The sequence below is a fragment of the Ceratotherium simum genome, chromosome 25 (genome assembly GCF_057802395.1).
Source record: "Ceratotherium simum simum isolate JZ-2026a chromosome 25, ASM5780239v1, whole genome shotgun sequence".
NCBI lineage: Eukaryota > Metazoa > Chordata > Mammalia > Perissodactyla > Rhinocerotidae > Ceratotherium > Ceratotherium simum.
The window spans coordinates 1,025,518-1,166,976 of NC_141924.1; the positions used below are offsets into that span (position 1 = coordinate 1,025,518).

The following is a 141,459-nucleotide window of genomic DNA, read 5'->3' on the forward strand; positions in this document are numbered from 1 at the left end:
GCTAACATCTATTGCCCATCCTCCTCCTTTTTTTCCCTTTTTCTCCCCAAAGCCCCAGTAGATAGTTGTATGTCATAGTTGCACATTCTTCTAGTTGTTGTATGTGGGACGCGGCCTGAGCATAGCTGGAGAAGCGGTGCGTTGGTGCGCCTCAGGATCCGAACCCGGCCCTCGAGTAGCGGAGCACGCGCACTTAACCACTAAGCCACATGGCCGGCCCCATCCTCTTTAATTCTTGATAGTGGTAATTTGTCTTTTCTCTTTTTTCTTCTTTGTAAGTTTTGTATCAGTTTTGTCAATTTTATTGATCTTATTGGAAGAATCAGCTCTTTGTTTTATTGTTTTTCTGTTTTCAATTTCATTGATTTCTGCTCCTATTTGTATTACTTTCTTCCTTCTCCTTGCCTTGGGCTTATTTTACTTTTTTTTTTTTTTTTCTTTTTGTAGGTTCTTAAAGTGGGAGCTTAGATTATTGACTTGAGACTTTTCCTCTTTTCTCAGATATGTATTTAGTGCTATAGATTTCCCTCTCAGCACTGGTTTAGTTGTGTCCCAGACATGTTGATATATTGTATTTCTATTTTATTCAATTCAATGTTTTTTAAATCCCTTTGAGACTTCTTCTTTGACTCATGGATTATTTAGAAGTTTATTGTTTAGTTTCCAAGTATTTGGAGATTTTTGTGCGGTCCTTCTGCTATTGCTTTCTAGTTTGAGTCTATTATGATCAGAGAACATACTCTGTATGATTTCAATCCTTTTAAATTTGTTGAGGTTTGCTTTGTGACCCAGGATATGGTCTATCTTGGTTAATGTTACATGGGTGCTTGAAAAGGATGTGAATTCTGCTGTTGTTTGGTAGAGTGCTCTATAAATGTTGTTTAGATTCTGTTGGTTGATGATGGTGTTGAGTTCTTCTATATCTTTGTTGATTTTCTGTCTAGTAGTTCTGTCATTTGCCGAGAGTAGGGTATGGAAATCCCTACCTATAATTTTAGATTTGTCTATTTCTCCTTTCGGCTCTATTGTTTTTTGCTTTCTGTATTTTTCAATTCTGTTGTTTGGCACATACACATTTAGTATCATTATGTCTTCCAGAGGGATTGATCATTATGCAATGTTCCTCTTTGTTCCTAGTAATTTTCTTTGCTCTGAAGTCTACTTCATTATTTTAATATATAATAAATAATAACATAATATATAATGTATATTATATTACAATATGTAATAAATAATATACTATGGCCACTCCTACATTTTTTATTGATATTTGCATTATATATCTTTTTTCATTCTTGTATTTTTAATCTACCTATGTCATTATGTTTGAAGTGAGTTTCCTAGAGACAGCTTATAGTTGGGTCGTGTTTTTTTTTAATTCGCTCTGATGATGTGTGTTTTAATCAGTGTATTTAGACCATTTACATTTAAATTTTAGGGCTTTTTATTTATTTATTACTTCTTTTTATTTTTCTGTTTGTTTTCTCTCTCTCTCATTACTCTCTTTCTTTTCTTGCCTTCCTGTGGAATACTTGAACATTGTTTAGAATTCCATTTTGATTTTTTATAGTGTTTTTGAGTGTAGCATTTTGTATAGTTTTCTCAGTGGTTCTCTGAGTATTATAGTATACAAACATAAGTTATCACAGTCTATTGATATCGTTTTAGCACTTGGAGTGAAGTATAGAAACCTTACTTCCATTTAGCTGCCTTTACCATCACCATTTAAAAAATTAAAAAATATAATTGTCTAAAGTATTTCCTATTTATACATTTAGTACCACATCAGATAGTGTTATAAGTTTTGCTTCCACCTTCTAATAGGATTTAAGAAACTCGTGATGAGAAAGATAATCTATATTTACTCCTATTTTACCCATTCCATTGTTCTTCTTTTCTTTTCTGAAGTTCTAAGCCTTCTGTTATCATTTCTTTTCTGTTTGGAGAAATTCCTTTAGCTATTCTTTAAGGGTAGTTCTGCTAGTGACACATTCTTGTAGTTTCCTGTCTGAGAATGTGTTTATTTCTCCTTCAGTCCTGAAGCATTTTTCACTAGATATAGAATTCTTTCCTTTCAGCTCTTGACAAATGTGCCACTTCCTTTGGCCTCCATGGTTTCTGATGAGAAATTCACTGTCATTCCAGTTGTTCTTCCCTTGTACGCAATGCGTTGTTTCTCTCTGTTTGCTTTCAAGATTTTTTTCTTCGTCATTAGTTTTCAGAAATTTAATTATCATGTGTGGCATAGAATTCTTTGAGTTTATCATTCACTCAGCTTCTTGAATGTGTAAGTTTATGTCTTTTGACAAATTTGGAAAGTTTCTGCCGTGAGTTCTTCAAATATTTTTTCAGTCTCATACTCTTTCGTCTCTCCTTCTGGGATCCAATGACACAAATGTTAGGTTTATTTTTTTATAGTCCCACAGATCCCTGAGGCTTTGTTCTTTTTTTCCCCAGTCTATTTTCTCTCTGTTGTTCAGATTGGGTCATTTCTACTGTTCTATCTTCTAGTTCGTGGACTCTTTCTTCTGTCATATTTATTGCGTTATTGAACCCATTCAGTGAGTTTTATATTTTGGTGTATTGTATTTTTCAATTCTGTAATTTTCATTTGGCTTTTTTTTTTAACTTGTTTCTTTGCTAAGATTTTCTATATTTTCATTTTTTCAAGATTATTTGTAATTGTTTGTTGAAGCATTTTCGTGATGGCTGCTTTACAATCCCTGTCAGATAATTCCACCGTCTGATTAATCTCAGTGTTGGTCTCTGTTGATTGTTTCTTTCTCATTCAAGTTATGAATTTCCTGGTTCTTGGTATGACAAGTGATTTTTTAAATTGTAATCTAAACAGTATGGATATTATGTTAGGAGACTCTGAGTGCTAGTTAAGCTTTCTGTTTTAGCAGGCAGTCATCTTCTTTAGATGCAGCACATCCTGGCCTACTTTTGTGAGTTGTAGTTCCAATGATAATTTAGTTTTCAGAGCCCGTGCATTTCTAGCCTTCTGTTTTGTTCATCTGGCCTACTGGAGCTTCCACTTAATTCTGTTGGTGCTGCCTGTGGGAACAGAGGTAATTCTCCAGGCTGTCCAGAGCTGGTAGGTGGGGAGTGAGTGAGGTTGAACCCATGGGAAGGAGAATGCTTCCTGAGATCTGATGCCATCAGGGTTCCTGCTCAGTCTCTGCCAATTCCCCTATGGGAGGATAGTTAGGCTTCCTTCAGCTGCTAGGTGGGAGGGCGCGGAGACACTGGGCCTGGGCTGCCTTCTGCCACTGGTTGGCCAGGAGATTTGGACCTGGGCAGCCTTCTACTGCTGGGTGGGGGATGGGAGACTCCAGGTTGCTGTCTTTTTCCTCAACCCTAGGTCCCCAGCCAGCCTACCTTTCTTTTCCCACTAGAGTCCCATAATTGTCTGCTCTATTATTTCCCACTTTTTTTTTAATTTGGTGAGGAAGATTGGCCCTGAGCTAACATCTGTTGCCAATCTTCCTCTTTTTGCTTGAGGAAGATTGTTACTGAGCTAACATCTGTGCCAATCTTCCTCTATTTTGTATGTGGGATGCTGCCACAGCATGGCTTGATGAGCAGTGCGTAGGTCCAGGTCCAGGATCTGAAGCTGCAGACCCTGGGCCACCGAAGCAGAGCATGCAAACTTAACCACTATGCCACCAGGATGGCCCCATTTCCCACTTTTTAAAGCTATATTTAGTTGGAGAAGCAGGGAGAGATGAGTCTACATCATCTAGTCCTGAACTAGAATTCTCTGGTATTATTTTTTATTTTTATTTATGTAATTATTTAGTCAATGTATTTTTAAAACAGCTCCATTGAGATATAATTCATATACTATACAATTCATTCATTTAAAACGTACAATTCAATGTTTTTTAGTATGTGCGTGGGGTTGTGCAATCCTTCCCACAATCAATGTTAGAGCATTTTCATCATCCCCAAAGAAACCCTATACCCATTGGCAGTCACTTTCCATTTCCTTCTCCCCAGCCTCTGGCAAACACTAATCTGCTTTCTTTCTCCATAGATTTGCCTATTTTGGACATTTCACATAAATGGAGTCATACAATGTGTGGCCTTTTGGCTTCTTTCACTTTGTCTGTTTTCAAGATTCGTCCATGTTGTAGCACACTCCAGTACTTCATTCCTTTATATCACTAAATAATATTCCGTTTATGGATGGACCACACTTTATTCATCCATTCCTCAGTTGATGGACATTTGGTTTGTTTTCACTTTTTGGCTATTATGAATAATCCTGCTGTGAATCTTCATGTACGAGTTTCTGTGTGGATGTGTGTGTTCTTTTCTCTTGAGTATACACCTAGGAGTCAGACTGTTGGGTCATATGGTAACTCTATGTTGAGCATTTTGAGGAGCTGCCCAACTGTTTTCCAAAGCAGCTGCATCATTCTACATTCCCACTAGCAATGCAAGAGTTCCAATTTCTCCGTATCCTCACCAACACTTGTTATTATCTGACTTTTTGATTCTAGACATCCTAGTGGGTATGAAGTGGTAACTCATTGTGGTTTTGATTAGCATTTACCTGATGGCTAATGATGTCAAGCATCTTTTCATGTGCTTATTGACCATTTGTATGTCTTCTTTGGAGAAGTGTCTACTCAAGTCCTTTGCCCATTTTTTAATCTGGTTATTTTTTGGTTGTTGAGACCTTTAGCTTTTATTCGGAGAGAGACGGGGAGCCACTGGGAGGTTCTTTTTTTGTGAGGAAGATTAGCCCCGAGCTAACACCCATTGCCAATCCTCCTCTTTTTGCTGAGGAAGATTGGCCCTGGGCTAACATCCCTGCCCATCTTCCTCTACTTTTTATATGGGACACTGCCACAGCGTGGCTTGACAAGCAGTGCATCGGTCTGCACCTGGGATCGGAACCTGGGAACCCCAGGCTGCTGAAGCAGAGCATGTGAACTTAACCGCTACACCACTGGGCCAGCCCCACTGGGAGGTTCTAAACACAGGTATGGCAGTATCACTTGGGCTGCTGTGTAGAGAAAAAATATAGAGGTGCAAGGGTGAAGCAGAGAGACTAGTCAGGATGTTGAGAAAATTCGGATGAGAGATGATCGTGACTGGCCCTGGGGTAGTAACAGAGGAGGTGGTGACATGGGGCTGGTTCTGGACACATTTTGAAGGGGGAGCCAACAGGATTTGCTGCTGGATTAGATGAAGATGAAGGCCAGAAGCTGAGTACCAGACATGTTAAGTTTGAGATGGTTATTAGACATCCCAGAGGGGATACTGAGGAGGCAGCTAGATATGGGAGCTGGCAAAGCATAATTCTCAAAAAGTTAAAAATATGACTCTACAGCTCTAAAATGAGGATGTGTCAGAGACTTATTTAAATCATTAATGAGGAAACTAGCATGACGGTGAGGCCGGTTCAAAAGATTGGAGAGAGAGGTAAGTATTTGTAGTGGCTGAGAAAATGCTTGCTTGAGTAAGCTTGCTAACATAGCTTGAAAACTGGTTGATGTTCTACAGGGCCATAAAACTGCAACCTTCTCTAACTAATCTTTTCTACCAGACAGAAATAATTTCTATCATTTACTACTGGGCAAAATTCATTTGCATTGCTATCAGACAAGAATCATTCTAGTCATCCATTTTCTACAAGTTAAAGTCTACCTTTACTGAGTTGTAAAAAATCATTGTTGTTAGTGTTGTCAAGTGGATTCTGACTCCTAGTGACCCTGTGTACAGCAGAGTGGAACCCTGCCTGTTTTTTGTGCACCATTCATAGGGTTTTCATGGCAAATTTTTTTGCAAGTGTATAGCCAGTCCTTCTTCCTAGTCTGTCTTAGTCTGGAAGCTCCACTGACACCTGTCCACCATGGGTGACCCTGCTGGTATTTGAGATCCTGGTGGCATGGCTTTCAGCATCACAACAACATGCAGCCGCCACAATATGACAACCAACAGACGAGTGCTATGGTTCCCTGACCAGGAAACAAACCCGGGCCAGGGCAGTGAAAGCACCAAATCTTAACCACTAGACCACCAGGGCAGGCCAAAAAATCATAATCAATAGTAAATAGAGGGCCGGCCCCGTGGCTTAGCAGTTAAGTGTGTGCGCTCCGCTGCTGGCGGCCCGGGTTCGGATCCTGGGTGCGCACCGATGCACCGCTTCTCCGGCCATGCTGAGGCCGCGTCCCACATACAGCAACTAGAAGGATGTGCAGCTATGACATACAACTATCTACTGGGGCTTTGGGGGAAAAATAAATAAATAAAATTATAAAAAAAAATAGTAAATAGAAAATTAAACAGTTGCCCACCCTAGAGAAGCCCAAAATCTCTCAGCAGGCCTGCTAGACAATACTTGGCCTTCCATGGAAAGGACCCACTGCCATCCTTTTGCCTATTCATAAGTTTCAGAAAACTTTTATTAGTCCCCCCCTTATGATGATGAATAATCTCCAAAGGTTATTCTTGACCACAGAAAGCTGATCTTGTGTTTAGACCTGATTCATCTACACAGGTGCTGTAAGAAGTGGTAATTAACATGCACAAGCCTCCTTGTTGGGCCGGTGCATCTAAGCCGTATGGCATTACCCAACGACCAAGGCCAGAAAATCAACTTCTGTCTGGAGATGTCATCATAAGGAATGTAGGAATGAGCCTCTTTTATGCCTGAGATTTAAATTTCTCTTATTTGCTCTTCTATTTCTAGGTTAGGAAACCAAACCAAACTGATCTTCCTCTGTTTTCCTGCAGTACCTGTCCATGTACGTAAGTTTCTATCTTCTCGAGGACTGTGGTGTCTGCCACAGTTCTTGTCTTCCTTACTACTTGTAAGACTGAGATCTGATATACCGTAATACAGGTACCTGACCAGTGTGGGTTTGAGGGCTGTGTGGGCACTGGTTCAACACAGATGCTACAACCCTTGTACCTAAGGTGGGTGGGTCATACTGAATCACATGAGATGTATTCTGAAATATGACACCCATATAAGGCCTTGGTTGCACAATCAATTTGTCTATCCTGGTAAAAAGGAGGACTGATTTCTATTGAAACTATGCAAATAACTAGATTTCTATTAAAAGTGAAGATTCAGTAAAAACTATTTTTCCTGAATTCTGAAGTGAGAAAATATCATTTGAAGAATGTTTTATTTGTTTGTGAAAACACAGTCTACTAAATTAAAGGTTCGAGATAGATCAAGAAGAAAGAAAAAGGATTTTATCTTACTTCTGCCAGACTTCTTCTATCTTCTGCAATAGAACATTAAAAAATAACACCAGTGCCCTTCTCCTTGCCCTTTTTTGGGTCAGAGCTTTCAGCACAGATCTAATGGTGTGGAGGTGGAGGTGCAGAGTGGGAGGGGGCAGTGATGTTTACAGAGCTGAGCTTTTGGCTGGTACATCTAATGGAGGGGGTGGTGGTTATGTGTCTAGGGCCAAGTTTCTGGCTGATATAGCCCTGACACACAGTGAGGACTGAGTTATGATGAGGTGAATGCATAGAGGCTTCTCACTGTTGAAAAAGAGTTATATAGAAAGGGGGAGGAGTAGAATGAACTCTGTTGGATTGGAATTGGAGCTATCAGTATGAACTCAAGGTTTGTTAATAGATACTGAAAAAAGTATAGGAGTGTGTGTGCATACTTACACATATATTTCCTGGCTCTCTCTGCTGAGTGTAAATGGAATCACGCTTTATATTACAGTCTTCTGTGAGTTGTTTCTCCCATTCAGCATTATGTGTCTGAGATTCAGCCATGAGGCTAAGTGGTGCAATTCATTTATTTTAGTAGCTGTGTGCTATTCCATTGTATGGACGTACCTCACTTTATTCATTTTATTGTCCATAGACACTTTAGTTTTTTTTCCCAGTATTTTTGCTATTAAAAACAGTGTTGCTGGAGCTGGCCCAGTGGCGTAGCGGTTAAGTTTGCGTGTTCTGCTTTGGTGGCCTGGGGTTCACCAGTTCGGATCCTGGGTGCAGACCTACTCACTGCTCATCAAGCCATGCTGAGGTGGTGTCCCATATAGAAGAGTTACAACTCTACAATTATGATATACAACTATGTACTGGGGCTTTGGGGAGAAAAAAGAGAAAAGAGGAAGATAGGCAACAGATGTTAGTGCAGGGCCAATCTTCCTCAAAAACAACAACAAAACAGTGCTGCTTTGAACATTCATGAACATGCCCCCTGAAGAAGAAGTGCAGGTTTCTCTGGCATACATCTAGGCGTGGAATGTACCTAGGAATGTATATTGGCTTGCCTAGAGCTGGGAGTGGGTATGCATATTGTGGCAGCTTGCAGTTTCCCAAAGTGGCCACAACAACTTCTCCTACACCACACGCTCGTCTTAAAATGTGACTTTGAAACTTCTCTTCACAGGAAGTAGGGGTCGGTGTCCTCCCATCTCTCGAATCTGGAGAGGCTTGTGTAGATGCTATGTGACTTCTGAGGCTACAATATGAAAAGTGATATAGGTCCTCCCTGATTCTCTTGGGACTCTTGCTCTTGGAACCTGGCCACCATCTCACAGGGAAGTCCCCAAGGCCCTCAGCCTACAGCCTGAACCAGCCCACCAGCCACATGAGTGCACCATCTTGGACATGGCCCCTCCAGCCTTCAGTGGAGATGCCCCAGCTAGTGCAGCATGGAGTAGACCAGCTGTATCCACTGAATCTTGCCCAAATAGCAGATCTGCGAGCAAAAGGAATGATTGTTGTTTTGAGCTATGAAGTTTCAGGGGTGGTTTGTTATGTAGCAATAGATAACTGATACACATGTCCAGTTTCATTGGGTAATGCCATATTATTTACCAAGATAATTGCACCACTTGACATTCCAGCCAATAGGGTATGAGTGTTTCAGTTGACCCACCTTCTTGCCATCACCAGGTATTGTCAGACTTCAACGTTTGTGCTCATTAGGTGTGGTTTTAGTTTGCACTTCCAATTACTAGTGAGGTTATCGGCCCCTTCCATGTTCTTCTTTGCAAGGAACATAATTATCTATTTTGCCCATCATTCTATTGGCTTGTCTTTTTCTATTGGATTTGAAAGGGTTCTTTATGTATTCTGGAGACTAATCATATCTTCTGGTTTTTACTTTTTCATTCTTCATTCTCCTTATGGTCTTTTCAGGAACAAAAGTTGTATGATACACACTTTCCATCCCTTTTATTTTCAATTTCTCTGTGACTCTTTTAGGTGTATTTCTCGCAGTTTTTGATATTTATATTCCAATCTGAGTCTCTTTGTAATAGATGAATTTAATTCAATCATGTCTCTGATTACTCAAACATTTGAATTTATTCCTGTCATCTCACGTTATGGTCCTTATTTATCATGCATTTACCTTTTTCTCTTTCCTGCTTTTTGTTGGCACAATTTTTCATTTCAGTTTTCCCCAGCTGTTTTGAAAGTTGTAAATTCTATTTCCATTTTTCTAGTGGAAACTTTGATATTTTAACATTTTTCTATCAATTCTAAAATCCTCTAACAAGGGGGCAACCTGGTGGCATAGTGGTTAAGTTTGAGCACTCTGCTTCCGAGGCCCTGGGTTCCTGGGTTCGGATCCCAGGGGCGGACCTACACACCGATGGTCAAGCCACGCTGTGGCATCATCCCACATACAAAATAGAGGAAGACTGGCATAGGTGTTAGCTCAGGGCCAATCTTCCTCACCAAAAAAAAAAAAAATCAGATCTTCTAACAATACAAGAACTTTAGCATGCTTTTACTTCCTGCTTCCCCCTCCCCTTGCCATATGCCATGTTGAGTTCACCTGGGATTTTCTGTCAAGTTGTTATTTGATTTTCTTTTAACAGTCCAAACTGGTTTCTTTGCTGGCATTCATGTCTCACTCTTGAATTCACTTTTCATTTTGCTACAGTATATCTTTTAGTAACTTTTTAGAGACTGTGTGTGATAAACTTGGATGTTTATAGGCTGTGAAGATACCTTTATTTTGCTGCCTCACTTGAACGCTAGTTTCCCTGTGTATGGAATTCTAGGTTCCGTTCTCTTAGAATTTTGACAATCGCTCCTTTGCCAAATGACAATCAGGTTCAGTCTGATTAAAGAAGATCCTTCTTCTCTGAAGGCTTTGAGGTAGTCTCTTTATCCTTGGAATTCCACAATGTCACTCTGACATGCCTATGTGTGGGTCTTTTTCCTTCACTCCTCCCGGGCATCACTTCCATCATTTGAGAGGCCATTCTCCTTGTCTCTCTCCTTTTCTGTGGAAAAGGGTTTTGTGTCTTTCATCTTCTCTTTCATGAGATTGTCTCTTACTTTTGCTCTGTGTTGTGGGAGATCCTCCAGCTTGTTGGTTTGCACCCGGCTTTGCCCGAGGTGTTGGAGAGAAAGGTGCAGGCCCCGCTTGCTTGCCCTCCACTGTTGGCTGCTCAGGCACATTGGGACTCAGATAAGCAGATAAGAGCGGAGGGGGCACTTGCAGCCCCTGGGTCTGGTGCAGATGTGGTCGGGGCCCCAGTGCTGGGCCTGCCCCACCTTGACACAAGGATGTGTCTGAAGGGGGCACTAGCTTCGAGGTGGAACCTTGCTCAGGACTGACCACTGGGTGACCTTGGCTGCAGTCCTAACCCACTCTCCAAGCCTTCACGTCCCAACCGGTACACTGGGTGCAGTGGGGCACAAGTACTGGTCAGCAAAAGGCCCGTGGTGCTCCAGCCCCTATGTAGGACACTTGGGTGGACAAGGCCAGTTCACTCCCAGTAAGGCATTTGGTGAAGGGTCCTAAGCAGTGGACCCTGCCCTGCCCGCCCATGTGGAGGAAGGTCTTATTGGCTCAGAAAGACCCAGTCTCTGCCCTGGGGGGGTGCCCGTTTTCTTCCTGAGGGGCTTCCCCTGCTGCCACAGGCTGGGGGCCAGCTGCCAGCTCCTTTCCCCTGGGGCTGGGCTCCCCACACAGTTAGGGGCTCCTTCATAGCCACTGCACTAACCACAAATCCTCGAAAGAAACCAAGGAACCATCTAGGCTTCTCCTTCCTCTCAAAACACTTTGGGATTTAATCTCTGAATGAAAACTGTCATAAAACCACTGAATTTTTTTTTTTTTTTTTTTGTGAGGAGATCAGCCCTGTGCTAACATCCGCCAATCCTCCTCTTTTTTTGCTGAGGAAGACGGCCCTGGGCTAACATCTGTGCCCATCTTCCTCCACTTTATATGGGATGCCGCCACAGCATGGCTTGCCAAGCAGTGCGTCGGTGCGCGCCCGGGATCCGAACCAGCGAACCCCGGGCCGCCGCAGCGGAGCACGCGCACTTAACCGCTTGTGCCACCGGGCCGGCCCCAAACCACTGAATTTTAAACAAAGGCCAAAGTGAAAGCAACTAGAGGGAGTAAGACTCAGGTCCCTGAACTATTGCTCAGGGGACCCTTTCTGTTTTACCTTGATCCTAGGGAGGGTGTTCAGGTACCTAATTACCCCCATACTAGGCTTGTAACTTGAAAGAGGAAAGGCAGAGCTGAAGCCTACCCCTCAGACCCTGGCTGCCTGATTCCTCCTCCTAGCCCCCACACCCCTACACTGGAGGCACCTCCTACAGTCTCCACACTCCCCAATGCTCCCCCCATCCCCTAGCAGTGCCCCTCTTCCTCTCCTCCACCACCAGCCCCTGTCCAGTGACCCCCTTGCCCCACCTGACCTCCTCTCAGGTCCCCTTCTCCCAGTCCCGTGCCCCTCAGGTTCCCTCCAACCTCCTAACTGGCCCAGCCTGTCCCCCTCTGGTTTTCCTCATTCCATCGCTGGGGGTTCCCTTTCCTCCCAGCCTAGTGCTCCCCCAACACCCTGCCTGGCCTGTTCCTGTCCACTGTTCCTCTACTTCTTCTCCAGCCCCCCCATCCATTATGTGCCCTCCCTGCCAGCCTCCCCTCAGGCACACCTTCTGCCCTGTACACTCTCAGTTCTGGCCCCCTGCCCCCCCACCCAGACACCTGCCCCTGTCTGGTGTCCACTCGGGCTGTTCCCCATCCAGTTCCCCCCCAGGTCTGCCCCACTCCCAGACCCCCACCCGTCTGGCACCCCGTCAGGTGCCCCCTCATATCACTCCCCCGAATCCAGTGCCCCTCAGGCCCCCCCATGAATTCAGTGCCTTCTCGGGTGGGTCCCACTTCATCTGGTCACCACCCATCCCCTGACTCCAGCTCCTCCTCAGGCCTCTCCGGCCACAGCATCTGGTTGCTCCTGTTCCCCTCCCCTCAGGTCCCCCCCAGCCCCCTAGTCCCATTGCCTCAAGTCCCTCCCAGCTCCAGTGTTCAGTCGCCCCTCAGGGGCCCCGACCCCACCACTACCGCACCCCCTAGGCCCCCCCTTAGCCCCAGTCCTGTCGCCCCTCAAGTTCTCTCCACAGCCCCCTAATCCAGTCACCTCCTCAAGTCCCTCCCAGCTCCAGTGTTCAGTCGCCCCTCAGGGGCCCCGCCCCCACGCCCAGTCCTGTCACCCCTTCAGGTCTGCCCCTCCCCTGCACGGCACCCCCTCAGGTCCCTTCCAGTCCCCCAGTCTGGTTGTCACCTCAAGTCCCCCTTAGCTCCCCAGTCCAGTTGCTCCCTCAGGCCCCCTCTGTCCCCCAGTCCAGTCACACTCTCAGGTCCCCTGAGCCCCTTACTCCAGTCACCCTCTCAGGTCCCCCTCAGCGCCACAGTCCGGTCACCCCTCAGGTCCCTCTCAGCCCCCTAGTCTGGTCGCCCCCAGGTCCCCCTCAGCCCCCAAGTCTGGTCGCCTCTCAGGTCCCCTGAGCCCCCCAAGTGCGGTCGCCCCTCGGGTCCCCCTGAGCCCCCCAGAGCGGTCGCCCCTCGGGTCGCCCCTGAGCCCCCCAGTGCGGTCGCCCCTCGGGTCGCCCCTGCGCCCCCCAGTGCGGTCGCCCCTCGGGTCGCCCCTGAGCCCCCCAGTGCGGTCGCCCCTCGGGTCGCCCCTGAGCCCCCCAGTCCGGTCGCCCCCTCAGGCCTCGCCCTCCCCCCGGCCGGCGGCGGCCCGCGCGTCATGGCGGCGGCGGGCGGGGCGCGTCTCGCACGCAGCGCGCCGGGCGGAGCGCTCGCCGCATTGTTTGCTTCGCTGGGGAGCGAGCGAGCGAGCCGGCCCGGGCGTCCGCGCCAGCCCCGCGCCCCGTGCCCCGCGCCCACTCCGCCGCCCGCCGGCCGGGTTTCGCGCCGGGCCTCCCCGCCAGGCCCCGCGCCCGCCCGCCGCCTGCCCGCCCGCCCGCCGCGCGAGTCGCCGCCCGAGAGCCCGCGGCCGCCGAGCCGGGCCGGGCCGCCGCCGACAGGAGCCCGCGCCCAGAGCGGCGGGCCGGGCCTGCGCGGCCGTTGGCGGAGGAGCCTGGGCGCCATTAGCGCCGCCTCGGCCGCGCCGGCCCCCGCGCCCGCCCGCCGGGCTCCGCGGCCGCGGCCCCGAAGGTGAGTGGGCGGGGGCCGGGCCGGGGTCGCCGTCGCCGCCGCCGCCGCCTCGCGGGGCCCCGCCGCCGCCCGCCGGCCTCTCGGGTGGTGGTGCCGACGCCATGTTTGGCGGCCGCGGCGGCGGGCGCATTGTCCGCGGGCGGGCGGGCGACGGAGGAGGCCGGGTGTCGGCGGCGGGCGGGCGGCGGGCGGCGGGCGGGCGGGGAGTCTGGGCAGGCCGGGCGGGCCGCGGGGGTGTGGGGCCGCGAGGGCGGCCGGGCTGTCGGGGAGGCGGGACGGGGCAGCCGGGGCGGCCGGGGCTCGGGGCGGCCGGGCGGGGAGGCCGGGAGGCGGGACCGGGAAGCCGAGGAGGCCGGGCTGTCGGGCCGCCTGGCGTCGGGCCGTCCGGGCTGGTCCCCGGCGCTGGTCCCCGCCCGGGCGCCGGCGGCTGAGGGCCGGCCTGGCCGCCGTGGGGGCTCGGCGGAGGCCCGGGACGGCGCGGTCATTGTGCCGGCGCGGCGGCATTATGTAACAGAGGCGCTCGGGTGGCGTGGCCACGACAGGAAACTCCCTGTTAACAGGGCCGCACTCGGAAGGGGTCCTGACGAGAGCCGGGCAGCCCCCGCGGCGTCGGCAGTTGGGTGGACAGAGGACCCCAGGGGCGGGCGCATAGCGCCGGGATCGTCCCGCCCGCTTCCGGGCGTGTTTGCAGCGAAACACCCTGAAGTGGACTTGCCCTTCGGCTTTCCTGGGCCCTTTTTAAAGAAGTAACTTTATCGAGGTGTAGTTTACAGAAAATCCAACTACTGTTAGTGCACAGTTGAGTGTTGGCAAATGTATATACGCCCAGGAAACCACCACCCCCGTCGGAAGCCTCCCATCACCCTACAAAGGTCACCCCTGCCCGGTCCTCAGGTAAAATACGGTCTGCAGGAGGTGGGTGGGGTTGGCCCAGCACCTGCCCTGCCGGGCGCCGCTCTGAGCGCGGTCGTTACCTCCCTCCTCTTCACCCGCTGGTGAGGTGTGCACGGTACCATAGCAGAGGCTCCGAGGGTTTAAGTGTCTTGTCCACAGCCGGCCAGGAAGTGAACTGATTTGAGAACGTGAGCTGATCATCAGTGTGCAGTCTTCCCCTCTGGTGGCCCTCATGGCTTTTCAGGATGTATTTAACAGAATTATTTCTGGAGAGGCTTGCTGACTGTCCTTTCTGATCCCCTCCCTGTGGAAATGCTTGTCCCTGGTCTTCGGAAGTGCCAAGTGTGGATGGAGCCAGAGGGCCAAATACAGAACCTGCGGGTGTAGGGAAATGCTGAGGCAGATGAGGTGGTCCATCACTCTGTGCTGGGCAGTCCTGCTAAAGACCTTCTTTCCCATCACAGCTCCGTTTTCAAATTACAGAGCTGACGTGACCAGCAAGTGTTAGGTGAAGTTCTTCTCCTGGAAAGTGGTCAGAAAGAGAGCTTCAGTGCCCGCTGGGAGAGTGTGGGTTGTGAAGGGCTGGTTGTAGTTAGAGCTACTTGGCACTTTGCTGGAGAGGAGAAAATTACGTGTTTGGTTTTAATCTGGTGAGGAACCAGCTGTTGCTTCTGCTCCACCTCGGTAATGACACGTGAAGCTGTCCTTGGGTGCATTAGGGTCCCCTCCCTGCAGGCGGTGGTGCTGACACCCTGGGGGCTGTACCCAGCTCCCTTCAGAAGGGATTGCAGGTCCAGGGCCGGCTGGGTGGTGGCTTTCTGACTACTGGCTCAGGAATCCAGGGCTGAGCGGGCACCTGAAAGCCCCTGAGATGCAGGTGAGTTGGGGTTTCGCTAACCATGGTGTTTTCCGTGCTCCTCTTTATAGGGAATTCCTGTCAAGTTTCAACATAAAAAGTAGATTTTCTATTTGACAAAAAAAAAAAAAAAAAAAAACCACAATCTGAAGGGCCTGTCTTAAAAAGTACTTTTAGGGTCTGCTGGGATTTCTTTTAGGGATTTCCTTTACAAAGCGAAGCCTGCTATCTGAGGGCTTTTCCTGAAGACCAGCTAGGTCTCTGTGAGGCTGTGATTCAGGCTCCCATGGACGCCCCGTTGCCAGGCTTCTCCACCTGGCGGGCCACATGCAGCAGTGAGCCTTGGGCTCCAACTCGGACATTTGTTTGTAAGCCAGTTTCTTAAAAATGACTTTGCTTCCTGTCAGTAAAATGTGGTCATTTGGAGGGAGGTATGTGAGAGGTCTCCGTCATCATTTCCTAAGGTGACACCTGCTTGGCAGGTGGTGGTCCAGAGTCAGGAGTCTTCACAAAAGGGCAGCTGTGGAAGTAGACTCGGTCAGTGCCATTGAGACAGTGGAGGTCAGAAAAGAGCAAATTCTCATAAATCTCTGTGGCCAAGATTTCAGGCTCCTGAGCTAGTGCTGGCAACCCCATAGTGGGAGGCTCTGCAGGCAGTGTGGGGTTCTTGAGGGTGGCCCTCGCTATGGAGCGAGAGCAGAGATGCTGTCTGTGGCCTGTTGCATGTTTCTGGGTGTACTTGAGAAGGAGGAGGGCATGGCCTGGCGTTGTGGTCACCCAAGAGCTGAGAAGTGCCCCTGAGGGGAAGGGGCAGGCTGCCTGGCCCATGGAGGGTTTCTGTGGTGGTCACTGCTGAGGCCCTGCAGAAGCTGAGTTAGGCACTCCCCTCTTAGGTCCTGATGTGGCTAGTGGCCTTGTGCCTTAACATAGGCGTGGAAGATGTGTTCATGGAGAGGACACATAGGCCATGATTAGATTGCTGAGGCTTCTGGTCCCTTGTAGGGGTGCTGCCAGGACCAATGCACTGGGGCTCCAGGGGCATGCTCCAGGGGCAGTCTCCTGGGCAGCAGCAGGGGAGGGGAATAGCGGGTTAGGGGCAGCATTGGTCAGGAGCAGGGAGCTGCTCAGCACGCTTGCCTTGCGGTCACAACCTCTGTGCCTGCTGGAGTCCAGCCCTGTGTGTGGGCTTCCGTGTGCTCAGGGCTAGGACCCTTGTGAGGGATGGTGCAGTCATCTTGATGACCTGTTGGCTTGGTCTAAGAAGGTGACTGGTGAGCAGTGGTAATCACAGAGCATCCTAGAGGGACTTGTTCACTGCACGTGTCTCTTGAGGGCCACTCCTCACTGCCTGCCCTCTTTGGTCCCAGGAGTCCCTGGGGAGGGGTGGCCTGGTGGGGATGGGCTGTTGAAGGTTGTTGAAATATGATCGTGAGTCCTGGGATGAGTGATTTTGGAAACCTCAGAAACGTTAGCCTGGAGTTTCGTTTTGATTTAGTGTAAGTTGGTTAGTTAGCTCTACCCAAGCATACTTGATGATTTTCTCGTCTTGTGTCTTCTGTGTGGAGTTAATTTTACCTCTGCCTCTATTTTAGGGAGTCAGTACCAAATGAGGAGGAAAGGACGATGTCATCGAGGCGCTGCAGCGAGGCACCCTTCCTCCCCGTGCAGTACTAAACACTCCCCAACGCGGGAGACCCTGACCTACGCACAAGCCCAGAGGATGGTTGAGATAGAGATTGAGGGGCGCTTGCATAGGATCAGTATTTTTGATCCCCTGGAGATCATATTAGAAGATGACCTCACTGCTCAAGAAATGAGCGAATGCAACAGCAATAAAGAAAATAGTGAGAGGCCCCCTGTGTGCTTAAGAACTAAGCGTCACAAAAACAACAGAGTGAAAAAGAAAAATGAAGCCCTCCCCAGTGCCCATGGCATGCCAGCCTCAGCCAGTGCGCTTCCTGAGCCCAAGGTGCGGATTGTGGAGTACAGCCCTCCCTCCGCCCCCAGGAGGCCCCCTGTGTACTACAAGTTCATTGAGAAGTCAGCTGAGGAGTTGGACAACGAGGTGGAGTATGACATGGATGAGGAGGACTACGCCTGGCTGGAGATTGTCAACGAGAAGCGGAAGGGCGATTGTGTCTCAGCCGTGTCGCAGAGTGTGTTTGAGTTCCTGATGGACCGCTTCGAGAAGGAGTCGTACTGTGAGAACCAGAAGCAGGGGGAGCAGCAGTCCTTAATCGACGAGGATGCTGTGTGCTGCATCTGCATGGATGGTGAGTGCCAGAACAGCAACGTGATTCTCTTCTGCGACATGTGCAACCTGGCTGTGCACCAGGAATGCTATGGGGTACCCTACATCCCTGAGGGCCAGTGGCTCTGCCGACACTGCCTGCAGTCTCGGGCCCGGCCTGCTGACTGTGTGCTGTGCCCAAACAAGGGAGGTGCCTTTAAAAAGACAGACGATGACCGTTGGGGCCATGTGGTATGTGCCCTGTGGATCCCAGAGGTTGGCTTTGCCAACACGGTGTTCATCGAGCCCATCGATGGCGTGAGGAACATCCCTCCAGCCCGGTGGAAACTGACATGCTACCTCTGTAAGCAGAAGGGTGTGGGCGCCTGTATCCAGTGCCACAAGGCAAACTGCTACACAGCGTTCCACGTGACATGTGCCCAAAAGGCCGGCCTCTACATGAAAATGGAGCCTGTGAAAGAACTCACTGGTGGTGCCACGACCTTCTCTGTCAGAAAGACCGCTTACTGTGACGTCCACACGCCCCCGGGCTGCATCCGGAGACCTCTGAACATTTACGGGGATGTCGAAATGAAAAATGGTGTCTGTCGAAAAGAGAGCTCAGTCAAAACAGTCAGGTCCACTTCCAAGGTCAGGAAGAAAGCAAAAAAGGCTAAGAAGACACTGAGCGAGCCCTGTGCGGTGCTGCCACCTGTGTGTGCTCCGTATATTCCCCAACAGAGGTAAGTGCATGCAAGCATGGGGTCGAGGGTGAGCTTAGAATGAAGGACACCAGGGAAGGGCACAGCAGGGCTGTGTTAGAGGATCATCGTGCTGTTTACGTAGCTCCCTAACGGTCCTCTAAAACTCGGCTGCGTTCATTCACTATGTTGTGGGAGCACGCATGTTGCAAAAGACTTGAGTCTGAGACCTGGAAGGATGTATGGTTTCCTTAATGCAAACAGGCCTACTGGGTAAGCCAGGCACCCTCAGGGTGATTGCGGCTATGCTGACTGCAGTAACCAGAGTCGGGGGCCCCATAGCACTCCAGGTGTTGTCACTGTCTTTGACACAATAAAATGCTATTCCTCTCCCTGTTCCCCCACCAAAATTTGGGAACCTGGTAGGACTTTTGAGAGAATTTGTTGGAAAGTGAAGCAGCATGGCTGAGTAAGACAGACACTGGAGTGGAGATCAGAGTGGGGCCTACGAGAGCCGCACGGAGGGAGCCACTGACCTCCTTCCTGTCGTGTGACAGCCTCTCTGGTTTTCCTGACCGTTTCCTTCGTGGTGCGAGCATTGCCTGGTCATTACAAGGCTCTTTGACCTAGGGCGGTCCGCACTGGTGGGGCGTGGGGCTCTGCTGGCGCCTGCTGCGGGCAAGCCGTCTTGCTCTTGCCTATGTCCTGGGGCTGGTCCTCATCCAGCTGTGTCTGCTCCTGTTCCTGAGCTTGCTTCCTCCTCTGCCTGCTCCTCTTGTTACTGACTTGGTCCTTTTGTTCTGTTATCTTTAAAAACGCTCTCGTTCAGAATATGAGGTAAGTGACTTGATGAGTTTCACACCAGAGCCTGTGAGTGCCATGTGAGTACCGGAAAGCAGACACCCCACTTGAACACTTCCTTGAGCTTTGAGGAAGTAACACGCTTTATAATAGGGCATGGGGCTTTAAAACAGTTTGTTTAAGGAAGTAAAGCACCGAGATGATGAAGTAAAGATGCAAATGAACGTCTACTCCTGAGAGCAGTTTATGTGATGTGTGTTGTTACCTGGACTATCTTTTTATTTGGAAGTGAGTCACATATAAATAAAATTGTATTTTTCTTGAAATTGAGTGGATGACAAACTTTTAGAATATATGTATTATTAAAGAGTAAAAGTTATCTTCAACATATTGAATATTAGCTTTTTGTATTGTTTTTCTATATGTCTCTGATATAAAATAATTCATGCCTACCAACACGTTGTAATTAAATGATATAGTTTGGTTTTCATGTGTCACGAATTTCGTCAAGCTCACTAGTTAGGTTGTAAGACGTAGTGGGATCTGCCACTTAGAATACTGGTTTTATCCCGAGGGGAGCAAGCACTTACTTACTTTGTGTTAAGAATTAGAAGTGTAGCTTTTTTCCCGAAATGAAATCTTTTTTCTTTTTACAGAGCAGTACATACTTATTACAGAATCAGTGAATAAGTGCTCATAATCTCTCTCATCCAGAGAAAACCGCTATCAAAACCAAGGTGTCTCTTCGAAATCAGTCAACCTGCCTTTTAAAAGACACTTTGACTTGGGCCGGCCCGGTGGTGTAATGGTTAAGTTCGAGCATTCTGCTTTGGCAGCCCGGGGTTCGCTGGTTCAGATCCTGGGCGCGGACCCACTCACTGCTTATCAAGTCTTGCTGAGGCGGAGTCCCACATAGAAGAGCTACAACTCGACAACTGTGACATACACCTACCTACTGGGGCTTTGCGGAGAAAAAAGATTAAAAAAAAAAAAAAAAAAGGAAGATTGGCAGCAGGTGTTAGTGCAGGGCCACTCTTCTTCAAAAAAAAGTTTCACTTGGATTTCTTCCAGTAAGTCAAAAAACGTAGGATTTGTATCAAGAGCCCTAAAATTTTCAGCTTTACTGAAAATGAAGTAAATGAAACAAAAAAAATGATCTAACAAATTGAAAAACCAGATGTGTAAAGTGCTGTCTTCTGTGTGTCCGGCACCATATGATTACCTGCTCCAGGTGAGGGGTGCTGAACATGGGGGCTGTCCTGTGGGGCTGCAGGGTCCTTTGTAGGAGAAAACGTTTGTGGTTTGAAAATTCAGGCACTCGAGGGTCTAAGATGGCCAGTTCTGATTGAGGAGAAAATGCATGCTTTGGACCTAAATATTTCAAAGTGGGTGATGTAGCTAAACCATGTGCTAAAGGTATAGTCTGGCCCATGTTTGTTTCTTTTCTCTAGTTTAGGAATAAACTGTTATTTCAGTTTAGAGTAGAGTTAAAAGCACTTATCTGGATAGGTATTCGAGGCTTCAGGCCTTGCTGTCTAGGTTGCTCAGAGTCTCTGAGAGACCCTGGTGTTTTGTGCCACCTTACTACCCCAGGACGATCTCCCAGCTGCCCTTGGCCTGTCGGTAACCTGGCACTGGACCACCCCATGGGTTGTCAGGGCAGGTGCTGGGGGTGGTGGACGGCCCAGGCTTCCCAGCCACTGCTCTTATCTTGAAGCTGTGGCCTGAGGTGCGGTGGGTCTGGCTGCCACATTCTTAGGACCATGGCGTTAACCTTTGGTGTGTGCAGGAGGCCCCACTAGAGTGTAGATTGGGGTAAAGCCGGGCATGCCTTGTGCAGGGGGAAGCTGGGCACTCTCCATGGCCTTTGGTACAGGACCTGTCTAGAGCTTCTGCTACAACAGTGTTCTAAGGCAAGCTTGGGAGCAGGCCTGTGGTGCTGGAAGAGGGATGTGGGATCCATCCATGTAGTCACTTTGGAGATAAGAAGAGGATCTCTCTTATTCCCTGCAGAGAGAAGAGTCCGGCTGCGAGAAGCCTGGAAGTGGGGGGTGGGCACGGACTCCTTTGTAATTTGAGTGGTTTAAAAATTAAGTTTTCGGGGCTGGCCTGGTCGCGTAGCTGTTAAGGGCATGTGCTCTGCTTCGGCAGCCCGGGGTTCGCAGGTTCGGATCCCAGGCATAGACTGACGCACCGCTTGTCAAGCCATGCTGTGGCGGCATCCCATATAAAGTAGAGGAAGATGGGCATAGATGTTAGCCCAGGGCCAATCTTCCTCAGTAAAAAAGAGGAGGTTTGGTGTCCGATGTTAGCTCAGGGCTGATCTTCCTCACAAAAAAAGTAAAAAAAAATTAAATTCTCTAGTAAAAAAGATAACTGAGACCAACTAATTCTAAGTTGCAGTCTGTTCTAAATGAGAGGCGGAGGATATGTTTAGTTTTCTAAATATTTAACGTTTTTAAGCTGCAAAGATTGCTCTTTACTTCTCTAAGAAATAGACTCGGCAGTAAAGATGGGGGTATTCTGAGGCTTTGCCTACCCGTTGAAGGATTCTGAGTCAGTGGAGTCAGGCTGGGGGCTCTAGGGCTGACCGGCCTCCCTGGCACAGTGGTGGAATGCTGTGCTCTGTCCTGGGTGAGGTGGATCGAGGCTGGCGGGGTTGTTGCAGGCTTCTTGGTCCTTCTGCCTGTGAGGGTCCCAGCCTTCAGTGTGGCCTGCATCTGCAGAGGTTCTTCAAGTGACTTTTGAGGAGTTGTCCCGATGTCTTGGGGTTGTGCTGATTTGTGTCCATGTCTTCCTTACCTCACCTACTTTCATTCTTCCTTGCCTCACCTACTTTCATTAAAATAAAAATGGTTTTCTAACCGAGAAACAACATATTCAAGACTGGGAAAGATACAAAAAGTCAGGTCTAAAGAAGAGAGAAAACTCCTTTTTCTCCCCGTTTTTGCCTTCCCTTCTGAGAAAAACCATTTTAGCAGGTGCACTTACAGCTCTTTTTCTGTTCTGAGTGGTGTCTTTTTTTTTTAATTTATTTAATTTATTTATTTTTATTTTTTTGTAAGGAATATCAGCCCTGAGCTAACATCCATGCTAATCCTCCTCTTTTTGCTGAGGAAGACCAGCCCTGAGCTAACATCTATTGCCAATCCTCCTCCTTTTTGTTTTTCCCCCCAAAGCCCCAGTAGATAGTTGTACGTCATAGTTGCACATCCTTCTGGTTGCTGTATGTGGGACGCGGCCTCAGCATGGCCGGAGAAGCGGTGTGTCGGTGCGCGCCCGGGATCCGAACCCGGGCCGCCAGTAGCGGAGCACACACACTTAACTGCTAAGCCACGGGGCCGGCCCTGAGTGGTGTCTTTTCCTCGCATAGTCACTCTTCTAATTGGATCCTTCTCTGGTTTCTCATCCGTCTCATGTTGCTTCACGGGAGAGGGAAGGGGTCAGTCAAGCTGGGGACGAGCTGGAGCCTCCTGGTTCCCTTGGAGTAATTAACTAAGTTCCCCCAGAACCCCAGATGTAGTGACTCTCCTCTCTTTGGCTGCAGTTCGGGTGTTGCTCTTCATCTGTAGAGGAGAGTGACCTCTAATGAACCGAGAAGCAGGTGTGCGGCATTGGTATGGACCCCAGCCTGGTCCTTTCAGCCACTCAGACCATTTACGTGTATGTTATTCAGTGCAGATGCCTACAAAATAAGTTGCTACTTGAGTTAATGACGAGGATGAGGGTCGGGTCCACGGCTCTCTTTCCTCAAGGGTGCTGCTGCTAGGTGCTCTCTCGCTGTCCCGATGCCAGATGAGGACAGAAATGGGAGGGTGAGTGCTTACTAGCCATTGGACAGAGGAATTTTATGCTTATTGCATGTAACAGTAAAAAGTTAGGACTTGAATTTTGTATGTCTTTTTTTTTCATGTTTCTGGCAGTTAATTTTATTATATTTTATCAGAGTTCCAATGTGCCGTGGATTGGGGAAATGAGAGAAGTGGTGGCTCCGCCCTTCAGGTGGAAGCCCTGCTCTGGCCCCCACAGCAGCCAGCGTAGGCCTATGTGTTTGCTCCTGAGGACCCGCTACTGGAGGCAGGTCACGGGAGCCTGTGCTAGCCAAAGGTGACAGCTCTCCCCAGGGTCCTCAGTGGAAGGGCCTGTGTAGTGTCTAAAGCAGCAGCTACTCTGGAAAGAAGCAGTAAAAATGAAGCTGAAAAGTAAAAACTGCAGGTTGTGAAATGCGTGTTTTGTGGAGAACACGGCTGGCGTTTACCTTCCTGCCAGATCTCTCTTTCTGGTCACTTAGGAGTGTGCCATGACTGAGTCATCTCTACAGCCCTTGCTGTCTGAGGGGAGAATCTGTTGTGGTAGTGTATTTCCCTGGAGCTATTTTAAATATTCTAATTCTCACCCTACTAGGACTTCATTGCTTTCCTTGGCTTTTTTTTTTTTTTCCAAGATTTTATTTATTTATTTATTTTCCCCCCAAAGCCCCAGTAGATAGTTGTATGTCATAGCTGCACATCCTTCTAGTTGCTGTATGTGGGACGCGGCCTCAGCATGGCCGGAAAAGCAGTGCGTCGGTGCGCGCCCGGGATCCGAACCCGGGCCGCCAGCAGCGGAGTGTGCGCACTTAACCGCTAAGCCACCAGGCCGGCCCTTTCCTTGGTTTTTAATTCAGTTGAGGGGTGGCTGGGTGTCTCATTGTGCGAGTCCTTCTGGGTCCAGGCTGCTGGCTTCTCCCTCTGTCTCCAGGATCCCCAGCCTGCAAGAGTGTTCCTCCAGTGAGGCGGGATATGGTACATCTGGTGAGCAGATTTGTTTTGATGAAAGAGCTGAAGTGAGTAAAAATAGTGCTGGGAAAAAAATCTGCGTGCTTAAAGCATGTGTGTCTCACCACTGTGTCGGGATGCTCTTCTGATACATTAGACTTTTTTGGGAGGTGCCTGTATTTATTGAACTAAAATTAGTGTTTCTGAGTGCAATGCTGTGGGCCACACTCCATGGTCACTCAAGCATTTAGACACCTTGGCCCATGCCCTGCTTGGCCCTAGGCACCGTTGGTCCCCTTCCTGGGAGCTCTGCTTGGTGGCCTCCTTTGCCAGAACTGCCCTAGCGTCGCCCACACTCAGCCCATCTGCTGTGCTCACTGCTCCAGCATCCACACCGTGCCGCTGGGCCTGGGTCTCTTCCCCAAGCATCCGAGGCACGCAGAGCAGGCTCTAAGTCCATGGGAAGAACCCGTCAGAGTAGTAGAATTTTGCCGTTTCTGTTCATGTTTACTGTATTTGCTTTGGCAGAGATAGGGTTGAAAATGTGACATTTTCTTTAATACTGGCAGTGGATAATTGCCACAGACAACCTCACCACCACTCCTGCCTCGGTGTTACTTGGGCTGACACGTGGGAAGTGTCATTTTTGACATACACTTTGAGTCAGTACCCTTAGTCAACAGTGGGATAGACGGACGAATAGTGTTTCGAATGCTAGTGGAGGTTTCCTCCTTAGGCACACACCGAGACTGGTATCGGGTCCAGGGTAGTCTCTTTATTTCAATTTTTTATTTGGAAAAAACTCCAAGTTTACAAAATGTTGCAAGAATAAGGAGAACAGGGAGTACCCAAATCCTCTTTACCCAGAATCACCTCTTGCTAATGTTTGATCCCATGTGCCCTACACATGGAGCAGGCACACGTGTCCCTGCGCCCCTTTGAGGGTGATCCATGCGCCCCTGCGCTGCGGTGCCATCTCCTAAGACCAGGGCTGGCCTCTGGGCAGGCACTGTGTGGGCTTCTGTGTCGTCCGACTGCAGGGAAGCAGGAAGTGTCGAGCTGCCCCTGTAGCCTTTTCCACCTCCAGTCAGGACCAGTCCTGGTCAGGCTCCTTTGTTCTGGACGTTTCCAAAGCTTCTCAGGGTCTTCTGAGATGTACCATTTTTGAAGAAGACAGCCCTTCCCCCTTTAGTAGAGTGTTCTGGGTTTGTCTGGTGTCCTCACGGCTAATGGAGGTGTTTCCAGGTACTGTGTAGGCAGTCTGTGTCCCCAACCTCGAGGCATCGATGTCTCCTTGCTCATTGGTGACCAAGGTGTCACTGATGTCTCCGTGGGACAATTTCTGCTTTTGTTTCTTCTGGCGTCCAGTCCGCCGTCTACGAGATGCTTGAAGGCTGCATGGCCCCTCTGCTCCTCTTCACAGTTGGCCCAGATGTCTTGCCCGTTGGTCGTTTTCTCCGTGAGGGCTGGAAACGAGTGTCTGCCTCAGTTGTCCCTGCAGTTTTCCATCAGTGGGCTCCTTCCCTTCTCACGTCATTGTGGTGCTGGTTTTCAGAGAGGTTCCCCCCTGCAGGACCTGGCACTAATGTGGACTCATGGGTGTGGCTGGCAAGGTCAGGGCAGCTCGCGGGAGGCAAGTATCTGGTGGGATTGCTAATAAAATTGGGCTCTGGCCGGCTGGCTGTCGTTGTCGACCTGACCTCGGGAATCTTGGCTCCTGGTTAGTTAGCCCAGGGGAGACCTCTGTTGTAGGCCACCTTGCTGTGACCATGGGTGATGGCAAGGCCTGGCCGAGATGTGTGGACATGTGCACCCCAGCAATCTCCGGGTGCTGTGACTGTCATCCGTGCATCTGGAGCACTGAGGAGGATGTGGATGGTCCTGACCCTCGTCAAGCGGGGTAGGGGGTTTTCCCGGGAGCCAATGTGTGCAGAACCACTTCCCTCCTGAGGCAAATTCTGGGCTTTTCAGATCCAGAGGGTCAGATTTTACCTCTCTCTGACCTCTGAGTTGTTGTAAAAGTGAGTCATGCCCATTATAGAGATGCAGAAAATTCAGAAAGTTAGAAAGGGAGAGCAGAGCCAATCTCCAGAGATGACTTCTGGGAACATTGCAGGAGCCTTCTTCCAGTGTCTATGCACATGTGCAGGCAGAAATAATTTTTTAATGGCATTTTTTCCTATTTTTTATGATTTTTATATAAAAAGTTTAAAAACAGTAAACTAGAGACTAACGTACTCATTTATCAAATGTAGCGATTTTTTTAGAGAAACAATATTAAATGAACACTCTAAGTCCCTTTGGGACCCCTCCAGTCCCATTAGCTTACCCCTCCTCTCAGCAAACACTCATTGTGAATTGTTGGTGGGTTCCTCTAATCCGTATTTGTCTGGCTTTTCTACACTTATACGCACGAGGTCTGTCATAGGTTTACACCTTGACCTTGAACACAGTGTTGTCATACAGTACACGTCATTTGGCATCGCAGTGGGTCTGGTTCATTCTAACTCAAGTTCGTTAGTCTCCAGTGCCCACTCCCTGCTGGTGGGCGGGTGGTGTCGCTGGCATTCATGCTGCTAGTGCCAGAGTTTTCCCGCTTCAGAGTGGGGTGTTTCTGGGTCTTGGCCTTTTGCCCATGACCTGATCTGTGTCTCCCTTTTCGCTGGCCTGGGGGGTTTCCATGTCTCCCTGGGGCCGGGTAGGCCTCCGCCTCAAGCGTGTGTGGCAAGTTGGTTAGGTTATACTCTTTGCAAATCTCTTCCCCTTGGCTTATCTTCGTGTGTGTGTGTGTGTGTGTGTGTGTGTGTGTGTGTGTGTGTGTGTGTGTGTGTGTGTGTGTGTGTGTGTGTGTGTGTGTGTGTGTGTGTGTGTGTGTGTGTGTGTGTGTGTGTGTGTGTGTGTGTGTGTGTGTAAGATTAGCCCTGAGCTAACATCCGTTGCCAGTCTTCCTCGTTTTGCTGTTGGCCCTAGGCTAACATCTGTGCCCATTTTCCTCTACTTTGTATGGGACGCTGCCACAGCATGGCTTGACAAGCGGTGTGTCGGTCTGTGCCTGGGATCCGAACTTGTGAACCCTGGGCCGCCGAAGCAGAGCACACGAACTTAACCACTACGCCACCAGGCCAGCCCCTATCTTTTCGTTTTTAATGATGTCTTTAAAAAATCTTGTAAAATTTGGAAATCAGTTAAGTGGGGAGAGCCCACCTGTCCTGTGACCCAGCTTCAACAGTTAATGCATTTGCCCAGTCTCCCTCACCTGTTGCTTCCTTTCCATCATTTTGAGGCAGATCCCAGTCATATCATTTCACCTGTAAATGTGGCATTGTCGATAGCATTAGGATTCTTAAAAACATAACCATAATCCTACCATGTCTTGATGAACTGAAGTTTGTTAATTTCAGTGCCTTTTTCCAGTATATCGTGTGCGTTCTGGGTCTGGTCTGAGGACCCCATCCCTTCCCCAGCCTCCTGTGTTTCCTCCAGGAGTCTCTAGTCCTCTTGCAACCTGTTGTCAGGTGCACCAGGAAGGGTCTAATGTATGTCTTCCCCCGCACATGGCGAGTCCTTCCTGGCTGGATATGTTGGCTTCCAGGGCTCATGGCCCTGTGCGTGCACCTCTGGCCACCCTGTCTCAGAACAACGCAGTGGCCTCGCCGAGCCCTGATCTGTGTGGGACTGGCTGCCTTGTTCTTCTGTGCCCTCCCTATAAACGGCTCCAGGCCTCATCCTCTCAGCCTTTGGTTAGAGTCCCCATGACATCTGTGTTCCTTCATGAAGCCTGGGCTCCACACCACTGATTTTACTTAAACACGAGAACATGGTTGACCTCGCTGCTCGCTAAGACTTCTTTAATGTCTTCATGAAACTTCATAGTTTTCTTCATAAAAAATTTAGTATTATAGTATTTTTTAAAATTAGCATTTTTTTTGATTGTCTAGATCTAGGTTTTTTTTTAGATTGATGTAACACATTATAGATTCTCTTAGATTACCTTCGTGGACAATATCTATGAAAATGACAGTTTGGGCTGGCTTTTCCATCCTTCACCTTTTTCTCTCTTTGTCCAGACTTAGCCAGTCCGGGACTGCCAGCCCAAAGTTGATTTGTCAGGCTGAGAGCAGAAATCCTTGTCTTGGTTCTGGCGCTTTACAAGGGATCACCATTTATTTTTTTAATATATTTTTATTTTATTTTATGGCTAGTGCTTGTCATATCTTGTTTAAATAATCCTTCATTTCCTTGAGGGCTTTAAGATTTTCTTCTGAAAGCTTTTTAATGGCCCTCCCTGACCCCGTCCCGCCTGCCCTCCTCTGGCTTTAGCGTGATGTGTTTTGCTCAGATGCCTTGATTTGTTGGCTGTGTCTTTGCTGCAGTCGGTTGGCCTCCCTGTAGCGTGTCAGCCCCCAGGACAGGTCTTAGCTTTGCTCCCTGAAGTGTCCCAGGGCTTGGAAGTGCTGGGTCACTTGTTGAATCAGTGTGCCTCACATCACTCAGGGATGAGTTTTCTTTTTTTTTTTTTTTTTTTTTTTTTTAAGTTTTTTTTTTTTGCAGTAACATTGGTTTATAACATTGTAAAAATTTCAGGTGTACATCATTGTACTTCTATTTCTGCATAGATTACATCATGTTCACCACCAAAATACTAATTACAACCCATCACCACACACATGTACCCAATTATCCCTTTCACCCTCCTCCCTCCCCCCTTCCCCTCTGGTAACCACCAATCCAATCAGGGATGAGTTTTCTTACGAGGTGAAAGTACGGTTTTATTTTTCAGTGCAGATAAGCATTTCTTTTCTCATCACTTACTGAGTCATTTCTCCTTTCCCTAGGGATCTGTCACAGCACTTCCAGCCACTGTCCAGTCTCCCTGGGTGGGTGGGGCTGCTTCCCTGGCCTCTTGCAGCTCTGGGAGGCGTCTCTGTCTCTGCTGGAGCAAGTTCGTCAGACATGCGTGGTTCTTGTTCACCTGTGGTTGTTTCATGTAAGTTTTGGAGTCATCCTGTCACGTTTCTTGACAAACCCTCTTGGGAACTTGGAAATTCCATGGACTCTACAGACCAATTTGGAGATAATTTGTATATTTTTATAATATTTTGTCTTCCGCTAACGTCATTTATTGTTGAGTGTCTCCACTTATTTAGACCATCTTTATTGTCCTTCAGTGATGTTTTATACTTTCCTCCCTTGGTAAAGGGTGTGCACATGTGCTCCTTAAACCATTAAGTTTCCTCTCATTCACGTTGGCGAGACTGTCCCCTTCAGTTCTCGTGGGAGCAGGGATGGTAGGCATCTTAGTCTTGGCCATGATTTCGAGGGGCAGCTGCCTGTGTACTCTGAGATGAGGCTCTCTCAGGTCTCAGGACGAGCCTCTCCCACCCCTGCTTGCAGGACCCTCACTCCTCGGTGCGTGTTGAGTGTTGCGGGTCAAGGTTGACTTGCTGCTTTTCCGCATCTTTTGGGATGGTCACGTTCTGCTCTCTTATCTGGTGATACTGCAAGTTGTTTGTAGAACTTCTAATCCCAAGACCACTCTTGCCTGCCTTCCTGGGACATACCCCCTTGGTCCTTGCCTTAGTGTGCAGTGTCTTTTTATACTCGAGTGGGTTCAGTTTGGGCGTTCTGTTTCAGTTTTGCATGTATGTCCGCAAGTGAGTTTGGCCTCTAACCTCTTTTCCCCACGGCCCTTGCTTTGTACACTTGCCTCGTTGGAGTTGGATGCCTCTCCTCTCTTTCTGGTCAGTGGGTCAAGGTTGGGCTGATCTGATCTTCTAATGGTAAACCTCTTCTGGAAAATCATCGTTTTCTTTTCCTTTTCTTTTGGGAGTGGGAGGAACATTTAAAACTACTGTTTCAGTTTCTAAAATAATTATTATATGACTGTATTTAGGTTTTCTTTTTTTCACAAGTCTGTTTTGGTAAGTTACATTTTCCTACAGATTTGTTTTACATCTAGTTTTCATGATACTCATTTTTAGTTGGATTTCTGTTTCATTAGTCCTTATCCAGTCCTAATATTGTTTTTGTCCTCTCTCTCTCTTGATCAGTGGTTGCCAAAGTTTGTTTACAAGTCTTTGCAAAGAACAAAGTTTTGGTTTTCCTGAGACTTTCTCATATGTTCTTGTTTCCTATTTCATTATTTTTTGCTCATTTGTCTTTTTTCCCCAGGTTTATAGAGATATAATTGACAGGTGACATTGTCAGTTTAAGGTGTATAGCGTGATGATTTGATACACTTATGTACTGTGAATGTTTAGCCCGATGAAGTTAGTTAACACAGCCTGCACCTCACATAGTTGCTGTTGTGGGGAGAACAGTAAAGCTCTCCTCTTATCAGCTTTTGAGTTCCCCATACATACGGTGTTGTTCACCAGTCACCATGCTGTGCCTCAGGTCCCGGCACACGTTCCTCTCTTTGTTGTCTTTACTTTTCTTTCCTAAGTTCTTCAGTCAGACACTTAGCACGTGACGAATCAGCCTTTCTCCTTTTTGAGAGGCATTTTGGATATAACCTATCAAAGTAATTTTGAAAAGCAGTGTAGCGCCTTCCACATTTTTGAGTTGAAATCCAGCATTTTTCACCCCAAGGTCAAATAGTGGAAAGGTATAGTTTCTGGAATACTGAAAGTAAGCACATGTTAAAAGGCTCATCACTCTGAGAGTGAATTTAGTGGGATCTGGGTGGTCTGGCAGTTTGCCCTGGCGTCCTCCACCCAGGGCTGACTGCCATCCAGCTACCGTCCCTGTGTTAATCTGTATGTCACTCTCACTGGACTTGTGTTGTTGGGGTTTCTTCTCAATCAGGTTGTTACAATTGTTAGTACACACTTGAGCAAAACAAATGTACAACTGGAAGGTTCTTAACCATAAGTGTCATGTAATGGGGTGCATCTGTTAATGAGACTGGGCTTTAAAAGGACAAGTGAGTGTTTCCATGGATGGATTTACTGCTGTGATGAGATAGCTTCTCCTTTAGTTCTTGTCCTGGGTTTTGTTATTAGAGACAGGAGAGCTGGAAACCTTGATCACATAGGTAAGTAGATTGTATAAAAGCAGTTTTGTTGAGCAGTGTACTCAATTTTTAAAATTTCCTTCCACGTTATGTGCCAGAATCACAAACTGATGTTTATCAATTGACCTTCAGTTGGGTCCTCCTTCAGTTTCTCCAGAAGCTAAAAGTGGGTAGCCCCTGGCCTGCAGAGCTTAGAATAACCTGCTGCTGAGAGTCATTCACTGTCACCTAATGGGTCCTCAAAGGCTTTCTCACCAGAACTCACCATGTATCTGGCAGCTCTGCCTGTTTATCTTTCATTTGGAGGCAGCTTGTTGATGAGACGTATTCAGAAAGGCTTGAGAGAAAATAAACTTTTGATTCTTTCAATATACTCTTGCCAAATACTGTATTTTTAAAAAAAATATTTAAATATAATACAAAATCAGAAAGTTTCATAAGACAAATGCATAGCTTAATGAATTACTGTAGGGTAAACACCCTCGTAACCACCATCTACTTGAGAACACAGAACCTGGCCAGCCCCCTGGCCCCCTCCGTGACCCCTTCCCATCCCCAGGACCACCGCTGCTCTCACCGATGTGGGACTCACCTCCTCACGCTCTTCCTGGACACCTGGGTTTACTGTGCCTTGAAGGCACCCCTCTTTTTTTTTTTTTTTTGTGAGGAAGATCAGCCCTGAGCTAACATCTGTTGCCAATCTTCCTCTTTTTCCTGAGGAAGATTGGCCCTGGGCTAACATCTGTGCCCATCTTCCTCTACTTTATATGGGATGCTGCCACAGCGTGGCTTGACAAGCAGTGCGTTTGTCTGCGCCTGGGATTGGAACCTGTGAACCGCAGGCCGCTGAAGCGGAGTGCGCGAACTTAACCACTATGCCACCGGGTCAGCCCCAAGTCTCTCCTCTTTTAAAGGTCCACCTTGGTCTCTTTCCCTTTGGAGTTTAGTTGTCGAGGGAGCCGGATCCCCGTCCTGTCTTGGGTCCCCCAGGTCCCTGTCCCTCCGCTGGGCGTGTGTTGACTGTGTTTCTGTGGTGTGGTTTAGTGTGTTCCTCTGCCTTCTGCTTGCTGTGAATTGGTGGTGGGCTCTGTGGGTGCAGGGTTGACGTGGTGGATGTGTTCACTGTTGGCTCTGCTGCTTCCCGGAGGGTGCTGTGTGTCCTTCCAGGAGGCCCATGGTCGATGCCTGTGACGTTGCAGCCTTGGCGCTTAGCTCCAGCCCTGGTCCTTCTTTGTGACTCTTTGCAGCTTGTGAGGTAGAATCAGTGCTCAGAATGCAGTTTTTCAATAAATACTTTAGGACAGCTTTACATATATTTTCATCAAAGCCTTGTTGCTCACACCTGTGGACTGCTTATGGCTCAGAAATCCTGACTCTGGGGGAGATGGCGACTTGTTTCGTTAGGTTCAGAATCTTTATAACGTGTTGCCAAACAGCATTTCTTTGGACCCTGAAATTGTTAACAGATACTTTTATCTGCATTGCCTTGTTTGACCATTGAAATAACTGTGTGTCTATGTGTTAAAATGTCTGTCTGTATATGTGGAGATCCATGGACCTGTGTGTGTTAGGGTTCATGCACTTTACTGCACTTGAATTGTGCCTCATCAAAAATGGTAAAAACAAAACCCCACCAAAAACGGCCCCCGTGAGGTGCCCAGAACCGGCACAGCCCTGTCTACAGATGAGCAGCCTTGTGTGTGGGGCTGCGAGCAGTGCCTGCCTTCCTCAGTGTGCCTGCTGCTGGATCCCTTGAGGGACATTGGAGCTGTGCTGGGTGCCGCTGGTGGGCGTCCTGTCCCTGCCTCCTGCTGAGGCCATGTGACTGGATGTCCTTGAGCATGCAGACCCGCGGCCCCAAGGTTGTGGTCAGGCTGTGGACACTTGAGCTTGGGCTCTGTACCTGCCTATGGAAGCTCTGGGCACCTTCCTCTTGGGGCTGGATTCGACAGGGCCACTCTTGCGAAGCCCCCAGCCCGTGTCTGGCGTGGAGCTGCCCCCGAATTCAGTTCCTCGGTTGGTCTCTCTGCATGACTAACACTCGAGCTGTGTCCTGCCAGAAGAGGTGGCACTGGGGTGGCTGTGTGGCATGTGGGTCTTGGTACCCCAGGAGGAGGGCGGCCATGCGTGATGCATATCCTTCAGAACTCAGCATGGAGGCTTACCAGCAACATGATTTGGAGCGGTCTTGGAAATGAGCTGGAGCTGTTGTTTTCTTTGGTGAGGATGATCAGCCCTGAGCTAACCTTCCTCTTTTTTTGCTGAGAAAGATTAGTCCTGAGCTAACATGTGTGCCCATCTTTCTTCTGTTTTGTATATGGGACGCCACCACAGCATGGCTCGATGAGCAGTGTGCAGGTCCGCACCCGGGATTCGAACCTGCAAACCCCAGGCTGCCGAAGCGGAGCGCGCGAACTTAACCACTACACCACCGGGCTGGCCCCTGGAGCCATTGTTTTTAAGACCAATGTGGGTCTGGACATGGCAGAGCTGGGAGTGTTCTGACAGCTTTGTTCATTGATTTTTTTGTAAAACTTCTGATTTGAATTTTTCAAGAAATTTGGTCTTAAAATTCCTTGATTTCTGTCCTGAAATTTTGATGTTTGGTACACAATGAGGAAGGCTTTCCAGTTGCGTTTTGTATTTGTTCTGTTAAGTTTTTAGTGTATGATTGAATTTGTGTCATCTTTCGTGTCCTTGTGAGGCAAATTGACGAATCCGTCTTTGTTTCAGCAGGAGGGAAAACAACAGGGAGATGGACACTTTCTGTCTGGCCTTTTTAAGAGTTTTTAAATGAGCGTCATTTCCCCTCATGCAAATGTTTTTTACAAACCCCTTGCACTTTATAGTCCCTAAAAGGATAAGTCTCACAAGAGCCTTGAAGATGACCATTGTCATTTTAGTGACTAATAGCTACTTTCTGTCTTCAGCCCTGACCTGTCAGCTGCTTCTGCCTCGAGTTGTCGTACCTCTTCCTCTTTGAGGTGACCGAGTGGGACCAGTGCCCCACATTCGCCCACACCATTTCTGAGAGTGAACAGTTCTCGAGGGATCTATTCACACGTACATTGCTGCTCACGAAGCTTCCGCTACACGCTGGTTAAGGTCAGCGTGCGTGTGGACAGCATAACACGTAAGGAATTAGAAACATTCAAAGCTTTGCTCAACATATTTTCTCTTGAGATGTTTGGTCTGATAGACACTTGAGTGGATTAGAAGTGGATGAAACTTGCAGGTGGTTGGAGATCGTGGACTTTTTTTTTCAGCAGAACCAGGACACAGGAGGTAGCAATTATGTGTGCCATGGCTGAGAGAAAAATAGGTGTGAACACATGGTTTATTAAAAGTCACACTGTCGTTTCTAGTTTCCATGATGAAAACATGTTAATATACTGCTTTGAAGCTAAACTCTGAGTTTTTCCATGTTTCAGATTAAATAGGATTGCGAATCAGGTGGCCATTCAGCGGAAGAAGCAGTTTGTTGAGAGAGCCCACAGCTACTGGCTACTCAAAAGGTTGTCCAGAAATGGCGCTCCCCTGCTGAGGCGACTCCAGTCCAGCCTGCAGTCCCACAGAAACACGCAACAGGTACGTGGCCCTTCGCACACCTCTTGGTGTCTCTCTTGCCCCCTGACACACTGAGCAGACACAGCAACTCTGAGGAGGGAGTGCCTGCTTCAGGCTGGATGTGTTGCCGAGCTCAGGCCCCAGGCTTCTTGTCCACATGCCCCAGTCTTGTCCAGTCTTAGAAGCGAACGAGGAACCATGTGTGCCCTGAGCTCTTAAGTGTGAGTTGTGCGGGTAACTCTCATCCATCTGTGTCGCCTGGTGTTCCTGCAGTGAGATCTACTTCCTTCCCCTCTCAGCATAGTCTGGGGACGCCTGGGGAAGCCATTACCATGCTCACCGCCTGGGTGGGGACCCCGGGGAGGGGGCAGCAGGAGGTGAGGCTGGGCCCTGTGTGCACAGCTCTGTTTGCGGGGCGGAAGTTTGGATTCTGGAAACGTGCATGGGGTGATCTATTTTCAGGATCTTGCCCTGAAGGCTGGGTTAGTGTTGACCGCAGTGAGCAGGGAAGGGGATGGGAGCCGAGATGAGGGAGAGGGGGCAGGGATTGTGCTGTTTAAAAGAATAAAACCCTGCAAGCTCTTACATTTTAGTAGTTAATTTGGGTTTATAGAACCATCTGATATTGTAAAGCAGTTCTGAAAGAATAGATTTAGAAAGTAGGAAATTGGCTCTGTAAGATGTCCCTAAAGTAAATTGAAAGGAAAAATAGTTCTGCACATTGCCCAAAATTCTTGACTGGCGTTGTCTGCTCACTTCATGCCGTGAGGAGTGGCCAGTCTTGTAGGAAGACCTGTGTCTGTGGTTGGCCTTTGGGCTTAGCCACCTCCTTGGGCTGAGAGGCCAGAGGACTCAGTGAAGAATGGAGCCTCGTCAGGATCCCCTCGTGCCCTTTCTCTGTGGTCCTGAGTGCACAGTGGGGCCGTTCTTCTGAGGACTTTTTATCGGATCCCTGTGCGGCTGCCAGCACCACCATCCTCTTACGGGCTCTGCTGCTCTCTCCCTTTCGATCCTGAGTCTCTAGGCAGCTGAGCAAGTCTGAAGGGACACTGTCAGACGTGGCAGGACCTTGTGCTCCCTGGGTGGCTGGGGACAGGGCTCTCTGGATCCAGCAGGTTCCTGGTTTGTGGGATTCTCTGCTGTGGAGTGTTCTGGACCTTCCACGGCCTACCACTTACATCGCTCCCTCCACTGTATTCTGGGGTTGGGGCATGACTCCCTGGGAGGCTGTTTGGTTTGTAAAGTCGGTCCCTTACTGAGCGAGAATCCCTGTCCCTCATGTTGCTACGCTCCACAGTGCCTGACACAGAACCGAGGCCTAGATGAATGTTTTTGATTGTTAAGTGAATCAACACCTTTTTCAGCCCATTATGTATTGAGATGTCACTTTCTGTCTCTCCGCCATCCTTTCTTCTCAGTCCCGGCGTGACTCCCGGGCTGAGCATGTCCCTCTGCACTTGGTGCCCGTGCCTGGACGTTGATGTCATTCTTAGGGAACCCCTCATCTTAACTTTTCCTACTTCTACTATGGTGACAAACAGGTAATTTTAAAGTATTTACATATTTCAATGCTCCTTTTTAAAAAAAATTGGATTTTAACGTCTTTTTTATAGTTTTTGGAGACCACAGAGAAACCAAGACTCTGGGCCTCACGGGTGGGCCATGCCCCTTGACCCTTCTCATCTTTGGGTAAGGAGGCGTCTCCAGGATTAAGGGTGTGCTTCTTGGACCCACTGCCCCTCTGAGGGTGATGATTGGGCTGTTCTTCCCCCTGGTGGTCCAGGGCTGGTGCCCACGGTGCCATCTGAGTCACAGCCCAGGAAATGTGCAAGGACGCGGTCTCAGACAGTGGTGTGGGACAGAACTCAAGGCCTTTGTAAGGACCTGGAGTCGCCTTCCTTGTCTTAGGCCAGCAAGGATTGCTGGAGCTAGGGGGTGCCAGGTTGGGTATTCCAGCTCACTGAAGGGGGCTCCTTTAATTTGAGGTCTCGGCTGCACTGGATGCGTACGTAGATGAGGCCAGGGTGTCCCAGCGTCCCTGAGTGCTTCTGGCCTGCCAGATGGTCAGGCACCCAGTTCCTGCCTGCCTGCTCCGTCAGGCCACTGACTGCTTTGGACACATCCGTTGTGTCTCGTCGTTTGTGCTGCTGACTCTGGGGGCCTGCACGTCCTGCCCTCACTCACTCGGGTCTGGATCTCTGGAGTCTGTCCCACACCCATGTGTTGCTCCTGGGATCTTCGTTATGACGTCTGCTTAGCTGATGTGTTGCATACTTGTCCCTCCTCCTCTCTGGGAATGGGGTTTGGGGTCCCCTGTCAGGGCTGCGCCAGGACTGGCGCCCATAGGACTGGTGGGCTGGCAGGAGTGACTGGCCCGGTGCTGGCATGTTGTTGGGGGGTGCTGACCACAGGGTGTGGGGATGTCTAGGATGCTGCATGGCGGGAGGACTGGGGTGCTTGGTGTGCTTGCCTGGGGCCTGTGTTGGGAGCTCTTTCGGGAGGTTGGGGCCAGAGCCTGCAAGGCCTCCAGTGTGAGAGGAGGGGCGCCGGGCCTTTGCAGGTGGACGGGGTATTGTAGGGAGATTGTGACACTGAGGTAGGATGGAGGCCTTAGTCTTCACTCCAGTGATGGCAGAGAAGGAAGGAAGCAGAGAATGCAGACTCGGGATTCTCATCTCGGGGCTGGAGGGGATTCTCTTTTCATATAGCCCCCGGTGAGCCACACTGTATATGGTGGCTCGTTGCCGCACACAGTCCCGTTAGAAACGGGCAGAGGACATGGCAGGGGCTCAGCTCAGGCTCAGCTCTGCCTGTGTGGTCTGTGGGTGGGACTGGGCCCAGACCAGGACTGAGACTCCGTGTGGGGAAGCCGGGATGAGGAGAAGGTTGGGAGGGAGGGAGGTGGGGGCACGTGTGCACTGAGAGGCCTGCTGCTGAGGCCTGCCTTGAGAACACCAGGCCTCCAGAACACGCGGCTCTGTCAGAGGAGGCCTTGACACATGGGTTTGAAATCACTCGTTTTAGATTTCACGTTCTGCTACATAAAAAATAAATTCACCCACCAGAAAACGAGAAATGAAAGCGTCAGCTTTCTTGGCAGAAGGAATTGGGAGGAACCGCGTAGATTTGAGTCCATACATCTTGGATTGGTTGGTATTGAGAGCCTTGAAGTGCAGCGCGGCTTGACGGGGTGTTCCGGCAGGAGAGAATCACTGACATGGTTGTAGATAGCTCACTTGTGCGGCTTGTGTAGTCACCCAGCCACAGACGTGGGTTGGCCCCCGGCACCCGCCATGCTTGGGGGCATTAGGTCCTGCTTCATGGGAAGGACAGGACGTGGACCGGTGGAAGGGCTGCATGCAAACTGCTTTCTCCCCTCCATCCTGTGAGGGTTGGCTTTTTCAGAGGGGTCCACAACGTAATGTTTCACACACAACATTTAAGACTTGGTGTGATTTTAATGTTTTTTGAAACTTTAAAAATATTTGATGTGAGAGTGTAATTGGACTCATTTGTCCATGTTTCTGGGTGCCCTCCCTGAGCCAGGCCCTGAAGGGGGTCAGGCACAGCCCTTCCCTCCCCTGGCTGACCTTCCTTCTGGTGGGGGCCAGAGACAGACAGATGGGACGGCTGGTCTGAGGGCGAGGTCCCCTGTGCCCTAGGAGGCGAGGCCCCTCAGGCTGGGCCTTGCCCCGTCCTTGCTGCTATGCACTGCGCTGCTATAGGATGCTGCCTCTTCTGTGGTGGTCTCTTTGGAGTCCACAGAGGCCTGGTCTGGCTGCAAGTGCGGGGTCCCCTCAAGCCCTTGGCTGGGTGAGAAGTACAGGCACCTTCCTGGGAGGCCTTCATGGTGACCCTGGCCAGATCCCATCCTCCACCATCCTGCAGAGCCTGGAGGGGGTCAGGGTTTGCAGGCATGTGCCACAGGTGGTGGTGGGGGGGCTCCTCTTCATCCTGTCCTGCTGTTGAGTGAGCACGTGTGCCAGCTCGCCACGAGGTTTCCCTCTGACGGAAGGGCGTCTCCATGTCCTCTCTCTCTGGTGACTTTAGGAAACACGGTCATTGTGCTGTGCTAGGTGCAGGGGCCTCGCCGTTCACCCTCCTGCTGCTGGCATCAGGTTCAGCAGCAGAAGCTGGGCCCCTTTGTGTGTGTCCCACCTTAGGGGCTGGGACTGCTGCCCCTTGGGATCCTACACCCTTGGGAGTGTCCTGGGACTCAGGTGGATGTGCTGAGGCCCTTACTCCGTGGAGCTGGCCTGCCCCTCACAGCTGGACAGCCCTGTCCCCCTAGCACGGGGAGTTTTGATTTGACCAAGCTGGTCCTCACCGTTGGGAGTGGTTCTGGCCGTCTCTCCCACCCCAGCACTTGTGTCTCCTTCCAGGCAGTGGGTGTTCTCTTCTCATTCTTCAGGTAGAAGTTGGCTCAATTTCAAACATGGTCTTCTAAAATTCTCTTTCTGATAGCTTTTTGGTACTAGAAATAACTTCACGTCTATCCCACTTTATGGAGTCTTCCGGGATTGGTTTTTACCTAGGAAATAAAGGCCACTCAAGAGCAGGGTCAGACAGTTGAGGCCCTTTTGAGCAAAGGAGGCCGTGCATGTCTTGGTCAGGTCCCATCAGCAGGCCCCTTTCTTGTGGGGTGGGTTGTGTGCAGGGAGAGTGGCCCTTGGCCCCGGGCAGGTCGTCTTCCGACCCGGGCAGTGAGCACACTGGTCAGCAGGGCGGATAGCCTGGGGGTTAGGGTTAGGATTGCTGGTCCTTACCTGGCTAAACACCCTTTGGTTGATGTTTTCAGAGTGTCTATTTCAAACTGATGGACAAGATGACTTCCAGATGCTCTTGGGAAATTTGGTTTACAAATCCACCTTTTTATGTATTTATATCTTGTTTATATAGCTGATGTTACTGTTAACTCCTATTTAATACCTGAGAATTTTGAATAACATGAAAATAAGCCTGGCAATTTGCGTCTGGTGGACATTGAGGCCACCTCCTGGTGGAGCCAGAGAAGGGCTGGTTGAGCTTGGAGGCTCAGGTCCAGCCCTCTCCGTTCCCTGTGCCACTGGCCGGCCTCATTGGCTGGAACGCCTCTTCTGGTCTCATCCCCTCCTGTGCCTCGTCTTTGTCTGCGTTTTGGTGGCTGTAGTGTGAAGATTCCTCGCAGTTCTTGACAGTGAGTTGTTGCCCTCAGACCCTATATCCTTTAGAAAGCAGTGTGGGCGGGGCCGGCCCGGTGGCGCAGGCGGTTAAGTGCGCGCGCTCAGCTTCCGCGGCTCGCAGGTGTGGATCCCGGGCGTGCACCGACGCACCGCTTGTTAAGCCATGCTGTGGCGCTTGTTAAGCCATGCTGTGGCAGCGTCCCATATAAAGTAGAGGAAGATGGGCACAGATGCCAATATTACTCAAGAAAAAAAAAAGGGGGAGGAGTGGCATCGGATGTTAGCTCAGGGCTAGTCCTCTTCACACACACAAAAAAGAAAGCAGTGTGGGCTGTGGACAGCCCTGTGCGCTGTGGCCTCAGGTTTGAATACCAACAGAGTCTTCTCTGTGGGCAGAGAGCTCTGGCCACTGGTGTTCAGACTGGGAGTAAGGCCGTGGTGAGGTTGGGGCACTGGGGGCTGGAGACACCCCTTGTCCTGTGGGTGTGGTTTCAGTCTGCATGGGACGGGGTGGAAACATGCGGGGCACAATGGTCCAGAGAGAGAAGAGGATCTCACAAGTGTGTCGTATGTTCTGGAAACTGAGGATGAGCGACCTACCCGTGGCTTAGGTGTGTGTGTCCGTGGGAGTAGTAAAGGAAAGCGGTCTGAGGTAGGGACCCTCCCTTGGTCCAGGGAGATGTGCACATAAAATTGGAACAGGAGCGGGGCGTCCTGGGCTGCTGGGATCAGGAGTACCCCAGATGCCAGTCAGAAGTCGTGATGGGGACAGATTTGAGCATCTCAGCGGTGCCTTCCTCCACCATCTTCACTGGCTCCGCCCGGTGTCTGCCCAGGTGGAGCTATGATCAGGCAGAGGGTGGGCCTCCAGTGATAAGCGGACACGAGCAGGCAGGGTTAGCTCTGGGCTTGTGGGTGCTGTGTCTTGGCAGCAGGCAGGTAGAAGGTGACCCAGAGCAGAGGACGGGCAGCAGCTATAAGAGTGCATGGTGCCCGCCTTGGACGTGTGTGAGGACCTGGGCCTGGGCCACCCTTGGGGGATGGGAAAGAAAGTGTGAGGAAGCGCTGGAGGGCAGTGAGCTGCTGTGAGGGAAGGGAGCCCCGAGAGTGGGGTGAGGTTGGACAAGATGCGGAGCGTCGCGGCCGGCGGGTCCTCAGGGCAGAGCAGCCGGGTGTGAGACGCGTTGTCGGGAACATGGTTACCTTGGTTGTAATTTCCTGGGGTTTGAATGCTGGCCCCATGCTGGGAAGGTCCCTCTGGCCGTCCTGTTGGGGACTTCTGTGGTGGCTGCCATGGGAGCATGTGTCTGCCAAGTTGCTTGTGTCCTGTTGTGGCCGCGGCAGCTCTTCTATGCTCCTTGGTCCAAGGTGCATTGGGAGGGGGCCTCCCTCCTCAGGCCCAGTCTTTCCCACCACCTTCCGTTTCTTTGCTTTTTCTGTACGACATTTTTGGTTTTGAAAATGCTAGAAAGGAAACAGGCTGGTCATGGGCTGCATTGAGGTCAGTGGCACGTGTGTCCTACTGAGGCAGGAAGAGGCGCTGCAGTGGTGACCATGGAGCGCTGATTTCAGAGGCGCCAGATGCTGGTGCACAGGGACGCGGACCCACTCGTGCTGGGTCTCCACAGTGACCCCAGTAGTGGGCAGTGGACGGAACTCAGGGAAACGGCCTGTCCAGGGCACAGACCCTCCTGTAGTTGGCTCGGCCTCGGCGTTTTGTGTATTTTGGTTTCTTCTTGGATTGCTTCCTCCATTCCCAGTTTCCAGGAGGTGGGAGGCCCCGGCCCATGATGGCTGCCCTGGTCACTGAGGCTCCTCCTGACCTGGGGTCAAGGCATGTGCCCACATTGCGGGTCCTTCACCTCTTCGAGTCCTGTGAAGGCCCCTTGCCTCCTCGTGCTCATGGAGACCCTGTGGCTCCCTCCAGGGCGGAGTCCGTGCACTTCTGCCCCCACCCTCCTCAGCCCTGCTGGTCAGCGCCCAGGCTGGCTCGCAGCTCCGCGTGCTGTCACGGGACTGTGCTCAGGGCTGGGCTCCCGCCACTGGCTCTCACCGTGAGGGCGTCTGAAGCCAAGTCTGGATTGATTTTCTCAGAGAGAAAATGACGAAGAGATTCAAGCCGCCAAAGAGAAGCTGAAGTACTGGCAGCGGCTGCGGCATGACCTGGAGCGGGCGCGCCTGCTGATCGAGCTCCTGCGCAAGCGCGAGAAGCTCAAGCGCGAGCAGGTGAGGTTCTGCGCGGAGCTGTGGCCCTTTGAGCATCCCCAGGGTGGTTCGGAGACCCCAGCTGGGTGTCGCAGGCCGTAGGCTGAAGACTCCTGAGAGCCGGCCCCTGGGGTTGGCCATGCCACCTCCGGCCCTCCACCAAGTCATCCTCCCTTGGGGCACAGGCCAGGTGACTGCCTGCCCTGGATTGCCGGTGGCTTTATGGAGGGGGTGGCACGGGGGCAGGGTGGTGTCCAGTGCTGTGTCCTGGGATGACATTGGGCTGGGGGAAGTGGGAGCCCGCTGGTACAATGTGTGATGTGCCTTGACATAGGCTGCAGGCAGTTTTCTGGGCAGCGGGCAAGATGAAACGTGCACAGCGTTTAAAGTAGGAGCCTTTATTGGCTGTGGGATGAGTGATGATGCCTAGCACTCGAGACAGGAAGGGCGATTTTTCAGAGAGAGAGGGTCCCATTGGGAGTGTTGAGACTGAGTGCAGTTGTCCTGCAGGTGAAAGTGGAGCAGATGGCCCTGGAGCTGCGGCTGACCCCGCTCACGGTGCTGCTGCGCTCCGTGCTGGACCAGCTGCAGGAGAAGGACCCGGCTCGCATATTCGCCCAGCCGGTGAGCCTGAAGGAGGTGGGTGTTCACGTGCTCCTGACGGTTTGCTCTGCTACTTCATGAGTAAACATTAACTAGATAAGAGTGTACGGTTACTTGTATTCCTAATTTCTCAATTTTATTTAACGTGTTTCTTTTTTTTATCATAAAAGTGATAGATTTCATTGTAAAATATTGGAAACGAGATGGGTGAAAGTTGCTCTGTAGAGCCTCGTGGCAGTTGGCAGGTGTCTGCCCAGACCAGTGCACCAGATCCTGGGTTTTTAATTAAAGGAATTTGAGTCAGGCGGGTGGGTTCCTGGAAGGATGTGAGGTTTAAGTTTGGTGTGTCTCTGTGCTGCCACTTGTTACTGTGAGAATCATTTGTGCCGTGTGTGTGCTGTGCATGTGTGTGTGTGCACGCGTGGCTCTCATATATAATGGGTGTATTGATTATATAGAAGGAATAAGAGTGCTTTTTTGTTTGTAAATGATTATTTTTCCTCTCTGAAATTAGGTACCAGATTATTTGGATCACATTAAACATCCCATGGACTTTGCCACAATGAGGAAACGGCTAGAAGCTCAAGGGTATACAAACCTCACTGAGTTTGAGGAGGATTTTAATCTCATTGTAGATAACTGCATGAAGTACAATGCCAAGGACACGGTGTTTTATAGAGCCGCGGTGAGGCTGCGTGATCAGGGCGGTGTTGTTCTGAGGCAGGCCAGGCGCCAGGCGGACAGCATCGGCTTCGAGGAGGCCTCGGGGATGCACCTGCCTGAGCGGCCTGCTGCGGCCCCTCGGCGGCCTTTCTCCTGGGATGACGGTAAGCACCGGGCCCTGCATCCAGGCACAGACAGGAGAACGCTCCTTCCTGCAGACTGTGCTGGCATGGTGCAGTAGAAATAGAGTGCAAACCACATATGTAACTTGAAATTTTCTAGTAGCCTCATGAAAAAAGGGGAAAGAAATAGGTGAAATTTATTTTAATGACATATCTTTAACCCAGTACATCTGAAGTATTGTGATTTCAACCTGTAATCAACGTAGAAACTACTGAGGATATTTTTCATTGAGTTTTAATTCTTTTTTCCACCTGGTGTGTGTTTTACACTCACAGCACATCTCTTTTCAGAACAGCCCCATTTCAGGGGCCCGCTTCGGAGACACGTGGCCGGCGGCCCTGTCTGGGACTGCCCAGGTTTACCTGATGCAGACCAGGCAGCAGTTTAGTTGGGGACTTGTCCCCGGGGGGCCCTTGATGGACTTCCAAGGGTGTCTTGTGGCTAGAGGGAGACTGTTAGCTGAGTTTCAAAGTGAACAAGACAAGCACAGGAGCTTGCGTGGGCTTTCCCTCTGAGCCCTTTGCTCCTGGTGTGCACACGCTGCAGAAAGGCCTCCAGACTGGGCTGTGCCTCCCCCTGAGTGTGGGCATGTGCTCCTCAGACACGCCAGGGCTCTGCCCACTTGTTCTGATCCTTGGAAACCGGGAGTTCCCCTCACTGCGTCTTGCTCCAGCCACCATACTCCGGCCACCACCGACCTCCCTGGAACGGGCAGGGGTTTGGGGCTGCTCCGTGTTGGGCCTTTCAGAAAATGGCCTACAAGATGCCTTGGTGTTGCCTAAGTAAACTTGAGCACCCGCTTTTTCACTAAGGCTAAAATTAAGGATGAGAAGTCCTGGTGTTTCCTGCCTCAGTATCTGGGCAGGGACATAGGTGAGCTAGTGGCCCATGGGCAGTGGGTGCTCCTCTCTCTCTCTCTCTCCATTAAGTACATATGGGCACCGAGGGCCTTCACGCTGTGCTGAGGCCTGTGTGGTGCACACGCAGGGCTGGTCCTCAGCTTAAAGGATCAACAAGATATTCTGAGCTGTTATTTCTTCGGGGCTTCAAATGACATGATTTTTGTTTTTGTGAAGGTTTTTGAGGTTGTATCATCTATGAAGATTTTTTGGAATGATGATTTATGGATACAAGCCAGGCTATTGTGTTTTAGGCAATCTTATTTATTTCCCTATACTAATGTTCTGTTTACTTCATAGAAAGACAGGTTTTTTTTTTTTTTTTTTTTTGCTGAGGAAGATTTGCCCTGAGTTAACTTCTGTGCCAGTCTTCCTCTATATAAGTGGGTTGCCGCCACAGCATGGCTGATGAGTGGTGTGGGTCCTTGCCCGGGATCTGAACCCACGAACCCAGGCCGCCGAAGTGGAGCGTGCTGAAGTTAACCACTACGCCACGGGCCTGGCCCCCCAAGACAATTGCTCTTAGTAAAAGGCTGTTTCTGGAAGATGGGTCTGCATTCACTTCTGCCCAGGCTTTAGCTTCTGTCTTCTTTCTCTCGTACGCTCTCACTTTTATTTTCAGGTAGCTCTGAAGAGTAGTTTCTTTTCTTAGCCACTTCTCACTAATTTAAGATCATTTGTGCTTTATAAATTTTGGTGTTTTGCAGAAATTGAAATTGCTAGGGATTTTTGTAGTAAGTATGCCTGAAATTCAGAATTATCTGTGAGTTTTGCAGCCCAGTTTTAATGAAGCCACACAACAACCTGGGTCTGCAGACTTCTGCTCAGACATCAGTTGTGCTGTACAAACAGCCCCACATTGGTACAAGTCAGCACAGGTGCTCTGTGCCTGTGGTTAGCGGGGCGCACACCTCCCTTTTGGGTCTTTCTCTTGTGCCCTCACCTGGCACAGGTGGCTTGTCTTCACTGGAAGGCGTAGTTTGGTTGTGCACCAGGAGAGGTTGTAGGCATCACTGGGACGCTGTCCCTGCTTCAGTGCACTGTGCCTCCGTGCGCCTCACCAACCGTGAACATAGAAACTTTCCTCCAGGAGCATCCCGACACCCACAGGGTGAAACACAGTCTCCCCATGGTAGCGACCTGTCGTGGGTTCGGAGCACGAGTAGAGGGGCCTTTGGGGCTCTCCAGTGGGTGGGGCCTGTGCTTCTGCATCACGGGGCTGTGCTGGGGCCTCAGCCAAGGGTGATTTTAAGAGGCAGTTGGGACCAGTAAGATTTTCTTGTCTTAGAAGGCAGCACCAGCATTTGATGGCTAATGGAAGTGTGTCCTTTGACTTCAGTGGACAGGTTGCTGAACCCAGCCAACAGGGCCCACATGGTCTTGGAGGAGCAGCTGAGAGAGCTGCTGGACAAACTGGACCTCACATGCTCCATGAAGTCCAGCGGGTCGCGGAGCAAGCGGGCCAAGTTACTAAAAAAAGAAATCGCTCTCCTTCGAAACAAGCTCAGCCAGCAGCACAGCCAGCCCCCACCCGTGGAATCAGGTATTGGAAGCTTTGAAGAGGAAGGTGCTCGGCTGGGGCAGGAGACTGGGGAGGAAGGTAAGCACACCTCTCACTGTCAGTCTTAACTAAGTCCCAGGAGTCTCCACTGACTTTGTGTTTTGAAATTCACAAAGCCTCACCCAGTGGGTGTTTTATTTCCTTACAGCTCCTGCCATCTGTGTGTATTTTGGCACTTAAATGGTTACAAAGTTTAAGGCACAGAATAAGAATTTTTTTCTCAGCTTGGTCCTGAAAAACTATTTAAAAAGAATGGTTTAGGTCTTACACAACCATCCAGAGTGGTTGAAGAGTAAAGGTGGCTTGTATGATAGGAGTAATGATTATTTTGTTGTGCTGTGTAAGTGGAGGGAGAGCCATCTAATTATGCACTAGATTATCAAATGCAGCGTTGTGAAAGGGCTGTTTTAAAGTACTCTCACTTAACGTGCTCCTCTCTGGTGTTTTGAAGGGTGGGAAGGTAACACACACCACCAGTCGGTGGGGAGCGGGCAGCTGAACCAGAGCTGCCCTGCAGGCCGCCCAGACATGGCCCCCTTCTCAGCAGCATTCTTGCACTTCACTTGCATGGTGTTGAAAGATGAGAGCTTACCTTAGTCATGGTTGGAATATATTTGGGAAAAGAGCTAGACATCAGGGATGTTTTTATGATTAGGAAACACATAGAGAAGAAACCCGTCTACCCAGTAAGAAAACTATGAAAACCCACAGTGCAAACGTGACCTTCGGTAGAGCGGGTACTGGTGGGGGCCTTGTGTTCCGTGAAGGGGACTTCAGGTGAAAGCTCTCTACTCCATTGTGTGAGCATGTGGGACATGGTGGAAAACCCTTTCCTCTTTTTTGCCTCTCCTTTTCTGTTTTAGAGTTAGTGCATTTTAGTTACATAAAACAGAAAGAGGACTAAGACTCCTTCCCACCACAGGTGTGTTTTTCTCGGCATGTCCAAATAAGAACAGCAAAAACATTAAAACAAGACACACACAAAATTGTACAATTTGCTTTTTTAAAAAAAATTTGGTCTGCTGTGGACATCTTTATTGGTGGGTGCGGCCCTGCCGTGTACCTGTAAGGACCACGCAGTGTCTCCTGTGAGGGGCACCATCATCCGGCCAGTCCCACGAGCAAGCCTGCTAGTGGTTGGCTAGTCCCTCTGAGGTGAGGCAGTGCCCCTGTGTGCCCCTCTAGCGTGTTGCATGAGGCAGCTGGCAGAACCAGAGCAGAGCCCTTGAGTCTCCTTCCTCCGAGAAGACAGCCTCCTGAGTGTACAGCTGAGCCCTGTTCACGCAGTCTTGCCTCACTTCATACCGGGTTTGTTTCAGCTCTCTGGTTCCTCTAGTTAGGTTACCGTACTGTAAGATGCAGACTCTACACCTTCTCTTTTGGGGGATGTAAATGATAGTCAGTCCATAGAACAGAGAAGCTTCACCCTTCAATGTGGAAGCCTCTGCTGTGAACACATGGCTTTCCACTGCCTTTGAGGCCCTTGTGGGTTTTGTTCTGAGGGGCACTTGCTCACAGGGACCTTTGACAGCCAGATCTATCTGGGATCCTGGGCTGCCAGCCTTTTGTACCCTGGTGGGTCCTTGGGAATAGGGCAGGGCCTAGTGTGGGGTGCATGCCTTCCTCCTGGCCAGCCCCCCTCCCGCTCCCTGGCTCTCACTCTGGCTGAGGTGATCTGATTCTCTTCTTTTGGGAAAACCACGCTTTGTGTATTACTTGCGCTGAAAAGAGTGAGTTGAGGAAAAACCTTGTCAACAAGTCAGTTGACCAGCATCAGGAGAGCTCTTGTGAGCGCCTTCACCTCCCTGGCATTCCTGGTCTTCTCTCTGCAGAGTGCTGTGTGGCCTTGTTTCTTCTTCCCGAGGGCTTCCTCCTGGCATCGGGAGCCTCACCTGCCAGGCCGGTTAGGCCCCCTCATGCTGGGCAGGAGCAAGCCCATTCCCCTGGAATGCCACCTTTGCTGCTCTGTGGCCCTGGGTCATTTTGAAGGAAGCACACACAGAGTGAGCTCTGAGAGAAAAGATGGCTGGAGTTGTCTGTGGAGTGTTAGGCCTGTTGTTAAAAATGACTAAATACGTGGAAAGGGCATTTTCCTTTTAGCTGATGGGAAAGGTGGTTGGAGGGGTGGGGAAGGGAGGGAGGGAGTGCCCACCATAAGAATTTATTTATATTTAATTATATTTAATTACATAAATATTGGTGAAGACAACCAGAAACAGACATTTGTGAGTTAGGATAGAAATGTGAACTCATAATACTTATCATGGGATAAAAACCAAGAATCTTCTGAAAAACAAGGACCCATGACTACAATATTATCATACACAAAAGTAGTAATTCTTTAATATGAAACACTTAATTGTAGTTTAACATTTGTGTGGTTTCCATTTGAAGGGAAGTGATGGTTGGGTGTCAGGCCTGCTGAGGCCCTCTGATCTGAGGGAGATCCTCTGACTGGGCCACTGGAGTCGAGGAGGCCTGCAGGCGGTGGTGGCTGTGGCGTCAGCAGCAGGCCCTGTTTCCTTCCACGCACTCCCTGCAGTTTGGGGCCACTGGTGCAGCAGCTCTGCTGTTGCCTTACCTCCTCGGCGGTTTGGGTTTCAGTTTGGGGCCGTTCTCCTGGGTTGACTGCGGAGCTGGGGAGGCTCAGTTACGGCTGGAAGTGGAAGTGCGCCTCGCCCACTTCAGCTGGTGAGCCTTGAGGGGCGTGATTAGCAGCTCTTAGGGGGCTTCATCTTCACTTTTACAGCAAGTTTGGTGTTAGTTGACTAACACCACACTAGTTGGTTGGATGCAGAATAAAGAAGACAGGGTGGCTTTGGAGGAGAGCAGTGCACGGCAGGCTGGCAGGGTTCAGGCCGCCATCACAGGGTCGCTGGATGGGGCTTTCGTCTCCAGTTGTTGGGGTTTTAGGTTGTGTGGTGAGCTCTGCCTTCACTGTGTCAAGACTGTGCCTTTCTCCTTTTCTGAAGGCTCCAGGGGGTCTGCTTCAGCTCAGGGCAGCCGAGATTCTGTTCAGCCTGCGGGATTGCGGTTTGGTGGGTCCTGCTTTATACACACGTCATGCTGGAGCATGCCAGGACCCTGCTGTGTTTATAAAAGGATGTTTCACTTGGTGTGAAGTATACATGTGTGTCGTGTTCTCCTTTTAGGATTGCGAGGGAAGGAAACACGAGGCAGGGGTGATGGTAAAGATGGTGTACAGTCATGGGTCAGAAATGGCCGATTCATTCATTGTGATTGTCCCGAGCTTTCTGTGGCTTTGATACAGGAGCACTGGATTGTTGTAGCTGGCACCCAGGTGTGTAAAATATTGTAGACCTGTTCCTCCAGAGTTAGCTGCATCTTTTAGTTTCTTAGAGTAGCTAGTTTAGATCAGGCATCCTGAGTGTGAAACCACTTTATGGTTACCCATTTGCTATTTAGTATTGTAATAAGCCCCATTGAGTGGAATTTCAGATGCTGATTTCTGTATTTACAGACTCTGAGACTCTACGTTCAAGTCGCAGAGTTTCTTGTAGAAGCTAATCGAGCATTTCTCACACACAGTTAAGTAACATATAACTGTTAGCAGCCAGTGACTTTCTAACAGAATTTTCATACTTGTATATTAACTTACAGTAGGATTTCCACTCAGGGTCCTGATCGGGCACGCCTGCTCTGTCGGCGGGCCGATGGGCACGATGGTGCAGCCGTGGGGTTCACCAGGCACAGGTGCTGTTTTTTCTCATCTCGTGGTTGAGGAAACTGAGACCCAAAGGGGATCAGTGGCCTGCGTGGGTCCCACAGCTGGTGGTGCAGGTGGTTTGTACCTGGTCACCTGAGCAGCCTCTGCTTTTGACCACTGCCTTTTCTCTGTCCACTCCCTTAACGCCATGGAAATGCTTCCTGTGAGATGCCCTGGCAGACCACAGAGCAGGGACAGTGGGCGCTTGGAGTGACTGCAGAGCAGGGATGGTGGGTGAGCAAATGTGGCTGTGGCTGTGCCACAGGGGCCACTTTTGGATAGGAGGAGGGTTGAGAGGCCCATCTGAGGAGGTTGTGACCTTCGCGTCTGGTGTGGGGCTCACATGAGGGCAGGAGAAGCCCCTGTGTGGGCGGGCTGTGCGAGGGGGAGAAGGTGTGGACCGCGGTGGACCAGGGCCTTGTGTGTGCGGCCAGGACGTGGGCACCTTAGCTGGCTCCTGCCCAGGCAGGAGGGGGCGGGCTCTAGGTGTTGAGCCAGAACAGGAGTCTGCGTGCCTTTTAGCCAGCACCCCGAGTGGGACAACCCAGGGAGGCAGGAGGAAGCCACAGGGGACAGGTAGGAGAGTCTGTCTCAGGCTGTAGTTGCTGCCGCCCAGTGCAGCCGAGGCCACTGGGCCAGGACTGAGGCAGACCACTGGCTGTGGCCCCGCAGAGGCAGCAGGGATTTTGGCAGGCACTTACGGTCTGATAGTCAGGACAAGAGCCCTATGTGGAGGCCTGAGGGAGAGGCCAGAGGGAGGAAAAGGAGGCAGGAAGTAAGCTGAGGTACTGGCTTGAGAAGGGAGAGGGGAAGGGGCCCTGCAGCCCGTGCTTCCCAGAGGCCGGCCAGCAGCGGAAGACTGCAGGACAGGTGCTAAAGCTTCTTCATCTGCACGTGTGCCCTTGGGGGCAGAATAGGAGTTTACAGTTATTAACACAAAGCTTTTCAACAATAATTCTTCATGCTCCCCAATTTCCATCTGGTCAGTATTCCTGTGTGTTTTGTAAATAGTATTTTCTTAAACCTGTTAGTGACTAAACAGTGGGTGGGAAGACTTTTGTCACCAGCCAACATGTCAGTCACTATGGTTCGTGATCCAGTGTTTCCACTTTCTGGATGTCACAATATCCCATGCCAGGTCAGTGTGCACCTGTGGCGTCAGTTTTATGCACCAGATAAGTTTGTGTCTTCTATCTAAAACTGACTTTTTCTAGGGCTTTTTGTTGAGGAAACACCTTCCCCTGGGTATGTGAGTCTCACCTGTAACATGCTCTAACAGGCTTTGAGTGGCATTTGAAGGCAAAGGCACCTTTCAGGCAAGCCTCCACCAGAGCCCGCCAAGGCCTGACCAAGGCTGTTTCCGAGAGCAGATCAGAGCCCCCCGCAGGTCAGGTGCTGCCTGCTTCCGGCGGTCTGAGCTTTGCTTGATTCTTCTCATGTTAGTTGGGGAGAATTCTGAAAACATTTGCTCTGAGGCATCAGTGAACCCTAGTTGTGTAGCTTTTCATCTTCAAGATGACTTTGGAGTTAATGTTTTAACCTTACTTATTTCAAATGGTTTTTGGGAAATTTGCAGATTTAATAAAATGAAAACTACACTAGTGATAATATATACATCTTAAGCTCCTTTAAATTGTTATTCTTGGTTTTATATCACACGTCCTGTAGCCAAAATCAGTCTTGTGCGGAAGGAATCCACAGTGGCTTATCGCAGTGGGTATAACCTTGCTCGCTCAGCCTGCTTCGTCCCTGGAGGGTCTCCTCTCCGGGCACTGGTGTCAAACGGATAAGCCTCGCAGGGCCGAGGGCTAAAGGTCTGCTCCATGCGTTTTTCAGACTTCTTGTTCTATTAGAAAATTTTGAAAGTCTTTTTTAAAGAGGTTAAAATAGTCTTCTTCCAAAGACTGTATTTTTATTTTTAAAGTCAGATTAAAAAAAAAAAAAAGAACCTACAGTATAGCATTTCAGAATGTGGTGTAGAAGTTAGTGTGTTCTGAGAACTGGGTGGGAAGTTTTCCTACTTTCCTGGAGAGGTGTTCACAGCCACTCCCCACTCCCTGTTTTTGACATCAACTTAGGAAGCCCTGGTCAGAAATCAGATTTAAGCGTTTCCTTTTGTCTGCTAACCTCGTGGCCGGGGTCAGGACTGTGTGGGAATGCCCGGTTAGACCCCTTAGTTACGTGAAATATCTTTTCTTCTTCAAGGTAAGTGAATTGTTGATTGCAGAAATTGTCATGAACTCGAATGATGTGTTTAATGTTGGCGTATGTGAAGTGACCTTCCACAGTTGTTTTCAGAGAGTAACTTTATACACCTGGGCACCTGGACCTGGGTGCCAGGTACCCCAGTGTTTGGGGTTAGGGAAACGCACACAGCCACACCCCCGGGGCCGGGCCGCAGTGGCCCTCACTGCTTTCAGACAGTTGTGTGTGATGCTTTGTTTCCTTAATTGAATTAGTATTTTGGTGGACTTCACATTTATAGTAAGTTTTATAATAGATTTTATAATTATCAGTTTTCAAAAATCACTTTATTTATAATTTTTTCAGGAGATAAATCTCCCCCTAAACTTGAACCATCAGATGCATTACCTCTTCCTTCAAACTCGGAGACTAATTCAGAACCACCAACCCTCAAACCAGTAGAACTCAACCCAGAGCAGAGTAAACTATTCAAAAGAGTCACATTTGATAATGAATCACATAGCACTTGCACTCAGAGCGCACTGGTAATCGGACACCCTCCAGAGCCCACCCTCGCCAGTAGTGGCGATGCGCCGGCGGCGGCGGCCTCCGCGGTGGCGGAGCCATCAAGCGATGTAAACAGACGCACTTCTGTTCTCTTCTGCAAATCGAAAAGTGTAAGCCCCCCAAAGTCTGCCAAGAACACTGAAACCCAGCCAACTTCTCCTCAGCTAGGGACCAAAACCTTTTTGTCTGTAGTCCTTCCGAGGTTGGAGACTCTTCTGCAGCCAAGAAAAAGGTCGCGGAGCACCTGCGGCGACTCCGAGGTGGAGGAGGGGTCCCCGGGAAAGCGCCTGGATACAGGTAAATGCCACAGAGTGCCCTCGCCGCGCGTCCTTTCTCCTCCAGGGACTCCGGGCAGCGTTGTCGGGAGGTGCCACCGGCTGTTGTTTGTGCAGTTCACTGTCCAGAGCTCTCTTAATTTCAGAAAAGAAGACAGACCGTGCAGCTTTTCTTCAAAAAGCCCTAAAGCATAGGTCTGAGGTGGTGCCACTGGGGGTGGCTGTGGGCTGGGGTTGGCCTGGTGCGTGTGGCCGAGCTCGTCCCTTGCCTCTGTTTTTTTATACCAAGTGCGGCTTCAGAGTGTGGTTGGTACTTGGTCATTTTGCACACAGTATGCGTCCAGGTAAACTGGTGGCGTGTGAGAGGCTGTGCCTAGTTTGAGGAACTCCCTCGAAGGGACACACATGAGGGTGACTGTGTGGGGCCGGGGGGTGTCTGGGGGCCGGGTCTAGTCTCTGCCGTGCCGCAGGCCTCCCTTTCTGAAGACAGCACGTGCCCTGGGCCCTCTGACAGGATTCTGTCCTAGGGCTGAAGGCAGCACTGGGCCCAGTTGATTAAAGATCATTTTGACGTTTTCTCACTGTTTGTGCAGCTTTGTTAGTACACATATGACGAATTCTTATGACCCGCTAAAACAGTGCTTGAAAGTGTCTCTCATTTACTACTAAGCTTTTATAACTTAAATTTGTTTAATTAATTTACCAAGAAGTTCCCATGCACGTGTTACATCGGTAGCATTTTCATGGAATTTCCACTGTGCTGAGTTTGAAGGAAGCCGCCTTTGCTCTTTCACAGCCTCTGTTTCTAACCCTTCAGGTTAAAGCCAAGGAATTTCTGAGTCGGTTGAACTAGCAGGACGGTTTGTCATCCGTGTGTTGTTCAGTGATGGCCGTGCCTCTGGGAGGTGGTGGGGTTACGTCTCTGACGCCTCCTCTTGGAGGTGTGTGTCAACGTGTTTGTCCTCTGGCTTCTTGTTGTGGCTCAAGGCCTGGTTTGTGTTGGTTACTGGTCCATCTGCTGTGTCTAGACAGAGAGAAGTGCATTTCTTCTTCCAGCTGCGTGTTAGGGCGCCTTCTTGTGCATTTCAGCCATGAGGACGTGGGGCTGGGTGGCCGTGGCTTTATTTCCCGAGGTGGCAGCGAGTGAATCCCCGTCCTGGAGCCCCGCCAGGGCGGGGTTGAGTTGGGGGCTGGTGGGCGAGGAACCCCGCTGAAGGCTGTCTGCCTTCCTTGTCCATCCTTTGAGTCTGAAGCGTCTGTGGAGGAGACGGAGCTGTTGGAGGTCTCTACGCTGAGGTGCATTTCTTGCACGTCGACAAATAGTTCGTTCTTTTTGTTGCCAAAATAATTTCCCATGAATTTCATTTTAAGGTGTGGGAAGCTTTTGCACATATAATTAATTTTATAGAAATTCTCTACTTAGGTGCTTTTATTTTGATGGATTGATAATGAGGTTGGAGTTTTTTAATAATTTGTTAAAGGCTTTTTTGTTTCGTATTCTAAAGTAATAGGAAGCCACTTGAATGTTTCATAGGATATAGATAAAAATATAGATGGAGTTTATTCCACTGCTTGGGAATTCCCCTTAACTACACCGTTGCCTTTCTCAGCCAAATTTAGTGGAAGACTCTTTCCACTTGTTTTTTAAGTGTCCCAGCGATTAGCAGTAGGAGGTAAGTCGGAGTGTGCTGTGCTCTGGGCTCTAGGGCCTGTCTGCTTGGTGACAGCTCAGGACGCCAGGCCCTGGCCAGCGCTCTCCCCCGTCTGGGGTGCCCAGCCGACACCAGAGTCTCCGACCACCCTGTCCGCAGCATGAGTGCAGGACACCGTTGGTCAAGGGCCCCACCGTGAAGCTGGTGTCTGAGAAGTAGTCCGTGAGGCCCCACGGTGGCCTTCACCTGACCAGTCAGGTCCTGCTGGAGCCATGGCCACCTGTAGGCCTCTGACCGTTCGTGAGATTCCCCCAGCCTGGCGGTCATGACTTTCAGGGGCCTCTTGGCCTCCCTCACCAAACGTCCCTTGTAGAAAATAATGTCCCCCCTCCTACTTTTCTGCTTCTGAGTGAAGGATTTTGCAGGTTTTTGGTGGTGACGGTGAGTCTTACCGTGGAGGAGTTTTACCACGGACCTTCAGTGAGTGGGCACCTGGAGGAGCGCCTGCACCTTTGGTCCTGACTGAAATGGAGGTTTCTGCTTTCTTATTCCAGAATGGCAGTAGATTCAGTGGACACATGCTGAGTCCTAACGCTGTCCTGTGCGCCTGGAGCCTTAGTAGCGCTAGGGTCCGCTCAGCACTCAGGCAGAGGGCCGGCGCTGCCTGGTGTGGCCTTCCCGGCACCGCTTCCTGGCCTCACCTTCGCCCAAGCCTCCTGGTGCTGTGTGCACACCCTGGATTTCTTGGTCCCAGCTGCAGTCTTTGCAGTCTGAGGACTTGAAGTATTCTGAACTTTGTGGTTTTTCCAGAGATTCATCCGTGTGCTCTGCCTTGTAGGGCATTCTCTGGTGTTCCACAGCGTGCTGCAGAATTTCCAAGTTAGAGTAAAAACAGATTTGTTCATTCTGAGACACCGGCCCTGCTATGGGTCCTCCCTGCTCTCGCAGTGCTGGAAGCGCCTTTGGGCGAGTTGTGTGGCACTTCCTGACCTTGTGGAGGGTTAGAGCACCTGACCCTGCGCTTCCTGGGGTCACGTCTCGCAGAGCCTGCACTGTCTCCTAGCTTCCTTCTTCCATGACCACTGACTTGTTTCCAGTGCTGAACAGTCAGACCAGAACTTCTGTGCTACTTGTCTCTTCTCTTGAGACTCCTGCTGCATGATTCCCGTTTTGCACTGGCGGGGTGTGTGTGGGTGTGAGAGAGAAAGGGAGAGAGTCTTTTGTGTCCTTAGGCTATTCAGGGAGGAGGCTGGTCTCTTGGTGCCTTTCAGTCAGACTAAATGGCTTTTTCGCTGTTTTCCAGGTTCTCATTTTAACTACTAACATGCTGGGTAGCTCACTCTTTGGATCCTAATTATTTTCTCTTACTCAACTTGGACTGGAGTTCTGCTAAGCGGTCATTTTGGAGCGCAGAGAGATCACTGCATCCTTGCATTTCACGTAATTCTTGTGGATAACGTTGGAAGCATCCGTTCAGCCATCCTCCAAACAAACACAAACACCAACACTTGGAGGAGACCTACCCCACCCCACCCACCCCTTCTGTAAGTCAGAGCCAGAGGCCCGCGGGAGGACCGCGCAGGGGCACGAGGACCGCCAGCACCCTCCTCGAGCGGGCAGGATGCTTTCTCGGCCCCTCCTGTGGATAGGTGTGACCGATGCAGAGGGAAGCCTTAGAGTCGAGTGCTTGGAGAGCCTGCTGCATCCACAGATGACTTACGTGGACAGAGATTCTGATCCCGCCCTCAGCCGGCACAGAACCGGGCCTGAGATGACCAGGGGATCTGGGTTGGGGCGCCCGGGCTCGGGAAGGAACTCCGCATGCTCCACACGCCACAGCTGGAAGATCTCTCCCTTGGTTGTTAGCTTCTTTGTTTCCCGGTTTCTCCCTGATCTCCCTTCTCTTTCCTTTACTGCCTCCTGGTCCTCCCGTGGATTATTGAGCAGCAGCAGCCTGGTCTGTCTGGTCACCACGCGCAACGCCTGCCGCAGCGAGCAGAAGTCCTGCCCGTGGGACTGGAGGTGTCCCATGCCAGGCATCCCGTGTGAGCCTTCCCCGCCACTGCTGCGTCTTCTTGGAGACAGTCTAGGCAAAAGCAGGGTGGCTGGGTTCTTCATATTTGCTGTGTTTTTATTGAAAGGTTGAAAAACGCACGTGAAAGGCAATTCTATTGCCAATAGTAAAAATAAAAACATGTATGTAACAAACTGATGGGCATGCCCCACTGCTCCGAGAGGCCGAGTACAGTCACGGTGCCTGTGGCCTCTGACGCTGGTCCCATGTCTGTCCCGTGTCATTGTGTTCAGCAGGAGCCGAGTGGCAGCCTGGGTGGTGGTGGAAGCGCTTGCGTGGCCCGGGGTGGTTGAGTGCAGCCCTCTGCTTGCTTTGCCTCTTGCCGAGCTGCTATCCAGAAGGTTCTTCAAAGCCCAGCGAGGGCGTAGTGGGTGTGGACCTTGGTCATCTGTCACACCTGTGGGAGCACCAGGGGTTCTTGCTACCTGGCGGGTGTGAGCTGTGCAGGGTGGAGGTCCCAGCTTTGGGAAGCTTTCTCTAAAGATCCGATTAAGCCATTGCTGACCAGTGTCTCAGGAGGACCCTTGGGGCACCCCATCTGCACATGGCCTGGGTGTGCTCTAGAAAGGCCTTGATGGGTGGGAAGCGGCAGGGCCAGGGCACCTCTCGGCTCAGTGGGTCGCACCTTTGAGGGCAGAGAAGGAGGGTTAGTCTTTGCTGCTGTCTCCTGAGAAGTCCGTGTGGTGCCCAGATGGCACGGGGATGGGCACAGAGTCTCGAGTGCCCCGTGGGGAAGGTGCAGCTCATGTGTTGGAGGGCATTGGCTTTTTCCTGATAGCCACCTTGTCTTTTAATTTATTTTTCATTGCACACTGACTTTACTTTCAGCATTTGAAAAATTACCTCATGCTGAGATGGTTGCTGAAAGTACGCTCTGCTGTGTGCACGGTTTTGGTGAGGGGCTCAGGCACTGCATGGATGCTTGCTGTTTGCAGATGGCCCACAGGCCCCTCTCGGTGCACACCTCCAGAACCTGCCTGACTGTGTGTCATTTCAGGTCCTTGCAGGGTCCCCAAGGCGGGGTTCCCTGAGCTGCAGCTGGCAGGCAGGGTTTGCACAGGGAGCCTGTTGGCAGGGGCCAGTGAGGGAGGTGGGGAGAGGTCGTGCTGTGAGGGTCATGGCTGAGGGCTGGGCGGCCCCTCAGACCCCGCTGCTGTTGTGGAGCCCTGCCACGGCCACAGCGGCCTCATACTGTTGGGCTTGTCTTCGGTGCCTGCCACGTAGCAGGTGCTCAGTGACATTTCATGGGTAGCATGTGAGAAACCGTGTATATGAGTAACTCGTCACCCTGGGTGTGTGCTCTAAGTCCTCGGGAAGGTGAGAGGGAGACATGACCATTCTCTCATTTATCTCACTGAGGACTTTCCCCACGTTTTAATCTTTTCCCCTAGTGTCACTTGTGGAGCCTGGCTTCAGGTTGTTTGTCACCAAGCACATGGTGCAGGTGACGCCTGTGCTGTCTTCCTAGTGGACATCTCAAGTGTGGCCTTGCTCCGTGCTTTGGTGCCAGGTCTCCTTTCTTGCCAGACACGTGTGCTCAGGCGCCCCACCCTTTGCCTGACCTGTGCCAGGTGCGTCTATAATGGGCACTGCCTGTTCTCTTGCTTTTCTCAGCGGCCACCACCTGCCGCAGGATGGGGGAGGAGCCAGTCGCAGATGCCAGACCCCATTCATCCCTCGCTCAGGCTCTTCCCAGGTGCCTCGGCATACCTGTCACGTGGTGAGACTCACCCACCGCGTTTCTAGAAAGGCCTCCTCATCTGGGTCCAGCTGGCTCCTGCCTGGCCTGAAAAGGCATACAGTCAGCTTGCTTTGCAGGCAGAAGCGAAGACATGGCTGGGAGGTCGCAGGGGTGTTAGATGTGGTGGCTTCGTGGCTGTGTGTCCTTGTCACCTGAACTGGTGCCACAGCGTGTGTCTGGACCCGGCATGGCATCGGTGATGTCCTGGGGCCGCCCCCAAGGGGGCAGGCAGTGGCCTCGTAGCCTGGCTAGTCCCGGGTGCCGGACATGCTCCTGCCTGACTGTGGCCCCTTCTCTCAGACTGGATCCTGTGTCTTGGGCTCCGTCCACCTATCCATCTGGGTTGGGCAGGCTTGTCCCTGACTCAGAGTTGGGGGTCTCTCTGCTCTTGGGACATCCCGGTGGGCCTGGATGGTGCCTTCTGCGCCCTCCTAAGAACTCTTGGCCTCAGAGCACCTTGGGAGTTGAGATATGAGGCCTCTTCCTTTATTCACCATTTTCCCCAACCTGCTGTGAATGGGCTGTAGTCGGTTCATCTATGTTTAAGAGGTGACAGGAAGCTCGCCGGGTCTCAGCCCCATGGGGCTCGCCGGGTCAGCTCAACTGCTGTATTTTATGGGCCTGCTTTTTTCAAGATTGTTCAGTAAACTCTTAATGAGTATAACACCCCCAACTATCTGCAATTACTTGTTATGAATGTGAATTAGGTTTAAAATTAAAAATACTAAGTTTTTCTTAAGGCCAGTGGTGTTAAGACCAACAGAAATGGAGCAGGCTGTCTAATGAGTTCACTTAGGAAAATGCATAGCTTCGGTCTGTTCAGAGAGCCGCAAAACCCGTCCAGTTTCCGCATTTTTATTTCTTAAGTGCAGTCAAAGTTTATTCACTTCCCTTATTTAAAAGTAAGTCATATTCATTAAGAAAATACAGAAAAGTATATGAAGCAGATGAAAAACCCCTGTAATCTGGCCACCCAGATTAAAAAAAATTTAAAGAAAGGAATTTTTAAATTTAAGCTTGGGGAATGGGATTGTTTTTTGGGGGGAAATATGCACAGCCCTCCAGCCGTGGCACACGGAGGGAGCCGGCGGGGCCCAGCAGTGCTGGACACGGCCAAGCCTCACTGTGCCTCTGCGGGTGAGGTTTCTGCACGGGGCATCACCCCTGCCTGTTCTGACGTCGGAGGGAGGGAGACCTGGACAAATGTGTTTTTCCTGTTTACGCACATAAAGTCAGGCTTTTCGGGGGAGGATAAGGGATTTGGCTTTGAGATCTGCTTTGATTAAAACACTTCTCACACATCCAGATGGTGTGATTGTGTTTTGTTCAGCTACTTAGACTATTTGAAAACCAGTGAGTTCTAGCTTTGAGGTGGAGTGGCACTGGCCCACCCCACGGGTCTGGTGCCGATATATGGTCTCGGATGCTTCTGGACCTGGTGGCCTAGGTTAACGAGATGCTTGTTTTTTGTTTTAAAATGTTTTTGAGGTTCACGTTAATACTTTCCTTTTGGAAGATTTTTTTCTTAAACTTAGACTTGCTGTGCCCATTGGTGCTCCTCGATGTGAATCCAGTCTTGGTGGTGATGTCACTCCTCAGGGAGGTGGCCCCACCGGACCTAGACTCCAAGGAGCCTCATCCAGATGCGGCTCGTTCCCCAATGTGGACTAGATCAACAAGTGTGCACAACCCATTGATCTAGGAAGAAATAACTGGATGCCCCTTTCTTTGCCTTTGTGGAACCTATTTAAAATTTTTACTTCTTGAGGAAGAGCACCTTCTTTAGACCAGTGTTCTCTGAACTAGTTCGATTTGAATTTATTATAATTTGCTATCTTTATTTCATTCCACAAGTGCTTCTGTGTCTCCTGTGTCTCAAGCTCGGTGTTGGGTGCTGGGGGCTCTGGGGTGAAAAAACAAGATGCTGTCGGACCTCGTATATGAAGCGTCCTTGTACAGTCTATTCCAAGTTCAGAGAGAATGGTTGCACTTGGAGCAGCGGCTCTGGCAGAGCTGAGCTTAGGCGCCTGCGTGCCTGTGTTGCAGGTCTCACCAATGGCTTTGGGGGTGCGAGGAGCGAACAGGAGCTGGGCGGCGCCCCGGGGAGGAAAGCGGCACCCCGACGACGCTGTGCCTCAGAGTCCAGCATCTCCTCCAGCAGCAGCCCGCTCTGCGACTCGAGGTGGGCGCACGACCTCCCTGCCTTCGCCACCCAGTTCCCCCACCCCGACGTGGCCCCTGGACTTGGGGGGGGTTGCGTATTCTGACCTTTAGGGGCAGTTTCCTGTGTTTTATATTAATCTGCTTTGTAGAATTTAACCAGGAATGGGAAACATTCTACATAAAAAATTAGCGGTTTTTGAATGTACAATTACATTTATACTTTATCTTTTCCTCCCAAAGCCTTGCCTTTATCAAAACGACGGCAAGCACAGCCCTGCCCGTCTGCCCCGTGGAGGCAACTTTGTAGCTGGGGGTCCCACGGCCCCGGGCTTGCTGGGCAGGACCCGCTCCCTATGTGGGTTGCTGTGGGGCTCTCGGCTCAGCTCCCGCAGGGCCCAGCTCTGGGGCCACAGATGGGGCAGAGAGGAAGGAGCTGCTTTCTGACGCAGCTGTACTTTTCCTCCTGAAGTCTTAGCGCACCCAAGTGTGGCCGGGGCAAGCCTGCCCTGGTGCGCAGACACACGCTGGAGGACCGCAGCCAGCTCATCTCTTGCATCGAGAATGGGAACTATGCCAGGGCGGCCAGGATCGCGGCCGGTGAGTCCACGCTTGGGCCACTATTCCAGAAGGCAGCATGCAGGGACATGGGCGCCCACAGTGGCCACTGTGGTTGCGTTCCACCTCAGAGCTGAGCTCCACACCTCTTCCTGGGCTTCCTCTCCAGCGTCTGTGGAGCTCCCTCCCAGAAGAGGACGGCTGCAGGCGGGTTTGCTGAGCTGGATGGGGCCTGCGGGCCGGAGTCCTTCTAGCCACTGCTGGGGGCCATGAGGGGGCAGTGATGATTTTGTCTTTCAGTTGATTGTTTTCTGTGTGGAACACTCAGCACCAGATGGTTCCTGGTCATCAAACGCTGTCCAGGCCCCCCAATGTTTATTGAGGCTCATCTGTCACTTACAGCCCAATGTGGGACTGCAGGGTCGTGGTTCCCCAAGTTTCAGCGTTAGCAGAGGATGAGGGCCCCACTGAGCTGGGCACCTGGGACTCGGAGTTGGGGGAAGCAGCTTTCGCTGCAGGAGGCGCAGTGCTGTGGGGGGGGTGTTGGGGCACAGACCCGATGTGGGAGGGGCAGGGCCACAGCGAGGAGTGACATAGCCACGGAGGGTTCTGAGCAGAGAGAGGCCGATTAGCGTGGCCTTGAACCTTGCCCTTGGCTGTGTGGAGAGTGGGCTGGGGGCTGGGCGGGACCTCCATCACTAGGACATGGACTTGGTGGGCTCCTGGGGAAGTTCTGAGAGGCAAGGCTCTGTGCCGGGTCGGGTGTGGGAGGGAGGAGTGGGGAGGGCACAGCAGGTGGTGGTTCTATGGAGGGAGCCAGGGCTGCAATTTTAAATTTGGGATGTCAGTTGCAGAGATGCAGTGGGGGGCCCTTTCCTTGGAGGTTGGCATGGGGGGCTCAGGAAGGGGGAGATGCTGGGAACCTGGAGGTTGGAGGCCCTGGGACAAGGCTATGGGGTAACGCAGTGTCGCAGCAGCAGAGAGGAGTCAGAGGCCCCAGACACCCACAGCGGGGCAGGGGGTCCGTCTCTTTGCCTCCCCCAGGCCTTATGTGCCCTCAGGCTGGGGGCAGATGCATCTGTGACCGTCCTGCTGCTTGGTAGGTGGCTGCAGGGGGCAACTCGCACCCGGCTGTGGTGGCCTCAGACGTTCGCAGCCGTGTCGGGTCCTGGGGGCGGGGGCGTTCTGCCCTCCTTCTGATTACTCTCTCCGTTTCTTCTTTCCCCAGAGGTTGGTCAGAACAGCATGTGGATTTCAACGGATGCTGCAGCCTCCGTCCTCGAGCCCCTGAAAGTCGTGTGGGCCAAGTGCAGTGGCTACCCCTCGTACCCGGCCCTGGTGAGCCATAGGACAGGCAGGTCGTGGGGCCAGGACCCAAGTCTGCATATCTTGTGCCGGTTGTATCTGTGGGTCAGGCGCAGGGTTGGCGCCACTGCTCTGCGGGGAGCAGAGGCGCTGAGCAGTGTGGCCCTGTGCTCTGAAGTCCAGAGCTGTCCCCCCACTGCTGTGGGGACGGGTGTCCTGTGAGCACCTGCTGAGAGACCTGCCTGTGGGGTGTTGTAGTGTCAGGGTGTCTGTGGAGCTCCTTCAAAACCCACCTCGAGTTGGGGCCAGAGACTCCTCCACGGCGTGGCGTGCAAGTGCACAGACGTGACCCACACGTGTCCTCTCTTGGCAGATTATCGACCCCAAGATGCCACGTGTGCCTGGCCACCACAACGGGGTCACCATCCCGGCCCCGCCACTGGACGTGCTAAAGATTGGTGAGCACATGCAGACCAAGGCGGACGAGAAGCTCTTCCTTGTTCTTTTCTTCGACAACAAGAGGAGCTGGTGAGTCCAGTGCCCAGGCTGGGCAGGAACAGGCCCCGGGCTTGGTGGCACGCGGGGGCCTGGGCGTCTGTGCAGATGCTGCAGGAACACTGTGTCCTTGTGCCCTGACGTCTGCCACCTTGTCATCGTCAATGTAAATGTAAGCCTCAAAATGCATGGAGATGTGTGTGAGCAGCCAAGCCCTGCCAGTGCTTGCCACTGTTTAAGGTGGGGGCGCTGCTGCTGGCCCAGGCCCCCCCTGGGGACAGGGTGTGAGCACTGAGCACCAGGCCGGATCTCTGCTCCGATAGCTCTCCTTTCTGCCTGGATCCTGCCGGCCGGGCCCTGTCTCCTCATTTCTTACCTGTGTGGGTCCACGTGGTACTCACAGGCCTCACATGGCTCCCTGACCCCAGTGCTCTGCCGGGAGATGCCCTGCCTTGGGCTTCCCTTGCCCATAGTTCTCGGACCTCTGACATGACGTGGTTCAGACCCTCACCCCCTGAGTGTAGGCTGCATGTTGGCTGTCGGTGCACGCAGAAGGAGCCGTCCCCACAGCACCTCTCAGCTCTGAAGCCTCACTATACTGATGGCAGACTCCCCAGGCGACTTGGACTTAGGTGCTCTGTCCCTTAGAACTGCGGTGCTTTCTGTACCCTAGGCTGCTTGGTGTGGAGTGGCTGCCTGGCCTTTCGGAGGGTGAAGGTGCTTGAGTGCACCTTGTGGAGCGACCCTGTGGGGCCTGGGGAGATGCAGCCCTGCCAGCCCCCAGGGCATGTGTGGTGGCCATCAGCACCCCTGTCCCCATCTTTCTTCTCACTCTGACCTGCTCCTAGTCAGACCCACACAGAGGCTCATGCCAGGCTTGGTCTAGTCTGAGGGCTGGCGGCCCCACTGCTGGGTTCCCATGCTGCTTTCATGGGGTCTCTGTGTGCACATGTACTCATGTGTGTGCACGTCTCTGTGTGCACGTCTTGTGTGAGTGCATGGCTGAACACACGTATACATATGTGTGTGTCTGCACACGTGTGTACATGTATGTGTGTGTGTCTGCACACGTGTGTACATGTATACATGTGTGCACGTGTTGGTGTGTGTCAGTGTGTGCAGACATGTACATGGGCGTGCTCATTGGCACGTGCCTGTGCTTGTCTCGTGCGGCCCTTGGTGGATGACTGATGGGTGTGCCTGCCTCCCACCAGCCTCCAGGACACAGTGGCTCCTTGGGAAGCCTCGTGGAGGAGAGGAGGTGACAACCTGGCTCTTGTACCTTCCGTGAACCCCCACCCCCCTCAGATGTGCGGTGGGTGAGTGGGGCCGTATGCCTGCCCTGGGGCCCCCAGGCTGACCAGGCTGGCCAATGTAGCTGCCCCGCTCTCAGGGGTTTTCCGAGAGCTTCTCTTCCCACCCTTGGCCCCAGAGTGCCTGATGTCGTCCAGAGGGCTCTGTGTTGTTGGATGATTTTGTGAAGTGTGTTGAAGTTACTGTGTGGGCGGTTCTCACCGTTCCCATCTTTCTTCTTTTAAAAAGGCAGTGGCTCCCTAAGTCCAAAATGGTTCCCCTTGGTATTGACGAGACGATAGACAAGTTAAAGATGATGGAAGGGAGGAACTCCAGCATCCGGAAGGCTGTCAGGATCGCCTTTGACCGCGCCATGAACCACCTGAGCCGCGTGCACGGGGAGCCAGCCAGCGACCTCAGTGACATCGACTGACGGCGGTGCACCCGTGCCTTGTCCATAGTGTTGATAAGCTGTACATTTGTATATTGTTCAAGACTTAACTTATTCTGGTTTTTAGGCATAGTTCTTGGATTCTTTTTCCCTGGGGAGGGGGGAGGTTTTATTTCCAAGTTTTCTATAAAACCATCCCCGTCTGGGCGCTCTGTGGACAGCATGGGTGTGTCTTCTGAGCGCGACTCTGTGCCCATCACAGGTCACACCGGAGGGTGCTGCTTGCGTCACTTTCTTTGATCTGTAGCTTTTTTTTTTTAAAGACTTTTGAATGTTTAATAATTTTGTAAATCATACTCTTTACACAGAGTACCACTTATTTAATAAGACGGGATGTAAATTTACAATGACAAATGTGTATTTTAAGAAAGAAAATGACATTATTTTGAATGGTACTTTGTGGAAAGAGGTGGAGAATAAATTTATGTTGTGTACATCACTTGCAAATCACCAAAAACACTCCGCCGCCCCTTGAGGGCTGGGGCGGGCGCTTCCTCTGGGTGTTGCCATCCTCTCCCTCCCCCTCCCCCTCGTTCTCCTTGTCCACCCGCCAGCCTCCACCAGCCTCCGCCTGTCCGCCCCAGCCTCCCACGGGTGTGCCTCCCAGCGGATTATTTATTGTAGAAAGTGTATTCATTTGCTTTATAATGAAAAATAAATTTGCAAAAATATATTGATATGCATTTTTATACAGGCACATAAGAATTCAACTTGCTTTGGGAGCAGGATGTGTTGGTTGTTGTATAAATGACTCTGGTTGTGTGTTCTTTGATTTTGTAACTTGTAATCTTTTGTTTACAATGAGGGGCTTTCTGTAACTTGTTTTAATTTAGAACACTTTGGTAGCAATAGAAACTTTGGATACATTTTTGTATGGTACATGTGATGTATATAGAATTAGTACTTTATTTTTATTTTTAAGAGGTAAAGCATTATGTTAGGGGAAAAGGTAGGGTGGGTTTCCAAAATTGCATTTTTTATATTAAAAAATAAAGTCAAGATTTGGACGGTGTGGCCATTTCATTCCTACATCACCGGAACGCTGGGCGGGCATGCGGCCTGGAGGCTGGGCGAGGGGCGAGGGTCCTGGCGGCCTGTCCCCAGCCAGCTAGCTCATTGAGGCTCGTGACATGCCTTCATCTTAAAATTGTCATGGGATGGCATTATTTATTATTTTACCTAATCATATTTTTATTTCAAAGTGGTAGTTTAAAATTTTTAAATGTTTTTCCTTTTCAGTCTCCGTTGTTTGTAATATCTCCATAGAAACTTGAAAATAAAACGTCTTCCTTTGCTAGTTTTGCTCTGTGTCTGACAGACGCTTTCTCTCTGTTGTGGTTCCCTGTGGACCACTGACTCTCCAGGGCAGAAGGCCAGTTGGTTGGGTGGAAGCATTGCTGTGGGCGAGGCCCTGGCTGTGGTCAGCTCCGGGCCGGGGTCCTCACTCAGGGTTCGTGCCTGGAACTCCTGCTGGAGCCGTCACAGTCCATCCGGGCCCTGGAGCTGAGACACGTGAGCCCCCTCCTCTGGCTCTGCAGAAGCTCACAGCTCGGCGCTGACCACCTGGCCCCACACTGGGCATGACTGTGCAGGGGCTCGGTGAGGAAGCAGGGGACCCTGCTGTCCAGGGCAGAGGGCAGCCTGTGCCCTTATCAGGACCTTCTGGGCCCCACCGCCCGCTTCGATCAAGCACCAAGGGGCCCTGGGGCTCGTGGCCATGGCTTCCTTTTTCTTTCTTGAGATGTTTTACAATATAGGAGAAATATGTCAAAAAAGTCAAGTTTTCTAGGACCTGAGACTCCTTCTTACTCATCCTTCGTGAGTTTATAAAAATGGGATCATGTCCATGCTAAGCTCAGCTGCTTATTAAATTAACTGTTTCAGACAGATGCAGAACTGAGATGATGCAAACAGCTGGTGGGTGGCAGGCTGTCCCTCTGCCTTGCTTTCCAGGGCTTTGCTGGTACACAAGGGCAGGTTTCCTTGTCCTATCTCTGACCCACTTGTCAGGCTGATTTGAGGCATTTCAAGGCTGTTCTGAATTTCTGTCCCTTGCAGGGTGGTTTGAGGTGGGGACACCTCATTTGGGGTCTCCTTTGGCTCTGGGTCTCGGTGGGGCTGGGCAGGCACAGGCGCTGTGGGTTGTCTCCAGCTGCTATTTGGGGGTGACGTGGAGGTCCTGGAGGATCTCTGGGTGGGTGGGTTGAAGGGGCTGCTTGGAGCTGGGGGATCCCAGGGGCAGCTGTGGTGTGAGGGCCCCCTACCCTTGCAGGACCCCTGGAGGAGTGCCATGGGTGGTGGGCAGTTGAGGCCCAGAGCGCAGGCCCCCCTCAGCCTCCTGTTTCCAGAACCAATTCGTTCTTTTTGGGCGAGAAAGATTGGCCCTGAGCTAATGCCTGGGCCAATCTTCCTCTATTTTTTTGTATGTGGGAAGCCTCCACGGCGTGGCTTGATGAGCGGTGTGTACGTCCACGTCCAGGATCCGAACCTGCGAACCCCAGGCCGCTGAAGCAGAGTGCGCGAACATAACCACTACGCCACTGGGGCGGCCCCCAAGTTCCTTCTGTGTGCAGCATGGCCCCTGCGGCTAGGCTAGTAGCCATCCCTCGTGGACAGGGGGCCCAGGTTGGAGAGCTTACCCGACTCGCTCCAGGGCGCTCGAGAGGCAGTGGTAGCTGTGGGGAGTCAGCTGGCGTGAAAGGAGGCATTACAGGTCAGCTGGGAAAGCCAGAACTGCTCAATAAACGGTGCCTGGACGGTTGGTTTTCCACTTAATGTGGGGAGTCAGCTTCTATTGCAGCCCTATTGCACGGAGCTTTCCTACCAGGCCTGAAGACTTTTTTATGTGATAGTAACATACATGTATACTCTTTTAAAGCCACGATTATTTTTCTTTACCGCAGGTAAATTTTAAATGGGTCAAAAATGAAATAATTAAAATTCCAGAACAAAATCGTGAAGTGGTTATACCTTGAAGTGGGGTGATCTTTTAAAATATGACTCAACCTCCAGAAACCATAGAAGAAAATATTAATATATCTAACAATGTAAAATTTAAAAATTTGTGCATGTGTGGCCAAAAAACCCTCTCACAATGTCAAAATTCGGAAGAATATTTGCAACTCAACAGAAAAAGGGCTCATTTCCTTAACACATAAATGTTCTACGAATCCTTTTTAAATTAAAAAGATCACCAATAGGATAGAAAAAATGGGCAAACTATGGACTCATTTCACAGAAAAGTAAATACAGATGGCTGTAAACATTAAAAAACGCTCAGCCTCACTCGTAGTAATGGAAATGCAAGTTAAAACCTCACTTCGAGGCCATCTGTGAAATGGGAGGGCTGGCAAGGGGACAAAACCACAGGAAATGACAGAGGGAGGGGAGAGGAGCCTCTGGACAACGCTGGTGTGCGAGGGCGAGAGGGTCCCTCTGGAGAGAGCTGGGCACCTGCCTCAAGCACCCTTTGACCAGTAATTCCACTCCCAGGCATTTATCCTGCAGACAGTCTCATCAGTGCGGAATGATTGTGTAAGGCAGCAGCGTTTCGGTAAAAGTAACAGAAACAACCTAAATGTCCACCCAAAGGGGACTGCTAAAATAATTAAGGCACATCTACACAGTGGGGTCCTAGGCAGCTGTTGAAAAGAGTGAGGAGGCACTTTATACACTGAGGTGGAAAAATCTTCAAAATTAAGTGTAAAGGGAAAAAAGCATAGAAGAGTGGGTGCTGTGTGCTGCCATTTGTGTAAAAAGGAGGATTTGCATCCAATATTTCATGAAGGGTGCAAATAAAACGTGTAACTGTGGTTGTCCATGAGGAAGGGAACAGGATCCTGGGGTGGTGCACGCCCTTTTGTACTTTCTGCGTTTTCAGTTGTGTGAATGTCACACCTTCCCCAGTTCTGCCAGGAAGGCCTTCCAGCTCCCTCACCAGCCGTCGTGGTTGCGACGTGCACAGTCGTGCACACTCACCATTTCTGACTTGGGCAGTTGTGTCTGTGGATAAGTCCCAAGAAGAGGGAGTGCCAGGTATCATTTGTCACTTGTTGGCTCCAAATCCACCCTCCTGTGGCCTGCTTTGTGGGGGGAGCTGGACCCTGTGCAGTGATGGGCTTTGTGTAGAGGGTGCTGGAGGGACGCCACATGGCCGAGCAGAGGAGGGGCTTGCTGCCTTTCTTCAGCGTGCTGTTTTGCCCATGGGGATGACCTGGCGGCAGTCAGCTCAATGGCCTGTGGTTCAGCCTGCCCCTTGCCTTCTGCAAGTTTCTCTGTCACAGCGAGCTTGTGCTCCCAGCAGGCACCGCACAGCCGTGAGTGGGAGGAGCCCCCCTCCGAGATTCGGAGTTCCCTCAGCCCTGGGGGTGGTGCCTGTTCCCAAGGATCCCCGCCTTGAAGGTCCGTGGTGCCCCTTAGTGATTGTCCGACGTTTACTAGTTAACTGTTAAATTTTCCTGTTCAAATTTCTGGTGTGGTTCCTGTCGCCTGCTGGCTGCGCTCCAATGGACAGGGAGTTGGTCCCAGGAAACAGACCCTTCAACATGGGTTTTGGGGATTAGCTTGGTCATGACCTTGGGGGTGGAGCAGTGTTGAGCTCCTGGCCAGTGAGGATCGCGGGGTGTGGGGATCTGTGGCCTGTGGCTGCATCAGAGTTCTCACCTGCGCTTGGCCGTGAGGGCGGTCCTGATGCAGACAGGACTGTGTGCAGCACAGGTTTCCCTGAGTGACCGACAGACAGAAAATGTCAAGACCGGTTCTTTTAACCCTCAGCGTGTCTTGATCTGAAGCCAGGGGGCCTCCATGACAGCACTAACACCATCTGTTTCTTGTAGTTACGGGGCTGACGTGGCTGAGAATCAAACACAATCAAACCACCCAGGCTGCAGAATTACGACTGCATCCATGGCCTGGCAGGTTTCTCGTGTGGAAGGAACATTCAGAATCTTGACTTCTGAAGCCTCCCTGCTCGCCCTCCGGAGTGCGAGGAGCCTAGACTTCCTCTGCATGGAAAGCCTCCGATCTCCAGGCTGTGGAAGCCGTTCTGCTGGCCATGGTGGCGCTGGTCAGTGTGCTGCTGGGGAGGCGTCCTGCCTGCTGCCCAAGCCCGGCTTCCCATTGGGGCCGGACCGCCTGCCTGGCTCCTAACCTGCAGTGGAGGCTGGGGGGTCCCGGTGCCATGAGAAGGCCGGCAGCGGCCAGGCCAGAGGAGGAGTTCTTGAGGGAGGCAGCAAAGACAAGAGGAGGGGTGGGCAGTGCTGGGACCATCCTTGGAGGGGTCGTCTGACTTGTGTCTGAGCCGGGTTCGGAGCTCCCTGCTGTGTGAGGAAAGGGCTGCGGGGTCCAGGGGGTGGCACACGACAGGGGCAATGGATGCAGTGGGAGGGTCGAGTTGGAGGATCTTTGGGAGCAGAGGTCCCTGGCCCTGTGGATGGTGTGGCTGAGGGGGCCCAGGGGGCCGAGGAACAGGTGAGGGTGGGTCCATTCCTGGAGGGGATTTGAGGAGACCCAGGGTCCCGCTAGGGCCGTGAGGGTGAGATGCTGCTTAGCTCCTGGGTGACGCTGAGCTAGCAGCTGCAGTCAGGCGGGTTCCCACCGAGTTCACCCCCCAAGGCCCACCTTTCCTGCTTGTCCCTCCATTTCTTCTCCTCTCAGACCATCCCCTGTGAAATAGGTCCAGCGTCCTGGAGCCCTCCCAGTGTCAGCTTGGCTAATCCAGGCCTCAGCCCACTGCTCCTCCCTCCTGCCCAAACCTGGGCCCCTCCTCCAGGAAGTCTCCAGCTCTCCAATGACCACACCCTCTGATGTGGAGTGCCAGGGCAGGACCATGAGTGCGTACTGAGCTGGCTTCTGTCCCAGCCATGCTCTGGGGCCACACGTTGCCCTGGCCTGGCTGACCCCAAACCAGACACCAGAGGGCAGCCAGTGCTCAAAGGGGGAGCTCACCATGGGTGCAGAAATCCAGTGATAGCAGCTCCTCAGGCAGCCGAGAGCTCAGGGAGGTCCTCAGTGGACGGTGGTGGACGACAGGTGACAGCTGACGGAACTGTGTGCAGAAACGCTGCCCTGGAGCAGCGGGTATTGGGGACCCGGCAGATCTAGGAGCAGGTGGAGACAGAGATGCCCCCGCCCTCCACAGGGAGTGTGTCCAGAGGGCCCAGAGGGGGCCGGGGGAGGATCCTTCCCAGTGAGGCTGGTGGGGGTGCAGCCTGGGGTCCCCATGAAAGGACAGGGCATGCCAAATGGACAGACACTTCCCACCTGCTGCCAGGCAGCAGGGGCTGCAGGGAATCGGCCTTGGGTGGGGGGGTCGCTGGGCTGGCACTGGCCCAGGTCTCAGCCAACCTTGGGGACCCTTCCATGGGGGCATCACGTTGCCTCCCCCACTCCCCCAAGGCTGAAGGAGAAGAGCAGAGCTGCTGTCCCAGCTGTTTATAACCCAGAAGCTCATTTTAAAAATGCCTCATTTCAGTAAGAACCAACGTGATGCATCACAGGTTAACAGCACCCAATTCCCGCTGAGTTATGGGGCTTGGTGTGGGAACAATTTCATGGTTATCTCCACCAGTTTACACACGAGACTTGTATTTATAAATAATGCTTTGATATCCTGGAGGGGTTATTTTATTTGGTCTTAAAAAATGATATACACCAAGATATTGAAAATTAAAAATTCATCAGTGCTCTGAGACTCCATCTGTGCCTCACTGAGACACACGCGGTGGTTTGTCAAGGTTGGGGGGCTGGCCTTGGATCTTTTCTGTGGATTTGGGGAGAAACAGCAGAGACCATAGGCTCCCCTGGGAGATGCATGTGTTGGGGAATGTGTGGACCATGCCCGGCCACCACAGAGGGCAGGTGCTGGGCTCCCATTCCAGGGATGCAGAGCAATGCTGGCAGCACCAAGCAGGAGGCAGCACCCTGGGCCAGCAGCTGCCTGGGCTGGCTGATGTAGACCAGCTGTGTGGACAAACACGGGGAGCTAAGCTATGCACTTAAAATCTTCTTCTCATCAACTTTTACTGGGATTCTACGACTTTATCTCATTACAGTATTTCTCCTGTTGCAAATGAAGTGCATCTCTTGTGGAACAAGCTCCAGAGTTTCAGTGTCAGCCCAGCAGAGGGGGCTCCCACCTCGAGGCCCCCAGACCCTCCAGTGCCCAGTCCTCCCTCCACCTGCCCACCCAGAAGGGATCCCCAGGATAGAGGGAAAGAGAGGTCTGAGGGCTCAGGTGTGGGGATGTCCCAGGCCCCTGGACAACAGTCACTGCAGCTGTGTCCAGGGTGGTGGGGGACAGTGTGCAAAGGGTCCCGGGCCAGAAGGGGTGGGAGGCCCCGAGCCTGCTGCTGTTATTAATAAAACAGCCCAAGTCCAGAAGCAGCAGCTGTGGTTCCCCCTCCCCTCTCCCTCCTCCTCCTCCTGTCTCCAAGCTCACTCTGTGACCCCCAGCCTTGTGACCTGTCCCTGTGGTGGGTGGGGGGCCTCAGTCAGGTGACTAACAACATCCAAGGCCAGGCTGGGGGTCCATCTGGTGGCTCAGCCCCCAGAGTCAGGCCGGGCATCCGAGGCGCCTCCAAGCCGGCCCTCAATTCAGCAGGAGAAGCCGACTGAAGCCAGAGGCTGGGGTTTGTGTGGACCCGAGGACTGAATTTCTGTGTGATGAATGAACAATAGTCACAGATACATGTATAAATATACTCATGTCTGTGTTTATCTTTTTAACCCACTGAGAGTATTTCCTCCGACGACTGTCTGTGGCGAGGGTGTGCATTAACAAGTGACCATGAACTTGGGGCTTGGCCTCTGAGGGTCTGCTCTGCTCCGAGGGCGGGTCTGTGGCTGACCGGCCCGGGGTGGGGGCTGCCACTGCTGTGCCCAGCCCTGTCCACCCCCAGAATGGACCCTCCGAGCCCCAGCTGGCACCACTGAGGAGGAGCAGCCCTGGCGCTTAGGCCCAGGCCTGTGACTGCTGGGCAGTGGCGTCCCCTCTTGGTGTATTAATGAGTGCATCCGACGTGAACATGAGCTTCTGCACATAAATCCTATACAGGACCTGTGACTGCTGGGCAGTGGCGTCCCCTCCTGGTGTATTAATGAGTGCATCCGACGTGAACATGAGCTTCTGCACATAAATCCTATACAGGACCTGTGACTGCTGGGCAGTGGCGTCCCCTCCTGGTGTATTAATGAGTGCATCCGACGTGAACATGAGCTTCTGCACATAAATCCTATACAGGACCTGTGACTGCTGGGCAGTGGCGTCCCCTCCTGGTGTATTAATGAGTGCATCCGACGTGAACATGAGCTTCTGCACATAAATCCTATACAGGACCTGTGACTGCTGGGCAGTGGCGTCCCCTCCTGGTGTATTAATGAGTGCATCCGACGTGAACATGAGCTTCTGCACATAAATCCTATACAGGACCTGTGACTGCTGGGCAGTGGCGTCCCCTCCTGGTGTATTAATGAGTGCATCCGACGTGAACATGAGCTTCTGCACATAAATCCTATACAGGACCTGTGACTGCTGGGCAGTGGCGTCCCCTCCTGGTGTATTAATGAGTGCATCCGACGTGAACATGAGCTTCTGCACATAAATCCTATACAGGACCTGTGACTGCTGGGCAGTGGCGTCCTCCTGGTGTATTAATGAGTGCATCCGACGTGAACATGAGCTTCTGCACATAAATCCTATACAGGACCTGTGACTGCTGGGCAGTGGCGTCCCCTCCTGGTGTATTAATGAGTGCATCCGACGTGAACATGAGCTTCTGCACATAAATCCTATACAGGACCTGTGACTGCTGGGCAGTGGCGTCCCCTCCTGGTGTATTAATGAGTGCATCCGACGTGAACATGAGCTTCTGCACATAAATCCTATACAGGACCTGTGACTGCTGGGCAGTGGCGTCCCCTCCTGGTGTATTAATGAGTGCATCCGACGTGAACATGAGCTTCTGCACATAAATCCTATACAGGACCTGTGACTGCTGGGCAGTGGCGTCCCCTCCTGGTGTATTAATGAGTGCATCCGACGTGAACATGAGCTTCTGCACATAAATCCTATACAGGACCTGTGACTGCTGGGCAGTGGCGTCCCCTCCTGGTGTATTAATGAGTGCATCCGACGTGAACATGAGCTTCTGCACATAAATCCTATACAGGACCTGTGACTGCTGGGCAGTGGCGTCCCCTCCTGGTGTATTAATGAGTGCATCCGACGTGAACATGAGCTTCTGCACATAAATCCTATACAGGACCTGTGACTGCTGGGCAGTGGCGTCCCCTCCTGGTGTATTAATGAGTGCATCCGACGTGAACATGAGCTTCTGCACATAAATCCTATACAGGACCTGTGACTGCTGGGCAGTGGCGTCCCCTCCTGGTGTATTAATGAGTGCATCCGACGTGAACATGAGCTTCTGCACATAAATCCTATACAGGACCTGTGACTGCTGGGCAGTGGCGTCCCCTCCTGGTGTATTAATGAGTGCATCCGACGTGAACATGAGCTTCTGCACATAAATCCTATACAGGACCTGTGACTGCTGGGCAGTGGCGTCCCCTCCTGGTGTATTAATGAGTGCATCCGACGTGAACATGAGCTTCTGCACATAAATCCTATACAGGACCTGTGACTGCTGGGCAGTGGCGTCCCCTCCTGGTGTATTAATGAGTGCATCCGACGTGAACATGAGCTTCTGCACATAAATCCTATACAGGACCTGTGACTGCTGGGCAGTGGCGTCCCCTCCTGGTGTATTAATGAGTGCATCCGACGTGAACATGAGCTTCTGCACATAAATCCTATACAGGACCTGTGACTGCTGGGCAGTGGCGTCCCCTCCTGGTGTATTAATGAGTGCATCCGACGTGAACATGAGCTTCTGCACATAAATCCTATACAGGACCTGTGACTGCTGGGCAGTGGCGTCCCCTCCTGGTGTATTAATGAGTGCATCCGACGTGAACATGAGCTTCTGCACATAAATCCTATACAGGACCTGTGACTGCTGGGCAGTGGCGTCCCCTCCTGGTGTATTAATGAGTGCATCCGACGTGAACATGAGCTTCTGCACATAAATCCTATACAGGACCTGTGACTGCTGGGCAGTGGCGTCCCCTCCTGGTGTATTAATGAGTGCATCCGACGTGAACATGAGCTTCTGCACATAAATCCTATACAGGACCTGTGACTGCTGGGCAGTGGCGTCCCCTCCTGGTGTATTAATGAGTGCATCCGACGTGAACATGAGCTTCTGCACATAAATCCTATACAGGACCTGTGACTGCTGGGCAGTGGCGTCCCCTCCTGGTGTATTAATGAGTGCATCCGACGTGAACATGAGCTTCTGCACATAAATCCTATACAGGACCTGTGACTGCTGGGCAGTGGCGTCCCCTCCTGGTGTATTAATGAGTGCATCCGACGTGAACATGAGCTTCTGCACATAAATCCTATACAGGACCTGTGACTGCTGGGCAGTGGCGTCCCCTCCTGGTGTATTAATGAGTGCATCCGACGTGAACATGAGCTTCTGCACATAAATCCTATACAGGACCTGTGACTGCTGGGCAGTGGCGTTCCCTCCTGGTGTATTAATGAGTGCATCCGACGTGAACATGAGCTTCTGCACATAAATCCTATACAGGACCTGTGACTGCTGGGCAGTGGCGTCCCCTCCTGGTGTATTAATGAGTGCATCCGACGTGAACATGAGCTTCTGCACATAAATCCTATACAGGACCTGTGACTGCTGGGCAGTGGCGTCCCCTCCTGGTGTATTAATGAGTGCATCCGACGTGAACATGAGCTTCTGCACATAAATCCTATACAGGACCTGTGACTGCTGGGCAGTGGCGTCCCCTCCTGGTGTATTAATGAGTGCATCCGACGTGAACATGAGCTTCTGCACATAAATCCTATACAGGACCTGTGACTGCTGGGCAGTGGCGTCCCCTCCTGGTGTATTAATGAGTGCATCCGACGTGAACATGAGCTTCTGCACATAAATCCTATACAGGACCTGTGACTGCTGGGCAGTGGCGTCCCCTCCTGGTGTATTAATGAGTGCATCCGACGTGAACATGAGCTTCTGCACATAAATCCTATACAGGACCTGTGACTGCTGGGCAGTGGCGTCCCCTCCTGGTGTATTAATGAGTGCATCCGACGTGAACATGAGCTTCTGCACATAAATCCTATACAGGACCTGTGACTGCTGGGCAGTGGCGTCCCTCCTGGTGTATTAATGAGTGCATCCGACGTGAACATGAGCTTCTGCACATAAATCCTATACAGGACCTGTGACTGCTGGGCAGTGGCGTCCCCTCCTGGTGTATTAATGAGTGCATCCGACGTGAACATGAGCTTCTGCACATAAATCCTATACAGGACCTGTGACTGCTGGGCAGTGGCGTCCCCTCCTGGTGTATTAATGAGTGCATCCGACGTGAACATGAGCTTCTGCACATAAATCCTATACAGGACCTGTGACTGCTGGGCAGTGGCGTCCCCTCCTGGTGTATTAATGAGTGCATCCGACGTGAACATGAGCTTCTGCACATAAATCCTATACAGGACCTGTGACTGCTGGGCAGTGGCGTCCCCTCCTGGTGTATTAATGAGTGCATCCGACGTGAACATGAGCTTCTGCACATAAATCCTATACAGGACCTGTGACTGCTGGGCAGTGGCGTCCCCTCCTGGTGTATTAATGAGTGCATCCGACGTGAACATGAGCTTCTGCACATAAATCCTATACAGGACCTGTGACTGCTGGGCAGTGGCGTCCCCTCCTGGTGTATTAATGAGTGCATCCGACGTGAACATGAGCTTCTGCACATAAATCCTATACAGGACCTGTGACTGCTGGGCAGTGGCGTCCCCTCCTGGTGTATTAATGAGTGCATCCGACGTGAACATGAGCTTCTGCACATAAATCCTATACAGGACCTGTGACTGCTGGGCAGTGGCGTCCCCTCCTGGTGTATTAATGAGTGCATCCGACGTGAACATGAGCTTCTGCACATAAATCCTATACAGGACCTGTGACTGCTGGGCAGTGGCGTCCCCTCCTGGTGTATTAATGAGTGCATCCGACGTGAACATGAGCTTCTGCACATAAATCCTATACAGGACCTGTGACTGCTGGGCAGTGGCGTCCCCTCCTGGTGTATTAATGAGTGCATCCGACGTGAACATGAGCTTCTGCACATAAATCCTATACAGGACCTGTGACTGCTGGGCAGTGGCGTCCCCTCCTGGTGTATTAATGAGTGCATCCGACGTGAACATGAGCTTCTGCACATAAATCCTATACAGGACCTGTGACTGCTGGGCAGTGGCGTCCTCCTGGTGTATTAATGAGTGCATCCGACGTGAACATGAGCTTCTGCACATAAATCCTATACAGGACCTGTGACTGCTGGGCAGTGGCGTCCCCTCCTGGTGTATTAATGAGTGCATCCGACGTGAACATGAGCTTCTGCACATAAATCCTATACAGGACCTGTGACTGCTGGGCAGGGGCGTCCCTCCCTGGTGTATTAATGAGTGCATCCGACGTGAACATGAGCTTCTGCACATAAATCCTATACAGGACCTGTGACTGCTGGGCAGTGGCGTCCCCTCCTGGTGTATTAATGAGTGCATCCGACGTGAACATGAGCTTCTGCACATAAATCCTATACAGGACCTGTGACTGCTGGGCAGTGGCGGGCCCTCCTGGTGTATTAATGAGTGCATCCGACGTGAACATGAGCTTCTGCACATAAATCCTATACAGGACCTGTGACTGCTGGGCAGTGGCGTCCCCTCCTGGTGTATTAATGAGTGCATCCGACGTGAACATGAGCTTCTGCACATAAATCCTATACAGGACCTGTGACTGCTGGGCAGTGGCGTCCCCTCCTGGTGTATTAATGAGTGCATCCGACGTGAACATGAGCTTCTGCACATAAATCCTATACAGGACCTGTGACTGCTGGGCAGTGGCGTCCCCTCCTGGTGTATTAATGAGTGCATCCGACGTGAACATGAGCTTCTGCACATAAATCCTATACAGGACCTGTGACTGCTGGGCAGTGGCGTCCCCTCCTGGTGTATTAATGAGTGCATCCGACGTGAACATGAGCTTCTGCACATAAATCCTATACAGGACCTGTGACTGCTGGGCAGTGGCGTCCCCTCCTGGTGTATTAATGAGTGCATCCGACGTGAACATGAGCTTCTGCACATAAATCCTATACAGGACCTGTGACTGCTGGGCAGTGGCGTCCCCTCCTGGTGTATTAATGAGTGCATCCGACGTGAACATGAGCTTCTGCACATAAATCCTATACAGGACCTGTGACTGCTGGGCAGTGGCGTCCCCTCCTGGTGTATTAATGAGTGCATCCGACGTGAACATGAGCTTCTGCACATAAATCCTATACAGGACCTGTGACTGCTGGGCAGTGGCGTCCCCTCCTGGTGTATTAATGAGTGCATCCGACGTGAACATGAGCTTCTGCACATAAATCCTATACAGGACCTGTGACTGCTGGGCAGTGGCGTCCCCTCCTGGTGTATTAATGAGTGCATCCGACGTGAACATGAGCTTCTGCACATAAATCCTATACAGGACCTGTGACTGCTGGGCAGTGGCGTCCCCTCCTGGTGTATTAATGAGTGCATCCGACGTGAACATGAGCTTCTGCACATAAATCCTATACAGGACCTGTGACTGCTGGGCAGTGGCGTCCCCTCCTGGTGTATTAATGAGTGCATCCGACGTGAACATGAGCTTCTGCACATAAATCCTATACAGGACCTGTGACTGCTGGGCAGTGGCGGTCCCTCCTGGTGTATTAATGAGTGCATCCGACGTGAACATGAGCTTCTGCACATAAATCCTATACAGGACCTGTGACTGCTGGGCAGTGGCGTCCCCTCCTGGTGTATTAATGAGTGCATCCGACGTGAACATGAGCTTCTGCACATAAATCCTATACAGGACCTGTGACTGCTGGGCAGTGGCGTCCCCTCCTGGTGTATTAATGAGTGCATCCGACGTGAACATGAGCTTCTGCACATAAATCCTATACAGGACCTGTGACTGCTGGGCAGTGGCGTCCTCCTGGTGTATTAATGAGTGCATCCGACGTGAACATGAGCTTCTGCACATAAATCCTATACAGGACCTGTGACTGCTGGGCAGTGGCGTCCCCTCCTGGTGTATTAATGAGTGCATCCGACGTGAACATGAGCTTCTGCACATAAATCCTATACAGGACCTGTGACTGCTGGGCAGTGGCGTCCCCTCCTGGTGTATTAATGAGTGCATCCGACGTGAACATGAGCTTCTGCACATAAATCCTATACAGGACCTGTGACTGCTGGGCAGTGGCGTCCCCTCCTGGTGTATTAATGAGTGCATCCGACGTGAACATGAGCTTCTGCACATAAATCCTATACAGGACCTGTGACTGCTGGGCAGTGGCGTCCCCTCCTGGTGTATTAATGAGTGCATCCGACGTGAACATGAGCTTCTGCACATAAATCCTATACAGGACCTGTGACTGCTGGGCAGTGGCGTCCCCTCCTGGTGTATTAATGAGTGCATCCGACGTGAACATGAGCTTCTGCACATAAATCCTATACAGGACCTGTGACTGCTGGGCAGTGGCGTCCCCTCCTGGTGTATTAATGAGTGCATCCGACGTGAACATGAGCTTCTGCACATAAATCCTATACAGGACCTGTGACTGCTGGGCAGTGGCGTCCCCTCCTGGTGTATTAATGAGTGCATCCGACGTGAACATGAGCTTCTGCACATAAATCCTATACAGGACCTGTGACTGCTGGGCAGTGGCGTCCCCTCCTGGTGTATTAATGAGTGCATCCGACGTGAACATGAGCTTCTGCACATAAATCCTATACAGGACCTGTGACTGCTGGGCAGTGGCGTCCCCTCCTGGTGTATTAATGAGTGCATCCGACGTGAACATGAGCTTCTGCACATAAATCCTATACAGGACCTGTGACTGCTGGGCAGTGGCGTCCCCTCCTGGTGTATTAATGAGTGCATCCGACGTGAACATGAGCTTCTGCACATAAATCCTATACAGGACCTGTGACTGCTGGGCAGTGGCGTCCCCTCCTGGTGTATTAATGAGTGCATCCGACGTGAACATGAGCTTCTGCACATAAATCCTATACAGGACCTGTGACTGCTGGGCAGTGGCGTCCCCTCCTGGTGTATTAATGAGTGCATCCGACGTGAACATGAGCTTCTGCACATAAATCCTATACAGGACCTGTGACTGCTGGGCAGTGGCGTCCCCTCCTGGTGTATTAATGAGTGCATCCGACGTGAACATGAGCTTCTGCACATAAATCCTATACAGGACCTGTGACTGCAGCTCTTACAGCCGAGTGTCCTCAGAGAAACAGCAGATTTGTCGTAATGTATACAGAGCAGATGCTTCCATTTCACTGTCACACCAAGTGAACCACCGCCTCGCACTGGGGTGGTTTCGGGGCTCCCTCCGCTGGCCTTTGTGAATGTTCAACAGCCTGGAGCCTGTGAAGTGTCTCCGAGCCGTGAGGTGCAGCCAGCGGAGCTGGGGTTCTTTGGGGCGGGGGGAGCTAGTGTGGAGATGCCAGTGGACCCAAGGGGCTTGGGGGGATGCAGCTGGCTCCTCGCACTCTGCCTCCCACCCCAGCACCGGGAGCCCCTCGTGCACATGTGGTAGACACCCTGGACCTCCCTTGTGCCTGTGGCCAGACTCAGGCCCCAGGTGTGCTCACCTGCAGCAGGTCCACTGGGGAGGTGGGGCTGGAAGAGGCCTGAGCAGGCTCTGGCAGGGGCTGGGGCTGTTCAGGGGTTCTGGGGTTCAGGGTGCTGGGCTTTGATCTAGAGTGGGCAGTGGGTGCCCAGCGATGGTGACTTAACCCTTTGCTGCCTGTGCCTGGCCCTGTGGGCTGCCCGTGTCCGCTCGGGGGGTGGACGCTGCAACACTGGATTCACGGACACGCTCGGCCCACAGAGCCTGAGCCTTGGGGACGTTGGCTGGGAGCCCTCCCCATGTTTCCTCTGACGACACCTGTAGGGTGTTAACTGTTGAAGCTGTTCGTATGATTATCCCCATTTCCAGAGGAGAACTCGGGAGCCCAGGGGTGCGAGGGAGAGCACCAGCAGATCGGAAGCCACGGTGCCTGTGACCTCATCTCAGAATGGACATCGCATTGCTTGGGCGTATTCTCTTGGTTAGAAGTGAGACACCAGGTGCAGCCTGGCTCAGGGGAGGGGTTACTCAGGGCCGGGAGCCCTGGGGGCCACCCCAGAGGGCGCTCCCACAGCAGTATATGTATTTTTTTTTTTAATTTTTTGTTTATTGCAGTAACATTGGTTTATAACATTGTAGCAGTATATGTATTAACTCATCTTCTAAAACTGAGTTCAAACCTTCACTCTGAAAGGGGTTAGCATCATTGAGGTTAATTCCTAGATACCTGGTAGTTTTTGTGACTGTTACGGTCAGCGTCTTATTTCTGTTACGTTTCCTAGATCTAGGGAAATACTAGATTTTCATAAGTAGGTATTCAATTTGGGAACCTCCTGAACTTTTATTTGTTCTGACAGCTAATGGATCCTGCCGGGTTTTCTGTGAAAATCACCATGTACCTGCACGTAACGGGAGGGACGTCTTCCTTCTGATTCCGTTATTCGTCTACTTCTTTTTCTTTTCGACCAAGCACTGGCTGGTTCCTCCAGGGCCACATCCCCCTACATCTTGACCCCTCTGCAGTCAAAGCCGAGAGAGGCCCAGTCAGTCTGAGGACGCCTCCTCCTGAGGGTCCTTGCCCATCAGTGAACCCCCACGCCTGCCGCAGATCCCCCAACATCAGCTCCCATTTGCTGAGTGCCCACTCTGGGGCTTCTGCCATGACAGACTCAGGGGACGTGTCCGAGAAAGGCCTCATCTGCGCCCTCAAGGACTCGCGGTCAGGAGGGCTCAGCAGGGGAAGACGGACAGGGACTGGCACAGCCAGGCTGTGTGGACAGTGCTGGAGTGCAGCCGGGGAGCCGCTGGGAGGGAGCTGTGTTGGCGTGGAGGTGCAGGGGGCACCACCACCGTTCCCCCGACCTGCCCGCTGGACTCCAGGCTTTCTCTGTCCCTCTGGGGGGTGACTGGCACTGTCTCCCCTCCCCCAGAGATATAGCCCTCATGGCACATTCTGGGTCTAGGGCAGCTGGGCTGTCAGCAACCCTGCTGGTCATCCACACCAGCTCCCTCTCCGTCCTGCCCACCTGCCCTGCCCTCCCCAGCTCCCAGCCCGGACCCCACATCTTTCTCTCCTGAGCTTTGTCCAAGATCCGCGTGCCCGACACGGCGCCCCTCGGGGCAGTCCCCCCTGCCCGGCCCCATTGGCCCAGGCTCCCTTGCTGGCTCTTGTTTTCTCCCTTCAGCCTCCACCTCTGGCTCTTTCTCCAGTCTCCCGCATCCCGAGGATCCCTTCCTCAACCCATCCATCCTCTCCCACGTTTCTTCACATGTCCACCTGGTCCACAGACAGTTCCTGGGACCTACTATGTGTCAGCCTCTGTGTCAGGACAAGAGACGGGGGAAGACGAGAGACAAGAACCCACTGCCCCTGCCCAGGCAGGAGCTAGGCAGCAACCAAAACCAATGACGAAGGAGTCACAAGTGTGCTGGGCAGGCTGCCTGGAGGAGGGAGTCTTACAGCACGCCCAGGACAGGGGAGCTCCTGGGTGGACAGCTGGGACCGATCAGGAAGTGGACCAGCCCAGGGAGCAGAGTGGGGCCGGGTTGGAGGAGCCGCTCAGAGAAGGTGGGCAGGGCGAGAAGGCCACCTGGACAGGTGGGTGGGCCTCCATGCCAGCCAGGGTGGCTGTGCATCTGGAGGCATCTGAGCAGAGGCTGTGATGTGGCCGGAGTGAGCTGTAGAAGGGGCCGGTCTGAGGCACTGGGCTGCAGCAGTGGACTGAGTCCGGCCCCCACGGGCTTCCTGGTCAGAGGGGGCTCAGACAAGACCTCACAGGAACTACATGACGAGGGGGCGAGAAGCTGGCGAGGCGGTGGGGCGGTGAGGGCAGGCTTCTCTGCCAAGAGGACACCAGAGAGATGAGAGAGGCCCCTAGAAGCCACCTGCACAAAGAGGGGCGTGTCCTGGGGAGAGGCAGCTCCAGCACATTCCGGGCCTGCACAGAAGGGCCCCACCCTTGGTTATTGCTCTGCTGTTGCCGTCTTGAAATTCTTAATAATTTTTGAACAAGGGGCCTTTTTGTTTTGCACCGGGCTCTGCAAATTACGTGGCCAGTCTGCGTAGAGGGGAGGCAGGTGCAGAGACCAGGGCAGGAATGTGCTCGGAGCACTCAGCAAGGGGCCGGTGGCTAGAGCAAAGTGAGGAGCGGGGAGGTACTGGCGGGGGTGGAGGTTATGCTGTGAGACCTGGGACGTCACCTGGTGGGCTCTGAGCAAGGTGACACCATCTGAGTTATGGGGACCCGGAGGCCATGAAGAGACAGCTCCAAAGGGCGAGGTGGAGACGGTGGGCAGGGGTCAGCGCGGAGGTGGGCGGGGTCAGCGCGGAGGTGGGCGGGGTCAGCGCGGAGGTGGGCGGGGCGGAGGTGGAGGCAGGGCGGAGGTGGGCGGGGGCAGGGCGGAGGTGGGCGGGGGCAGGGCGGAGGTGGAGGCAGGGCGGAGGCAGGGCGGAGGCAGGGCGGAGGTGGGCGGGGGCAGCGCGGAGGTGGCGTGCGGTCTGCGAGCTCCGGGGGAGCCCACAAGTTTACGACAGGTGTCCTGAAGAGTGGGATGTGGGGAGTATAGAAAGCGGGGTCGGGCCATCGGCCGAGGTGAGGGTCCTGGGGAGGCTGGGGTGGGCTCCATGGCTGGTTTTGGACGTGAGGCTCTGGGATGCTCCAGAGTTCCCAGTGGAAGCAAAAAGCTAGAGAGAGTGGGAGTTGGGGGAAAGACTAGGGGCATGAATTCTCCGGAAAGAGGGAAGGTGCCTGGCGAGTGAGTGTGTTCAGAGCAGAGGGCCTGGGGTCTGGGCCCATGGAGGGGGGAGGGGGCACGAGAAAGAGCCAGAGAGTGAGGCTTCCCGGACAAGTGGAGAAGCTTCTAGAAGGGGGAGGCACGACAGAAGGAGTCAGAGGCTGGGCGACCTGGACACTACTGGGACCTGGGGGAGGAGGTTCTCTGCGCAGGTGGGCCGGCGGAGCCCACTCTGAGGAGCTGGGCTGGAAAGGGGTAAGCAGCTGGGGGTCGGGGTCTGTGTTTTTAACAGGATGCTCTTAGGCTGGTGGGAATGACCCGACAGAGAGGGGAAGTTGCATCCTTTGAGCAGTGAGGAGGGGGTTGTACATGGGACTGTTGGAGGTGGAGCAGGTCCCCTGTCCTGGAGGGCAGAGGAGGACATGCAGGGGCCATGGGAGTGAGGAGGGTGTCTTCTGAAGGGAGATATGAAGCTGGGTGGGCTCTGCTGTGTGTCCAACCCCTGAGGCCCTGCTCTCGTTTCTGTTTCAGGGAGTCTGTCCTTCCCTGGGCGGGGGAGGTGGGACCACCCTATGTGGTCTGGAGGGGCTGGAGTAGTGGAGGAAGGGAGAGGCCGAGGGTATGGTGGTCAGACACAGATGCTGTCCCAGGGGCCCCACTGGGAATCGCACTCCACCCCTGACTGGTGGGGATGCTGGGCTCTGCCCCTGGATGCCTCCCCGTGTGCAAGAGCCCTCACCGGCTGTCCCAGCATGCCAGGGGCTGTCCCCAGTTCCTGCCACCTGTTCAGGCGGGCGAGCAATGTGCTGGCTGCTCCCTGTGGCCCTGCGCTCTTCTCATCATTAATGATAATATTTTTCTAACTACCCCCCTCGCTCAGCCTCCAGGACAGACTGCCTGATAACTTACCGAAGAAAAAATTCTCAGAATGAGGTGTTGCAGGTGTCAGATGCAGAGTTAATGGGCAGATCTGAGGGGCTGAGGCAGGAACTGCGATTCAGGACAGCCTGGTGCAGGACTGGCTCCTGAAGCTGGGACCCTTCCCCACGCCCCCTCCATGCGATGCTTCTCTAGGCCTTTGACGAATCCTTAGGAAGCTGCCTTCACTCATTTCACCACTGCCTGCAAGTACACTGCACAGCAAAGGTGGAGAAAAGCCCTGAGTTGTGCAAAGGACGCGGTCTTAGAGAAGATTATTCCTTGTGGGCCGTACTGAGTCCAAGTGCAAGGTTGGAGGGGACGTCTCGTGCAGAGAGACACCAGAACAGGCCACGTGTATCAACAACCCACTGGGCAGGCCCTCGTTGGACCCCTGGGGACGTGGGATGCCCCCTGAGAGCCACAGGACCGCTGGTCCCTCTGACCACTCCCAGTCTTGCTGGGGGGCTAAGAGGCTGGACCCCTGCATGGGGGTCACGCATGCGCTCTGGGAGCTGGCCCTTCTGTGGGCGGCCAGGGCCCATGTCCTGCCAGCAAGGTCCGCTGTGTGACTTGGAGAGGGATGGGATTGGAGGGTAGGGTAGAAGGGCCCTCCCCCACTCTCCTGTTCTTTGAGGGGCCTGTGCACACAGCAGGCGGGAGGCCAGGCTCACCCTGGATCACCCTCCCGACTCCTGGCAGTTTGAGAATTTGGATTGTGAAGGATGAGGTTCAGCTGGATTATTCCTGATAGATTCCTGCAAGTTAGCAGGTAAAATGCAGGATATTTTCTTGTGATGAGCAAAGGCAGATTTAGCTGGAATGAATCAGCAACAGAGCTGGAGAAGCTTGGAGACTGTGGAAGGAAAATAGGAGTGTGAAGGCATTTGAAAAATAGGGTCGTTCTCCCCAAACCATGCGCGTTGGGCTGCAGTAATATCCCGAGACTCGAGGTACTGCAGGGCTCGGCTGGTGATGGAGCCTCTGACCGAGTCATGACACAGTTCTCAACTTCGTTGTCATCATCTGGTTGATTAAATCACGTTATTGAGGGCATTTGCTTTCACTCTTATACTGAGCCTCCACAGGAAGGTGGACTGGGAGCCAGGAGCTGGGGCCGGTGGAGCCATGTTTTGCAGCCTCACAGGGCCCCTGCCAGCCCTGCTGACCACCTATGCCCATTGCTCTGCTCCCAGGGCCGGTCCTGACTCACTTGCACCCCCTCCTCCCCACGAAGTCACAGAGACGAGCCTGGTCCCGGTTTGCGGCGGCTCTTGGTGCTGTGGGAGTGGAGCGGCTGGTGATGTCCCCTGAGGGTCGGCCAGGTTGCCCTCTGGACCCCAGGGCATTGGAACCTGGGCCCCGAGACCAGCTGCATGAGCTGTGGTGTGAGCTGTCCTTGGCTGTGAGACAAAAGCGCCACAAAGGCAGCAGCTCAGACAATGTGTGTATGTTACCGCCCGATTTCTGTGGACAGGGGTCTGGGCACACGGGCTGGTCGTCTGCTCAGGTCTCGCGTGGCTGCAGTCCAGGCGGCAGCCGGGCTTGGTCTCGCCGGGAGTTTGGTGGGCGGAGGATTGGCTTCCATGCTCACTCAAGTTGTTGGCACCATTCAGTTTCTTTCGGTTGTCGGACTGCGGCCTCAGTTTCTTGCTGGCTGTCGGCCAGAGGCTGCCCTTGGGCCCCGGCATGTGGTGGTCCCCAACATGGCTGCTTTGCTCCCTCAGCAAAGGAGAGCCATCCAGCAAGATGGGGTTACAGTCCAATGTAACATAAGCATGTGCACATAGTCAGGTACACCCATCTCTCTTATTGTGTTCTCTTGGTGAGAAGCAGGTCACAGGTCCTGTTCATAGTCACAGGGAGGGGACCACCCAAAGGTGTGGACACCAGGATGTGGGGGGCACAGGGACCACCCTGGCATCTGTCTGCCATGCCTCTTCAGGTGAATGTGGGTGCCCGTGGTCTGAGCCCCACAGCACTGGCCTCACGTGCGTCCTGGGGATGGGAAGGTCATGGCACCCCTTGTTGGGTTTGCCAAACTGGCCTGAACCTTGTCTCCCTCCCCCTGCCCAGCCCCTGCTCTGCCCTGCCAAACACTCTGGGCCTTTGCCCTTCCTGTTGCCCCTCCCCGGAATGCCCTCCCCTCCTTGCCCACCATGCCCTTCTGGCCAGTGTAGACGTGTATGCACTTAACAAGATAGCATCAAAATACGTGAGGCAAAAACTGATAGAACTGCAAGGAGAAATGAACAAATCCTTATTAGAGTTAGAGACTGCAACTCCATCAGTAATTGACAGAGCCAGCAGGCAGAAAATTGTAAAGATATAGTTGAACTCAACAGCACCATCAATCAGCTGGATCTAATTGACACGGATAGACTACTTCACAACAACAGCAGAATACACATTCTTCTCAAGCGCACATGGAACATTCACCCGGATAGACCACATTCTGGGCCATAAAACACACCTCAACAAATCCAAAAGCCTCGACATCATACTAAGTATGCTTGCAGACCACAATGGACTTAAACGAGAAATCAACAGGATAAAGGTAGCTGGAAAATCCCAAAATATATGGAGAATAAACAACACATAGGTCAAAGAAAAGCCTTGAGAGAAATTTAAAAATATTATGAACTAAATGAAAATGGAAATATAAGTTATCAAAATTGGAAGGATGCAGCAAAAGTAGTGCTTACAGGGAAATTTATAGAAGAATGCATACATTAGAAAAAAAGAAAGATCTAGAATCAATAATTAAGCTCTAACCTTATGAAACTATAAAAAGAAGAGCAAATTAAATCCAAAGTAAGGAGAAGAAAAGAAATAATAAAAAACAGAGCAAAAGTTAATGAAATTGGAAACAGGAAAACAATAGAGAAGATCAATGAAGCTAAAAGCTGGTTCTTTGGAAAGATCAATAAAATTGATAAACCTCTAGCCAGGCTAACTAAGAAAAAGAAAAGAATACACAAATTACTAATATCAGAAAGATAGGCCTTCACTACAGATCCCATGGACATTAAAAGGATAATAAAGGAATACTATAAACAATTGTGTGCCACAAATTTTATGAAATAGACCAATTCCTTGAAAGACACTGTCTACCAAAACTCAGAAAAGGAGAAACAGATAATCTGAATAGGCCTATATATATTAAAGAAATTGAATCAACAATTAACAACCTTCCAAAACAGAGGGCTCTAGGCTCAGATGGCTTCCCTCGTGAATTCTACCAAAGATGTAAGGGAGAAATTATACCAGTTCTCTACTATCTGTTCCAGAAAATAGAAGCAGAGGCAACATCTTGTAACTCATTCTGTGAGGCCACATTATCCTAATACCAAGACAAAGACATTAATTACAAGAAAAGAAAACTATAGACCAATATTCCTCATGAACATAGATGGAAAAATTCTTAACAACATACTAGCAATTGAATCCAACCAACAATGTACAAAATAATACATTGGGACTATGAACAAGTGGGACTAATCTAAAGTATGCAAGGTTGCTTCAACATTTGAAAATCAGTGTGATCCATCACATCAACTAGCTAAAGAAGAAAAATCACACAATCATATCAATAGATGCAGAAAAAGCATTTGACAAAATCTGACGCCCATTCATGATAACAACTCTCAGTAAAATAGAAATGGGGGGAATGTCTTCAACTTGAACATCTACAAAAACCTGCAGGGAACATCATACTCAATGGTGAGAAACTAGATGCTTTCCCACTCGTTTTTGAAGATTCAGTGCAGAGGCACCTCCTCCAGGCAGCCTTCTGGACTTCTCCCTCCCACTCCTGAGTGAGGGGCCTCTTCTCTGTGGTCCACAGCTCCTTGTGCAGTCACCACTTGCCTGTCTGTGTGCCTGCTGCTTCTATAGGCTGTGAGCTCCTTGAGGGCAGGCTCACTCTCCCCAAGTCTGGGAGAGGGGCTGCCTGCAGTAAACATGGAATGAGGAATGAGGGAAGTACTTCGAGGTCAGGCCATCACTCAAGGAGTTTTCGGAGGGAGGAGCCAAGTCTGTGTGAGGGGCAGGGTTCAGAAGTCTGTCGATTGGTGGGGAGCAAGTGGTTGGGAGGGACATTGTTGAGGTGTGTGCAGAATCCAGGCCAGTCGGCTGGGTCTCAGTGGCTATTTCCTCCACTGTGTGGGCAACTGTGTGTGATGGATGGGTGGGTGGTGACCCCGTCTCAGGGAGGTGGTGATCGCCCCAAGGAGTGAGTCCTCAGAGGTGAGTGAGCAGTAACCTGGAAGTGTTTATGGCACATCTGCCAGGTGAGAGGAGGCTTGGGGCTCAGCAGGGTCATAATGAGCTCTGGGAAGTTCCTGATGATAATGAGTGTCATCCATCTATCCATCTACCCACTCATCCATCCATCCCTCTACCCACCCACCTACCCTTCTTTTCTCCATTCATCACTTCAACCATCTATTCACCCACCCATCCACCCACCCACCCATCCATCCACTTACCCACCCACCCACCCACCCACTCATCCACCCATCCATCATCCACCCATCCACCCATCCATCATTCATCCATCATCCATCCATCCACACATCCCTTCACCTCTACTTCCCTCCATTCTTCCATCATACGCACATCCATTGACTGGATGTTATAGGCTGATTTCTGGGGACCAGTCACTTTCAGAGTACTTCAAATCGGATGGGAAGATGATTCTCACAGCCATCCTTTTCTTCCTTCCTTTCTCAAACACCCACCAAATGCCTATGAGAGATTGAGATCCGGGATTCAGAGAGGACTGGGACACAGTTTCAGCTCTCGAGGAGTTCATGTTCTAGGAATTAATTTTAAATCATATTTAAAGAGTCTGAGTGATAAATGAGGAACAGGGCCAAGTGAATGTCATTTGGGAGAAGGAGCCTCAGGTTTGTTGGTCATTGCAGGGAAGTTTCCAGTGAAGAAGGGATGACAAACGCTAAGGGAAAAAGTGTAACTTTTGAAGTGAGTCCTGGGACAGTGGTCTCTCTCCTTGGTAAGCCATGAACTTCTTGGGTCTGTATCCCCCAGGATCACTCAGCACAAATCAGGCTTGAGAAAATCAATGGTCAACAGCTGGGGTTTGAGTGAGTGGACATCTGCTCTGAGGCCCACTTTGAAAGTCAGGTTTATGGAGGTGCCATTTACAGTAATATTCACCTCTTCTAAGTGCACAGCTCAACAGGCTTTGACAAATCTGTTCACCACCACAATGGAAACATACATTTCCATCATAGTTCTCTCATACCCCTTTTCAGTTAATCCCTTGCCCAACCTCAGCTCCTGGCAACCACTGATCTTATATCTGTCCTGTAGTTTTCCCTCTTCCAGAACATCACATAAAGTGTCATATAGCACGTCATTTCAGTCTGGTTTCTTTCACTGCACCCGATGCATTTGAGGTTCATCCATCTTGCTACATGCATCAGAAGTTCATTCTCCTTTACTGCTGAGCAGTATTCTTTTGTATGGACGTACTATAATTTTTTTAACCATGCACTAGTTTTGGGTGGTTTACAGTATTTGCCATATTCATCTGTATTCATAGAGATCACCGTAAAGGGCACATGTTTTCATTTCTCTTGAGTCAATACCCAGGAGTGGGCTTGATGGATGATGTGGTAAGTGTGTGTTTAACTTCATGAGAAACTGCCGCTCTGTTTTCCGAAGTGGCTGCTTCACTTCGCATTCCCACCAGCAACGTCAGAGATGTCTAGCAGCTCCGCTTCCTTGTCCACACTTGATATTTTCAATGTTTTGAAGAAATAGTGGCCAAAAATTCCCCCAATTCGATGAAAACTATAAACCCACATATCTAAGAAGCTCAGTAAACTCCAAGCACATGAAGGAAATTACACCAAGGTATATTGTTTAAAAAGAATGCTAAGGAGAAAATCTTAAATGCAGACAGAGGAACAAAGATAAAAATGACAGCTGACTTGTCCTCAGAAATAATGCAAGCCAGAAGATGGTGGAGCGACATCGTTCAAGTACTTCGAGTAAAATGCTGCCAACCCAGAACTCTGTCTAGTGGACATATCTTCCAAAATTGAAGGCAGAATAAAGACTTCCAGACACACTAACCCTGAAGGAATTCATCACTGGAAGGCACAGAGTGGCCATGAGGCTTCTGCTCATTTCCCTTCTGCTGCAGCTCAGCTGTGGATCCTGGGTGTCCAGCCATGGGTGGTCAGAGACAGAGGGGCTCACTGGCCTAGCTGCCCTCCTGAGGCATGGAGACCCTCCTTATGGCCAACACAGAGCCTGCCTGATCAGAAATAGAACCCCTTCTTGGGGAAACCAGGGTGGACAGGGAGGATCCGAGAGGGTCCACTCCCTGACCCCCATCCTGGCACTGAAGGATCCTGCAGTGCCGAGCTGTCTGGGTCAGCCCTCTTCCCATCAGGGCCACCAGGCTTGTGGGCTGCTGCCCCTCAGAGGTGTCCAGTTCCAGCCCCATCCCCACTCTGCCTGTCTTCCTGAATATCCAGCTGTCCACCACCTGGAATCCTGACAGCTGCCTGGTTCTAAACTCATTCCAGCGTCTGAGCGGCCCTCGTGTGTGCCATGCATGGCTCCACACCTGCACCTCTCAATTTCTGGGGATGGTCTAGGGTGTGAGCTGCCAGTCAGCCACCTCTGGGGACGTAGAGAACCGTGATGAGCCCCTCCCCGTCCCTGCGGCAGAACTTTCAGGCTCAGAGGTTGTGGCTTCATCTGAGGGTTTGATCTTGATTCTTCTTGTTCCTGGTGGGAAACCCACCCAGGTGAGCTTTGGAGCGAGCTGAGGGGAGTCTGAGTGCCTGAGTCCTGTCTGCTCCTCCAAGAGACTCCTGCCCACTTGGCTATGGGGTCTTTGCTTGTGCCTGGCATGTGTGGGGCATGCACAGCCTTGTGTGGTGAGAGGAGGGCGTTGGGCATGGTTCCTGTGGGCATCAGCTTTCTGGGCAATTTCCTCCCAGAGCTCTGATCACCCCCTGATCGTCAACCTTCCCCCTTGGAAGCAAATGCTACCTGTCAGGCTAAATGCCAAAATGTGCAACGCTCACACTTAAAAAAGTCTCATAAGACTCCAGCTCTCAGCTCTTTCCAGATCTGCATTTAATTTGTGGATCTTAATCTCCAAGGACTTGGTGAAATTTGCTTCTCTTCAAGTTCACACCTGTCAGGCCTGATCCATCACCAGGTGCAGCCTCGGCAGGTGGCCCTGGGAGATGCCCCGCCCTCAGCTCACCCACCTTTTTGTTCCAGCCCTGCTTGTCCCCGAGAAAACGCTTTGAAGGGGTTTTAAAAAATGTGTCTGACTCAATTATAAATTAAGAGCCAATTAGTGGTCCTCTTCAAACTTTGTAGACAAACAGTTCTTTTGATTTCTCAATAGTTGTACAGTGATCACAGGTAAATAATGACGCTCCAATTCTTGTCTGTGAAAGCGTAAACTGCCACCTTCAAATATGCCATTATTCCCTAAATTATCCCGTCTCGATGGCAGTGTCTGCAGGGAAGCAGAAGGGGCTTGGCATCTGTGTGTTCGCTGTTCAGCAGGAGCTTTCAGGTGGTGGGGGGGCTCTTCAGATCCTGCTCAGGGCACTATGACGTCACGGGGTCCTCCCCAGTCCTCGGTTGGGACTGTGGGGGGCTGGGTGTCCGCTAAGGCAGAGAGGAGGCTCCCTCTCCTGCTCTCTCCTCCTGGCCCCTTGAGGACTCCAGGGTCCCTGCCCTTCTTGCTGCCGCATGGTGTGTGTGGCCTTCAGAAGCCACCACCTGAGAGCTCGTGGTCCAGTCTCAGGCGTTCCTGCCCCGTCAGGCCCTCTGGGCCCCAGCTGCTCCCAGGGCACCGGGACAGCCCAGGGCTCCTGAGGATCCGCCCTCTGGGGTGGCTCCTGCCCCTCCCCGATCTGGGTCCCGCAGCGCTTATTAATCACCTGCTGTGTACGGCTTGCTGTGTGTGGCGGGTGGAAGGACAGGCGCCTCCCTGCGCGCTGTTTAGGCCTCCTGGTGATCCCAGAACGTGGTTCTGTTACAAATGCTGTTGGGCAGTTTACCATCAGGTGTGGGTTTCGTGGAACAAGTTGTCAAATCGCTCAGGGTCTATTTAAAGAGGATTTTCTTAATTGCAATGCATATGCAGCGATTTTTATTAATAAAAATAAATTTCGCTTAAAAGTAAGAAAATACATCGTAGGAGAGATTCAGAATCTTGAGTTTATGTGAAGTAGCTGACCTGAAAAGAAATGAGAGAAGAAAGTCGGGGTGAGTTTTGCAGGGAGGACTGGTTTCCGGGCGGCAGGGGTGGCTCTCTGCACCTGGAGCCCTCCCCTGGGCTGGGCAGACCCTCCCCCCTCCCCTATGTCCCCACAGTGTGGTCTGACCTGGTGTCACCTGACCAGGGATCACATGCTCTGCTTTCCAGCCCCGCCCTCCAGGGGTCAGCTGCAGCCTGCCTGGGGCCTGGGGAGGGAAGGGGCCCAAGACGGGTCTAGCGTGGCCCTGCCCTCATCCTGTGCTGGGGCCTCACTGGGACCTGGGTGCGTTCAGAGAAGGCTTGGGGGCCTGAGGTCTGGTAGGAGGTGGAGGTGCAGGGGGCTGGGGGGCTTGGAGTGTAGTGGCCCTGCCCCTGGTGGCTCCAAGACCCTCTCCCTTCCAGCCCCTTTGCCTGGGGGTCCCAGGCAGCCCTGCCGGGACCTCTCCCAGGCTCCCCAGGGCTCCTCCTTGTGTGCAAGCCCTGTGCCTAAGCCCAGGGGTCCCATCCCCTGGATGGGCCCTGTGCCCACAGGCTCAGGGTCAGCAGGACGAGGCCGAGGGTGGGGTGGCCTGCAGACCCAGGCTCCCCAGGCCCCTCGGGGAGCAGTCGTGGGCGGCGGGCGTTGTCTGCAGCATCGAGTGGGCTGGGTGTTGGTTCCTTCAGCCACCGGCTGGCGGAGAGGCCGCCTTGTGTGGCCTTCTTTGCGCCCCCCTCGCCCGGGTCCCCGGCCGTTTCGCCCCCGGTGTCATCCCGAGTGGCCACCAGGTGGCAGGAGCGCTCTTTGCAGCCCAGCCTCGACCAAGACAGATGTCTGTGCGTCCAAGTTTGGGAGAAAAGCATAAAATATTCAACAGGAAAACTTTAAATAATAATTTGGGCAGAATCGGGACATGCCCTTGGATTTTGAAATGGTGCTGGTTATTAATTAGGGGCTTAGTTCAGAGCGGGACGGCAGAGACTGGAGGATCTGGAGTCTGGGTTGGGGGTGCAGGAGGGGGTGTGGGGGGTGCCTCTTTCTTTTTTGATTTTTGGTGAGGAAGATTGTCTCTGAGCTAACATCTGTGCCCATCTTCCTCTACTTTATATATGGGATGCCGCCACAGCATGGCGTAATGAGTGGTGTGTATGTCCGCGCCTCGGATCCCAACTCTCCAAAACCCCGCTGCTGAAGCAGAGTGTGTGAACCTAAGCACTACGCACCGGCCGGCCCTGGACGCCTCTTTCTTTTTTTATTTTATTTTATTTTTATTTTTATTTTTTTTGTGAGGAAGATCAGCCCTCAGCTAACATCCGTGCTAATCCTCTTTTTGCTGAGGAAGACCAGCTGTGAGCTAACATCTATTGCCAATCCTCCTCCTTTTTTTCCCCCCAAAGCCCCAGTAGATAGTTGTACGTCATAGTTGCACATCCTTCCAGTTGCTGTATGTGGGACGCGGCCTCAGCATGGCCGGAGAAGCGGTGTGTCGGTGCGCATCCGGGATCCGAACCCATGCCGCCAGTAGTGGAGTGCACGCACTTAACCGCCAAGCCACGGGGCCGGCCCCTGGATGCCTCTTTCTTGCTTCACAGGCTCCGTGGAGTCTTCACCAGGCTCGGGGTGTCTGTGTTTGATTTCTGAGGGGGGGACCCCCCCAGGGTGGGTGGGGATGCTGTGGACCCAGGAGCCTCCCTTGCTGGGCCGGTGGGCGGGGCCCAGACCCCAGGCTGGTGGGGCAGGCGGAGAGAGTCTGAGTCTGCTGAGACCCTGTAGGCGGCTGGGGACACTGTGGGGTGGGTGGGCCTGGCCAAGCCCAGCCCACCTCCCCTTCATGGTGTCAGGGAAGCCCCTCCTGCAAGGAGCCCCATCTGGGGCTGTGGGGCCTGGAGGGCGGAGGACCATCCCGGACCTGTGCTGAGGTGAAGCCGAGCAGCCAGGAGCCCTTGCTGGGGTCCTCCTCATCACTCACCACGCTCCCCTGGCAGCCCCTTGCCCCTCCAGAGCAGCCTCGGGGCCCTCGGCGGGGGAGGGGATCACTGTTTGAGTGATTGATCTTCTCACGTCCTTCGTCCCCCCAGACTGTGGGCCCCAATGGCAGGGCCATGCTGGGGATGCCCCCACTGCATCCCCACGGGGGCTTGCAGCACAGAATGTGTGCAGTGGACACAGCTCCAAGCGTGGGGGGGCAGCCCGACGGGGAGGGACGGTGAGAAGCTGGCGTGGGTTGGGGTGCGGACAGACAGGGCTGGTGTGGGAGGCTCACACCAGCGCAGGGGGCCTTGGCTAGATCTTCTCGGCAGAGGAGCCAGGGGCAGCCAGGCATTAGGGCACCAGGAAGTGGTTAGGGTGTGAAAGGTGGGGGGGCTTGGGTCCAGCTGGTGCTGTGGACGGACCCCTCAGCTGTGTGTGGAGGTGGCCCACCCAACGCCCCCCAAGGAGAAGCTCTGGCTGGGCCTGCAGTTTTGGGGTGAGCCTGGTGTCAGGGATGCTCCAGGAGTTACCATCGGGGCTGTGGGGACCCCTGAGGCTGCTGGTGCCCCACCCGTCCTTCCGGGCTCCTCTGCTCTTGGCGTGGCCCCCTGGCATGGGTGTTGTGGAGGTCACTCCTGAGAGCCAGGGAGGCAATGGGTGGGTGAGAAGGGAAACTCAGACCCTGCACTTCCATCGCCATTGTAACAAAGCAGCCAGTGAAGACAGAGGTCCAGGGAGATGAGGGAAGCAGGCCACACCACGCCCTGTCTTATTGTTCCTTCCTCTTCTTTGAAACACATCTGCAGGCCTGTCACTCCAGTGATGGAAGCGCATGGGGGAGGTTCGAGAAGTGCCCGCGGTGACAGCAAAGACTCTCCTATCTCTGTATTTCCCACCTTTTGAGAACAGCAAAGCTTCCTGTGTCACTTTGTAATTAGAAAAAGTGAAGTGAGTTTTATTTGGAAGCAAAGGGAGAAAGGATGTCAGGGCAGTGAGGCCTCTGGAGCAGAGGCCGGAGGGCGTGGCCGGGGCCCGAGGCAGAGGACCAGTTCTTCTCTGTGTCCTTCTGAGGTTACCAGGGCTTCTGGGGGCTGGTGGGACCCAGGACGAGCTCCATGGGGGCCCTGGTGCCCTTTGTGGCAGGCCTGGGCCACCAGAGGCTGGAAGAGGCGGGAAGGATCCTCCCCAAGAGCCTCTGGAGGGACGCGGCCTGCAACACCTCGGTCTCAGACTGCTGGCTCCAGAGCTGAGAGAGGATGAGCTTCTGTTGCTTTAAGCTGCTGTTTGCGGTTCTTCATTAAAGCAGCCTCCGGAAACTGACACAGGCTCTAAGCATCTTGTGAACAAACTGTGTCCGTGTGGATCTCCTGAAACCACGCTGAGCAGGAGATGGGTGTCCAGAGGAATGTGGAAGGAGCGATGCGGGGAGGGGTGGACCACGGGGTCCCAGGCTGCCTGCCCTGTGGGAGCGTCTGCTGACGAGTCCCTCTGCCCATGATGAGAACGAGGCCAGGGTCTCTCCCTCTGAGAGGAGCGCAGGCCCCACCTGGCTCGGCCAGGATGGCGAGGGCTGGAGACGTGCCTGTGATGGACAGGTCAGGCGGCTCAGTGTTTGCGGCGCCCCCCTCTACCCCCGAATCACTGCCCACAGAATCGGCAGATGCGCCCTCAATTTCATCTCTCAGAGCTGATTCCTGATGGGAGAAGGATGGGCCTCAGCTGCCTGCACCGCAGTCCATCAGCAGAGATGCTCTCAGTAAATCAGAATATCTATTTGCAGAGGCCTTGTGCCCTCAGGGCACCGGCCGGTGTGCTGGCAGAGGGCCAGGTGGCGGGAGGGCTGGGGGTCGTGTTGGGGCCGGCAGGGATCGTGGGGGCTTTGTACCCCACTACTCGGAGGCTGAGATTGGCCTAGGGGCAGTCAGGGCATTTAATTCATTCATTTCAGAGAAAAAGTGCTTTTAAAAAACAGTGATACTTTATTTTGTAAGTAGATTTTTCTATGACAGCAACGTACGCTTATCTGAGAAAGGATGAGATGGAAGAGTGGAGAGAAGAGGGTGGCGGCCTGGTTCCCTCGGGACTCCTGCATCTGTCCCGAGGCCAGTTCTCGACCCTGAATGAGGATGTGACACTTGAGCCTCCTCCAGGGTCCTCGCAGCGCAGCCTGGGCCCCCGTCAGGGTCTGGCTCCAGGTTAGCTGGGTTCCACCTCGTGGACTCTCACTGGCCGCGTGCCTGTGGTTTCCTCAGCCGTTGAGGGGGAAAGGTTGGGGTGGTGGGAGGTACGGATGACTGTGTGGGTCACGGGCCCTGTCCTTCAAGACGAAAGGCCTGGGCTGCCCCTCCTCGAGCCCTGCCCTTTACCTACCCTCCCCAGGGTCCCAAATGTGGCCCAGGTCCTGGAACACTTGGTTGTGCAATCCAGATGTCACCCCGCCCCCTCCAACCTGACCAGGTCCCCCTCCATTTCCACCCTGTCCCCCCATCCCCACCCCGTCCCCTCCATCCTTACCCTGTCCCCTCCATCCTCACCCTGACCCCCCATCCCCACTCTGGTCCCGGGACCACTGGAAACTGTGCTTTCTCAGGACACCCTGGAAGGTGGCCAGCCTCGGGGAGCAGAGCAGGTGAGCCCCGACCCCGACGACGTACTTGTCAGCCCGGGCTGCAGGGATTCCACGCGGCTGGGGGCCGGGATGTGCTTACTTTCCGGCAGACTGATTGAGAATCCTAATGTGTGAGTGAGGGAGAAATAAGGCGTCTTGGCTGCGCTCTAAACACACCGTGAGCTGGAGCATGTGTCAGCCTCTGCGCCCTTACAGCCTCAGCCGTGCATCGTTGGCTCGTGTTACCTGGAGACGGAGAGAAAATTGGCTGAACTAATTAGGAAACCTCCAGACAGGTATTGTATGCAGGAGTGGGCAGTGCCCGTGGGCCTCCTTCCTCTGGGCAGAGGTGCTGAGCGGAACTTGGACACCAGCTTTGGGTCCTGGGCCTGCTGGGAGGGGGGAGGTGGCAGCAGGACCCCCCCAACCCCCGGGGGGTACCTGGGCACCCAGGTGTGGTGTCCTCAGTCTCCCCGCCCCCTGGGCAGTCTGTCCTGGCTTTCCTGGAGAAACACAAGGCAAAGGGCAGGACTGACTCTGACCTCTGACCTCAGAGCCCAAGGGACCTTGGTGGTCTCTGGTCCAGCTTTGTACTCAATGCAGGGACCCCTGGACTCTCTGAAACCCACTTGAAGGTGGGGCTCCCTGCCCTCCAGGACCGCGCTTCCTGGAGGGGCCTGAGCTGCTACTGGAAACCTGCCTTCCAGGCCTGGTGGAGCCCCAAAGCCCCGCAGAGTGAGGGAGTCTAGTCCTCTCCCGAGGGGGTGCTGCGTGGTTCAGACCCCAGAGCAGCCTCTCCCCTCTGCCTTTGCCCTTCCCTGCCCCTGGTTGTGTTTATAATATATAAAAAAATATAAGTGAATATATTTACACACACAAACCTGTTTCTTATTGCCATGCAAACCACTCCAAAACTCCATGACCTGGCCATGGTCCTTGGTTCTCAGCCAGGCTTCTGTGCATCAGCTGACCTTGGCTGACCTTGGCTTTGGGCCGTGGTTGGGGTCTCTCTTCCTCCTGCAATCACACCCCTATCTGCCCAGCTGCTCAGCCAGAAACCCAATGGTCTTCATGACTCCCCTAATTCCGGGATGGACCACCACATAACTCGTCGTCTTCAAACTGTCCAGAAACGGTTCCTCCCCCTGGGTCCCGGGTCTCCTCAGCCACCTCCCCCCTCGGATGCCACCCCTCTCTTGGACACTCTGGTGTCCTCCCTGCATCCATCCTGTCCCTGCAGACCGTCTCTACAGGCCGCCTGAGGGTCTGTGGACAGTGTAGGCCTCCCTTCTGCTTAAATCCTCTGAGACTTCACACTGCAGCTGGGTGACATCCTCACCCGTGGCCCTGACATTCAAGCCCCGTGGCCGGTCCTTGACCCCCGCGCACTCCATGTCTGTCCCCTGGCCTGCTGTCCTGCCTCCCTGGCCTTCAAATGTGCCCTGTCGGTTCTGTTCGTGTATTTCCTTTTGCCCGAGTCTGCTGTCCCTGGATGCTGTTCTTGGGCTCTCAGCACGGCCAGCTCCTTCTCACCGTTCAGGCCTCTGCTCAAATTTCACCCAGCACACTGAAGACTTTCTTACTGCAGGAAGACACCTGCCAGCCAGACACCAAGCCCAGGCCCTGCCCCCCGCCGCCACATCCTCCCTGAGCTGGGTGTGGTCAGCGGTGGTTGGGGCCACTGTGAGTGCTAATGACAGCGTGGTGGAGGAGAGCCGGGACGACTGTGAAACACTACAGTGGGCTCTGGGGAGGGCAGAGTTGCTACAGTCTGTTATCAAAATGCCTAGTTTTCAACTAAAACTACGAATCATGCAAAGAAATAGGAAAGGGTGACTCATACGTAGGGAAATAAGCAGGAAGCAGAAACTGCCCATGAGAGGGACCAGATGCAAAAAGACAAGTTGGACTTCATCAAAATTAAAAACTTTTGTGCATCAAAGTCGACTATCAAGCAAATGAAAAGTCAGCTCACAGAATGGGAGAAAATATTTGCAAATCACGTATCTGATGATTTGTATCTAGAATAGATAAGAATTATATAAGGTACTATTACAACTCACTAATAAAATGATTAAATAAAAATGAGCAAAGGATCTCAATAGACGTTTCTCCAAAGGAGATACATAAATGGCTAATAGGGACATGAAAAGATGCCCAGCATCACTCATCATTAGAGAAATGCAAATCAGATCCACAAAGAGATGGCGCTTCAACCCACTAGGGTGGCTGGAACCTAAAGGATAGCTGACAACTAGAGTTGGTGAGGATGTGGAGAAATTGGAACTCTCATGCCTTGCTGGTCAGAATGTCAAGTGGGGCAGCCACCACTGAAAACAGCCTAGCAGTTCCTCAAATGGTTAATGTCGAGCTGCCGGATAACTCAGGAATTCCCCTCCAGGTAAATACCCTAGAGAAAGGAAAACACATGTCCACACAGAAACTTGTGCATGAGTGTTCATAGCAGCATTATTCACAAGAGCCAAAAAGTAGAAACAATCCAAGAGTCCGTCAAGGGAGAAATAAATAAAGGAAATGTGACATATTCATACAATGGAATATTATTCAACCATAAAAATAATGAAGCCCTGACACACAACGTGGCTGCATCATGGATGGACCTTGACACGTGATGCTCAGAGAGAGGAGCCAGTCACCAGAGGGACCACACAGCGTGTGATTCCATTATCTGAAATGTCCATAACAGACGAATCTGTAGAGACAGAAAGTGGGTCTGTGGTTGTCAGGGGCTGTGGTGGGGGAGAAGGGATCGGGGGTGGTTGCTAAGGGGAGTGGGATTTCTTTTTCTTTTTGGGGTGCTAAAGATGTTCTAAAATTGTCTGTGGGGATAGACACAACTCTGTGAACATCCCAGAAGGTGTTGAATTGTACACTTTAAATGGGCGAGTTGTATGATATGTGAATTATATCGCAATAAAGCTGTTAAACAACGTGACAGCTTAAAAATGATAACTGTAATAAAAACTCCTTTCTCCAGCTGCCCCACAGGAGGCGGGGGCAGGAGGGCACGGATAAGGCGATTTAGGCCCCGGAGACGAAAGGTGGTACCGACGTCCACGGACGCCTCCACGCACCGCTCTCCTGAGCCTGGGCCAAGTTATCATTTTTATGGAGTTGCTTTTCCAATTATGGCCATATTTGTAATTAGTTTGGAAACCATTAAATGTCTTATTACTCTTGTTTTTTTAAGTCAAAATTCTCTGCTAATTACCAGTCGTAACTTTAAAGACAGAAGGGCAGAAGTTGGGAGGAGCTGCGTGTGCGTCTCTCACTCTTGCTCATATATATTGTTGACTTTTCATTAGCCCGGAGATGAGATTATGCATATGCATGAACCATACACTCTCTTCTCTCTCAGCAGGGCTGCCGGCCTCCTGCCCCAAGGCCCAGGACAAAGGCACCCCCAGCCCAGGCCAACAGGGCTGCTGCGGGAGGGTCAGCGTCTCTGGATTGCCAGTGCTTTGGAGGCCTCGGGGGGCTCACGGGTGAGCTTATGACCCCTCACCTCTCAGCAGGGGCATCTCCTTGGAGGGTCCTGTGACTAGATGGGCTCTCCACCATCGTCCAGTCCAGCATGTGCACCTGGGAATCTGAGGCCAGATGGGGCCCAGGGAGGCCACGAGGAATTGGCTGAGCTAGGATGGGAGTCCTAGTTCCCCAACTCCCTGCCAATTTCCTCCACCGCCTGCCCTCCCACAGCTGTGGCACAGGCCTGCCCGTGTCTGGTTCTGGCCACATAGCAGAACCAAACTCCTTTGACCTCACCCCCAAAATACTGAGAGGGTGGCTGATTCCTCAGCAGCTTTGGGTGTGAAATGTTCTTTCTTTGGTCCACCCATCCATCCATCCACCTCCGTCCATCCATCCATCCACCCACCCATCCATCCATCCACCCGCCCAACCATCCATCTACCCGCCCATCCATCCATGCACCCATCCATCCATCCATCCATCCATCCATTCACCCACCCATCCATCCACCCACCCATCCATCCATCCACCCATCCATCCGTTCACCCCCCCATCCATCCATCTATCCATCCATCCACCCTTCTGTCCACCCATCCATCCCACATTCCTAAGGGCCACTGTGTTCCAGACACAAGGCAAGTCGATTTCCATGCATCCACTTATGTTCATGCAACAATATAAGTGCTGCTCTCATGACCATTTTATAGGTGAGGAGACTGAGGTCCAGAGAGGTTAAATGACTCGTGCAGGGTCATACAGTGAGGACCTGGGGTAGCAGGAGGATTTGGGCCCCTGTCTGGTGGTTTTCTTCTGTGTGACACTCCTGTAGTGGTGTTTTCACGAAATGACTCCCCCCGAAGTGAGCAGGAGAGGAGGTGTCACTCAGGTATCCACGCCTGGCTGACAGAGTGGGTGCTGCCTTGGGGACTGGAGACAGTGGGATGGGGACTTGGGGTGAGGACAGTGGGGCCTGACTCTGATGGATGGGTGGGCATCCTGGCTTGGAGGACAGAGGCCAGGGCCGCGGAGGCCTGTCTAGCATGTTCTGGGGAGGGGAGCTGGGAGTGAGGCTGGGGTGCTGGTGTTGATGGGGTGGGGCCATGGAGGGGTCAGCCTGAGCCCGCCTGAATTCTCCCTTGAGTTTCTTCTTTCAGGATCCTTCAAGTTATTAAGAAAATACAGAAACCACCCTTAGCACAAACTCTGGGCTTGATCAGAGCCGACTCCTCCTGCCTCCGGGGGAGAAGGGCCCTGGGGGGTCTGGAGCGACTTCTCTGGCAGCAGGTGAGTCCCCGACCCCCCTCCCTTGTCCTGGGACTTTTGCTTGTTGCACTCCTGACACATCACTCTGTGTCTTCTGAAGACACCCAGGGGTGAGGTCAGATAACACAGTGGGAAGAGCGGCCCAGCCTGTCCCCCCTCTTTCTCCCTCCACCCCCACTTGCACTGTCAGTCAGCCCAGGCTTATCTGGAAGGGTGGGGTGTCAATGCCCCAGCTCCCGTCCCCTCAGTGTGGTCATTCTGAGATGGCTCACGCCCTGACCCCACTGTCTGCCTCCCCTGCCCTGTCAGAGTTTCTGGTCACCTCCGTGTGCTTCTGGGGCCCTGACCTCAGAGCCATCATCCCCTCCATAAACTAGGCCATTTCATGCTGGGGTCTAATTTGCTCTATAATTTTAAAATGCATTTGGAAAAATCATTTTTATGTGAAAAAACAGAAGATGACCTAGTTACTGGCCGAGGATGTGGTGCATCGTGACGGAGGCTGTCTCTGGGACAGGCCCTCGTGCTGAGGGCCTCCCGGGGTGGAGGGCTCCAGGCCTCAGCGCCAATTCACCAGGTCCTGGTGCTGGACCGATGCCCCTGTGGTTGGACATCTGCAAATCCCACTGTTTGCCTCAGTGCGCTCCTCAGAGGGTGCTCGAAGTGAGGAGAGCAGACCTGGCTCCGGGTCTCACCCCACCGTCCACTTGGGCCTGTTGCGGGGTCCACTTTTCTGCGTCATTTTTCTCGGTTGGAGTTTTTGGAGTGGATGTTGTTGGCTCAGGATTCTGGGTCATGTGGTTCTCAGCCATAGCTGGGGCGTCAGATGCCTGTGAAATAGAAGGAAAGGAAATCGTGGGGGGTCCCAGGGGCCCGAAGAGGCTCCTCACTGAATGGGTCACCTGTGTGAGGCCCTGGGGCCCAGCGGGCAACAGGCGGCTGTGCGGTGCCCTCCGTCCCCAGGTCCTGGGCCATCTCCTTGGTGAGAACCATCTTCAAAGCTGTCCATCAGCCGCTGGTGGACCGACATCCTCCCACCCCGCATGGCCCTGGGGGTCCTCCCAAGATGACCTCACCTGTCCTCCCCAGGCCGTCTTGTCGGTGGAAACTCCTGCTCCCTTGCTCGTTAGAATGTAGGGAAACTGAATTTTTCTGGCTTTGGGCTCCAGCCCCAACCTGGAGGCAGCAGATGAGCACCACTCCACACCCGTCAGGTGGTTGTGGCTGGAGCCCGACCATGGCACACTCATCGGTCAGGCCTGACTCCACTGCCGAGAAGGGGGCTCATGTCTCAGTCAGCAGGAAAGTGTTGACTGAGCCTTTATCGCTGTGGGGATGCTCAAAATGAAATCCATTTGGGGGTACACTCTGATGTGTTCTGAGGATGGGACCCCTGACGTAGGGCCAGGTCTGCTCTGTCAGTGGGAGTATAAAGGGGGGATCCTGGGGGACCTAGGTCCTGCAGGGATGGGTCTGACTGGGCTGAGAGGCAGGACATGAGCAGTCCCTCCCCTTCTCCAGCCTCAGGCTCTCATCTGGCCTAGCCACTGACCCTGGCTTAATCACTGACCCTGGCCCAGCTGCTGACCCTGGCCTATCCACTGACCCAGGCCTATCCGCTGACCGCCCCCATGGCCCTGGGCAAGTCCCTTTGCTTGCCTGAGCCTCAGGGTATCTTCTGTCCACTGGGGAGGATGGGCCAGCCATGTGACCACAGGCCTCCGGCCCCAGGCAGGCCACGGAGTTAACATCCCCATTTACTGATGGGAGCCCGAGTCCACAGTGTCGTGGTCCTCTGAGATCACCACCTCCAAGAAGCCTACCTATGTTAGTGCTCTCCTTGGGGATCCACTGGCCCCTGTCCTGGGTGTGGGGGCTGCAGCATGCACCAGGAGGGGCACCTTTGCTCTCATGCAGTCGACATCCAGGGGGAGAGGTGGACACGTGGGAAACATGCAAGGCGAGGGGGCTGACCAGGTGTGCCCAGGATGGCCAAAGAAGTCTTCTAGAGGGTGATGTTTGACGAGAGACCACTAAGAAGTGAGGAGGTAGGGGACAGAGGGTCTTCGTTCTAATTAAAGGAGGAGCCGGGTGAATGCAGGAGCCCACAGGCAACTGGGGCCATTGGGGGTCCTGTGAGGCCACGGCAGGATGTGAGGCACAAGGTGTGTCTCAGGCTGCGGGCAGCTGCGGAGGTGTCTGGAAGCATGGGGCTCTTGGTGAGGGGGCAGCCGGTGGATTACCTGAGAGTGGGAGGTGCCACCTGTGTGCAGGTCTCCCCGTTAGCTGCTAAATGACACCAAATGTGAGGAGAGACTGAGCTGGGTGGAGGCAGGGAGCTCTTTCCTGTGATCTAATGGTGGAGGGGCTGGTTTCCAGGCTGCCCGGGGGAAGGGTCTTCTTTCCCAGCTGTGGGGGCCCCAGGATCTCCCATGCGTGGGGGGTGAGGGGCTGCCCTGTGGTGTCTGTGGAGCTGTGACTGGTGACCCAGCCCTGTGCCAGCCCTGCAGGGGGCAGGGGTGTCCTGGTGGGTGGGATGCAAGCCCCCCAACCCCCAGGTAGACATTGACTCTGGGAGCTTTAAAATCCCTCCTGACTCTGAGGCGAGGAACTCTGACAGCAGGCAGCTTCTTCTTTTTTTTTTTTTTTATAATTTTATTTATTTCCCCCCCAAAGCCCCAGTAGATAGTTGTATGTCATAGCTGCACATCCTTCTAGTTGCTGTATGTGGGACGCGGCCTCAGCATGGCCGGAGAAGCGGTGCGTCGGTGCGCGCCCGGGATCCAAACCCGGGGCTCCAGCAGCGGAGTGCACGCACTTAACCGCTCAGCCACGGGGCTAGCCCCTGCAGGCAGCTTCTTTTTACAAAACAAGAGATTTCCTCTAAGTGATATTTGCAGCTGAAAGTGAACTTGATTTTTCAGATCTGTAATCCGTGATCATTTGGAAACCGACTTCCATTTGGCCTCCTCCTGTGTTTTATGAAATAAAGTCAAAATTGCTAACACATTTCCTTATATTTCCATTTGGGAGGGATATAAATAACGGGACGTAGTGGAAGCTGCCAGCCAATCTACACGCACAGCTGCACACTGTTCCCGCCAACAGTGGCAGAAGCTCAGACCCCGGGCGTCAGGACTGGCTTCGGGGATCAGTAAGGGTTGACTTTGGGGTGAGGACACAGTGGCCTGGACAGGGACCCGAGGTCACCCAGCAGATCTCAGCGTGGTCCGTGTGGCTCTACAGGCGGACGCCTTGTGTCTAACTTGGATGTATCTGCCAGCTACGGAAGTTACAGAGCTGATGGGGAGCTCACTCTTTCACCCAGAGGCCTGGTCCACTTCTGGGTGATTCGGTGTTCCAGAAAACGCTTTCTTTCATCGAACTGAAGCCCAGCAGGGTGCCCAGCACCATTTGCTCCTTCCTTCCCTCTCCAGACCTGAGGCCACCACCTTGTCCCTGCTCTGTCCCCACCATCTCTTCTCAAGGACACTCACTGCTCATTTTTCCACGGTCTTTCTCTAGCAAGGCTGGAACCTCCAACTTGTGCACCATGACCGGCCCCTCTGGTCAGGCTCTGTCCAGTCTCACACTGCCCCTGGCCGGAGCCCCAGGGTTGGGCTGGCTTAAGTCTTGTGGGCTCCTCGCTGGAGCAGGAAAGAAGCCAGGAGCCTGAGGATCTGTTGGTAGTTTAGTGGCAGTGGGTGGAGACAGCCCAGAGTCTCTTCAGTCTCTGAGTGGTCTCAAACCCCTCCTGGTCCCTCTGGCCCCTGAGAGCCTGGACTGTGCAGGACTCCCAGTCTGTGTAATGGGGCCACGTGAGCCCCCTATTCCCCATCTCTGCCCTTGCAGAACCACCTCTGTTTTCCCTGCTGGCAACATCTTCATACTCTGACTGCATTGAGTCCATCACTAAAGGTTCCAGCATCCCGTCATCCACCAACAAGTCCAGCAAGAGCCTCTGTGTTGCTCCCTGAATCACAGCGTGAGCGGGGCTGCTCAGGACCTCGGCCAGCACCCCTCCATCAGGTGGGAATCCAGAATTCTGGGTTGTGGGGTTTGGTTACTGGTCCTCGTGTGGTCTCCTGTCTGCCCTGCTCTCCTGTAAGGCCCTCAGGGCTGGCCACCTCCTTCTGAGGGTCCCCAGAGGCCGCCCCTCTCCACGGACACTTGGCCTCCCTCAGCAGATCGCTGGGACTTAGTCTTTGCCAGGAGACCATCGACCCAGGGAAGGCGGGGGTCAAGTGTGTCCTGCAGGAGAGTAGAGCTCCCCTGTGGGGGGTCGGGGATGGACTGCCAGACTTCAGGGGGCATCCTCGGCCCAGATGGTGGAGCCGGGGGCCTGCTGTGGACACACCTCTACTCTAGCACCCACCTGCCTTTGCCCTCCCTGGACTGGAAGGATCTCCTGGCCGTGGCCTCCTCCTTCCATGTGGTCCTCTGTCCTTGGGTAACAGCGCCTGCTCGCATTCCTCTCGGGTAGAAACATGGGTCTTCTATCTCCCTGAAGCAGCACAGCAGCCCCAGGAGAGGTCAGGCGTTTCTCGATAATGAGGTCGGTCTTTCAATTGTGAACACAGCTTCAGATGCATTAAAAACGAGCAGATGCCTCCCCAATGGCCAGAGGTGAGCACCTGAGCACCCTCACTCGGGTGGGGGCAGCAGAACAGACAGGGTGAGAAGAAGTGGTCAGTAAGCATCGCAGGAAGGCGGGGGGCTGCCTGGGTAGGTGGTGGACCCCTCCTCGGTCTCAGGTTCCTCACCTGTAGATAAGGGTAATAACACTCCCCCCGCCATTAGTGGGACTCAAGATTGAAATGGAATAATTATGGACAATGACATGGAAACCGTAGCATTGTTTGGGGAGCTGTGCGAGGCCCTCCCGGGGCAGAACTTCCTTTTGTGTGGCTGCTTCCAGGTCAGAGCTGGGACCACCCCTCCCACCGGAGCAGAATCGGACCTTTCCTGGAGCCTCAGTAACATCCCTGCTGTGGAGGTGAGCACCCTGCACCCACCTGCAGACAGGACAGAGGGGCACGGTGCCGAGGGTGGGGCTTGCGGAGCTGTGAGGCTGCGGGGTCAGGCCAGATGCCCACTCCCACTTTCTCCCAGACTTATGTACCGAGGTTCCCTTCTCTGAAGTCTTTGCCTCCCTCTGCTCCCTCAGCACCGAGTGGCACGGGGTAGAGTCCCTTCTGGCCTGTCCACTTGCCCTGCCTGATCATCTTCGTTCCAGCCGGAGCCAACAGCTTCTGGGGGTCTCTGGGGGTGAGGGGCCCGAGGAGCGTCTTTAAACTCCCCTTACTGTCCAACCCACACACAGGGTGAGGAGGAGATCCTGGGTTCTGGTTCTGTGCCCAGTGTTTACGGGGATGGGATGGAAGGGGGAGGCATGTGCAGATGTGTGTGTGTGGGGGTGGAGAGGCCCGGGGGAGGGGTCAGAGCTGCCGAGGGCGGGTCTTTCTCCAGCTCCTGCCTGGACTGTTGGGACACTGCAGGGTGTCCCCCCAGTGCTCACCCTGGACGGGGTTGGGCGGCCCCATCTGTGCTCTCCTGGCTCCTGGATGACTTCTGTCCTGGCTCTCACTCCCTGGCTCAGATGCTGGTTTCTCTGTAGCCTTTCCCTCTGCGCTGCCTCTGCCATCTCAACCGCAGAGGTGGCGTGATGGACAGTCCTCGAAGAAGGTGACCTCCTTGATTTATTGGACTCCTTGTGTGGCTATGACGGTAACACTTCGACTGGATTGGTCTTGAAATGCAAAACTCACTGTGGCTCTGTTGTTTAGAAGAGTCGGGGGCCAGCCCTGTGGCTTAGCGGTTAAGTGCGCGCGCTCCGCTGTGGTGGCCCAGGTTCGGATCCCGGGCGTGCACCGACGCACCGCTTCTCCGACCGTGCTGAGGCCACGTCCCACATACAGCAACTAGAAGGATGTGCAGCTATGACATACAACTATCTACTGGGGCTTTGGGGGAAAAAAATAAATAAAATAAAAATTAACATTTATAGAAGAGTCGGTATAGAATTTCCTCAAATTCAGCATCAATGAATAAAAATGTGACTATTTAGACTTAAAAACCTGTGATTTGAGTGGACTCCAATCTTTTAATATATTTCTGTAATTTCCACTCTCCCACCCTGGTTTGGTGGGACTTTTTTAGGATCTTTGGTGAATGATATTCACCAAATTCACCATATTTCAGCAGTTTCTGCATTTTCACTTTAAAGAATCTGTAATTTCAAGTAAAATGTAGAACTCTTAACGGAAATTAATATACGCTGTCTGATGCTGCTTTGATAAAGTTAGTTCTATCACTCGCCTGTTCATTCTTCTGGTGACAAGCTTAGAGAGATGTCTGGAGTGCTGGTCACCAGGTGTTAGCAGATAGTAATTTTTGCATGGTAAGGTTTTAAATTTTAATTCTTTCTTTTTGTTTTGTATTGCCTTAAAATTTATACTGAGTATGTACTATTTTAAAAACCTAGGTAACCTATTTTAAAAAATTAGGGTAAGCACTAGAAATTGGATCTGTGACTTTCAGAGGGAAAAACGGAGCAGAGGAAGCTGATCCAGCAAGAGCAGGAGAAGGAAGTTTGGGAATCTCGGGGACGGGAGACACAGGGCATGGGCCATGGCATACCCGCCCTCGACGCTCAGGCTGGGTGAAGCGATGACCCAGCCACCTCGTGACCGTAGGAGGACCTGAAAGAAGGTGAAACGTGAAAAACAAAATGTACAACAGAAAATAGAGCAAACATACGAATATTAACATCAGACAGAGAAATTCAAGACAAAGTGCACTGAACGAGACAAAAGCATTTTTTTTTATTAAAGTACAATTCATGAAGAGTATAATGGAGAATGGTGGTGACAACCTGTGTTAGAATCTCTCTGCACAAGCCCCTGCCACAGCCCCAAACAACAAACACTCACACAGAGAACAAAGGTGGGCAACACGCTCTTCCCTCCGACGCCTGCAGCCTTCTCACCAGATGGAGCATTAGGTCGGGAGAGGACGGCTCAGAAGTCCCAGGAGGAGGGTCCCAGCAGAGGCTCCGGCATTGATGCTGCAGAAGAGAAATACAGAAAGCAACCTAACTCATTTTATGAGACTAGCATGACCCCGACACCCAGATCAGAAAATAAATTGCACCAAAAAGAAACAACAATAGTCCAAAGTCACTGAAAACGTAGAAGTAAATCCTAAATGAAACATTAGTAAATCAAATCTAGCAGGGTATTATAATGTTTACTACTAGCAGATCAATTGATAACATTTATATAATATATTAAGTGGAAATATAGAAACAGAGCTTCATAAATCATTCAATAAAATTTTAACTTCCATCCCTGATGACAATTTGATAAGCACAGAGGACATTACTTTAATTGGAGGGAGGTGCATGCCAGCCTGACAGCAGAGGTCGGTCACTGGTTAGAAGGAGCCTCTGAGGTGGGAGGAGGGCAGGGAGCCTGCTGGCCCGGCCCCTGCAGGCGGCACTGGTGAGGACTCCCTGAGCTGACTCCCGAGCTGACCGATGGGGTGAGCGCCCACATGGCGTTCTCTCCTTTCATCTTCAGCACAACTCCGAGAACTGAGTCCACCACAATTTCTCTCGAACGGAGGCGGTCTGGCCTCGGGCCCCAGCCCCCTGACCCTCACACTCTCAGGAGCACAAGAGCAGAGGCCACACTGGCATTTTTTTGTGGAAGGCACGGTTGGGAGTCTCTACCTCGAATTTCCACGGAATCAGCGGAAAACCCGGTGGACTGACAGGCGCGCATGAGCCCACCGAACATCAGAACATCAGATGCGACGTCTCAAGCTCCGCTCCGGCCATGCCCGGCGAGCTGCCTCTGCACCAGTCCGGGTGAAAATCCTGCCGTTTAGGCCTCCTGAGGCCTCTGCTCCAGCTCTGGCTCCCCCGGGACCCCGGCTCTGCCCCCCATGCCCTTGCAGATGCGGTTCCTGCCTGGACTTTGCCCACCCCAGTCTGCCTTTTGCTGGAAGCTTCCGGGCCACCCCGTCCTGGGAGCACTCTCCCTCCTCCTGCTGCATTTATGTCCAGATTGCTGAAAAACAAAACAAACTTTCTGTCACAGACCTTTCCCGGGGGACAGCCTCACCCCCCGCCCCTCCCCACCGCAGGCCCTGGGAGGTGGGGCCTGTCTCTCTCGCTGTGCTTGCCTCTCGGCCCCTGAAACAATAAGGCGACAGGTGTTCACAGCTGATGCTGATGTTCAGATTTCGTTTTCTAAAGTCACCATGAGTTGTGCAATGTGAAGACCAGGTTGAAAATCACGCAGAGCCGCTCTGCCCGGCACGGCTTATTCACGTGCACTGGATCTGGGCTGCCTGCTCGGAAAGGTGATGGAGAAAAGGGAGAGGTGGGGACAACTGTGCATTCATGCCCTTCTGGAACCTTCTTTTCAGCAAATGACTCCAAGCACAGGAATGTTTCCAGCCCACATGCAGGAAGTTGAAGCCATGTGGGGCTCCGAGAAGGGTTTGCTTAGGTTTTTATGGTCATTTCTATAGTAAAAGTGACACCACACTGACACTCAGTACTAGAGGTGATCTGTTTCCTGCAGCAGAGAAATTTCTGCTGGATCCGGGACTCAGCCCGGAGAGGAGGCAGTGCCCGGGCCACCCGTCTGCATTCAAGCAGCAGTTTCCCTTGTGTTTTTTTTTAAGACTTGAGGTCTTTTAACACTCTTAAAAATTACGGAGGACCCCAAGAATTTTTGTTGAGGTGGCTTATGTCTATCGATATTTACCATATTAGAAATTAAAACTGAGAAGTTTAAAAAATAGTTATTAAATCATTTCAAAATTATTGAAAACCCATTATGTTTTAACATAAATAATGTATTTTAATGAAAATAACTATATTTTTCAAAACAAATAATTGAGTAATAAAAGTGGTATTATTTTACATTTTTGCAAATCTCTTTTTTGCAACTGGAGTCTCATATCTGCTTCTGTAGTCAGTCTGTCGTGACGTGTTCTTTTGGTTGAAGAATATGAAGGAACTCTGGCCTCACTCAGTATGTGTAGCACGGAAACACAGGACCATTGATGTAATTTTAGATAACTGTGGATGCTCTTCTTTGGCAGGACATCAAGACTTGATGAGTGGGAGTTTCTCAGAGGTTGGTTGTGGAAGCTGAAACCACATCAGCGCTACATTGTTACGTTGTGTTACATTAAGTGCTACATTCAGACCCACTATCAACATTGCACACTGGTGGGTCTTCTCCTCATGCATGATTTGGAGCACCACACACTGGTTGTTTGGAAAACATTGGCCCACTGAGTTACATAGATCTTCCAAACGTTGACACATTTCATTAAATAGTATGGAAAAGTCACATTTGTTTACGTCCATCTATTTCATCAGAAAAGTCTTTAAATATCGAGACGCTGTCAAGCTCACAGTGGTGGATGCAAGCTTTCCAAAATTCTAACTTTTTCTTGAAAGCTCATATTTTATCATTGGCAACAAATCTGTCCATAATTTACCTTGAGTGACAGGCTCACTTTATCCTGTTTGAGAGAATGTCTGCAAACACCCAAGTCTGAACAGTCAGTGTTTGTCAGTCACGTTTGAGGTTCCATGATGTTCCAAGGCAGAAGTGGCTAGTTCAGCTGGCAACTCAGTTGCACGAGCTTTTCCTGAGAAGCCGTCGTCTCCAGCGGGCAGCAGGGGCTTGGCCTGTGCCTCCCATTCGCCATGCGGAGTGTGGAAAGCATGCATACTCAAGGGTAGAGAGTTATCATTTTTATTCCTCATCAAGAACTTGGGTGAAAGTGGTATTTTTTCCAGCCTTGAGCACGTGGTGGTGAAGAACCCAGTGGGTCAGGAGAGTTGGGGCTGTGTCTCCATTTGTGCTCAGGCACCCACAGCCTTCCCACGGCCGTCTTTACATCCTCCACTGGAATGTCAACTCGATGAAAAAGGCAAGGGACATGTTGATATTATTATGGAGATGGTTTGACCCCAGGGGCTCGGGGATCAGCGAGCCGCACTTTGAAAACTACTGGTCTGAAGGAAGGAGTTTCTAGACAATGGAGTCTGTGTCTCACAGCCTTGTTAGCCTGGGGCCCTGGGGTGCCTGGGGTCGGAGCTGCTCATGCTGACCCTCCTGGGAGCAGCATCTGCCCTTAGCGTGACATACCTAAAGGCAGCGGGCCCGCCCTCAGCCTGTCGGGGATCTGGCCGGCAAGTTTGTCCAGTAGATTCACCAGGAATCAGGTGAAGCCAGCCAGGCCCCACAAGACTAAGTGAGGTGGACACTCAAAGCCTGTAGCCACCCTGGGGGCTGTTTGCTGGTGTGATGGTTAATTTTGTGTGTCAACTTGACCAGGCTCTGGGGTGCCCACATATTTGGTTCATCATTATTCTGGGTGTGTCTGTGAGGGTCTTTCTGGACGAGATTAGCATTTGGTGGAACAAGTGAGTCAGATGCCTTCTGCAGTGTGGGTGGACCTCGTCCAGTCCATTGGAGGCCTGAACAGAACAAAAGGCCGAGTAAGAGGGCCACCGTCCCTCTGCCTGCCTGTCTTTGAGCTGGGATGTGGTCTTCTCCTGGCTCAGACTGGAACTTACACCAGCAGATCTTCTGGGGTCCAGCCTGCAGATGGCAGGTCTCAGGACTTCTTGGCCTCTGTAATCAAGTAAGCCAATTCATCGTAATGACTCTCTCTCTCCCTGCCCCCCCATGTCTACCTTCTCTTTCTCTGTCTGTCTCTCTCTCCCCCTATGTCTATCTCTCTGTATGTGTCCCCTGTGGTTTTGTTTCTGGAGAACCCTGACTAACACACCTGACATCTGGAGAAAGAGCGTGACTCCCTCTAAGTTTTGTTTATACTTTTTTTTCAAGGTTTAAAACAATTTTCTGGTATAAGAGTGCATTTTACATGATTTTCCAAAAATACAAATAGAAAATAAGTCGACAGCTTCTGAAAAGCACTGTTTCGTGTCCCCACGTGGATGCAATCAGCATTGAAGAGTGGATGATCTGGGAAGAGGCCAGGGAGTCGCCGTTCTCTCATCCCGAGGGAGTCGCCCCTGTGTCTTTGTGCCAAAGGCAGGAGGGGCAGAAGGAAATCCTCTTTCCTTGGCAGAATGACGAATCTGACCTGTGGCGGCTGGTGTGCTGTAGATTCTCAGGGTGAGGGAGACCTTTAGGGGAGCCACACCCTCCAACGTCCACTGTGGCCTTGGCCTCCGGTCTTCACTCTGTGTGATGTCTCACATTTACCGGGACATCAGGAAATGGTTTTCTTTGCACCGTTTCCTTTAGCAGCAGCCCTTTTCCACAGGGGTCTCCGTGAACATCTCTGGTGGGTCCCCGTTTGTTGGAAGAAGGGAGCAAGCAGAATCCGCGTCCCCACGTCTGTGTTGCTGGATCAGAAAGCTCACACGGACGGCTGATGGCCCCAGGGAGGACGCGCTTGCAGACAGGCCACCTTTCAGCTGAAACGGGAAGCCCAGGGGCCCTCCCAGCCTGCAGGCCAGACTGCTGGATGTCTCAAAAACCCATCAGAAAACCTCCTAGCTCCCCTTATGCCTGCCCTCACAGGACACTCACCCGTCGGCGACTCTAGTCTGCCTCCTTTTACCATAGAACCCACTCTCTTTTAAACGGGGGCTGGGTATTGCAGTGAGAGAGGGTCCAGGTCGGGTATTAGACAGGTGAGCCCGGCTGCAGAGAGGAGGATGGAGGCCGGGGGAGGCCGAGGGCCCGCAGCCGTGGTGGTGATGGGCATGGGTGGGCTGGCAGCTGGGGAGATGTCAGAGGGCAAGTTGGAAGGAGGGATCCACCGTCCCGTCCCGTGGGCCGTGGGGCAGGGGGGCGTGTCTTCAGTGGTCTTGTGCTCCTCCTCCTGGCGATGAGAGGGTGGTGGAGCCTCAGTGAGCGGCAGGTGTGAGGTTGGGGACAAGGTTTCTCTCGAACAGGGGCCTGATCAAGGGGTGGCAGGACTGACGGTTACCAGGGGCTGGAGTCTGATGGAAGCATCTATGCACCTACCGAGCGTGGACCTATCGGGTGTCCGGGGGGCATCAGATGACAGGGACCACAGCACAGGCGAGCGGTGGTTCCAGGCAAGGGTTGGGTGGGTGTGGTGTGGGTGCGAGGAATCGTCCTATTGCTGAGGAGCCCGGAACAAAAGGCTGCTGTCTCTGTGGACCTGGGGGCCAGGGGCGTGCAGGTGACTCTCAGAGTGACTGAGTCAGATGAGACAAGTGATGCAGCCCCTACAGAGGCCCTTGCCTGTTGGCCCTGGACCAGGAGAGCAGATGCATGCGTGAACGTGGCTGGCGAGGGCCCTGAGTCCTGGGGAGTGACTCCCTCCAGAAAACTGCAGGGCCCTGGCTGGACACCGAGCAGTGGTGGGGAGGGCAGCTTCCCCGTGGGGCCTGCCAGGCAAGGCCATGGGATTGCCTGTGGTTGGAAGACTACAGCCTTTGTCCTGGAGCCGGACTCCTTGGTCCTCACTCATTGGGTCCTCACAAGCCCTGGAGGACAGGGAGGCACCCAGGGGTAGAGCGCTCATCCACACATGGGCCCAGGGACAGCTGGGGGTCGAAGGCAGGTGGTCTGGCAGGTGTTAGAGCCCCTGGCCTCCACCCTGCCTGCCCCTCCAGCGGTGTGGGCTTGAGGTTGCATCTCTGATGGTCTGCCCACCAGGCCAGGCTGCTGGCTTGTGGAGTGAAGCTCTGAGCTGTGTTCCCTCACTCCTGCTCTCCCAGACATCAGCCAGGTCACCAGAGACTCGGGCGTCTCTTATTCTGTCTTTGCCTTAAAGTGTACTTCTTCCCCTAGGACACTGCCTCACCCATATCGTCACTGTAGAACTGCTCACCCCTGGCTTCTGGGGCCACCACTTGGCCCAGTGTTGGCCACTGATGGGGTCTCATGTTCCTGTCCACGATGATTATCCGAGGAAGGGGCACATGGCCTGAGCAAGGGCAATTAGAGTGCACAAAACATGTTGTAGGGGAGGGGTCCTCCTCGTGGGTTGTGGGTCAGGGGGACATAGACCTCAAGTTGGCAGTGACTAGGCCTGACTCGAAATGAAGCAGGTCCTTGTTGGGGGGGCGGGGGGGCAGGCGATGGTAGACAGGGGTCTAGATGAGAGAGAGAGAGAAAGGAGAGAGACAAAGAGAGACACAGAAATAGGTGGAGAGAGAAAGAGGGAGTGAGAAGGAGGGAGAGACAGAGATCATATTATATGACCTCCTGGATCCAGCCATGCCTGAAACTAGCTAGATCCACCTTTGAACTTTCCCTTTGTCTTAAGTTTGGTTTCAGACATGAGTAATTTTGGCCATTCCCTACTTCTCCATTTTCAGTTTCCTCATGACATTTCTACTAGAGACTAAAGCAAGTAAACAGAAAGCCAAACCTAGACAACAAACTTTCCTTTTGGTTTAAGTTCTTTCTAAGCAACAGCCTGATGTGCCTGGTTTCCTCATCAGACACGGGCCCTGCCTGACTCATGGGGTTGCTGGAGAGGCAGCCGAGATTGGGTAGGATCACAGAGCACCAGGAGGGCTGTAGCCCAATGGCGTCGTCACACCCGATTCCGAAGTGTCTGTCCTTCCACCACGGGATCCCTGTCCCCTCAGGTTACACATGGCCCTGGGACCAGGTTCTGATGTGGAGTTATTCCTGGTCAGTCACTAAGATCACTAGGTGGAGGGCCTGGGGCGGCCGTCCTCACTCGTAGATGTTCCCGGACCTTCCACTGCCTTGCCTGGCCCAGGGTCGTGTCTCTCAGGGGTGGTCTTCTGGCCAGGGCAGGAGAGACTCCCGCTGATATGGAGACGGATGATGCCACACGCACTGCAGGAGGGTACGAAGCGTTTATTACTCACCTAAGTGAGGTCTCTGGGGAGAGCAGGCGGGCCCCTCAGGCCGGTCCAAAAATGATGTGAGCAGGCCGGGAAGGGGACTGGCCGGGGTTCACTGTGGTCCAGTGGGGGAGGGTTCCCGTGCCCCCACAGGCAGGAATTTGTGTGGTTTGAATCTCCGAGGTGCCGCAGAGGGCACGGCTGGTTTTCTAATGGCCTCCCCCAGGGGCAGGCACACGGAGGGGGGCTGAGAAGCTGTCAGCATCCGCATGACACGTAACGGGCATCAGGCTCCTCTGTGCGTGCCCTCCCACTGCCCCCAGGCCCACGGAGCTGCCAAGAATCAGGACGTGGGTGTGGGGAGACCAGAGAGGGTGCTGAGCGCCTGGCCGGCTCCGGGCGGCTCTCAGGGAGATGGCGCTGGGCTCCTGTGTGCTCATTCGTTCTGCGGGTGCCCCGAGTGGCCCCTGTGCAAGGAGAGAACACTGGGTGATTGAGGGCCGCGCGCAGTTCTCGGGGAGCCCAGAGGGGGGAGCAGCAGCTCAAGGGATGAAGGAGCTCAGGGAAGGGCGACAGGGCAGCCTGGACGTCCCCCGGACGCGGCGCCTCCACGAAGCCGCAGGGACGGGACGCATGTCTGGGTCGCGGCTCTGCCCCTTCCCCGTGGCGTGACCTGGGTGGCTCATGTCACCTCTGCGACTCAGCTCCTCACCTGTGAACCCAGGACCCAGCCCGGTTTCTGTGGAGTCAGTAAATTGACAGCTCAGTCAGGGGAGCAGGACCCCGCCCTTGGCAAGCGTCACTGTCACTCAGCAGGCCTGGGTCTTTGCTTCCTGTCCTCCAAAATGCACACAACGTTTCATTTGGTGGCTTTTCAGGGAAATGCTGGTTTTATTGACACATGACTTTCTTTTCTCCCCAGTCATTTGGGGTCTGGCAGACTGAGGTGTCTGCGTGAAGTGTGTGGTTGAAGCCACTCTGCCGGGTGGGGTGACGGGCAGCGTTGCTGTGGTGACCAGGCCAGGACCCTTGAAGACACTGCGAGTGGGCAGATGTGCCATTGTCTGCCTTTGCACGCCTGTGTGAAACTCGCCAGGGCCAGTGATGCCCTCTGACCGGCCTCTGCTGGGCCTCGGGGGAACCCTGCTCTGGGGGCTCTGGCGGCATCCCTGCCTCTGGAAGGCTCCCACATCTGAAGGGCAGGGGTTGTCACTGTGCCCCACCCATGATGAGGACACAGGTCCCTGAGGTTCTGGAACTTTCCCAAAGAGACTGAAAATGGTGAGCCTGGTCCCAAACTGGCACTACCTAATGTTTTCTTTTTAAAATTTTAAATTGTGAAGCATGACACCTCGTTGTTGACTTTTTTTTGCGTTTGGACATTTATTCCTGCAGTTGGACTTTTCTTAGCTGGAAAATCCCCTCAGCCATAAATATGAAGGTTAAATCTCAAGCTTCGAGAACAATGCATAATCACTCCAACAAAGAGATTTAGTTTTTTGTCAATGTCTAGGCTCAGCAAAGTGCTGAGTTTTGGCAGATTTCAAAAATTTAACTTTATTTTGAGATAATCATAGATTCACACCTGCAATTCTAAGAAATAACACAGAGAGATCTGAGCACCCTGAACCCCCTTCCCCCAGTGCAGCATCTTGCGGGACTGGAGTAGGTCACACTGGGATGCTGACGTGGATTCGGTCCAGATGCACAGCATCCCTCCCACAGGGCCCTCCCGTTGTCCTTTCACAGCGGCATACACCTCTGTCCCACCCCCATCCCGGCCTCAACCTCCACAACCACCCATCTGTCCTCCGCTTCTATCCTTGGTCCTTTCAAGAGTGTTATGTGCACGGACTCATCCACCGGGTAACCTTTGGGACTGGCTTGTTGTGCTGAGTGTAATTCTCGGGCGATTCATCCAGGTCATCAATAGTTTGCTCCTTGTCATGGCTGAGAAATGTTCTGTGGTATGGGTGGACCAGTTGGTTTAACCACTCACGGGTTGAAGGGCAACTGGGTTGTTTCCAGTTTCCCCTTATAAATGGGGAAACCGAGGCCTAGAGGGATTAAGATGCTCTGTAAGGCAGACAATGACGGACTGTCAGAAGCAGAAGCATTCACCTCCCCACAGCACAGGTCTATACAAAAGCTTCCGCACTGGGTTGAATGCTCCCAGGGATGGGGAGCTCACTGCCACAGTCCACTCTTCCCACTCTGAGTAGCTTTCTCTGTTGGGAAATTTGACTTGCGAAGCATCAAACAAAATGGAAACATTTGCCCTTCTGATGGCAATGTTTAAAAGAAGGTCTAGTGCTGTTTCAGCCCGAGTGACACAGACATTGTCACACTCAGGGGGGTGTAGATCAGAATATGGCCACGTGTCTAAAGCCTGAAATGTGTGTTCTCCTGGACTCAGCACAGATGGGAAGGACACTGCTGGCCGTCCATCCAGCCCTGGTCAGCAAGGCCACAATCCTGAGTGCAGAGATGTGCATTCCAACAGAAATGTAGGGATCATGACAATGAAATCCAGAGGCAAAATAGATACCCCAAAAGAGAGGAAAACGTTAAAAGCCATTTCTATATAAATTGTGGAACATCTGTAAGAGAGTACTTTCTACCAAAATCAAATACGTATGTTGGCAAGAGTTTTATTGACATGGGGACATAAATAATAACAGTATAGCATTAAGCGGAAAACTCATGGTCAAAGCTACACACACACACACACATGCACACACACAATTATATATAAAAACATAAAGGTGTGGATGCAAAGAGAAGATGCTGGAAGGAAATATACGCATTTTTCTGGGGAGACACCTTTTGTATTTTAGGGGCCGTTTCTCTGTCACGGACGCTGGTGCCTGCTGTCCGGAGCTGTTTGGCTTCCTGGTCTGGAGCACAGACGCCGGCTGTCCTGGCAAGTCTCCCTCTGTCACTGGCCGCTGGGCCACCCCGTCAAACTTTCTGTGTCACTTCCAGCATGTTCTATTGGTCCAAGCCAGTGACCAGGCCCGCTGGGACTCAAGGGCAGAACAGACTGCACCTCCCGGTGGGAGTTGCTGAGAAGTGTATGGCTGACGTGCCTTCTGCCTCAAGTGGAGTAAAATTTTACACGATCTCCATGTACCTCCTCTGTGGATTGTTCTGGTGGGTTTATTTCTGGTACTGGTTCTGTTCTTGTTTTCTTGACCGGTCTTCCTTCTACTAGGTGACCACCGGAGGGAACTTTTTAAAAAAAATATCAGTTGGGCATGTATCTTCCACAAAGATTGGGCTTTTTAAGGCGTTATTTATTTTGTTTTTTATTGTGGTAAAATATACATAATGTAAAATTCCCCACTTTAACCATTGTTAGGTGCACAGCTCGGTGCATTAAGTACAGAACTGTTGTGCAGCCTCACTACCATCATCTCCAGGACTTTTTCCATCTTTCAAAACGGGTGCTCTGTAGAGAAGGCACTCTGTGTTCGCTGCCCTGCTTGACGAATGTCGTTTGTTTCTGTCTCTTAATCCTTACCTCCAGTCACACCGCAGCCCATCCTTCGGAATCCTCCAAATGGAACGTCCCCACGGGGTCTGCACGGTCACCTCTCTTCTCAGCGTGTGCTGTTTGCTTCTTACCTGCTCCGAGGGCCTTGGGCAAGGGGGTCGGCCGGGGTCTGTGCTGGACACAGTGGTTCCATCCAAGGAGAAGAGCTGTGCCCGGGGCCCCTGACCCACCTCTCACACCTGCCTGGGCCAGGCCAGGGTCCATCATCTCTCCCAGGGCTCTGGTCAGAGGGATCCTGGCTCAGAGGCCACCTGAGGCCGATTCCCTAGAATATTCACTCCGGCCAAGAGAGCCCGAGATGGACATTCCCCTCCACTTGGAGACTTCGTGGAATCGACACTCAATTATCTCTGATTCTCCTAGAAGTTAGCGTGGTGGCCGGCAGATGCTCTGACATGCTCTTGTTGCCGTGTGCAAAGATTTTTCCCCATAGTTTATCCAATCGACTTCTTACAGTAGTTATAGTCTCCAAACAGGAAAAACCATGAGCACTTTTATGCCTCTTTCCTCTTATCCAAACAGAAAGATGGTGGACATTTGCCTCTCGATACGTTGTTTCTCATTAAAATGCTTTTTCTTGCTTTTGTTTTCAAGCCCACAGCATTAAACACAAAGTAAAAACGCTCATTGATAATAATTATAAAGCCCTCGACTGTGAAGCTGAGGTGAACATCGTGGGTTAATTTAGCACATCTTCTTCCTCTAAGTGGCTCCTTACGAGAAACGCCTCTGCAATGACGGTTTATTTAGAGGTGCGACCCGGAGGCCCATTTGATGAACTGCTGATGACAGGAGAGTTGAAGGCCATGACTGTGTGTGAGTCTGGAAATTAACTTTAAGTGGGGGTTACTGATTACTATCAGAAGGAAGGAATTCCTTATTCTCTACAATATTTAGACTATTTAAGTTTCGCTCTCGGAGGCTTTAAAGGATATCGCTGATGATGGAGCCAAGACCGACGTTGAGCGCCGTGCATCTTCCGGGGGAGCGGGGTCAGAAGGTCAGTTCGTTAGAAGCCGAGGCCCCCTCTCTGAGCAGACGGAATGTTTGTAAAGACAGGTCAGAGGGACGTAGTGTTTGTTTTCCAGCTGGCTTTTCTCTGTTGACAAGCTTTGCCTTGAGAAGCCTTTGAACAGCCAGCTTTCCGATGGTGTGGAGCAGGCTCAAACAGCTGTCCTGTGTTGCTGCAGGTGCCAGGCATGAGCCGGCCTCAAGATGGAGCGCCGGGCCGACGGACCCTCGTCCTCCAGTGGCTAGAGTCAGACACATGGTCTGGGGGACAAGAGGCGTGAGGGCAGGGACAAGGGCAGCGATGGCTGTTGTGGTTTGCAGGCCAGGGAATGGAGCTCTGGGGCCCCCACAGCTCCTTGCTGTGGGGGCTGATTGCACTGATGACCCCAGGGTGGCCCCCCAGGATCCACGCTCTCTGCACCGTCACCTCGCAACTGCCCCCAAAGAGATGGAATCTACCTCCCCTCTCTCATCTGGGCCAGACTTGTGACGTGCTTTGGCCAACAGATTGTAGTGGGTGACCACGTGCCAGTGCTGAGGCCAGGCCTCACACGTTTCTGCTCTCTGGGACCCCACCTTCCGTGAGACAAGCTGGGCTGGCCTGATGGAGGGTGAAAGAGCAAACAGAGGAGAGTCCAGTTGTCTTAGTCAAGGCCGTCCTAGACCAGCCTTCTGCCAGCCGACCCCAAACATGGGAGATGGCCTGGCTAGGGTCAGCAGAACTGTGTGTCCCCACTCACAGCTGACCTCAGACACACGAGGGGGCCTAGCTGAGACCAGAGCACCCAGCTGATCCATAAGCCTGTGAGCATTATATGTGTTTACCATTTCAAGCTGCTGAGTTTGGGATGTTTGTTATGCAGCAATAGTTGACTGATGCAGCCACCTGCTTCGAGCAGCTGCAGAGGTGGGGATCCAGGTCTGGCTAACAACGAGATATTTTTACAGTTCACCAGGAGGAAGAGAGAAAGGAGCAGAGAGAGAAGAGGAGGGGAAGTCTGGTGGTGTGGAGTTGCAGGGCTGGGCCCTCCGGCGTCACCCTCACTGCTGTGTCCCCTGGGGGCACCCGAGGGGCTGCTTCTGCTCTGCTGGTGTGGATTTGGAGGGCTAAGAAGTGAGTGAGTACTTTCCTGGAGCCCAAACATCATCAAGATTCCTCTCACGCAGACTGCGGAGGGGGAGCCGGAAACTGCAATTTGGAAATTTAATTGTATCTCTGGAAGAAATGTATGCTCCTTAGAATGATTTTATTTAAAAAGCCCTCAAAAAATAGAACATATTTTTTTCCTATCTTGTGATTAATTCAAACCTAGTAAAAGGAACCAGTACACTCTTATTGACACCCTACGGGGAGTTTTCATTTGCAATATCTGTAAACCTTGAAATCTCAATTTGCGTCAAATAAGCTCCTACAGGTATACACCTGTGTTCCAGCGAAACCGCGTCACGTTTCGTTCCATTTAAATCAATTACACACTGGATCACTGCAGCATTATCCCCTATTCTAATCAAATTGCCAGTCTGGCGGGTCCCAGGCCAGCTGGCTAATGGGGAGGAGATGGCCATGTTCCCTGGGGCAGGCTGCACAACCCCGGCCTGAGAGTTGTGCGGATGCTGGGGTCCGGCTCCCAGAATGAAACCAGGATGTATTTACAGCTGTGAATGAGGGTGAATCAGCTCTGGGCCTCAGGGAGATGGGCACTTCTCAGCTCTTTAAGGGCACTCGGCTATTTCTTCCTGGGTACAGCAGGTTTACATCACTGCTGTGAAAAGCAACGCGGGAGAGTGGTGTCTGCTGGCTGGCTGGGCAGCAGCCATGTGGAGACAGGAGTGCTGGTCAGTGTGGGCTCCCTGCCCTGGGGTGCACCTAAGTACCTGAGGCTGCCGACCTGTATGTGTGTGTGTGTGTACACATGTGTGTTAGGTACACGTGTGTAAGTATGTAGGGGAGCCTGTGTACACATATGTGCATATGTGTTTGTGAGGCATGGATATGTGTGCTGGTGTGTCTTTGTGGGTGCATGCGTGCATGTGTATGTGTGTGTATGGTGTGTGTATGCATGCATGAGTATGGTATGTCAATATACGTGTCTCTGTGTAAATTTAAATATGTGTATGTTTGTGTTTATATAGCAGTTTGTGCAGTTGTGCCTCTGGTGTTTGTATGCGTGGGTGTAACATGCGTGTTTATGTGTCCGTGTGCACATGCATGTAATGCACGTGTGTGACTGTGTCACTGTGTGCATCTGGGCATCAGTGTTATTATTTTTTTAAAATCCACCTTGGACCTCTTTCAAGATTTTTATTTATTTATTTTTTTCCCCCCAAAGCCCCAGTAGATGGTTGTATGTCATAGCTGCACATCCTTCTAGTTGCTGTATGTGGGACGTGGCCTCAGCATGGCCAGAGAAGCGGTGTGTCGGTGCGTGCCCGGGATGCGAATCCGGGCCGCCAGCAGCAGAGCGCGTGCGCTTAACCGCTAAGCCACGGGGCCGGCCCCAAGGGCATCAGTGTTATTATGTCCCCCGCTCAGGCATCGTCCAGGAGTCCTCGTCCTGTCTGGGGCTGATCATGAGTCCACACTGGTGGCCAACACGTCATCCTTCCCTCCTGACCTCGGGATCTCTTCTCCTTCCCAGGCCCCCACTGTCATCCTGGCTCTGATCACATGGGGCTGCGGGGCCCCATCTGCTTCCAGGCTCCATGCAGCCGCTTCTTCCCTGGGCCTGGATGCCCCAGCGGACCCACCCGGGAGTGAGGGACCATTTCCTTGAGCCTGGGCTCCCAGGGACTGGAGGGAGGGCAGGGCAGGGGGGCACGTGGGGCTGTGTCTGGAGGAACCATGGGAAGCAGGGTCTGCTCAGGGGCAGCACACTTCTCTCCTCTGCTGTCCCAGATGCAGCCGCGTCAGGTCTCTAACCAAAGCTGCATGTAGTTCAAAATGAGAGAAATGCAGAAGGGCGGAGGAGAGAGCAGACTGAGTGGTGCCAATGGTGGGGCTGTGGCAACAGATGGGATAGAAATCTTCCAGGGATAAAAGGGAGATGTGGGGATTTGTCCCTGAGACATGAGAGTGCGGCGTGCGTGCAACAGGTTCAGACCCACCTCCTGCGAGCACAGCGAGCTGGGACCTGACCGAGCAGGAGTGTGTTGTGCTTGAAGAGGCCAGTGGCTCAGCGACAATATACAGGATCACATTTAAGTGTGTCCTCTGCCCGCAGCCCTTCAAGATGGCGAGTGCAGACGGGCATGTGTACTGCTGTCTCTTTACAAACCGTGGGCGACCAGTCCTTCCCTTTTCTTTGATACAATCAGAAATTTGAAACAGAGTAGTACTGAACCCCTGGGAAAATAAAGTCCCACATGCCTCCTCCTTGACAGGCCGTGAAATCTGCACTCACTCAGGCCTCTCTTGTCCATGCCGTGGGGGCCGAGGACTGTGTGGGGTCAGACCGGCCAGGGCTGTGAGCACCAGCCAGCTGGGAAGGGAGGGCAGCCAATGACACCATAACTGGGGCCACACCTGGCTGAATGCCCCGTCCGCACCAGGACACAGAGGTGGGCAGACCTCAGCTGGCCAGGCTGACCCTTGATACTCTGGGCTCAAAGCCCTTGAAACACAGCAGTGTTCTCTGGGGCTGTGGCATGACTTCCAACAGCCTTGGACACTTGGGCCTTCCTGAGCCTCTTGATCAATTTTTTCTTTTAAAGATTATGTTTTTTATGTCGCATCTGAGAAAGCTTTGCCACATTCAAAGCCAGCTTCTGGTTTTATTGAGTTTCCCTACTGTTTTCTTTTTCTATTTCATTGATATCCTCTCTGATCTTTATTCTCTTCCACTGCATTCTTTTAATTCAACATGCTTGTCTTTTTTCCTGCTTTCTTAAGGTGAAAGCTGAGGTCATTGATTTGAAGGGTTTATACTTTCTAGTGCTATGAACTTTCCTGTAAAGGAAAGCTTTAGCTGCACCCAGGCATTTTGATATATTGTATCTTCATTTTCATTCAGTTCAAAACACTCTTCTTTGACCCATGGGTTATTTAGACATGTGTTACTTAGTTTCCAAAGATGTGAGGGTTTTCCAGATAACTTTCTGCTATTAATCTCTACTTTAACCTCATTGTGATCATAGAACATACTTGGTGGGATGTGAGTTCTATTAAACGTATTGGGACTTGTTTCATGGCCCAGAATATTCCACACTAGAAAGAATGTGCATTCTGCAGTGTTGGGTGGAATGTTCTAGAAATGTCATTTGATAGTGTTGTTCAAGTGTTCTATGTCTCTACCCATTTTTGGTCTACTTATTCTCTTAACTGTTATGAGGGGGGTGTTGAAATCTACCACAATTGTGAACTTATGCTTGAAATTCTATCTGTTTTTGCTTCAGGTGTTTTCAAGATCTAAGTGCATAAGATTGACAACCTGATCTCTGTCATCATGAAATCACTGTTTATCCTTGGCCAGCCGTTGTTCGCTTTGTAGATGAGGAGCCTGAGATTGAGGGTGAGACTCGCCTGAAGTCGCGCAGAAACCAGGGATGGAGCCTATCCTGGAACTGAGGTCCCTGACTCGTACCTCCTCATGTGGGAAGCCGAAAGCGCTTGTGGGAATGAGGCTCTCACTGCTCCACCAGACCCTGCCTCTGCCCCAGGGCAAGGCCGCTCCTGGTGGGTGGGGTGGGGGCTGGAGGGGAGGACACTGGACAGCAAACTGTCCAGGCTCATGTGTCTGCCACATGATGTCCTGTTATCCACAGGCTCGGCTGCGTCTTTAGTTTGTGTTCCAATCGTAACGACATCCCCAAATATATTAGGGCCACAGAGGAAAGTGCTGGGGACTTGTATGCAAATAATATTTGAAACAGAGTCCTTGGATAACTGACCCATTCAGTCCCTGAGTGGACGAGTGTGTAGGAAGCACCCCCATGTGCCTGAGAACGTGCCGGGTGCTGCTGGGGGATACCATGTCTGCAGGGCATGTCAGCGGGGAGCCCTGGGCCGAGACTCAGAACACTTCTGTTCCAAATCCATCACTTACTTGATTAAAAATACTCGGGAAAGGCCTTAGGTGTCCCTTCAATTATCTGAGCTTCAGTGTCTTCACCAGAAAGTGGTGACAGTAATTTCTGCTCTGTTTCTCACAAGACTGTCATGAAATGTAGGAGAAGCCACGTATGGGAGGAGATCCAGGAACATTACACGCTCTGCATCCTGAGGAGTTATTTCTCCAGTTACTCAGAAGTTGACTAAATGAAAAGACATAAAGAGCTCCGACACCACAGCCCTCCATGTGCATGAGCTGGGTCATCGCAGAGGACTGTCCTGGCCAAGGAGATTTGTGTTCGGAGAGGCTGGTCTGGGTGGCAGCTGATCCCAGCAGATTCCTTCCTGTCCTGCCCTCCATGTCCCCCCCATAGGCACATTTGTGTTCTCACCTCAGATTGACTCAGGCTGGGGGTCTGGAGTCAGTCTAGTTCTCAAGCCCACTCACAGGGCCGCGTCAGAGGGAACCTAAGCCAGCAGCCCATAGTGATGGTTCCTGTGTATTGCGCACTAACCACGTGCCAGGCCTGCAGCCCCATGAGCCCTCAGAGGGGCTAAGAATTATTCCCACTTTAACTTCAAGGAAGCTGAAGCCTTGAGAGGACAAGTGGCTTCCCAGAAAATAGCGGGAGGTCAGGGTTTGGACACAGAACCACCTGATTTCAGAGTCCCTCCTCTTCACCCCTATGCTGAGGACTGTGGGGGTCTGGGCAGTGGACTGCTGGGGGCGGGCAGGGATGACGACATTGTCAGGGAGCAGAGTGGGACTGGAATGTGGCTCCTCTGGCCACAGGTGGCACCCTCGGCCTCCCTCACGCCACGTGGTTCTCAGGGCCATTTGCTTCAGCACCTCCCCCACCATGAGCACCTTGTGACCCAGGCTGGCCGTCGAGAGTGGCCCTCCCTCTGATCACAGCGGCCAGTTCAGGAAGCTTTGTAGGAACTGAGCTGGACAGTTAGTCCTTCCCTAGCGGGCAGACTCTGGTCAAAGGCCAGGAGGACACGCATGTGGACCCACCAAGGGGCGCCCCTCTGGTTTGTGGAGAAGCTTCTCAGAAGTGGGGAGAAGGGAGACTGAGGCAGAACTGAGTGATGGGTCTGAGCCCAGATGACAAGGCGTGTCCCCTGGGCCCAGAAGGCTGGACCCCCTGACTCTCAGGGCAGACTGGCTGGGTGTCTGTCCCTTCCTGCTCCCCGAGATCCTGATGAGCGCCTACCAGCCCTTGTCAGTGGACTGAGAGTGGGGTTGGGAGCTGGGCCAGGCGGAGACCAGAAGTTGGCACCAGGACAGCTCCCGGCGCGGCCCGAGGAGGGTGTGAAGGGGCCCTTTCAAGGCCAAGGTGGCTGAGCTTCCCGCGGCTCCAGCCTCCAAACCAGAGTTTTCGGTCTCAGAATCCCAAGCCTCCTAGAACGTGACAGTCAGGCAGGTCTCAGGGATCATCCCGCTGCTGCAGACCAGTCTCAAAGGCCTGGGCTGGGAAGGGCCTTGGTGAGGGGGTGTGGTGCCCTCCATGGTGCCCGTTATCACACGCGTCATCTCATCAACCCGCACAGGCGCCTCGTGGTGGCGGGGGGGGCGCTGTTCCCATGTGCGGTTCAGGCACGACGTCATCTGCCCGGCACAGCGGAGCCAAGCTTTGCGTGTCCGCCCGCCTCCATCTTCACACCAGCCACGTCTTCTCCCTCACCTGCCTCCTCGGGGCACCAGGCCTCTTTGGGTGCTCATGCCAAGGGGATGACCGGTCGGAACCAATGCAGCCTCTGTCAGAGCCTACTCCCCACCCCCTTTGGCCCTTCCTCTCCTGGGAGTGGGTGGGAGTCCCCGCAGAGCTGCCCTCTCAGATGCCCTGGGCTCCCTGCGCCAACGTCCCGCCTCACAGACCCGAACTGCAGGGCAGGGTGCCAGGGGAGGCAGGCCTGGGGGGGTGATGCTCCCAGGGCCCTGGGCCTGACATACGAGCACCCATGGGAGGGAGCACCGCAGACCCATGCAGGCTCCACCTCTCTGACCCCAGCGAAGGGCGACCTGGCTGGTGGGTGGGATCATGGGATTGCTTCCTCCAATACCTCCCTGGATGGCAGTCTCTGCGTTGGAATGAATCACCAGGGAATGTGGCTGCGTAGTCATATGATCATGTGGCTAAGGAAGGAAGTGTCCAAGAGCCCGGCCTCACCAAGGTCAGAGGGCACACGAGGCGGCGGGAGCTGGACCCTCGTGCAGCAAGCCTTCTCTGATACTCAGCAGGCACACAGCGCCTCCTCCTGAGTTTGCTCCGCCTGCAAAGTCTGAATCCCCACACGCTGCCTTAGCCTCACCCCGCCTCTCCTGCCCCTCGTGGGCCCTTGCACATGTGGGTTCTTATTTTATTGCCTTCTGTGACAGCAAGGATGCTCTTCTAAGGAGCCGAGCCTCACAGCCCCGAGCCCCATGCTTCTGCCAGTGGAGCCTTCTCTTCAGTGACTCACTGCCTGGCATGAGAGCAGGCAGGCACGGGCGCTCCATCCCCACCTGTGCCATTGATAACTTTTACTAACGTGGGGCATTCTGTTCCACCAAGCCCCAAACCTCAGACTGTCTGTATGTCTCCTCATATCTAACATGAACTCCACAATTGAAAACCCTGACAGCATCTCCGAGCGCTGTCTCTGAGCCAGGAGGGGAGGAGGCAGGGAGGCAGCCTGAGTCTGAAATGGGATGTCAGGATCCTGGGCCTCTGCAGGGTTTGATAGTGGGATTTATCCTCGGGAGCGTAATGAGAGTTGACAGTTATTTTTGACATGACGGTATCATAGATGGCCGGGGGCGGGATGGCATCGCTATTCTAAGCAGGCAGAGATCTATTTGCTGAAGGTGAAAATGTCATTTAAACTGTTGATACCTTTCAAATTGTCTTGGCGAGATGCCACAAGTAGCCAAAGCCTTTTCCAAATAAATATGCACAATCAAAATTCGGCCCCTAGGACGGAGTGTGTGATTGTCATGTTGACTCTCAGCCACCCTTCCCAGTAATTTACACTCTGCAGGAGGGAATTTGATTTCACGTGATAAAGATGCATAATCGAATATTGCTGCAGGGCCCCATCCCTCAGTTTAGACATTTGTGGCACACTCCGCCTCTTCACGTGCTCTGGGCCTGGAGATGGCAGATCGGAGCTGGCCGTCACATCACTCCGGTCCCAGGCCCCATCCCGGCGTGTGTGGGCTCTGGGAGGAGCTGGAAGGGGGAGATGGGGAGCCAGCACCCCAAGGGAAGAGGGTGAGCAGAAGCAGCCCTCGAGCCTCCTTTACGGCTGCGCATCGGCCATCCAGTCTCTCCTACAGGGCCGTGGCCAGGCCCCGCTGGCACTCCCTCGTGGTGGCTCCAGGATACTCTGTTAGGTTGGGACATGGCTCGGGGGGCTTTGAGGGTCGACGTGCACAGGGCAGCGCTCCTGCCCCACACCTCCCACCTGCTCGCTGGGAAAGCCCCTCCCGCACCTCCCACCACTGTGGGAACCGCGCTGCCTCTTTCCAGGGCTTTGGATCACTGCCTGCCTCCTGGGCACTGCCGATGGGCCAAGGGGGCCATGAGCCCCGCCGGTTTGATCCCCTCCTGAGGATTTTAAAAAAACCTTTTTATTACTGGAAACTTCAAACACATTTAAAAGGAGAGGGAATTGTATAAAACTCTTACGTGTCCATCTCCAGCTTCAGGAATCACCCTCTTATGGGTCCTCCTGTTTTGTCAATACCAATATTCCCCATAGGATATAGGATTTAAAAAAAATTAAAAAAAATCTTTAAATTAACCACTTTTATTTCATCTCTAAAAGTCTCAATCATGTGGAATCACAAATTCCTCTAAACATTTTCCTTCAGGAAAAACTGGAAGGAGATGCAGTGAATAGTGTGACTCTACCCTCTGAGGATGGCCCCCCGGGGCCCCCCCTGCTTTATCGACACCTATAACCCCCCGCCTGCGCCGCACTGGACAGTCTTGTTTTATGACCCTCTTCACTGGAAAGTTGTGAAGCAGATCTCGGGTCCTCTCGTAGGCATAGTCCAGTGTGAATCTCTAAAGAAGAAAATCCTTTTTAAAAACAACCACGATGTCATTCTCACATCTAAAATCATCCCAGTTCCTCAGTATCAATAAACACCCGTCAGCGTAAGCTCCCCCAAGTGTCCCAAGTTGCGTCTGGGGGCTGCCTGGGCAGGACGACACCATGGCCGCCTGGCTCGCTGCGTCTGAGAGCCTGGTCCCCACCTGCCGTCCCGTGTCCTCCTTCCCCCTGGAGTTTTCTTGAAGAGGCTGAACTGCTTGCTCACGGATGTCCCCACACTGTGGATTCCGTGGGTGTCCCTTTGCCCCATTTTTGGGATTGCCGCTGGCGACCAGAGCCCAGATCCGCGACTGCGTCAGGAGTTTGCAGAACGAGGCTGCTCTGATTCGGGCGTTCCTTCCTCAGGGGGTGGCCGGGGTGCTTCTGTTGAGATGCGTTTCCTCGCCAGCTCTTTCCTGCACACGATGTGACTTGTACAGGACAGTCGGGTGAGCGCCGAGTCTCCCCCCGTGTCCGGTTTTCAGGGGACAGGCTGGAACTCGAATGCTCCAGATGGGGTTGCTGGGTGAGCCAGAGGGTGTTTCTTTCGCTATCACTTTGAACTCCTGGATTTAATGTGTTTTATGGGCCTCAACGCACTCTGTTATTTTTCTGGTTGGTTCTCACACTGTCTGATCTTTGGCCGGTGTGAGACCGTGGGAGCTGACCCTCAAATCCTGTTGGCTGCCTTTGATGCTTCTTTTCTCTCTGCCGTGACAAGGTGTTCCAGGCCCATCCGTCCATCTCCTCCCCAGGCCTGGAATCAGCCATTCCTCCAAAGGGCCTCTGCACAGGGGTCTCGACCCCCAGAGCGGGGCAGACAGAAGCAGCCGCTCTTATGCTGGTTCAGGAAAGAGGTGACAGACTACGGGCAAGTGTGTTTTGACTCCAGGAGCCTAGAATTGTCCAACGTGGGGCTCTGTCCAGGCTGCCCAGGGATCGAGGGGCAGTATAGGAAGGATACTAGACCAGCGTCATCCAGTAGAAATAGGACGTGAGCCACACACATCATTTTACTTTTTCCAGTAGCCACACTGAAGAGTAAAAAGGAACAGATAAAATCAATTTAACAATATATTTTATCTAACCCAACACATCCAAGATACCATTCCAATGTGTAATCAGTACGAATTATTAGTGGGATATTTTACAGTCTTTCTCACACTACGCCTGTGACGTCTGGTATGTTATATCACACCTCCGTTCAGAGGACAAATCATCAGTGGACACACTTGATCTGCATTTAGGTTTCATAAAATTTGCAGCTAAAAAGGTAAATTCTCATACTCATGTTGTTCTAAACATACTTAAAAGTTTTCCGGTAACTGAATTGAGCCCCATAAAATCATTTTTCCTTAATATTCACATCCATATTGACAAAAACAGGCATCTTCTTAGAAGAATCGATTTGACTTCTAAGCAAAGCTTACTGGCTTCACAGCCACATCTGGCCGAGTCGAGTTCATTGTCACTGAGTTCACTTAGAGCTTCGGTGCCCCTGGGTGGCACTGGCCGTGTTTCAAGTGCCCAGTAACCACAGGGGCTGCTGTGTTGGACCGAGCAGTTCGAGAGCATCTGCAAGGGTTGGAGTCCTGGCGTGTGACCTCGGGCAAGTCAGGAAACTTCTCTGCTCCTTGGCGTGATGTGCAGAGAGGGGGTGTCAGCAGTCACTGTCTGAGCGGGTTACTGCGCGGGTGAGTTGGTGCGTGGACCGGGCTGGCAGTGCTGCTCCCAGGCGGTCCTCAGTAAGTGTCCGTTACTATTAATGCGTAATTAACGCTACGCTGCCCTCTCTCATCAGAGAAAGACCCCCTGCAGTGCCTCCCACACAGTAGGCAGTTAATAAATGCTTGCCGACGGGCTGCATGATCGTTTGTAATTGCTGATTTGAGCGGGCTGGGTGCTTCCTTGGTCAGCATTGTGGGCTGGCCACCTAATTTGCTCTCTTGGACTGTCACCGACTACCGCATCTGCCTGCCTTCCTACATCATGTCCTTCTCATCAGCCACTCCTTTAGGGAACGTTTTCTGAAAACCTCGTGTGTGCCAGGGCTGGGGATGCAAAACTGAGGCAAGGTGCCAGTCCGGAGACAGATGGCTGGGAGCCCATGGGACCAACCAGGAGGGGTGGTGGTAGGGGCTCCCAGGGCAGCTGGGCCAGGAAGAATAAGGACAACTTTGTCAGGACGAGACAGGAGTGTGAGAGGCGGGTGTCTCTGGGGGCATGCGTGGTGTGACTAAAGTTCGGAAGGACGAAAGCTCCCGGGGTGGCCTGGGGCTCGAGGGGGTAGGGCGTGGGAACCCTGGAGGGGACTCTGGGCCATTTTGCAAGGGCTTTGGAGGCCCAGTAGGATTCTGAGTTTGTCCTTTGGGCAGTTAAGGTTTTGTTCAGTCGGGAAGTAACCCGGTGGTATTTGTGCTTTAAGAGTGACTGGAGGGGCTCTGAGAGGCGGGAAGGCACAGCCAGTGCCCTGGGCACGGGGGTCTCGTCTCAGGAGACCCGTGGGACTTGCCGACAGATGCCTGAGAGGAGAGGTGTTGATCCTGGGTTCCCGGCTCCTCTGGCCTTCGGAGCTTCCCTGAGATTTGGAGAACGTGCCTTCTGGTCTTCCTTCTTCCTCTGGTCATTTTCATCGCAATCAGCCAAGCCCACTCGTCTTCACCTTGTTCCTCCAGGTCTTCGGCCGGTTGCCCCGACACCAGCATCCGTCATCAGAGTGGGAGGGGGGATGTTTGATTTCTGGGGACACTTGTCACTTGAAGCTCTTCAGCTCAGCACCAGTGAGGGGAGTCACATGGACCCATTTTCAAATGTGAGACCAGCTCTGCCTTCCTGGACCAGCCTCACGTGGCTGTGATGCTCTCTCCCTTCATATGCTGTTGCCTCTGGCTTGCTGACATTTTGTTTTGGAGCTTCCATTTAAGTAAAAATTCCATGAGTAAGAATGGGCTGTAATCAGAATACTTAAAGTAATGTCTGGGTCATATTTAAGGATCAAAGGTATCTGGCTTCCTCAATGGGGTGGGACAGGTTCATACTTTTTTCCTTCTCTGGAGGAGTTTGTATAAGATTGATATTATTTATTTCTTAAATATTTGGCAGAATTCACTGGTGAAGCCCCCTGGACAAGTTTTCATTGAGGAAAGGTTTTTAACGATGGATTCAATCTATTTCGTAGATATAGAACCACTTACGTTTTCCTTTTCTTCTTACGTAAGCTTACCTAAGACACTTCCTGTTACACATGAATGTTCAGATATGTTGGTGTGACGTTTCTTATAGCAGGTTTGTAACCAGAGAAATGGCCCTGGTTCTTGGTCCACGGTGGGCTGGGGATGCATCACTGTTTCTCCTTAAGACTTGTTGACCTTAGTTTCTTACCTGCTGTGTCTATTTTTGATTCCTCTGGGTGGCAGCTGCCAACTCCCAGATGGGCTCCTGCTGCCTGAGGTCCAGCTGATGGCTGATTTCTGGCCTCAGCCCAGCTTGCCCCCAATTGGAGGAACAGTAGTCTCACTGTCTGGTCTGATCGATGGAGAGGAGGAGGCTCTGGGCAAGGGGAGCCTTTTTCTGCAAACCCCCGAGAAGAAAAGGGAATGCAGGTGGTCTGGACTGGGGTCCGAATCCTGGGGGAGGCGCCTTTATTCCCCAGAGAAAGTGCAGACTCAGGGCCTGGGCCCCAGAAGGAGGGAGGAATGTGGATGGCAGTGCTGATAGTGAGAGTGCCGGCTGGGAAGTTCCCATGGGGATGCTCACCTGCTGGTGCCTAGAAGCGGAGAAGGTCTAAGGCCTCCTCCCGGAGCTGCCCCACCCCAGGCCTCCTGGACAGCAGCAAGGACGGATTAGTCTATTCCATGTGGATCTCGGCACCAACTGGGCTAAGCCTGGGTCCAGGCCCTGGGACCCTGTGGTGGACACACAGATAGGGTCCCTGCCTTCCTTCTGGGGAGATAGTCAGTGAACAAGTCAACAAACTCATGTAACTTCCACAGTGAAAAGTGAGCTAAAGAAAAGTCAGCCTGGGGCCGGCCCCGTGGCTTAGCGGTTAAGTGTGTGCACTCCGCTGCTGGCGGCCCGGGTTCGGATCCCGGGTGCGCACTGACGCACCGCTTCTCCGGCCACGCTGAGGCCGCGTCCCACATATAGCAACTAGAAGGATGTGCAGCTGTGACATACAACTATCTACTGGGGCTTAGGGGAAAAAAAATAAATAAAAAAAATTATAAAAAAAAAAAAGAAAAGTCAGCCTGGGTCAGGGGATGGAGACGTGGGGGTCTTTAGGGCGAGATAGGCAGGCGAGTCCCTCTGACTTAGCCTGATGCTCATCCTCTGTGTCCGATCCACTTGCTGGCTGATCTGAATTCTGGATGACAAAGGTGTTCCTCATCTAAGAGCAATGCTCAGAATTCAAAGAAAAAGATCCTGAAACCAGAGAAAAGAAAGACCAATGTAAACAAAAAAGGCAATATCAACTTGGACCAGTTATAACACAGAGTTAATATCTAAAAATATAAATGGCTCAAATGAGTTGCTCAAAAAGACAAATACCAAGACCCCAGGAACAGGCCACAGGCCACGAGATATTCCGTAGCAAAGGACAGTCTGACTGTGAAAACAACTTCTTTCTCTGCAAAGCTCAGGCCTCCTGTGCAGCTCCAGGCCGGTTCTGGCGGGTCTAAGAAAAGTGGACTTTTGGGGGTGGGGTCCCAGAATCACAGACCCGGCAGTCAGGAGGAGAGTGTTCCTATTTAGTTTAGGTTTTGTGGTCTAAGTACATTTTAGCCACATCTTCTCGAGTACCTCTGACTTATTTTCATAGTTCAAATAGTTTTCCTTGAACGTACAGTATTTCACATAAGATCCATCAAATTTACTCTTTTGGAGAAATCTACCTTACAGGGCTTGTGTTTGTGCTAAGAGTAGATTTGTTGAGCAAGTTTGAAACCATCCAGTGGCTCCTCTGGTTTAGATGTCTTCCTGTCTTAGGAGGATTTATTCATAAACAGAGCCTGGCGCAGAAGCCTCAGGAGTATGTGTACTCATTTGCAGGTGTTCACTGAGGCCTGCTGGGGCCACCAGATGGCAGGGGCTGCCCTGCGTAGGGCAGACCAGCTGGGCTGGCACACTCAGAGCCGGTGGCACCTGCTCCCGGGAACACAGGTGGGAAGAGGAGGGAATTTCTCCATCATACTTTTTTTTTTTGTGAGGAAGAGCAGCCCTGAGCTAACATCTCATGCCAATCCTCCTCTTTTTGCTGAGGAAGACTGGCCCTGAGCTAAGATCTGTGCCCATCTTCCTCTACTTTATATGGGATGCTGCCACAGCGTGGCTTGACAAGTGGTGTGTCGGTGCGCGCCCGGGATCCAAACCTGCGAACCCTCGGGCTGCTGAAGTGGAGCCTGTGAACTTAACTGCTGCACCACTGGGCTGGCCCTTTCATCATGCCTTTCAAAGGTGCCCAAATCATGGAAAGTCCTGGATCTTATAATGTTTATCAATACAAATGATTTTTTCCTCATTTAAAAATATGTACAATATATTATTATATTATAAAAGCTATGTATGCTTATTTAAAAGAATTTGAAAAATACTTAGAAAAGATTTTTAAAATCATGTATAGATCCATCTCCGAAGATAACTTCTGTTATAAACGGGTCTGTTCCATTCTGATGATATTTTTCTCTATGAACATTTTTTTAAAACATAGATTTAACTGTATTCTAAAGGCATTTTATAATTTTTAATGTAACATCTTGTCTTTAACACATCTGCTTGGCTGGGCAGCGTCTCATCCTGAGGGCTCTGACCCCCAGTGGCTGGCCCCTGGGCTCTGGGCAGAGACGCTCCCACCCGAGCAGCTGGAGCTGGAGGCCTGACCTGGGCCCTGGACAGAGGCCCATGAACGGCCTCCTCCTCTGGCTGCCCTCAGCAACCCCAGCGCCTGGCTGGTGTCCCAGCTGAAAGCAGCGGCTGCAGAGCCCAGGACAGGGCCATTGACCACTGGGCGGAGACGCAGCCAAGGGAGTCACCTGCTGTGTAAGGGCTGCACCCCCGGAAGGGAGGTAGTGGGCAGGGGTGCCACCAGACCTAGGGAGTGTGGTCTCGGGGAGTCCTCCTGCTCACAGGTCGTGGGCAGCCCTGGTCAGGAGCTGTCAGAATGATCCCAGGCCCCCACTGCCTCGTGGCCGCTCCTCCTTTGTGTCCTACGTCCTTAAGCGCAGGCACCATGCGCAGGGGGGCCCCACAGTGCAGGGTGGGGCGGGGGCCAGTGCAGCCCCGGAGGACCCTACCGGCCTTTCTTGCAGCCCCCACACCCCGAGAGCTGGGAGTGACACGTTGAGGGCCAGGCTGTCCAGGGAGCAGCTGCTCCTGCTGATTATTTTCCTTCAAACTCCTCTCAGCCTCAGGAGCTGCTGGAAACAGACGGCCGCGGCAGTGCGGGCAGTGAAGGGGATAATCAAGACAAATGAGCTGTGGGAAGCCCGAGGACACTGGCTGCTCTCAAGCCTGGGGCTGCACAGCCGGCATCCTGGCCCGAGGGAGGGCGTCCTGGCTGCTGAGCAGGGAGGGCCAGTGGGCCGGGCCACAGGTGGGTGCTGTGTCTGCCACCCTGCCTCCCAGGGTGCAGGGTCTCTCCCAGGCTGAGTGTGGTTCCCAGGCGCTTCCTGCTCACTCGGCTTTGTCAGGACAGGCGCTCTCCAGGGACGGGGACATGGTGGAACCGTGTTCAGGGGCCACATGTGTGCCCCCCAGAGCACAGTGGCCCGTCCAGCTGCTCCGGGGAAGGGAGAGGCTGCTGGACCATTCCCTGCCAGTGGCAGGGCCTGGCCCTCACCCCTCGGGGTGGCCCTCGTGCTGCAGCGCCAGGCGGCCTCCCCGGAGGGTGGTCAGGCCAGCCGAGTGGCCACAGTCAGATGTGGCCTGGGGGAAACAGGTGTCCAGTGGGGAGGGACCTGAGCCCATGGGCATGTTGGAGGGTGGGGTGCTGGGGGCTCAGCCCGGCGGGAGCTCAGGGTGTGGGTGGCTGGAGGAAGTTGGGCATTGCTGGGTGACGGCCCAGAGGAGGGTGTGGCCTTGGGGAAAACTATGGGGGTGCGGGGGTGGGGGGTGGGGGTGGGGGAGGGGGCAGGGGTGGGTTCTGCGTGTCTTTTGCCTCCTCCCCACTGTATCCTATGCTGAACTCCTTGTCCAAATCTTGGAGAGCTCAGTGCCTGACTGAAGACTTGAGGCTGCCCATTCATTCATTCATTCATTCATTCATCAAGCATGCCTGGAGTCCTGCCAGCACTGGGATAGGCGCGAGGGGGCACCGCTGGGCGGGCGTGGACGACGAGGCTCCTGGAGGGCGGCGCAGGAGCGGCTTCAGCCCCCTCTCATCTGGTTATTGTCACTTTCTCTCTCGTAAAAGTAGAGCCGATGCTTGATGACAAAACTTACGGAAAAACACAGAGAAAACCCTCAGATCTTTCACAAACCTGTAACCCAGAGGTCAGCACTGTTAGAATTTCCAGGTGAACTCCTGGGTGGAGAGGAAGTGCTGCGGCTGCTCATTAGTTACCTGGCGCTGCCTCCCCGGAGGGTCTCGCTCCACCCACAGGTGCGTCTGGCTTGACAGGCCTGCTAGGAAGTGCGGGTGGGCAGCCGCGGACGTCCAGGTGGCTGCACTCCGGGCCCTGGGGACGCCGAGGACGGGGGTGGACAGAAAGGAGGTGCCTCTCGTGCCCCAGGGGCGGGGTCTTGATTCTCCCCCAGAACCGCCTCCTGGGCCTCTGGGCGCATGTGCAGGGACTTGCTCCCCCGGTCGATTCGGGCTCTGCGCTCCTGCCTGGGCTTGGGGCCCCAAAGCAGCCTCGGGTGTCCTGTGGGCTGACGCCCACCCAGGACAGCTCCCGACTGACGGCCTGGTCATTCCTTTCGGAAGGACGCTACCTTGTCCGTCACGTTCCCTGCTCTCTCGCTGGGGACCACGCGGAAGGAGACCGTCACCCAGAGGCTGAGCTGCCTGCTTCCTGGGGCCGCGGCTTCTCCTCTGTGCCCCGGGCGTCACAGCCCGCACAGGACCCAGACAGGACCCCAGGAGCTCCCTGCTGAGCCCCCCTCACACCCGGCCTGGCCTTGAGCGGGCCAAGTCCGAGAAAAGAGGAGCAGGGTCAGGGCAGGGGTCCAGGGGCTGGAGCAGAGACTGGGGCATAGGCGGAAGGGCAGGGGCCTTTTGGGGTCTCGGTCTGGCTGTGAGTGGGGGGCACACATGGCTAAGTGTTGTGCAGGGGACACGCCTGTTTAACACCTGGGTCCCGCCTTGGACAGAGGAGGGCTATGACCCGCTCGTGGGGCTGGTTCAGGTGAGGGGTGTCCATCCTGGCTGCAGTGCGGGGTATTTGGGGGGCCTGGAGGAAGAGGAGGCCCGACCCCAGGGCCGGGTGGGGCGAGAGGGTCCTGTGGGTGTGTGCGGGGAGTGTCGGGGCCTCCTGGGCAGGGATCAGGGTGCCCCCACCGCCATCCAGGGCTCTAGAGAGCCTAAACCCCCTCCAAGTGATGGCGGCCCCTCGGCCCCGCTGGTGCTGGGTGCAGAGGCGCAGCCGCAGGCTTCCTGGGGCGGGGTTTAGCTGGGATCCACGCGGTGAGCAGCGGGGCCTCGGATCCGTCTTGGTTGTCTGCGTGGGGTCGCATGGGGGTGGAAAACTGGCGTGAACTGTGAGATGAGAACTGAAACGTGACTACAGCGAATCCGTGATGATACGTGGTCCCTAATCGCAGGGCCTCTAGCGGTGACTCGAGGAGACGCGATCATCAGGTCAGACGCTGCGCCTTCGTGTCCCGTCAGACGCGCTGCACTTGCGTTGGTGCACAGGTTGGTGCTGATCACAGGGGGTGGGAGTGTGGGGTGGGGGGCTGCGTCAGCATTGTCTACAAGGTCACACCGCTCACCAACAACTCACGATGGGCTACGGGCTACGGGGACCACGAGTTTTCCTTGATCACAGGAATGGTCACTCAGCTCCGACCACGTTTATTGATTTTCTGATAGGATAAGCGCATAACTTATTGGCCAGCAGGGACCCTTGTGAGAGTGACAGGAGGCCCATTCATTCCGATAAGCACACAGGTACCACCCAGGCGGAGTCGTGCCATTTACCGAGCATCCCTCCTGTCCTGGACCCGCAGCAGGCCAGCGCTGGGGGAGAGTTAGACCCTCCTCTTCAGCTCAACGATGCACCATCCGTGATGGGGAGCGGGCAGGGGCGCCTCACCCGCTCTTCAAGGACAGACTGGATTTGGGATGGCAGCTCCAGGTGCTTCCAGAGAGAGAACAGCAGGAGGAAGGACGTCGGGCCAGGGAGGAGGCTGTGGGGGCAGAGGGCGAGGCTGCCCGCAGTGTCCAGTGCCAGACCCTGTGGGCTCCTTCCATTGTCACAGGAAGACCAGGGTGGGTCCTGGCCTTGGGGCCCCGTAAGGTGCCTGTGTCCTGGGCTCACCCCTTTCCTCGGGGCCCCACAGAGCACATAATAGTATCCACCTTCCAGACACGTGCCCAGTGGATGCCTACCACCCCTGCAGCCACTGCCCCGGGTGTTCTCCAAGGATGGTGCTGCTGATCCTCTCCAGGACTTCAGTGGTTAAAATAAGTGAGTAAATGAAGACTTTCCTGGAAGTTTCCCCTTGCTGCTTCCAGTCTGGTCTCTCAGGGAGTCTTTTTTTGAAAAATTCAGTATTTTCTATAAGTAATTGATATGTGTGCTAAACTGGTGTCTAGTTACACTCAAACCAGAAATCACAATTCTCCATAGAGATACATTTTTGTGCATAAACAAAACAAATCACCACCTGCGACGGGAGTGGCTGGAACGGGAGGCGAGGTGTGTAGCGTGCAGTGATGCAGTGAGCGAGCCACCCTAATTATCGGGCTGTGGTTACATTATTTCAGTAAGAAGTTGGGACAGATTATTTGTGAATGCTGACACAATGACTAATAAAAGGGGCTGCGTTTCTTGAGTTATTGGTGGCATTGATTTATCTGATGACAATTTACTTACGAGGAGAATTTAGATGAGTAGCTGTCTGCTTGTTCTGGGCCCAGCAGAGGCTGCTGGAGGGGTGGAAGGTGCTGGAACCTGGGGCTGGGCTCCAGGGGGCCAAGGGAAGTCAGGGGTCAAGGAGAGGCTCCTCCAGTGGCCCCTGGTTCCCGGCCTCACTGACCCAGCAGGTGTGGAGACAGAGGCCACAGACGTGGTGTGAGCATCCTGAGTCGACACAGGCAGTGCCAGGCTGGCTGGCGTGCACCCGCGCTGCTGGGTCATTCGTGACCTCTGCAAATGCTGTTTTGGGCTCTCCCAGCACCCCAGGAAAACAGGCCACAAGTCTTGTGATCCCCTGAGCCTCAGAGAGTGGGCCCTGGACCAGCCTTAGGAGCTCCGTGAGTCGGCCCCTAAGGCCTGACTTGGTCCTACTCCCCCTGCAGGCCTCCTGCACCTGCCCCGGAAAGAGGAAGACCTGGGAGCATCACTGTCCTCTTCCTCCAGGAAGCCCCTGGCCTCTCCATCCCTGCTGGATGTTGCACCCAAGTCTCTGAGGACCCATGGAACTCAGCGTGTGCCTGGGGTAGGAGGGTGGGGAAGCTCTTGATTTTCAGAATAAAATAAAACCCAACTCTCCTGAGGTTGAAGGTGGATGAGAAATAGGCCTCCCTGCCCCATTCCATCCCCAAACCACCCACCTGGGGGGCTCCTGTCTTTGGTGCCACAGGCTCTGGCTGGGTGCTGGCAGACGTGAGGTCCCTAAGGGCCCAAGGGGACAAGGAGAGGAGGTGGGGGAAGGCCGTGTGGCCCTTCAGCCAGGGTTCTGTGGGAGGGGAGGGACTGGGGGGGGAGGGGGCTCCTGATTTTCTGTTGTTTGTTTTTAGCAGCAAAAGCCTTTCTACAAAGAAAAGTGACATGAACAGTCCTTTTAGTAAAACAGTTTTAAACCCGCTATGTCTTGTCCCAAGTTGGGGGTGTGGCCCAGGAGAAGGGGCCACAGGGTGTTTGGTTTGGCCCATGCTGTTCCCGCTCTGCCTGTCCACTAGCCTGCCGCCCACTCGTGGCGCCTTCAGGGCTGCAGCCTCATCAGCTCCCTGGACGTCCTGCCAGCTGAGCCAACCAGGAAGCGCCACCCACTGCCTGCCATGTGCACAGCAGAGGCACTCGGTGCCACGGTGCGTGAGTGCATGTGTGTGCATGCGCATGAGTGTGTGTGCATGTGTGTGCATGTGTGTGCTTGGCATGTGTGTTTGTAGAGTCGTGTTTTCTGAGTGTGTGGAGGTGACTCCTGATCTGCACAGACTGCTCCACAGCCATGGCCCTGCCCCCACTGCAGATGAGTGGCTGGGCTCTGGTTCCTGCTCTGAGTGACCCCCGGGGATCTCCCCCATCTCTGGGCCATCCACATTGGGTGCCGGGTCCCTGAGGGCAGGGTGTCGATGTGAATAATCCATAATCTGTCTATAAGTCAAAATTGGGGTGAGTTTATTATGAGCCAGGTCTGAGGACTATAGCCTAGGGCCTTCCTTCCGAAGGAAAAAACACACCAAAGAAGTGGGGTGTACAGAGTCATTATGTATCGTCTTGGAGCAAACAGCATACATCACATATGACAGGAATATCTCTTTTACCGCTGTCACGAGATGCTTAGCTGGTACAGCAGCTTGGGGGTCAGCAGGTTGGTGGTCACAAGGTGGGCACAGCAAGTTGGTAATTAATCCTTAGTTTCCAGGAAGAGATGCATATCCTTAAAGAAATGCCAATATGGGGGGAAGCTACATCCCTATCTTTAGGGGCATCATTCTTGTCTTTGGGACAGTCTAAATGTTTAAAGCAGATGCACAATGCACGATCAACAGGCCACATCAGGCCCTTGTGGAAAAACAAGGTCAGGCCGAGTTAGTTTTAAGTCAAACGGCTTCCTCATATACTCCAGTGTATCCTATTGCTTGTCATTTATCTGTCAAGGGGCAGCATCAACCCCATGGCCAGAGCTGGGGGCTGGGTGTGTTACCAAACCAGGCTCGTTTTTGCCCGTCGCCCGGAAAGCTAAACACCGAGATGATGAGATTGCAGAGAGAGAGAGTTTAATCACAAGGCAACCAAGTGAGGAAACAGGAGATTGAGTCTCAAATCTACCTCCTTGAAAATGGGGGCTCAGGGATTTTTATGGGGTAGGGGGCAAGGTGGTCTGAAATGTGGAGATAGGTGATTGGAGGTGAGGAGAGGTGAGGTAATTGATGATCTTGTAGGATCCCAAAAAGGAAACCCCAACTCCAGTCTCGGGAAGGCGCGGACCCACAGACACAGAAGACCGAGCTTGATGCAAACGCAAGAGGTTTATTAAGCGGAGCTCCGGGTCGACACATATCTCTCGCAGGAGACAGAGGAG

At 52.6% G+C, this 141,459-nt stretch overlaps 1 protein-coding gene across 10 annotated transcripts; it reads left to right on the plus strand.

The window, feature by feature from the left end:
* Positions 1-13,143: 13,143 nt before the first annotated feature.
* Positions 13,144-65,292, plus strand: BRD1 (bromodomain containing 1). Of its 10 annotated transcripts, none has more exons than XM_087448724.1 (13): positions 13,144-13,411; positions 16,754-18,134; positions 34,097-34,253; positions 41,489-41,620; positions 42,110-42,238; positions 42,717-43,029; positions 45,287-45,547; positions 51,786-52,283; positions 59,775-59,910; positions 60,361-60,488; positions 61,675-61,784; positions 62,125-62,279; positions 63,789-65,292. In XM_087448724.1, the coding sequence occupies exons 2-13, from the start codon at positions 16,768-16,770 to the stop codon at positions 63,970-63,972; spliced, it is 3,570 nt and encodes a 1,189-aa protein (XP_087304850.1). In that variant the 5' UTR covers positions 13,144-13,411; positions 16,754-16,767; the 3' UTR covers positions 63,973-65,292. The 10 variants fall into 10 exon arrangements, 9 of the variants coding, with proteins under 9 accessions (XP_087304850.1, XP_087304845.1, XP_087304846.1 ...); XM_087448719.1 differs by lacking the exon at positions 13,144-13,411 and adding an exon at positions 13,808-15,182; XM_087448720.1 differs by lacking the exon at positions 13,144-13,411 and adding an exon at positions 13,808-14,305.
* Positions 65,293-141,459: the final 76,167 nt, after the last annotated feature.

What these genes read in the sequence shown, in the direction of transcription:
- BRD1 (XM_087448724.1), top strand. Translation starts at nt 16,768, where the DNA reads ATGAGGAGGAAAGGACGATGTCATCGAGGCGCTGCAGCGAGGCACCCT. An exon ending in AGAAGCTCAAGCGCGAGCAG is followed by an intron (nt 41,621 to 42,109) that starts GTGAGGTTCTGC and finishes GTTGTCCTGCAG; the next exon opens with GTGAAAGTGGAGCAGATGGC. An exon ending in AGCCGGTGAGCCTGAAGGAG is followed by an intron (nt 42,239 to 42,716) that starts GTGGGTGTTCAC and finishes CTCTGAAATTAG; the next exon opens with GTACCAGATTATTTGGATCA.